The sequence below is a fragment of the Hemiscyllium ocellatum genome, chromosome 11 (assembly GCF_020745735.1).
Source record: "Hemiscyllium ocellatum isolate sHemOce1 chromosome 11, sHemOce1.pat.X.cur, whole genome shotgun sequence".
Lineage (NCBI taxonomy): Eukaryota > Metazoa > Chordata > Chondrichthyes > Orectolobiformes > Hemiscylliidae > Hemiscyllium > Hemiscyllium ocellatum.
The window spans coordinates 51,138,619-51,244,954 of NC_083411.1; the positions used below are offsets into that span (position 1 = coordinate 51,138,619).

At 41.5% G+C, this 106,336-nt stretch overlaps 1 protein-coding gene across 1 annotated transcript; it reads right to left on the bottom strand.

Moving 5' to 3' along the window:
- Window positions 1-6,801: 6,801 nt before the first annotated feature.
- Window positions 6,802-83,730, bottom strand: LOC132819981 (sodium- and chloride-dependent neutral and basic amino acid transporter B(0+)-like). Its single transcript, XM_060831916.1, has 15 exons — window positions 83,459-83,730; window positions 77,857-77,965; window positions 69,166-69,319; window positions 60,051-60,182; window positions 51,263-51,430; window positions 47,593-47,731; window positions 32,944-33,076; window positions 31,919-32,059; window positions 29,897-30,125; window positions 22,523-22,648; window positions 20,032-20,150; window positions 14,451-14,550; window positions 12,028-12,137; window positions 11,768-11,921; window positions 6,802-6,833 (listed from the first exon to the last, which is right to left on the bottom strand). The coding sequence occupies exons 1-15, from the start codon at window positions 83,728-83,730 to the stop codon at window positions 6,802-6,804; spliced, it is 2,118 nt and encodes a 705-aa protein (XP_060687899.1).
- Window positions 83,731-106,336: the final 22,606 nt, after the last annotated feature.

The window sequence follows — 106,336 nt, forward strand, 5'->3', positions numbered from 1 at the left end:
TACGTTTTAAAAATCTTTAATTTCTGCTCTCTCTTGATTTTTTTCTTTTTCATTTCTCGTTTCTTTGGTGGGTTGGTCAGCGGGCAACAAGAGCAGGCTTTACACGGAGTGGTGACAGCTTCCGGTAATTGGAGGTGGCAGTGATGGTAGCAAGGTCATTCCCTGCTCCTCCAGCAATCGGAGACGGAGGTGATGGGACTCTTAAAGGTGCCAGTGCTGGCATATTGGAGGACGGTGGCTGGAGTGGGAATCTTGGCACACCAGCAGACTGGCCTGTCAGTGGAATGAGGCACTCCGGCTCGCAGTAGCCCGAGCGGGGACACCTGGTGTCACCAAGGCATCAGCGGAGCAGGAGAGACTGGCTGGAATCACGGGAGGCCCGGAGTGGGAACTCTTGGTTGTGGGGCCCAACAGTCAACCCAGTATTGGAGGCAGCATTGAAATGGGCCCAGCAGTGATGAGAGGGCGCCTGAGAATGGTGACTCCTATAACAGCGGGGTCCAGTGCAGACAGCTTGCAAGTCAGTGGAGATGGGCGAGTGACACAGTTGTGGCATCTCTCTCCAGTCTCTCTTTGCAAGGCATATTCAGCAGGAGATGTGAGACAGTCACAAACTCCCCTCCTTAAACCGCTTTGTAGGCCAACATGCAGTGGCGCGACAATCCAGGCGTACGTGAAGAATCTCACAGGTACTGCCCTTCTCACCATGAGTCAAGTGATGTCATGGTGCTTGTTGGAAAATTCTGGCGATGAGGGCATTCTGCGAAAAGACTTTGACAGTCTGCTGACTAACCTGTCTTTTCCAACAGGGTCTTGAGGATGCTACATACTGACCTCTTCCTAATAGACCTGTGATGAAAAGTGTTTGAAATTCTTCACAAGGAAAAGCGATATGGAACAGTCAAATTCCTTGGAGCAGTCTGCAGCAACAAGACCAGTCCCATCCTTCACAACACCAGGGACAAGTAGAACCTCAGTACATAGTCAGATTTAGTGTTTGTGTACTGAGGAGCTACACACAGCTTGATGCAGCCACACACAAGAAGGACAGGTCATACACAAGAGAAACCAACACTTGTCACAGATGTGGTCACATTGAAACCTCATATAATCCGTCATCATTTCCGCCACCTCCAAACGGACCCCACCACCAGGGATATATTTGCCTCCCCTCCCCTATCAGCGTTCCGAAAAGACCACTCCCTCCGTGACTCCCTCGTCAGGTCCACACCCCCCACCAACCCAACCTCCACTCCCAGTACTTTCCCCTGCAAATGCAAGAAATGCAAAACTTGCAACCTACAACCTCCCCCCTTACTTCCCTTCAAGGCCCCAAGGGATCCTTCCATATCTGCCACAAATTCAACTGCACCTCCACACTTCATCATTTGCTGCATCCGCTGCACCCGATGTGGCCTCCCTATATTTGGAGGAGGAGACAGGCCCCTACTTGTGGACATTTCAGAGAACACCTCTGGGGGACCACACGGACCAACCAATCCCACCACACTGTGGCTCAACACTTCAACTCCCCCACCCCATCTGCCAAGGACATGCAGGTCCTTGGACTCCTCCATCATCAGACCATAGCAACACGATGGCTGGAGGAAGAGTGCCTCATCTTCTGCCTAGGGACCCTCCAACCATAAGGGATGAAATCAGACTTCTCCAGTTTCCTCATTTCCCCTCCCCCACCTTGTCTCAGTCCCAACCCTCGAACTCAGCACCACCTTCCTAACCTGCAATCTTCTTCCTGACCTCTCCGCCCCAACCCCCACTCCAACCTATCACCCTCACCTTAACCTCCTTCCATCTATCGCACTTCCAACACCCCTCCCCCAAGTCCCTCCTCCCTACCTTTTATCTTAGCCTGCTTGGCACACTCTTCTCATTCCTGAAGAAGGGCTCATGCCGAAACGTCGATTCTCCTGCTCCTTGGATGCAGCCTGACCTGCTGCGCTTTTCCAGCAACACATTTTCAGCTCCTCAGTAGGGTCCATCAACTCCAATTTCATGCAGTTACAAGATATTGCCTAGCCCTACATCTCGATTTTATTTAAAAAGTTCTTAATTTGGTTTTTTCAAAAAATTCCAACTGATCTTTTAATTTGTAACCTTAAATATTTCCCTTATTTACCTTCAACCTGAAAGTAGCCAATAATAGTCATGTTAGTAGCTATTATCAACCAATGAACTTATGCCTTACCAGTGATGTCACTCTGCTGTGTTAGGTCCCGAATCCTGGGTTTCAATTCATCATTTTTATAAAAAAACCTGACAAACTATGAACCAAAAACCAATAGACAGCATGTACCACATCTAATAACGTGTATGGCAGATCAGAGTGCAACATTACTTCACAAGCTTGGCTTTAACCTTTGTCAGATAAGGGAGGTTTATTATTATTTATTAAATCAACACTATTACTTTTCCAAATTTGCTGTGACTGTATCGATAAAATAAACATTCACCTTGTAACATAGGCACAGCCCTCCACACTGCAACAGGCCCAAGGCTGGCAAACTGACCAAAGGAACACTCCAAGAAAAACAATGGTATCCCAACAAGGGCCAGCATGACAGAATAGGGAATAAGGAATGCACCTGGAAATAGCGGAAAGGATTTCAATTTTCAAGTGAAACTCCATGCTTACACTGTGTGGGGTGGATTAAAATTTACCCTGAAATCTCTACGAATGTCCAAATTCCCGTTTTGTGAATTTCACTCTCGAACACAATCAGATATCTTTTCAGGTCACTTTACACAGTCATGTTGTGACATTTCTTATACATTTGCGCTTGGTTTCCATCAATCCAATGGTGTGGGTTGTGAAGAGCCCTGATTTGAGCAGTTTTGATGATAATGTACAAACCTGAACACAGGGCCTGACTGAGGAGCCTGCTATTCTGAGGATTTCACACATTGTGCAGTAAATATATCTGAGGTGGATGGCTCATGCATTCTAAACAATATCAATTGAAAATACATTGCAAATTAATAAATGAACCATTTACTTTGGTTTATAAATAGCATATATTTGATGCATCACATTGCTAATTTTAAACTATTACCTTGACATATCTCTCTCTTCATAAGAAAATAGTAGTCAAACTTGTTAGCTGTGGGATTGAATTTACCAGTTCACATTGAAATTGTTTAACTCTGCATTATTTACTATATCATTTTTAGTGCAAGAAACATTTGTTATTTACTGAACTACAATTTTCAGGATAAGTCAACAAATCGATCCATTTAGTTCTGCCTTTCTTACTCTCCAATATTTTTAATTTCTCTACCATACCTCCTCCATTTTTGTAAGCCAGGTAAGGAAATCTCCAAACATTCCCAAAACCCACTGCATTACCAATCATTGAGAGCAGGTAATCAGTCTTCGAAGACCAGTTACCCCGTTCCACATTCTCATCACCCACAGCACCATGTTCATTGGCGGTATCCTGGGAGAAAGAATTGAAATGGCAAGCTCAGACATTAATCTTTCTCAGACTAGATCTCAAGTGAAATGTATAGTCACCACTCCCACAACTATCGGAAAATGGTGCAGTTCTCTATTTAGCAGCAATGTCTGTCAGGTTAGAAACAGCCAGATGTCCACAGAGAGTCTACAATTCACAACGACCAAAATCTACAAATCAACAGTATCTCAAATTGTCTTACATGGATTTTTACTGTTTTGTTTTGTTGAAATACTCACCGTATCCTGTGGAGGGTTTGGCCGATTGTCATTCAGTAAGAACCGAAATAAATGCCTTCGGTCCATTTTCAGACATCAATGAACTATTCTTCCACTTGCACAAGAATTGGAAGTAAAATGAGGACACTCCTTTTGGCCAAAAGTCCTTCAACTTCTCATGAATGGATTATTCTTGTTGAGTCAGAAGTCAGCCTCTTACTGTGTTTCATAACAGGTGTAACTCTACTTAGCTAATCATTCAATTTCCACACTAAACATTTCTATTGAGTTAAATGATTTGTTTTCAGAACAGTTACGATCAAAGGGCATTCATTCCCTGTCCTCAGGGTTTGGGCAAAGTGCTGGTTTTAAAAGGAATAGCTTCCAAGTGAATCCAAACCAAGTTGAACTTCAGCCAAAGAAAAGCTATCTAAGATTTCTTCTAAAAATGAACGGGTCTTCTCCCATATTAGAAATATAATTGTCATCCCCTGCTACCCGAGTTCATTTTACGTAATGAAATTTTAATTAGTTTTGAATGTGTGGCTGCAGTTTTGTAATCCCTATATAAGATGAAATGTTCATGGATTTGGGAAAAACATGATTGCTTGTCCATTGATCTGGCAGTCTCACCTCTAACCAAATGTTTAAAGTTAGAAGATTATAAGAGAGAAGTAAATCTGTATTGCTTTCTTAGCATTCCATCATGAAATGTTATCGCCTAAATTATAACTATGCTTACTAAAGTGAGGTGTAATAGTTCTATAGTTGGAAAAGTTAAGTAACTATTAAATAGTATGGTTCCTACACTGTTGCCTCTGACTATCAGCAAGTCACCAATTGAAAGTGCAGCACATTAATATTCAAAAGTCTTCATCTGTATTGGAGTAGGTTATTGATAGGGTAAAGCAATATTCTGAATTGTATGATTAGATAGGGCTCTCTCAGTGTGAGATCCAGAGCTAATTACTGAAAAACTTCCATTGCTTTCAAATGTTATTTACTGGTCAGCTTAGCCATCTGGCTGGATCATTAGAAGCTTTGCTAGGTGCATGATCTTTTGGCTGAATCACAAACACCAGTGGGTTTGGAAGAGTGATGATTGCATATAAAAATACAACAAAAAGTGTATTCTCTTGTGCAAAATGCAATGTGTCACCACATTCAGCGTCATCTTGAAAGACTGAGTTTAATGCAAAATTTTACTGCTTTTGAGTTCATCTTTCCCTCTTCTTCTTAATACCCTCCGCTCCTCCTCCATTCACTGCTTAACATCAGCCAGGGTCTTTGTAACGGGCTCCAGGGTCTTGTCATTGGGCTCTGAGTTCTTAATTATGGACCCACCCCTGCCATTGCCATGTCTCCCACAAGCCTCTATGTCTGAGCTGGAGCCATGGGCCTGATCTCCTACCTACTGCTCTCCCTGCGAAGCTGCCACCAGTCATCGGGATCCTGGCTCAGGCCTCATCTGTGACCTCAGTGCTAGAGCCAGAGCCAGCCAAGGATCTGGGACTGCATGGGGCCCTGCCCCAACCGACTCCCGTGCAGAAACAAAAAAAAACACAGGAAGACCGATCACCATGGCAGCTGCAACCGCCATCAATCACCCGAAGGAGCTGTTCTCTCTTGCTGCTGCTGCTCCCTGTCTTTTGCACTGGTCCTCTGGCCCCTACACCCTCCTCTGTCTCTGACAAAAGTATAAAGGCCCATTTTCCTACAACTTTCAACTCTGAAGAAGCCTTGTACTGGACTCAACTAATTAACTCTGTTTATCTCTCTATTGATTCTGCCAGACCTTCTGTGTTCTGCAGCATTGTTTGTGTTTGTTATTAAGATATTATTCCTGCTTACTGGAGTAACTGACTCCCTGATCAATGTGGTGACACCAGCTCTTTTACACCCTCACCCATCTCCCCTATCTCACCTGAAGATTCTATAACCCAGAATATTGTGCTGACAATCATGTTCTTTCCTCAACCACAACCATCTCTGTGATAGCAATGATATTAGATCCTCATACATTAATAAACACGCACAACTCCTCTGCCTTACTCACAAGACTCCTTGCATTAAAAAAATACCATCCATCTTTGCCACACTCCATTCTGCACTAACTTGAATATATTTGCACGAATTTCTGCACTGCAATGGTGGGTTCTTCAATACTTTTCAGTACATTAACCTTTACTGAACCTCCATTTAGTATCCCAGACCCCTGCAAAAATTAGTTTTAAATCCCACCATCACATTCAGCAATACCTTCAGAAAACCAGAACACTTGTACGTCCCACCTTCTCCAGAAATAAATGTGGTGATCCAACACTAATCTGTTCCGGATCGCAATGCACTCTGGAGCTTTCCTGACTTCTTGCCAGCCTCTTTCTGATTGGTCAGAGTCATAGATTCATACAGCATGGAAACACTTTGGTTTAACCTGTCCATGCTGAACATAATCCCAAACTAAGTTAGTCTCACCTGCCTGGTCTTGGCTCATATCCCTCCAAACCTTTCCTATTCACGTATCCATCAAAATATCTTTTAAACGCTGTAATTGTACCCACATCCATCATTTCTCAGGAAGTCCACACACAAACTACTCTTGGTGTAAAAAAATTGCCTCATATCTTGTTCAAATCTCTCTCTTCTCACTGCTCACCTTAAAAATTGCCCGAAACATCGACTCTCCTGCTCCTTGAATGCTGCCTGACCTGCTGCGCTTTTCCAGCAACACATTTTCAGCTCTGATCTCCAGCATCTGCAGTCCTCACTTTCTCCTTAAAAATGTCCCCCTAGTCTTGAAATTCCCCATCTTAGGGAAAAGACAACTACCATCAACTCTATCTATACCTCTCATTATTTTATAAACCTCTATCAGGTCACCTCTCAACCTCCTACGCTCCAGTGAAAAAACGTTTCAGCCTTTCTTTATAACTCAAACCTTCCATACCTGGCCACATCCTGGTAAATCCCTTCTGACCCCTCTCCTGCTTAATAATACCCTTCTCCTCTCTGACTGCACTTTCTTAAACCGTGATGGGGGTCAGGGATGGGAGCAACAATGAGAAAAGAGAGAAGGTTGAGAACTGATACAGAAGATAAAGGGAGAAAGTTCAATAAACAAGGCAGGCAAGAGCATGGCGGGCTATGAGGAAAAACAATGAATTAAACACATTTATTTCAACGCAAGAGGACTGACAGGTAAGGCAGATGTACGTAGGGTATGGATAGGAACATGGGACTGGGATATCATACCCTTTGCAGAAATTTGGCTGAGGGAGGATGATGACTGGCAGCTTAATGCTTGGCATGTTGATGCTATCGGAAGGATAAAAAGGTGCACAAGAGAGGTGAGGGAATGATGTTTTTGATTAGGGAATTCAACTTGTACTTAGAATATTCCTGGGTGATTGTCTAGCTATATGGATGAACTAAAAATAAGAAAGGGGTGATCACTTTGATTGGATTGGATTATAAGCCCCCAACAATTGTCACAGTAATGGTCTGGTACAAGTTAGTTTGCCCTTGAGTTTTTTTTAGAGAGGGGATAATTGGCCAGGCTCCATCGTGCCTGAACTTTGAATGGTTCACTGGGGCCTTGTTGTTTCCCCAAACAAATACTGCTTCAGATCAAAAGCTTGAAAGACCTTTTGAAAACTTGGTCTTGTCAAGGGGACGTGGCCAGCTCTCGAGCTGTTCAGTTCAGTACGGGAGGGAGTAGAGTCATGGGGGAAACTGGAAGCCTTCTCTCTGTCCTTCTGCCCTTCTGATTTTGAACTGTATGCTGCCTGTGCCATTGTTTGCTGTTTGTGCTTAGGGATCTGTGTACTGGGATTGTTGCAAGAATTTTCAGAACAGCATCATTAGGTAGGGTTTGGATAGGATAAGTTATCGGGTATTCTGTTTTCTGTTCCTTGTAGTTCATTTTATAATTTTGCAAATAAATTTTGTTTGTTTAAAACCTGGCAGTTGACCAAGCTGATGTACTCCAGGAATATCCACTGTACACCTCATTAAACAAATAGCAAAGTTACAGTCAGACCTAGTCCATGACAGACTGGGGGCTTTTTGCAGGATTTAAACAGCGAGTGGTAGTTGCTAGTGTCTTTTATTTCGGGTGTTGATTTGGTTGGTTTAAACCGTGTTCGGATGGCAATGGCTCTTTCAATCACCAAGGAGTTCCTGGAGGTGGAAGAAGTGACCTCGGGGGTTTTGCAAAAGGCAGATAAGACCAAACTGCAGGAATTAATAGACAAGCTAGGGTTGAATTTACCTCCTAATGTGAGGAAAGATGAGATGAATTCAGCAGTAGCTCAGTATTCAAATTTGCTGGAAACACTATCAGGATCTGTAGAGATGGCAAGAATTCGATTGTAAATGAAGCAGCTTGAGTTAGAGGGGAGAGATAAGGAAAGGGCAGCAGAAATGAAACAGTTTGAATTACAATTAAAATCAGAAGAGAGAGAAAAAGCAAACACATTAAGGGCTTTAGCCACAGAGAAAGAAAGATAATGAAGAACTCTAGCAGAAGAGAAAGAAAAAGCAAAGAGATTGAACTTTAGAAATTGACACTTAAAAAGGGAAGTCAGCACAAAAGGATGGAGATGCAGGCTGAAGGTAGGTTTAGTGAGGAAGAGAGTGAGGATGAGCAAGCCCCTGGCAGTCAGAAGCCTAGTGAGAAACTGTTTAAGTATGTTCAAACAAGGCCTAAATTTAATGAGAAGAATGTGGAAGCCCTTGTCATTTCATTTGAAAAAGAATCTAAACAAATGCAATGGCCAGTCAGTGTGTGGGTTTTGTTGATCCAAACCAAACTTGTGGGTTGAGCTAGTGAGGAATTCACATCGCTATCAGAGCAGGTATCTGGGGAGTATGAGTAGGGAAAAGAATCAATCTTAAGCGCATATGAATTGGTACCAGAAAGCCTATAGACGTTTAAAGAATCTAAGGAGGAACCCTGGTCAAACTTATATTGAGTTTGAAAGAATTAAACAAAGTAATTTTGGTAGGTGGATACGAGCTTTAAAAATAGAACAAACTTACAATACCCTTAGAGAGACAATTATTTTGGAGGAGTTTAAAAATTCACTGCCTGACATAGTGCAAATTCATTTGGCAGCGCAGAGAGTTAAAAATGGCAAGCTTAGCAATTGAAGTGGCTGATGATTATGAGTTGGTCCATAAATCACGGTCTGACTTCCTGCATCAATTTCAATCCATGAGGGATAGAAGTTGGGGAAAAGAGAAATCCTCCTGTGGAAAGGGTAAGATAGATCTCAGTGAAGATCATAAGGAGACCTTATCACAGCGTAAAAAGGAAACCCCAGAAGGGGACGAAGAAGGTAAAAGCTCCAGTGTTTTTATTGCAATAAAGTAGATCACATGAAATCACAGTGTTGGTGGGCTAGGAAAAGCACAGGAAAGCCAGGCATGGGAAAGCAGGATAACCCTGGAAGTGTTGTTGGAGTGGTAACAGTGGGAGCTAGAAAGCTGCATCAGAGTGCACAAGCTGATCAGAGGTTGGTTAAGGAAGAAATGCCAGATCTGCTTTAAAAATATACCTGAAAAGGTAAAGTTTATTCATGTTAGAGTAGCAAGTAAAGAGGTTATAATATTAAGGGACACAGGATTCTCTCAGTCTGTGATGTTGAAGGATGTGGAGGAATATACTCCTGAAGGACTATTGCCAGAAAAGTTACTGGTAACAAGAGTTCATGGTGAGACAAAAAGTGCTCAATTATGTAAAATGATGCTAGAGTGACTAGAAAAGAGTGGAGAATGTGTATAGGAGTACTGGACAAAGTATCGGTTCCAGGAAAACAATTTGTCCTTGTGAATGATACAGCTGATTCACTGGTAGGTGTGCTGCCTACTGTAGTTGAAAGACCTGTGGATACTCAAGCAACTAAAGCACTGCAAGAATCTTACTTGGGAATCTTCCCTGTTTGTGTAGTAATGAGGTCACAGAGTCACCAGTTGAAGGAGGAGAGATCAAAGGGTACAGATAAGAAATCTGAAGTGGCATTAGCAGAGACTGTATTCAATCAGTTAGTTAAGATAAAACAGGAATAAATAAATAATCATGCAAATATCTTTACCTGTGCAAAACTCATTGAGGTTCAGCAGAAAGATGAAAACTTAAAGCAATTGTATCAAAAGGCATATACAGAGAAGGAGTCTGAATTTATCCCTGTGTGCTATTACCTGAAAAATGATGTCTTAATTAGGAAACAGAGACCATCACATATTCAAGCAGATGAGAAATGGGCAGAGATTCATCAAATTGTATTGCCAGTGGGGTATAGAAAGGAAATGTTGCAGGTGGCACATGAATCACCACTTGGAGGCCATTTAGAAGTGAGGAAAACACAAGCTAAAATACAAAGACATTTTTACTGGACTGCACAAGAATGTAGTTGAATTTTGCCAGCTATGTCATGCATGTCAAGTGATTGGAAAACCACCGATGGTAATAAAACCTGTAACTTTAATACCTATTCCAGATTTTGAGGAACTTTTTACCAGAGTCTTAATTGATTGAGTAGGTCCCCTACCACAAACAAAAAGTGGGAACCAATATTTGTTAACAATAATGTATACATCGACAAGATTTCAAGAGGCTGTTCCATTACACAATATCACAGCTAAAAGGATTGTAGAGGAATTACTCAAAGTTTTCACTAGATACAGACTACCAACAGAGATACAGTCAAATCAAGGGTCAAACTTCACATCCAAACTATTTAAGGAAGTTATGGACAGTTTAGACATAAAACAATTCAAATCTACTGCGTACCATCCAGAATCGCAGGAAGCGTTAGAAAGATGGCATTGAACACTAAAGACCATGTTGAGGGCTTATAGTCAGGATTATCCAGATGATTGGAATAAGGGAATTTGGTTGTTCTTTTTATGATCAGAGATGTACCAAATGAATCCACCTAATTCAGTCTATTTGAATTAGTTTTTGGACATGAAGTGAGAGGACCACTAAAATTGATTAAGGAGAAATTAATATGTCAGAATTCAGAGACCACCCATTTGGACTTTGTGTCAAATTTTAGAGAATGATTAAATTGAGCTAGCGAGTTGACTCAACAGCATTTAAAAGTACCACAGCTCACAATGACTCAGCAAGTGGAATAAGAAATCAAAATATTGCTATTTTGCTATCAGGGATAAGGTATTGTGGTACTTCCAGTAATAGGTGAACCTTTAAAAGCAGGATTTAGTGGATCTTATAAAATCGAAAGGACATTGAGTGAGGTAAACTACTTGATATGGACCCCAGACTGGAAGAAATCTCACAGAGTGTGTCTTGTGGGATACTCAAAAGATATTTTGACAGGGAAGGAAAGCAAGAGAAGGTGTTAATGATTACAGCACAGAAGGAAGAGCCAAGTTCAGAGGCTTCTGAATTGGACATTCCTCAAATTAAATGGGACAATGAGGAAGTTGTCAAAAATTGGGATAAATGATTGGGTTATCTTCCTGAGAAAAATTGAAATTACCTGAAAGAGCATTACTATCACATGGGGAGATATGAGGAAATAACCTGGGAAGTATTAGCCTAATGGTGCATGATGCAGAGATAGGAGAGGCTATTCCGATTAAGCAACAAGTCCCCAGATGTAAATAAGGAGGACATCACAGTGTCGGCAAGGCTGCGTTTGTCCTGTCTGGTGCTTAGGTTGATGTCGGATGTTTTGTTTGCTCTCAAAATAGGTAAGAATCAATTATGTCCTTTCGTGAAGGACATTAGTAAACCAAATGCATTTTAATGACAATCACCAGTGGTTACATATTCACTATTAGACTTCTCTATTTCTCTTTTCTCCTTCTCAACATATCTTCACACCGACTGGTTCAGCCAAGCTTCTGTTCTTCTACTGTGTAATTTGTCGTGAGGTTTGGTGTAAGATTTTACTTTATGACACTTCTTGGGAGTACAGTGGGATATAATATAGCAGTAGAGGCACTGTATTACTAAAAGTTGCTGTAAAGTAGGAGTCTGAGAGGTTGTCACAGAAACTGTTTCCTGATCTTTCAAACATTTCCTCACCTGCCACAAGGTGGGGCCCTCAGCTTGGACAACTCTCACCACGGCTATTATGGGTACCCACATAATACAGAAGATGATCATACACCAGCCCAGCGCTATTGACCAGACAGAGTATTCAACTGGTCCATATGTTGGAAGGGCAAATGTTGTTAAGGACCAGACTAAGATTGCCTGAATGAAATAAACACAGAAAGTAAAATCAGTAACATGATGAAAGGGACTTACTGTACATTTTTACATTCAGCTTAAATCACTCAAAGATGTAACATCTCCTTACGGTTAAAATGCACGGAGAGATCAGAATCCAACAAGCTCTCCACCAGAGCCAGAAAAGCCAATTCCTTTTCCCAATCATCATCTCACTGTCCTTGATGAATCTGTTTATCCCTGTGAATGGCAAGGAAGCAGAGAGACACCATCACTCGCGCTGTCCTGTCTTCAGGGCAGCTTGTTTTCTGTTGAAGTTCATCTTGTACAGGTGGCATTGATGAACAGGTTAAACAGAGAAAGGATTGCTGAAGATTTCAAATTGGATGAACAGAGTGTTCCCTATCACCAAATCGATTATCTGTACTCCAAGATTTAAAGGTCTTGAAGGAACTCTCACACTGTTTCGAGAAGACAAGTGTTCAAGGTGAATGGGAGATGAAGTGAGGTGGCAGGTTGAGGCCAAAGGTGCCAATGAGTGGGGATTGATGATGTGGTGAAGTCATGTTGGTTGTGGAGCAGGGTTGTGGAAGATTTGGATCTGGTCAGGTATGGAGTTGGGAGTGTTTGATAGTGGAGATGAGAGGTGTGTGTTGTCTGGAATAGAGAGTGGTGGGTGGTCACATGCCCATGGGAAGTGATGTCACAGGTGAATGACTTGGTGGGAGACTGTTAATGTTATTCATTGTCAGGTCAACGTGAATGATTGAGGGAGTCATTTTTATAATGAGAGCAGATTTTAATCCTTCTAACATTTCCTGGGTAATTATAAGTCAGTCAGAACTTTCTGAAGTCTCTGTCTCTAACTCAGAGTTGGAACTTATTCAGAGGATTTTTGACACTGGGTATTTCCATGAGTATCATACATTCCCAGGCAATTCCCATATAGCCAGTGTGTTGGGACATCTGCCTGATCCTGGTGTACAGCTTCCAGCCAATGCCTGGTCTCCCAAAATCTGGAAATGTAAAATGTCGGCTAAGAAATTGCATTCATCACTTTAGAATTGATGAGCCTGATCTTTGTGTGAACAATAGTTAAGGGAATGGAAACAATGGCTAATGTTAATTCCTGTAAACAGGTAATCAGTAAATAGTATTCCCTTGGCTGTATTCTTAGGGCACCATAGGGCAAGAAAATGATCAAGAAACTTGTCCAATGGAATGAATAGATATGGATAGCACAGATAAAAGACATTGGAGTGTTGTCTGACCATGATGGTATTAAATAAGGAAACAGGTTGGATGGACTGAATGGCCTACTCTTATTCCTGTGTCCCAAGATAAAGGATCAGGAAGCATATTAATGTTCCTAATCTCTATGATGATCAAGACACTCACAGGAACAATCTCATTAAGGGAATCTCCTGATTCTGTAGGATCATCATTGTGGTCAGGGAAGTGAGAAGTCTTGAAACAATGTTAAGAATCTACCCATGTGATGCTTCTGTTATGAAGGTGGAAGGGAATATTTGGGGGTTTTGAAACAGTCAGAATGGACAAAGAACACAACTGTATAGAAATAGGCCTATCGGCCCTCTAAGCCTGTGCTTACACATTTTGCTCTTCCATAATAAAACTGTCCTCACGAACAGGATCTGTATCCCTCTATTCCCTTCCTATTCATGTATTTGTCCAGGTGCTTCTTGAATGCTGCTATTGTGTCTACTTCCACCATCTCCTCTAGCAGGCGTGTTCCAGGCACTCACCACCCTTTGTGTGAAAAACATGCCTTGTAGATCACTTCGAAACATCCCCCCACACCTTGAAAGTGTGTCCCCTAGTAATTGATCCCTCCACCCTGGGGAAAAAAAACCTCTTACCTTCCACTCAATCCATGCCATCACAATCTTCTAAACTTCTATCAAGTCACCCCTCAACCTTTCATATTCCAATGAAAACAAACCCAGTCTGTCTAAATGTTCTTCATAGCTAAAATCGCCATACCCTGCAACATCCTGGTAAACGTTTCCTAAGCATCCACATCCATCTGCTACTGTGGTGACCAGAACTGTATGTAATATACCAAGTGTGACTTAACTAAAGTTCCATAAAGCTGCAGCATAATTTGCCTACCCTTACAATCAATGCCACTTCCAATGAAGGCAAGTATGCCACAGGTTAATTGGATTGGAAGGATTCAGTTGCTGTGGGGTAGTTATCAAGTGAGGGCATGATTGAATAGCAAGTCAATTAGTTTCTAAATTTTGCTTTTCACTGTGGGACATGCATGATGTTGTTCACCTGTTATATCTGTATCATAGCCTTGTGATTTTGAAACATAGTTCAATAAAATTAGTTCATGAATTTTATAATCCTAAACTTTTGCCTCTGTCATTATTCATTTGACTCAAGTCTAAATCCTCACTAACTGTTCAAACCCTATAGTTATCTGCACAATATCCAGTGTAGATTTTGTAGTGTTCTCTGAAGAGGTGAAAGTATTCTCATAAATACATTTCAATTGTAATTATTTTTTTTTCCAGTCATACCCACCATTGATCCAGCTGAGACCAATGAGTTCCAACAGAGCAACTACAATGAGAATCCATCCAGTACAGAAATAATCCATTAAATGTAACCAATAAATCCCAACCTAAAATGAAATGGAAAATTAGAAAGCATTAAATGGAAAAAAACATAACATTCAAATCTTTAAAATAGACATTAAAAGGATTTAAGAATTTATCTTTTCTCAACCGCAAAATACCCTGTTTCCTCGATTTATTCTCATTCCTTGAAGGGCTGGAATTAGTTGTGTTCCATTTTTCTTTTTTGAAATAAACAATCAATTTTGCATGTAGCAGCACGGTGGCTCAGTGGTTAGCAGTGCTGCCTCACAATGCCAGGAATGCAAGTCTGATTCCACCCTTGGGTGACTGTCTGTGTGGAGTTTATAAGTTCTCCCCATGTCTGTGTGGGTTTACTCCAGGTGCTCTGGTTTCCTTCCACAGTCCAAAGATATGTGGATTATTGTGGTTCTGTTCGCCGAGCTGGAAGTTTTTGCTGCAAACGTTTCGTTCCCTGGCTAGGGAACATCATCAGTGCTATTGGAGCCTCCTGTGAAGCGCTGCTTTGATGTTTCTTCGGTATTTATAGTGGTTTGTTCTTGCCGCTTCCACTATAAATACCGGAAGAAACATCAAAGCAGCGCTTCACAGGAGGCTCCAATAGCACTGATGATGTTCCCTAGCCAGGGAACGAAACGTTTGCAGCAAAAACTTCCAGCTCGGCAAACAGAACCACAACAACGGACACCCGAGCTACAAATCTTCAACCAGACTTTAAATATGTGGATTAGGTGGATTGGCCATGCTAAATTGTTCATAGTGTCCAGGGATGCAAAGGCTAGGCGGATTAACCATGGGGAACGCAGGGTTGTAGGGTAGAGGTTGGTTCTGGGTGCGCAGCTCTTCAGAGGATCAATGCAGACTTGATGGGCTAAATGGTATTTCCACACTGCAGAGAGTCTATGATTCTGTCCAGATGTGATCTCGGTCAGGTGCAACACCTCTCTGGATTTATATATTATGATCTTTCCATGCCTTTCAATATTTTATTCACTGTTTTAACTTCCTGGGAACATTGTACTAATGATATTTATGAAATGTTCACAAAAGTCCTCTAGATATCTCCCCTTCCCATGACCTCTACTACATTCTCAGATGACACATATTCCTCATCAACTTTCCCTCTGCTCAAATTGCAATCGTCTTTATTAAATTAAATCTGCAACATTAGTCAAAATATTTTCTTTTTATTACTGCGATCGTGGGAATTAAAGGCAGCAATAAATATAGAGACCACAGCTTTATCCTGGATGAGGAAGGTCATCACTCCATCTTCATACAGACGTTAATAATTGGTGAACACCCTGATATTGCAACATCTGATTGCTTCATCAATGATTTCTAGATTTTAGCCTCCACTGCTCAATGCAGAAATTAGTGCTGTGTGTCAATCATTCTTCATGTGTTGCAGAATTCCAGACATAAATTCTCAAATTGCTTTTCCTCATTTTAAACCAAGCTCTCCAATCTCATAAATTTAATATTCTGAGTAAAATCACATTCTATAACCGCATAAGATCACCTCTCAAAATGAACTGGTCTGCAGCCTGAAAAGTACAATTTCTTGAATCTTTCCTCATAACTCAAAACCCCAATTCTAGGGGGTCAATCTTGTGGCTCCTAGCATTACAGTCTCCAGTATCCATGTGTCTGTCTGTCTTGTTGGGAAGAACTGGACGCAGTAGTTAAGGTAAGGTCTGACCACAGTGCTGTAAAGTTTGATGACCATTCCTTCTGATTTCTATTCTACAGTTTTGTGATCCAATTGATGAGGCTTATGGACTTTGTGAAACACAGAAAGCATGACACAATCCAAGAGAACGCTGCCTGTTTAATTGACTCACCAAGGAACACCTTCAACATTCACCACTTCGGCAAGTGTCCTGCAAGAGCACTTTACAAAACTGCATTCCCCACAACCAAGCTAAAGCAGGCACCAGGCACAAAAGAAAGTTGATTTACAAAGCAAAGAATTTCAGGTGCTGGAAGGTTGAGATGGAAATCAGGAAATTCTAGAATTATTCAACAGGGCAGACATATTCAACAGGGAGATGAATAAGATTAACATTTCAGCTCAATGATGATCCTTCAGGAAGGAATTGGAAATCTTCATCAAGGGACAAGGGTACTGAGGGTGGAGAGTTGGAAATGGATTTTGCAAAGCAAGTCGGTAGGAATCCACATTTTGTTTATAAAGACATGCATAAAATGATGGGAAGGAAAGAAGGGAGGGTGTTGTTTTCAGGGGGCAACTTGGGGGCACTCCAATTACACATAGCATCATGCTCAACTGCTCTGCAAAATCCATCCCAACCAAAGATTTCCAAACCTTCCTCGACCCAATATCCAGGATTTATAGATTCCTTGGTCCCACATGTGGCCTTGTCTGCAGTACCAGCAGTGCCCACCACTGAGCTTGTGGCACTGCTGACACTGGTGGAATGGCTGGTCAATCGGATACTCTTGCTAAGGATGGCACCTCTTCCTGCTGGTGATTGGCATGAGCCCCATTATTAGGAAATTTATCCTGCCCACTGCACTGTAAGGCTGCAGGGAATGGATAAATCACATCCTGTTGACTGTCTTCTTAGCCAGCAATACTCACATTCCACAAACAAACAAGAGAAAGAGTCACAGAATCATAGATTGTTACAGTACAGAAGGTGGCCATTCAGCCCATTATGTCCACACTGCTCCCCAGCAAGCATTATGACTCCTGCCACACACCCCTTCCTCACACCCTTTTTCCAATTAAATAATCACCAATACCTCAATTGACTCACCATCACATTTCAAAGCTGTGCACTCCAGACCTGAACATGAAAAAGATCTTCTTCATTACATTTGCAAATCGCTTTAAATCTGAGCCATCTCATTCTCGATCCTTTCACAAAGGGGAACAGTTTCTCCCTATCTACTCTATTCAGACCTCATATGAGTTTGGCAATTTCTGTCACATCTTCTCTTGACCCCTCCTCTCCTCTCTAAGGAGAATGACCCAATCTGTCCAATGTATTCTCATACATTAAGTTTCTCATTTTGGAATCATTTTTGTCGATCTCTTCTGCATTCTTCCAAAGTGTTCACATCCTTCCAATATTGTAGCATTCACAACAGTGCTCAGCACTCCTGGTGAGGATTAACAAATTTCTTATACAAGTTCAACATAACCTTCTTGCTATTATACCCTAATAACTATTATTAAAGCCCAGGATACCATATGCTCTCTCTACATATCCTACTATCTTCAATGATCTGTGAAAAGCTGCCCAGACCACTCCTGCACTTCTTAAGTACTGCACCCCTGACGTTACAAATGTTTTCTCCCCCAAAATGGATCGTCTCAAACTTCTTGCATTGAGTTTTACCTGGAAGCTACCTGCTCACTCCACCAACATGTCTGTGAACTTGTGGACTTTTCAACTCTCTTGCTTAGAGTTTACAATCCTTCCAAGGTTCATGTCACCTCCAAACTTTGAAACTGTCCATTACAAGACAAGGTCTATACCCTGCAAATAAAGCAGGAAAAGCAGGGCTCCCACAACTGATGTAAAACAAGGAACTATGGATGTTGGACATCTGAATCAAAAACACAAACAGAAATTGCTGGTGAAACCTAGCAGCTACGGTACATCTCTGGTGAGAAAGTGGAGTTACCATTTCTCGATGATGAGTCACTGGACTTGAAACATTAACTCTGCTTTCTCCCTTCAGATGCTGTCAGACTTTCTGGGTTTCACCAGCAATTTCTGTTTTTGTTCCAATCCCGATCTCTGGCGAACTCCATTACAAGCCTTCCTACAACCCAAAAAATATTTGGTGATCACTATTCTCCATTTTCTTTCACCCAGCCAATTTTGTATCCAGACTGCTATTATCTCCTTTATACCATGAGCTATAACTTTCTTCATAAGTCTGCTGTGTAACATTGCTTAAAGTGAGTTTTGAAAGTTCATGTACACCACATCAATGACATTACCCTCATCGATCCTTTCTATTACTTCTTCAAGAATTGTCAGCCATGATTTGCCTTTTAGAAATCCACGCTGACTGTTCCGAATTAACCCACATATTTATCTATGCCTCAACTGATTCTGTCATTAATATTTGTTTCCAGATTTTTATCCACCACTGAAGTTAAACTGAATTGTCTGTCATTGCTGGGCTTACCTTCATAGGTTTTCTTTTACAAATAAAGGCGTAACGTCTGCAATTGTCTAACCAGTCAGCACCTCCCCTGAGTTTAGGGAAGGCTGGAAAATTATGGTCAGTGGTGCTTTAATTTCTACACTTGCTTCCCTAAATGTTCTTGGATGCATGACACCTGCTTCTGGACCTTGTCAATTTAAATATTGATTGCCTACTCAAAACTTCTTCCTGGTGAATATTGATCTTTATCGTGATAGAGCTTCCTCCTCCATTACTATAACTGGTGTCGCTTCCATCTCCTTAGTAAAGACAGATGCAAGGTATTCAGTTAACCCCTTAGTCATGTCTCTTGTCTCCATATTTCCTATATTTCAACTTGTGGGCCAAGTGCTGGAAAGTGAGATTAATGTAGAATTAATATAATTTTGGTTGTACAGACTTGAGGGCCAAAGGTCCTCTTCTGTACTATAGGATTCTATGATTCACTGTGTAAACCACCTTTTTTACCCTAATTGACTCAACTCCTCATTTTGCTATTAATGTGCCTATAGAAGACTTTGGGATTCCTTGATATGTTTGGCTGACAGTGCTTTCTCATCAGTGCTTTCTCATCAGTTAGTACATTTGGCTGGACAGCTGTCTTGAAATGCTGAGAGACGTCAGAGGTGCGTTTCAATTCCTGCACCAGCTGAAGATACCACGAAGTATCAACCTCTCCCCTTCCCTGAGGTGTGGTGATTCTCACATTAAACCATCACTCGTCGCCTCTCTGTGGCCCAGTAGGCCCATGGTGGCTTTACCTCTGACCTTAATCTTCTTATTAAACCCCCTTCACTTCTCCAATATGCTTTTCATTTCCCCTTTGAACCTTAGTGTTCTGCTTGAAGTTTTTGTCTTGACACTCATCATAACCTCACTTTTTCTTCTTCATTTTGTATTCTATCTCCTTTGTTCATCCTCAGAGCTCTGCATTTGTTTGTTCTCCTTTTGCTTTTTGAGGGAACATACCTTGATTGTACCTGAATCATGTCTATTTTAAACATAGCCCTTTGTTCAGTGACTGTTTTTCCCACCATAATTTTGTTCCTGTCTCTCTGGCTCAGCTCCATTCTTTGCCCATTGAAGTCAGCTCTCCTCCAGTTAATTCTTCTTATTCTGGACTGCCAATTATCCATTTTTATCATCATCCCTGGTCCAAAACCAAACCAGCAGTGGGGTTCTAAATGCTGGGAGCTTATTTAGACTGAACTTAATTCTTTGTGATTTATGAAACAGTGTCTCATTTTACTGAGTATCCTTGTCTGGAGAGGGTTGATTGCTCATGTGGAAACATAGCAAATGACTAAGCTACAACTTACCTGTGTTACAAACAGAAGGCCAAGGAAATAAAATAACAAACAAAGACCAGCTGTCAGATAAAGACGCTTTGGCCTAAGGAACTCAGGAAACTGGTCCAGCAGGCTTGTTATTACTGTTTCTACTGAAAACAAAAGTTATCAGTGATTAATTAATGATTTATACCAAGTCTTAGATAAATCCACCACCAGAGAAATGGCAGCCAAGAGAACTGAAGGAGCCAATGGGGAGAGATTTCTCTGTCTATGGGCAGAATTGTATAAGAGCAATGTTTGGAAAATGGAGGCTTGCTAATGTCTCCTGAAAATAACTCACCATCTCAGGGTGGGTGATAGAAGATTCTGAGATGTGGGCTATAGGCTGTGATTCAGTGGGAACGATAATATTAGACATTTAGTTCAACAATGTGTGGGAGAACTCTCTCAGATTGTATTGCAGAAGAGTTTGCAATACTGATTGGGAAGATTGTACCTTTGCTGTTTCTGATGCCAGGCAGTTCATCTGGTTTATTTTTCCTATCGGAGTAATGAGCCACAACTGAGTGGCTTGCCACTTTATTTCAGAGAGGGTTTTTGTTTCATGCCTCACAATTAATATGTTACCACAGCACTGTGGGGCAGCAAGGTTGCTCAGTGGTTAGCATTGCTGCCTCACAGTGCCAGGGACCCAGGTTCAATTCCAGCCTTGGGTGCCTGTCTGTGTGGAATGAGTGTGGGTTGTGATGTCTGCATGGGTTTCCTCCGGATGCTTGGTTTCCTCCCACAATCCAAGGATGTGCAAATTAGGTGAGTTGGCCATGCTAAAATGCCTGTAGTATTAGGTGCATTAGTCAGGAGTAAACGTAGGAGAATGGGTCTGGGTGGGTTACTCTTCGGAGGGTCGGTGTGTACCTGTTGGGCCAAAGGGTCTGTTTCCACACAGTAGGGAATCTTATCTAATATAATAACCTGTAAGGCATTATATAAACCCTGCATAATTATGTGACTTAAAAGCAGAAAGGTCTCAGAAACTATCTTGACTTGGGCCACTTCAAGCATGACATACTGACAAACTGTGCTGCATGTTGTAATTGAGTACTTTCATACTCACCGAGAAGCGTACATGAATATAATGTTTGAATATAACAGTGAGCTGCAATAAATATTCTGTTAGATTCTTTAATCACATAAAGCATTGAAGCAAAATGCACATCAAGGATTCCAGGGTCTAACATATGATTATGGTTCTGAGGTTTTCAAGAAGGTCTCTCACACACAATCTCCTTCTATAAAAGGCATTAGGTGTCAGATGGGTTTTTCTGACACAATGATAGCTCTACAGTCAAAATTACTGACAGCAATGTTATTTCATCCAGGTTTATTTGATTGAATTCAAATTCCTCAGACACTGACGTGAAACACAACCAGAAACTATTGGAAACACTCTGCAGGTTTGGCAGCATCTGTGGAGAGAAAGCAGAATTAACATTTCAGATCCAGTGACCCTACTTCAGAATGCTGTTTTTTGAAGAAGGGTCACTGGACACAAAACATTAACTCTGCTTCCTCTCTACAGATGCTGCCAAACCTGCTGAGTTCTTCCTGCAATTTCTGATTTCCAGCATCTGCAGTTATTTATTGACACAGTGGTAAGGGTTGATCTCATGTCTCCAGGTCATTTATCCAGGCCTCCAGATTAGTCTGTTAACTGAATCACAACATAATTGCTGCTCAATACATTTTAACAAATCCTGTTCCTGATGAGAAGGGTCTAGATGTACATCAAAAATGATAGTTATTATATTGAGACACCTAGAACTTGGCAGCAGAAACAGAAATATGAGTTGTATGATACAACAGAAAGAACAAGGAAAGGGGAAGCAATGGCCTAATGGTATTACCGTTGGACTGTTAATCCAGAGATTATATCCAAGGGACCCAGGCTCAAATCCTGCCACGGCAGTTGGTGGAATTAAGAATCTAATGATGACCATGAATTGATTGTTGGAAAAGCTGACCTGATTTCCTAATGTCTTTTAGAGAAGGAAGCTGCCATCCTTACTTGGCCTGGCCTAGATGTGGCTCCAGACCCGTTGCAATGTGGTTGACTCTTAACTGCCATCTGGGCAATTAGAGATGGGCAATAAATGCTGCCTAGCCAGCAATGATCTCATCCCATGAATGAATGAAGAAAAACAAAATTGTGAACAGCGACTGAACATGAATGCAGATTTTTAAAAAACATGAATTCCACTGTAAATCTTCTAGATGTTAGGTAACAATGACCTGAATATTTCTTTCCTACAACTTGGAACACGCTTCATTCAACCAAGCTGAGGTTTCATTAAGACATTGTGGAGAATTTGACTCTCGAGTAACATTGTTTTCTCATGCATTACAATCATCAGCAGTAGTTCCAAACATAGTAGCTTAGATAAGTTCCTTTTATAGAAGTAGAAAGAGATTGGTTAAATTAAGTAACATTATTGTTGAACTTAAAAGATATCATTCTTACCAAAACTTGCAAACAATGTGTCAAGTCCCAAAGTGAGCAGCATGAAGAAAAATAAAATGGACCATAAAGTTGCCCATGGCAACTGTGCAAGGGCCTCTGGGTAGGCAATAAAGTCCAAACCAAACCCTGAACAATGGATACAAAACAAATGATAATATTAGTCCTGCATACAATCAACACACACTGCTACATTTAATTCCGTATAGTCACTGATGTTGAGGCAAATTCAAAAAGTCTCAGCTGAGACATTCCAATTACTTCTGGAACATACCATGTGGCACACCCTGAATGTAAGGATGAATGTATGGACATGAGATCAGTAATTCAGAATGGTGAGATTGTGACATCTTAATTGTGAACTGGATATGTCGAAGGCCAGTAATTTCATATCTGAAACTATGTTAAATCAGTTCTGTACATTTGTTGAATAGTGCCTACTTTCAATGGGAATCAATAATTTTAAAGAAACTTGTTTTTTTATAGGTATTTTTATTGAAAATTTAACATTTTTACAAGTTTACAAAATAAAAAAAACCCAAGCATAAACATTGATACACAATTAAATCTTAAATAAATAACAACCAAAATTTAACAAAAAAAACCGACAAAAAAAACTCAACTAACTACTAATCTAACCGACAACTAACCAGAGTGCAGAATTAAGTCTCTTACATTATTAAATTAAGAGAAACAAAAACCCAACGGATAACACAGAAATTGGGTACTGAGATACATACTGGGAATGTATTAACATCATATGTAACAAAACCCGTATTCGTGCGGGATTCCTCTCCCAAGGGGCCACGGACCAGCCAGGTTCGCCATTTCAATTAAATAAAAGCCCTTGTTAGGACGGCCGAAATATATGTATTTATATAATTCAAGAAGGACTGCCATATTTTATGGAATAATTTGGTCTTTTGGTGCACCATATTTGTAAGGAAATCAAGGGGAATACATTCCATAACTAATCTGTGCCAAATTGAAAGTCCAGGGGGGCCCTCAGCCACCCAGTTGACCAAAATATTTTTCCTTGCATAGAAAGAGAGAATAGAAAATAATCTCTTCCCGTGCATATCCAGGGAGGGTGAGTTCGAAAAGCCCAAAAAGAGAGATACAGGTTCCACTCTAATTTCCGTTCCTAAGATTTCTGTCATAGCAGTTGCTACTTTAGTCCAATATCTACGGATCTTATGACAGGTCCATAGGCAATGTACAAAAGTGTCCACCTCTATTTTACATTTGGGACACATTGGAGATGTTCCTGCCTTAAACTTTGCCAATCGATCCGGTGCTATATGGGCCCTATGAAGTATCTTCAGCTGAATAGCCTGAGTTCTGTTGCAGATGGTGATTCTTCTGGCATTTTCCCAAATGTCATTCCATGTTTCTATAGAGATTTCTAGTCCCAAATCCTGATCCTATATTTTAAGCAGATTGTCTATATCTCCCGATACTTCACCATGTAGTAAATGATAAATAGTACTGATGGAAGATACCCCCATTGGCCATAGCATTCTACATTCTCTATTTGATTTATAAAGACTATCTAATAACGTAGTCTTCTTCTGCATGTAATCTCAAATTTGGAAGTATCAAAAGAGGTCTCCATTAGGTAATCCGAATTTCTGACGCAGCTGTTCAAAAGACATCAGGATCCCTTCTTTAAATAGATCCCCTAAACAAGAGATACTGCTGGATCTCCAGAATTTGAAAGTGGCACCTGTAAACCCCAGTTGAAATCCCCATGCTCCCACTATCGGAGCATAAGGGGATGTTTTATGTGAGTTGCCCTCATTTTGCCGCATTATATTCCAAGCTTTAATTGTGTTTAGTATTATGGGGTTTTTACAGTGATCTGTAATGATTTTCCTCTTGTCTGAAAATAAAAGGTTAATAAGTGGGCATTTTACTTGAGAAGCCGCGATTTCCAGCCACATTGATTGCGGGTCAGACAAGACCCAATCAGCTATGTAACTTAATAGGGAACTTAACTGATATTTCCTAAAATCTGGGAAATCCAATCCTCCCCTTGCCTGTGGAAGCTGTAGCTTCTTCAGCTTAATGAGGGGCTGTCTATGATTCCAAATAAAGAAACCCAACCAGCCTTATGATTTATGTAGTGCCAGCCTCAGCAGCATCACCAGAAGCATTCTCATAGGGTATAGGAGACGGGGCAGGACATTCATTTTAATTAGTGCTATTCTACCTAGCCAGGAAATTGGAAGGTCTCCCCATCGCTGGAGGTCCTGCCTTATCCTTTCCAGTAAATGCACAAAGTTAGCCTTGTATAACTGACCAAATGCTGGGGTAATAAAATTGCCTAATTATAAAAAACCCTCCAGGGACCACTGAAAGGGAAAGTGGGATCCATCCAATAAGTGGGATATACTAGCAAGGCCACCCATTGGCAGAGCCTCCGATTTTGAGAAATTAATTTTATAGCCTGAAAATACACTAAACTTAGATTAAGTGAGGCACGGACATCAAAGGATTACTGAGGAATAGAAGAACATCATCTGCATAAAGGGTAATTTTATGTTTACCTGTACCAATCCTCGGGGTCGTCATATTAGGGTCGGCCTGTATAGCTTCTGCTAGTGGCTCAATTATTAGCGTAAATAGCAATGGCGAGAGAGGACATCCCTGACGGCAGCCCCTATCCATACTGAAGTTATCCGAGCCTAATCCATTGGTAATCACAACTGCTTTGGGATCACTATACAGTGTTGAGACCCATTTGGTAAACACCTTTCCAACGCCAAAGCTTTCCAATTTGTAAAACAAATATGACCATTCAACCCTGTCAAATGCCTTTTCCGCATCTAATGAGACTACTATTCCTGGTATCTTTCCCTGATGGCAGGCTTGAATCACATTCAAAACCCTTCTAACATTATTGGATGATCTACGGCCCTTAATAAACCCCGTCTGATCCTCCTTTATGATATGTGGCAATACACTTTCTAGCCTCAATGCTAACGTTTTAGAGAGGATTTTGAAATATACATTTAGCAAGGATATTGATCTGTATGACGCACAATCTTCTGGGTCCTTTCCTTTTTTAAGGATAAGAGAGATATTTGCCTCTTTCAGTGAAGGCGGGAGACAGCCCTGACTGGATGAGTAGATAGTGTAAAAAATGAGGTCTGCAGATGCTGGAGATCACAGCTGAAAATGTGTTGCTGGTTAAAGCGCAGCAGGTTAGGCAGCATCTCAGGAATAGGGAATTCGACGTTTCGAGCATAAGCCCTTCATCAGGAATGGGTAGTTATACATGTCCATAAGTGGACCAGCCAATATTCCTGTAAATTCTTTATAGAATTCAGCTTGAAAGCCATCTGGGCCAGATGCCTTACCGCTCTGAAGTTGCCTGATTGTGTCAAGTATTTCTTGGATTGTTAGGGGAACATTCAAGACCGATATCTGTTCCTGAGTTAGGTCCAGAAAGGTCAAGTTTTTTAAAAATGATTGCATCCTCCAAGTCCTGTCTTCACAATCCTGTGATTTATATAAATCAGAATAAAATTTTCTGAAGATTGCGTTAATCCTTTTACGATCATGAGTAAAAATACCAGTACTTTCCTTGATAGACGTGATATTTGAGGGGCCTTCTTTTTCTTTGCAAGAAATGCTAAGTATTTACCAAATTCATATGACCTTTGTTTTGCAAATAATATTTCCCTCTTAGCCGTTTGGGTAAGCGTGGTGTTTAAAGCTGTCCTAAGGGCCATAATCCTTTGCAATTTGATAATAGAAGGTCTGTCAGCGTATGCTGTTTCAGCTGCTTTTAAGCGAGCTTCGAGCAGACGCTGCTGTTCTCCCTTTAATTTTTTCTGGGTCGCTGAGTATGAGATGATCAAACCTTGTGCATAAGCTTTGATGGTCTCCCACATCATTGATTGGTTGCTAGCAGTACCTAAATTAATTTCTAAAGAAGTTTTAAATTCTTGAGAGAAGTACTTTACAAATTTACTGTCTTTCATCAGGAAGGGGTCCATACGCCAATGCCAGGGTGATGTCTCATTGTTCCTCGCCTTGATTTCCATATATACAACAGCGTGATCAGAAATTGTAATACTGCCTATTTTACAGGATGATATGGAATTTTAAAAAATCGAGGGGCAAAAAACAGATCAATTCTGGTATGGCATTTGTGTGGATTGGAGTAAAAAGAAAAATCTCTGCCCTGTGGATGAAGGCATCTCCATATATTTAATAGTCCTAACTCTTTGTTCAAGTCCACCAATTGTCTAGATCTGGGAGATACTCCTGCAGTACTCTTGGGAATCCTATCTATTTCCGGATCCATAATACAATTAAAGTCTCCCGCTATAATTGTATGACAGGCACCGAGAGCCATCAACTTTGAGAAGGCTTCCATTATAAATTTAAAAGGAAGTGCCGGGGGCAATACAAATTTAAAATCCCATATTTCTCTCCATTTATAAGGGCTTTAATCAGAATATATCGTCCAGATTCGTCTTTTACCTGATTTAGGATTTTGAAAGGGAAATTCTTCCGAATAAGAATAACAACTCCCCTGCGTTTTGAGCTAAAAGAAGAAAAAAAGGCCTGATCAAATCCACCCTGTCGTCATTTCAAGTGTTCTTTATCCAATAAGTGTGTCTCCTGTAGGAGAGCTATATCAACCCTTTCTTTCTTGAGGTTTGATAATATTTTCTTCCTTTTGACTGGTGAATTACTCCCCTTGACATTCCAGGTGCACCACTTAACCGACTGATCAACCATAATCGTCCAGGCAAATCCGAGACCCCTCAGGAGGGAAACCCTATCCAGAACATCCCGAGCATAGAGCATATAAAATTCACAAAAGTAAAGGCTCTCTAATACACTCACAACAGTAAAATAAAAAACTATTTTGAAATAAAAAAAATATAAAACGTATTTAAGTGGAGATTTTCCCCCTTGTTCCCGGGGGTATCACTTCCTTTCCAAAAGTCTATTGTATCCCCTCCAAACCAGTGCCCCACCCTTGACCCAGGCGCTCCTCAATAGGATGAAGAAAATTAAAATATACTACAGAACTAGAGTTAACAGTGAGCACCCTACTCGCCCCACCCCAACCTACACCAACGCCTGGATATATTTGGTAATGTTAATACCATGTATAAACATATATAACTATGAAATTACAACCTCAACAAGTAATAATTAAATATAATAATACAAAATAACAAGGGAAAACAACCCCGCTCCTAGAGACAGGTAAAATAGTATAAGGTAACCACCTCCCCCCACCAACATTAACTAGACCCCCCAGCCTATATATATATAAATAAAAAACACAAGGAGGTGGAGAAAATCGTTAAGTAGAGAACAAATAAATAAATCCCTCTCCCCACCCCCCCAACATAATATTAAACAGTAAGGTAAAAAAATGATTAATATATTAAAAAAAGGGAGGGTGGGATGTAAACCGGAGTGGGGGGAAAGCAAACCAACATCAATTATCTCTTACAATTTATCTAAGAGAGTCCAAAAATTCCTTGGTCTTTTCCAGCGATCCGAAGTTATACATGGACCCTTCATGGTTAAAGCGTAGCGTCGCTGGGTAGCGCAAGGAGTACTGAATACTTAAGTCCCTTAAACACTTCTTCGCCTCATCAAACACCTTCATCTTTCAGATCAGAGCTGGGGAAAAGTCCTGGAATAACATGATCTTGGATCCTTTATAGACCATGGCTTGGAGATCTTTTCCAAGATTTCTGGAGGCTTCTAAAAGTATCTGCCTCTCCTTATAACTCTGCAGCCGGAACAGGACCGGGCGGGGACGCTGGTTTGAGCCGGATCCGCGTATTGCAACTCAGTAGTCCCATTCCACCCTTACCTGGCCTGATCCAGCCTCCAGAGTTAAAAGCTGTGGAAGCCACTGTTCAAGGAACATTGTAAGCTGGCCTTCCTCTTCCCGTTCGGGAAGGCCCAGCAAATGAATATTTTTTCTACAGCCTCAATTCTCAAGGTCGTCAATGTGATTCTCTAAGATCCAGACTCGCTGTTTGAGAATCCGGACCTGATTCATGGCCGATTGTGCTGTAGTTTCGGAGGTCGCAGCCTTTAGCTCCGCCCCTCCGACTCAGCGCTCGATTTCCTTGATGTCTTGCTTTTGCAGCGCTGCCGAGAGTGAGTCCCATCGGCTTCAGGATTCTTCTATAAAAGCGTCAATCTTTGCATGAAGTTTGGATATTACTCCCACGAGGCTCGCCACCGAAAGTAAGCCCCCCGGGTCGCTTGCGGACGCCTCTTCTGCAGCTGGAGAGGGTGGGGGAGGGGTTCCTGCTTGCTGAGAGCTGCAGGCTCCCCTTTAGTCATTTTTACTGGAGATGAAATTGTTTAAATTCAATACTAAACAACTAATTACATTAAGTAAAAACTATTTTAAATGATTTGGTGAGTGTGATGGGGGTGGGCGACCCACTTTGCCCAAGTCTTGGGAGGAGCACTGTAGACTCAGACTTGCTGGGTCGCTGCCATCTTGGATTCCCAAAGAAACCTGGTTTATAGATCTTCTAAGTTTAAACCCATTCTAGCTAAGTGATATCATTGCCCATGGTGGTTACTGGGTAAAACATTTACATGCATGCTGTTATCAATGGAGTAGTGGATGAGTGGGAGATAATGCACTCCTCCAGCCTCAGTCAAACAAGAGGGCAGTGACAAGGAGTTCAGAACAACTGGAATATCCAGACCTGTCCTTGCTGGTGGTTCTTCCTTGCCACTCAAGCTGGTGTACAATGGAACACTTGCTATCAACAGGAACATGGTGGGTCAAACCACTGGCTTCCTGAAGGTGTCAAATCAAGTTCAAATGGAGTACATCTCAAAATCACTAGAGGTTTGCTGAATCTCTCAAATCTTGCTTCCAGGACGGCAGAGTTATCCTGGGAGAATGAATAGGAGGAGGCAGGTGGTGGTGGTTGGCATGGTTGTCCCTGGACAGATACTCAGGTTATTCAGTAATCTAATCACTGCCACGCAATAATTGTTCTACCATTCCCTAGCTATCAACCCAACTTTTATTTAACATCAAAATAAATCTGGAAATAGAAGCCACTAATAAACACAATCATTCCATGAGAACTTCATTGTGCACCAATTCCAATAATGTAGGAAAAGTTGATCTTTCTGTTACTGAATTCTCTGAGCACCTGTCTTATGTTTGCCTGTTGCCCTGTTACTATCATTCTCAATTATTTTTCTGTTCCTTTCTCATTCCATTAATCCCATTGACTCAATGCTCTTTTGGGCAAATTACACTCAGGCCCAGGTGTCCTCTAGTACCCCATCGATGTCTAACAAATGACACATATGTGCTATCCTGCAGCAGAATAGTATGGTTAACTTTGTATTTACCTGACCGTGCAACCTCTGAAACGGGCTTGTTTTGCACATGAGCCATGTGTCCAAGAGTGGAGAAGATGATAAATCCCGCAAACACACTCGTAGCACAATTAACAACACAGACAATGATGGTATCTTGGTAACAGTTGTTGTGGAATTTGTTGTAGGATGACAATGTGATTAAACTGCCCCAACCCACTGATGTCGAGTAGAAAATTTGTGTTGCAGCATCTTTCCAGACCTGATAAATAGAAGGGAGAATTCATCAGCGCTGAACGATTTCACTTGAACTCATTCAACTGAAAAACTACATTGACCACAAGAAGCATAGTGTGAGTTAGTCCAGCAGCTCAATGTGATCTGACTGAATTAAACTAGCTCTGATCAACACCATCTCACTTAATAGGAGGGCCATCATTTGATTTTCCTTTGACGACTTGCTGCCAACTTTAAGATTTTCCCTCCAAAATTGACTCATAGCAGAAATAAAACCCCACTGGACCAAAAATCTGATCTTCTGCAAAGACATTGCTATTTTCTGCACTGCAGTCTGTTAAGCAAAATGTAAACTGCACACATTGGGATTAATTTGGATCACAAAAATGATTTAAATTAGATTTAAAATAGGTATGAATGTCAAACTGAGTGCACATTTGTAACAAACCATCTTATACTTAAATGGTGAGGCTCCAGATGCTCCTTGTTATTTATGTGTAAGTTCCACAGCAATTTCTGACTGCACTCAGAGGTTCAGAGAAATATCTCTGATATGCACCACTCTGCTGTTATAAAAATGGTATCTCCTGACATTTACAAATTTGGCTCAGTGTGAAATTACCTATTACATGCGTAGAGTCACATTATTATTGTTGATGTGGAAGAAGGGTTTGCGGGGGAAGTGGGAGAAGATCAACTGAAAGGCAGGATCTTAGCTCTCAGCAGCTCCCCCAGGTCCTCCCATCTACATGAAGTAGAGTCCTTCAAAAAAGTGTTGATGCCTTTAGATGAATTTCCCCTTCTTGGAAGCCCGATAGGAATTCACAGGATTTTGATTTCGCTTTTCCTCATGATTGTCCCCTGGTCTCCACAAGTAGGTGCAGAACCAGGGAGGAGATGTTTCAATGACCATTCATTGGCCACTTAAACACCATCATTAATGGCAGAGCATCAAAATCCATCCATGAATCTTCTGCCACCACGATAGATGAATGACAAGAAGCTACAAACTAATGCTTTCCCACCCAATTTCATGTCCCATTGCTCCCAAATTGTCATTTGGAAGGGCATAAAATTCTGCACTTTATTTCTGAACTACTCTAAGTTCACTCATTGAGAGTTACATTTCCTTCACTATCACAGTTCATGTGCTGTTAATTTTGCAATCAAACTATTTACTTGGTTAAGCAGATGCTCAGTTGCTTTCTCTCTGTAGTCACATCTCAGGTACAGATGATATTGTGACAATGCCATCTCCCACTTCTCGATAAACTCCAAATATCATTGACATTAAACAGGTCAGGAGATGTCAAATGGACTTCCACAGCTTTGCCGTTCTCAAGGGCAAGTAGAGATGGGCAGTGAATGCTGGCCAGCCAGCAATGCCCATATCCCACCAATGTATATTGAACAAATACTGATGACATAGTCTCATAAGTGATTGTAACTGAAAATCTGATTACTGAATCAATCCATGATTTCAGAAAGAAAGAGGCACTGAGAATAAACAATCCTTTGCATCCCACTGCCGATCTCATCCAGTTGTATCTAATCTCATCATCCTAGCCCTTAGCATTGATTCCCTCCTGCTCATACCAAGATGATTACAACAATAAACTAACTCATTAGAATTCATCACAAAGTCTCAGCTAGCTTTTCACAACATGTGCAAAATGATCTTTCCAAATACAAACAAAAGACTGAAAGGTACATTTCAATTCTAAATTTTAATACCTCAATCAGACAAAATAAAAGAAGGAACCGTTAAATAAAAAAAAGTGATTTTTGAAATTCAATTGATTCTGTTGTTGAGCTTACCTGAGCATCAGCCAGTTTGGAGAAGTCTGAATGGCTTCCGATGTAGAATTCAATTCCTTTAGAGGCTCCCTCCAGGGTAACCCCTCGGATCAGGAGTATCGTCACAACCACATACGGGATAATTGCAGTGAAATAAACAACCTGAGAATGGAGAATAAATTGGAAGATTTTCCTGTATTAGTGGTACAACATTTACTTTATTGGATCCAGCTGATTGTAAACTGATAGGAATATAAACAAAGAGTGAATCAGAAGACAGTTGGCTACATGATGGGGATATTTAACACTGAGCTACATGTTGGAAATAAGTTTAAATTCTACAATATTATTTTTAGTTTTATAATTAATCACATTCAGGGAAATGACAGATGTATTCAGGAGAATTGATGAGAACTTCACAAATATATGCAACACTTCATATTTCATGATTCTTTACTATTCTAATAATCCCGACAAATGGTAAATAAAACCCTGACCCTAATCTGCTCAGTCCCTTCCCCCAGTCCTGCCCAGCCTTCCGCAGCAATTGGAATTTCCCCCAGAGTCCCTGTGTCAGTGACTGAAACCCTTAGAATGAGGGACACATTCAGGAATTTGGGGGCATTGCTGGGGCTAGAAATTAGTTATGTTCAATTTCAGTTGTGGATATTACAATTTGTGACTGTTCTTCACACTTTTTTTTCACACTTATTTCAGCCTCGCCACTTCTCTGATTGTTGTGTTGTTCAGAGCAGGACCCACACAGTTTGTGGCTGAACACTTGGCAGGTGATTGAGCAGCATGAGGTGTCATATCTGCTCCTCTTCAAGGCTGTATCCCCTCAAAGGGTAACCATGCTCTGTGGAAGCTACAAAGGTTTACTGCACACTAGTTCATTTTCTGTTCTCTATACCTTACAGGAACTGTTAACATCACCAAGGATATAAACTATGCACTTCACAACAGTCAATAAATTCTAGTTTTATTCTTACAGGGAATCTGTATTTTGTCAGTAGTTGTAACTGTCTTCATCACCAGTCACTTACCTTTCCTGAAGATTTGATTCCTTTCAAAAATGCTGCCCCAACCATCAGCCAGGCTAGAAGCAGACAGAGGGCTAAATGCCAGACTATCTCCCCAGTCTCATCCAATGAACTTGTACGGTGTAAAACTGCTTGACTGAGTTAAAAAAAGAGAAAATATTTTTCATAAGGGTACTGTTTATTACACATAGATACTATGTGCTCAATGCATCTGAGTATTTAGTGCAATATACAGGGCTTTTAAAAATATTCAGTTGTTACAGAATAAGTCCTACTTTTAAATAAGAGAATGGTTACTGAAGTTTGATGTCCTTTATGTTTTTCTCTTTCTACATCTTATTCAAACAGAATGTGGGTGCGTTTGCTATATTTGAATCTGCAACTGCATGAAAAAATTCGTGGCATGTCTTAATGGGCTCCATCTTATGCTCAAATTTACACTTGAAATGGAACAGTCAAATTAATCTCCTTAGCTAGAGTTCTAGTTGGGAAATCAGCCAGGGGTTCTCTACTCCTATATATCAAAGATCTACCTTCAGAAGTCAGTACACATGTTGAGATTCCTATGTTTTCATATACTGCAAAATGGGCATGATCAGCAACCTTGTAAATTTATTGGCCATGTAAATGTAATGTTGAAGTAGGGCACTTCTCAAGCACCCTGCAGGTAATGGCCACTGATCAGATAATCCCTCAATGTATGTTCCAAACAGACATCACAGGCCCTTAGGCAGGCCTGGAAGTGCCCAGTCCTCCTCAGGTCTGAAAGGGCAAGGTATCTCCAATGTTTGATCAAGAGTTGAAGTCAACTGTTTCACATTGTTACTATTTTTGTTACGAACATGATGCTGATATTAAACCAACAAGATGTTTTGCTTAGAACAAATAAATAATGTGGTATATTAATTTTAGTGCTGGTGTGATGCCATGTTTCAATGTTATATATCCTAAAGACTGATGGATCGTATCAATAATTCACTCAACTGTTCCCAAGAAAAACATTCTAACTGTACCAAGCCAGCCTGCAAATACAATTCACGATACAGTGTTTAATATTAATTGAGATTCTAAAACTGAATTATGTTTACTGGATAATCCTGAGTGTTCAAATAATTACAAGGGAACAAAATAAACAGAGCTGTACATTGGTCTCTCAGATTGAAGATTCTGAAGTCTTTTGGGTTTGGGGAAAAATGCTGTTTATTTTCAAGTTGAGGCAGATTTGCAGAAATCTTGGCAAATGCTAGCTGTGTAAAACGGTTGCTCCTAAAACAGAGAGGTAGTTTTAGGATCTAGAGTTTAGAAGAATGAAAGATTATCTCATTCAGACACACAAAATTCCTCACTGGACAATCCTGAAAAATGTGTTGCTGGAAAAGCGCAGCAGGTCAGGCAGCATCCAAGGAGCAGGAGAATCGACGTTTGGGCATAAGCCCTTCTTCAGGAATCTGATTCCTGAAGAAGGGCTTATGCCCGAAACGTCGATTTTCCTGCTCCTTTGATGCTGACTGACCTGCTGCGCTTTTCCAGCAACACATTTTTCAGCTCTGATCTCCAACATCTGCAGTGCTCACTTTCTCACAGGACAATCCCACCATTTGTGGAGGAGGAGTTTGAAAACACATTCAATACTATGCACTTGGCTCGTTAATAAGAACCTGTGGTGTTGGAGGAAGGATAATAGCACAGGCAGAGGAATGACTAACTAATAGAAGACAGATTTGCGATAATGGGGGCATTTTCAGGATGGCCTATAACTAATGGAGTGCTGTAGTGCTGGGGCCACAATTATTTACAATATATTAATGACTTTGATGAGGAAAGTGAATGGACTATCGCCAAGTTTGTGGATGATATGAAAATAGATGGGAAGGCAAATGGTGAGGATGACACACAGAGACTGGAGGGATACAGGCAGAGTAAAAGAGTGGGCGATAAAACATGGCAGATTGAAAAGGGAAATCCCTGGCAATTACAAGCCAGGCAGTCTTATGTCTGTGGTCAGCAAGGTTTTGGAAAGAATTCTGAGGGGTAGGATTTATGACTATTTGGAAAAGCATAGTGTGATTAAAGGCAGTCAACATGGCTTTGGGAAGGGAAGGTTATGCCTCACAAATCTTATTGAGTTCTTTGAGGAGGTGACGTAACAGGTCGATGAAGGTTGTTAGGAAGCATTATTAAGGTTAGGTTGTGTTCAGAAACTTTATTGTTAGGTAGTGCTCACGTAAGGTAGTATTAGCAAGTCTGGAAATTGTTAGCTTCACTAGACAACAGTAAGCCATTATGTTACACTAAGAACAGACTGAAACACTGATGGCATAATGAGGCCCCAGGGAGGGTGAACAGATAACAGGACATTGAAACCGTGTTAGATTGCACGTAGCTCATACTGAGGTAACTGAATGTTATCACTTTTGGGACCAATCCTATTAGAGTATACCGCTTCTTACCAAATAAGGATGTAGCACTGGGATGCGAGGGGCTAAAAGCTAGACAAAGAGAACAATAGATCAGAAGGCGCTTTCTCCAGTGAGCAGTAAACATCTCACTGTATTGTGTACGTCTCTCTCTCAGTAAAAGCTTATATTTTGAATCAGATCCAGTGTTTCTCTCCTTCAAACGAACACCGGGGACGGTAGCTCCGTCCTAACAGTTTTGGTGACCCCGAACGTGGGAAGGGAGTGGAGACACGCCTGTTGGCAGGGATTGAGAGGTCGCCGAACGGCCGGCCACTTCTAATCAGGCTCGGAGGCGCCTTTTTCAAAAAAGATCTCCAGTAGGGATTTGAATACGCTAAATTCTTATTTGCTCGGCGTCTCACAACTCTTTGCCAACCAAAATTGTGGGCTTGGCAGCCCGAGAGAGAGTCAGACCGTTTATTTATGAAGAAAAGTCCCCTCGGTGAAGGGTCATCCCGGCCGCGCGGTTTCTGAAAGTCCTAGGGGTGGTGAGTATTATTGTTTTTAAAAAAAAAGTCCTCTAGGTGGGCACTGAAAGTCCTAGAGGTGGGTAGTATTTTAAAGAAAAAAAAAGTCCTCTAGGTGGGCACTGAAATTCCTAGAGGTGGTTAGTGTTTTAAAGAGAAAAATCCCCTTTGTGGGCGCTGAAAGTATTGTTATGGTAAAGCTTAGGCTTTACCCCGCGCAGAACGAAGTCGGGTTAAGTGTATGCTTCCCCCCGCGCAGAACGAAGTCGGGTTAAGCGTAGGCTTCCCCCTTGCACTAAGGACCGGTGAGTAAAAAATATACTTCCCTTGACCGGAGGACGAGCGCTGATCGGGACTGGTTTTGTCGGGAGTCGAGGTGGTGCATTCGTGCGCCCGACACCCAGGAGTTCCGTGGTGGAGCGTGAGACAAAAGACAGTGGACCGGGGACAGTGACAGACAAAGATTTATTGACAGAGCGACTGTGTGGTGTGTGTATGTGTGTACAAGTATTGTGGTGTTAGTAAAAGTGTGTGGGAGAAGAAGAGTTTGTGTGTGGAAGTCTGTCAGAGCAGTTTGCATTGTTGCCCTAGAGAGAGAGAGAGAGAGTGAATGCTGATGCGCCGGCAGTGTGTTTATGTGAAAGAGAGAGAGTGGCTGCAGGCATTCTCAGCTAACAAGCAGTTTAACACTTTGTGCTTTGGCTTGAATTCATCTGTTTGGTTATAGTTTTATGCTTAAAACTTGTTGTCTGTCATTTGATTCAGTGTGCTATTTTTGATTATAATTTCATGAATGCTTAACGTGATTTTCTTTCAGGATAGAATTTTAATAGATATTGAGAGAGGAAGAAAAGATTAGGTGGTATCTGATAAGGTTGATCCCCATTTTTTTTGGGAGAAATTTTTATGTTTAAATGAAAGTATTAAAAGGTGGACAGCAGGAAAATTTATTTTTGACAACAGCTTACAGTGGGAAACGATGGAGATAGTGACAAAGAAAGATAGAAACAGAAACAAAGGGGGGGCAGGCTTTCAAATCAACTATGCAAGTGAAAGAGTAATGAGGTGTTATGAAAGAAGACCCCAGAGGGCAGGAGAGGCAGAAAAGAGTTTTTGGATCTCGGCAAAGAATAAAAAAAATGTAAGGAATACTAGATTTATTGTCCTCCAAGGAGTACAGGTGGGGATTGCGAGGAATCTCTCATTTCCATGACCCTAAGATTATGCATTTTTTTAAAAAAAAGCCTGATGAGATGCGGTTTATGCACTTTGTATAAACCTTCTTGTAAATACAGATATACATAATGTACATATTTAGAATAACAAATGATGTAAATACCAAGTAAAACTTATTACTATTTGTATTGGCAATTTTTGTGAATTTGAATATGTTCTAGTAGAAAAAGAGTTTTTCCATCCAACTCTTCCAATGTTCTTATAAATATAGAAGAGACAGCAGGTAATCGTGCTCAAAATTTATCACACCAGGTAACACGTCGGAAAACAAATTAATATTTAAAAAAAATATCTTGTTTAGAGTGCATCTTATTGGATAGGGTCCAAAAAGCGTGAAATATCTGTATTGTAGGAATAAAGACAATAATGCAACTAAAATAATATGGAATTTAGTAATCTGTGATGAAATACAAACTGATTTTAATAATTAGTGTTCTAAATTACTAATTGTTGATTCAATTTCAAAATAAAATATTAAAGCTGCAGTCACTGTAGATAAGGATTATAAGCGAAGCAATTTCTATTCCAGAGATTATAGTATTTGTATTGTGGGATTTGGCTATAGCTCAGACGCTCTATTTTGCATGAGTAAAGTTTTTAAAACGTTACAAGAAAAAAAACCTTTGAACTTTGGTATAATTCCTGAACCTATAAAGTTCCCTTTTATGTCCTCCCTGTGTCAGTTCATAGCAAGTACAACTTCCAAATAAATTGTGAATATGTTTTATTGTATAAATACTGCATGGTCTGGGCAGTCATTGACTTCCAATTTTTTTTTCTCTCTGGTTTCCATTGCCACCGGGGTGAAATTGCTTGTGGTTTATAATGATTTTTTTCAAGGGGTTTCTGTTTGCACAGCTGGCGGTTTGATTGCTTTTCTCAAGTGGGTGTGAATTTCTGTGATCTTTTTTTCAATGGACTGCGGCAGCCAGGTCTGTGTGTGTGTTTTTTCTATTGGACGAGGAACTCCCATTCAGCAATGGAGGGCTCTGATTGGCTAGAGAACTCCCATTGAGTTTAATTCACAGTTGTATAAGTGACATTGAGATATTTTTAAAATTAAAACAATATAGAGCCAAAATATGTAGTGCCCTGGACCCAGTATTATGTTGACAGTGACTTCATGGTCAAGTTGCAGACAGAGTTAATTTTTCTTTTATCCAAAATAACGAACCGAAGTTTCAGAACAAACAGAGACAGATAAAGAAAAATGGAAGGTGAAAAAAGACGAAGGGAAGAGAAACCAAGAGAGAAGGATAGATAGAAGGATTGCGAGGAATAAGGGTTAGGGGTAAGGGGATTCACAAAGGACTGTGCAAACAGAGAGAGAGCGCGTGTATAGCTAGCAAAACATTTAACCCTTTGTGATTTGGTTTGAATGCACATTGGTTTGTTGGTGATTGAATGAGTAAGTTTTCTTTCTAGAGCTTGAGTTCCAGGACTGCTGTTTAAAGTGATTTCTCTTTATGTGAGCTTAACATGATTTTTTAAGGCTAATAACTTCTGTTCTTTTATGAGTCATGACTCCCTAACTACTTTTCTTACTAACCTCTTTTATTTTTACATAAAAGCAATATATGAAGGACAGTCGAAGTTTCGTTCGACAGTGGGTAATTGTTAAAAACGAATGTTTCCATGGTTATTATCTGTGACCTTGGATTCGACCATTGTGCATGCGTTAGAAGTTTTTAACTTGAATTGACAAATTGTTGTAAGACAGCTCTGATTATTTTTACGACCTAAAGTATTTTAATTGAGTAATGATTGACCAGCAGTACTTAAGAAAACTACTTTTGGATCTAAAATGGGGAACTAAAACTGAGTGATCACAATGGTCTTCAAAATTGGTTACTGTATGCATTTTACATTTTGAAAATTGAATACTGGATAAATGGACGTAAATATATAAATATGCTTACAAGTTAGTTACAGGCATTAAAGTAAGACAAGCATGATTTGGTAAATTGGTGTTTAAGAATATGGGAATCTAAGGACACTGCAATATTTCTTAGAAGAAAGGTAAATGGAAGAATGTAATGATTTGTCCCCTTTGGAAAGTACCGATAGAAAACGAGGAGATAAGGTGAGTGTGTGTTCCCCTCACTAGTGGGGAGGTCGGAATATATAAGAGGAAATAACGGTCTTGGTTGAGAATTTGATAGGATTTTCAGAACAGATTAATCTATGATAAAAACCCAGTATGTATATGTGGGCTGGTTTAATGTATAATTTAAATATACTATTTACTAAGGAAAAAAGGAAACTTATATGGGGATACTGGAGCGCTCGTCTGTTGAAGGCATGGTGTTACGGAAAGTGAAACCTGCTGCTGTTCTTTCCTCCCTCCCTCTCCAGATGGTTTTCTACTTCAATGCGTTTTGTTATTTTTTCTATTTTCTCGATCTTTTGTTTGTGTTAACAAGACATTTGCACCATCCGGAGTTGTTCGCAGTTTATCAAAATAATCAAACAGCATTTTTTTTTCTCTCTCAATTTAATATTTAGTTTTGTGGGTGAAGTTTAGTAGGTCTCTATGTCTGTCTTTTCTAAGACCTGCAGGCAAGCATTTTTTACATGATCCATCGTGCTTCTGCTTTAGCCTCAGTAATCAATGATTTTGAGATGCCAATATTCTGCCATCGGTTTTGCTTAGATTCTGAGCTGAGCTTATTGCGTGGAATGGGTGTTGAAACCTCTATCTATTCAAGCTTCGCACTCTACAGTGAATGACATCATTATGGTGTCAATTTTGCTAAATGGTTTATTTGCACAAGGTTGATTCGAGATTTAGTCCTAGAGGGAAATGGGATTTTCTGAAGAGGAATAAATTTTAAGTCTTAAGGATGCTTGGATGATAGAGTAATATTATATTTCTGTATTGCAAAGTCTGGATTTAAATTTCTGGTTGTTTTATAGTACTTTTCACAGCTATTCACTAACAGGAGGGATTCAGTCCTGGTCACACAGATTTTGTGCCAATTCCTAATACAACTGTGGTCAAACACCTAATTTTAATTCCACAATTCCAAACCTGGTTATGACGGTTCTAGGAAAGATGAGATAAGAAATCAGATAGATTTTTCCGTATTGGTAATATAACACTATGTACTAAAATGTTGCATTTATATTCCTACAGACTTCAAGTCAAGCACTTTCTCTTCATTTTTTCAATTATGCAGATCTGATGGTGGCTAAAACCTTTTTAATACTTTGAACAGGTCTTCGTTATTAAGCATCTGGACACATACCTAGTAGGCTGTACAAAGACAGCTATGATTAACTTTAGCTTTTTCATTCACTAAATTTTAGTTGTGGTTAAGAGTAAGGGACTTATTCCCCTTGTTCACTATTAAGTACTGGATATGAATTTAGTACAAGATTTCAAAAAACTGGAAGATGACCCTACCCCTGTTGAAGGAGGAGCTTATGGGTCTGTAATTAATTTGTGAATGGATAATGGGTATGGGTTACAGTACAAATACCAGACGCTAATCTCTTCTGAGATTCAACAACAGATCACAGGTGAATCTTGCCTAGTTTAGTAAATTAGGACTATCTTTCAGAAAAGAAGTGTATTTGCAGTTTTTGAGAAGATATGTAGCTCAGGTTCTAAGTTTACTCACTGAGCTGAAAGGTTTGTTCTTGAACATTTTGTCATCACGCATTGTTAGGAGGGGCACAGAAAGTGTTTGTAAAGAGAGAAAGGGCGAGTGACAGGAGCAGAACGCGTAAATGATGGTAGCTGCGGTTGATGAGGTAATTAGGGGAAGAATGCAGCCAAAAGTGAGCAACTGGAGCAGCGAGTGATAGCATGTAGGGCAGAGAAGAAAGGGAGTAGGGAGAGACATGGAGGAGCATTTGATAGAGAGTTTGAGCGACAGGGGCAGAGACGAAGGTCTCCACAGGCAGGATGCCATTATTGTGGAAAGATAGGGCATTTTAGAGGAACAGGAGAGGACCGGTTAAACTAATCTACCTCATAGCGGGCAAAGAAGGAATTGCAGCGGCTGTCAGCCTGGCCCCAGACCAAGCTGAGTTTTGAAATCAACAGAAGAGGTGGGAAGTATAAAATGGAAGCTGTGGAAATCGTACAAATGCATTTATGGATTGATTTTAAATTTGTCTTACTGAATTAGATCTAGCAATGTTCTATCAGTGCCACAGTTAAACTTTCAGATATGTTTCATGTCAATAAATGCCAATAATTTTCTATGAGTGATTCTGTGGTATTTGAGCAATTATTATAGCTATGTTTAAAGTCAATTTTAACATTGGAGGTCAGGTTTTGGGAAACTTTATAGGCTTAGACATTGAGCAGGAGAAGTTGGAATTGACTTTGAGACAACAGCCTTAAGCTTGTCTGCATTCTGATAAATTCTGCTGGGTCATCACGGAAAGGTGGTTTTGTATCTGAAAGAAGAAAGTTGTTAGCTTGTTTGACCAGTTCAGTTGGGTGTGCAGCCAGTTTTGATGTGTTGGAACTAGGTACTATAATGAAATACGCTATAATTGAGGATGTTTAAGGACCTGTACTGCACTGTATTTTTCGATGTTCTATGTTCCAATATTCAGAGATGTTTGAAGTAGGAACAGAAGCATGATAATGCACACGCTAATTGTATAGACGAAAAATGAGAAAAGGTTTTGGGGCGCATCCTGGACTAGTTGTTAATCAGCAGTTTGCATGTCTGACCAGGAACGTTTCCAGTTTTGGTTCTAGGTGGTTAAACAGAAAAGTGAATGACTTGAAGGTTGAAGGTTCAACTCTTAGCACATGGTACTAATGACCAGATTAGGTTCAGATCAAAAAAATGGAGTCTGAAAGATAAAGTCATCGGGATGTTTATTTTAGTGACAACATTTAAAAGAAACAGTTTGAATAGTGAGATAACCGTGGAGAATGTTTTAAAACCAGTTGAACAGAGAGCAAGGTAATATAGTCTGACTGAAGAAAATACATTTAGATTTGAGCTTTCAAGAATAAATTGACTAAAGCAAAAGCAACAGAAGGAAAATAAAGGAATGAGAAAGTGGCATTTGGAATGATAAAATCACGAATATAATGTAGTATAAAAGCATAGTCAAAACAGATGAGGTAATCTTAAGGTGAAAGTGGTCATTTTTTTTACTTAAACATCGCCAGTACTTTTATTATCATTAAATATTTTCACTGTGCTGTTGCAGAGGAAAATGAAATTATGATCTGTTAAAGCTCTTAAAAAGGATAGTGATGAGAACACTTGTGGAATAATCCATGGAAAAACTGTATTTGAAAGGAAAGTTATGTTCAGGAGTTAGTCCATTTAAAAATGAGATGAGGATTGGAGGTCACTGTTTCAAAGGCCACAGATTTGAACATTTTTTTTCGTCCTTATGGAAAATGGGGAACCTTTGGAACTGTTCTGCAAAATGTGGTGTTAAATATAGATTCTGGATCAGCAGGGAGGGAAATCTTCTGTGCTGTACTTTTCTATTTGGGTCCTCAGATACGTGGGATTACACAGTAAATTGATCCTCCATAGCCTGAATAGCTGAGCATTTGGGAACCATTATCAGGATTGGAGACAGTCAGCATAGATTTATGAAAGGGAAGTCAAGCTTGACAAATTTACTGGAATGTTTTGAGGATGTAAATAATGAGGTTACCGAAAGGGAGCCAGTGGAGGTGGTTTATTGGGAATTTCTGAAGTCTTTTAACAAAGTCTCATTAAGGGATTAGTGCGTAAAATTAAAGAATGTGGGAATAGATTTAGTTTATTGAGGTGGATATAAAATTGGTTGGCAAGTGGAAAGATTGGGAAGAAACAGGTTATTTACTGAATGGGAGGCTGGGAATGAGGGACAGTATCAAACAACACTGGCCCGGATGGCAAGCTCACTAAAACCTTGATAAAACTCCGAGCCTTAGCCACTGAGCTGAAGCAACAGCTGGGGGTAAAAAAAAACCCAGTGATAGATTGGCTGAATAGCACATTCGGTAGATGGGGAACTGTGCTGGGACAGCTGGCCCTTGGTTTATGCATTTCTGTTGCTATCTTTATTACCTGTGGTTGTTGTTGTATACCATGTATCAGGACGCTTGTGACACGAACGATCGACCATGCCCTGACGGGAAAGGATAACCCCCCACCCGCATACCAGGCAGCGGTGCTGGAGGAGCCTGTGATGGGGGCACCCCAAGAGAAGATTACGGGATCGGTATCAGAGGGAATGGAGGAGATATGCTTGAGAGAGAAGCGCGGGACAACTTATGATTTTACTTTATAACTGTATCTCTCATTTCTAATCCTTCCCATATTAGGGCCTCAGAATGTGAGGGCTGAGGTGCAGAGACCCCCTAGTTGTGTATTTTTTTTTCTCTCTTTCCCGTTCAAATTGACAACAGGTAAATTTGTGCTTTTATGCTGCAGTTAGAGATTGTGAAGTGCTATATGTCTCGAGACTCAAGAGACTATTGTTCACTCAAGAGATTCCTAGCCATCATCTGGTATTCCTAAATGGCTTCGATTGGTCTCGACGGCCACTGTTCACAATGATAAGCCAGTTACCACTGCCCGTGTCCGTACTTGACAGCTGTAAAATGGATGTGGGTTTTTATTGGTCAAGTGAAGGTGACTGGTTAGCCAATGACGGGTAAGATTCCTCGAGTGAGGGACAACCTAAGACAGGCACAGTCGTGTATTGACCTTCAGAATAATGGCCTGTGGTCATGTGGTTTTAGCAGATGCCTGGCCTTTGTATCCGTGTCGGGAATCTGGTCAAGTTTCTGGCTTGCAAAGCAGCTTGATATAAGGAAAATCGTGGACCCAGCAGTTTGACATTGTATTCACTGTATTTTTGACAAAGGAAAATGCCAGTTTTGTGTCATCTTCCAGAACCGACTTAACAACAAACCTTTGGGAAGGAAGGAGAGCTCATTGAATCCTATTGCAAAAAGATTTGACACTATGTCAGTAGTTTGAAAATTTATTTTAAGATGTCATGGTATAATACGACCGATTTTACTGGGAGGTTGTACAATTGGGTGTTCTTTGAACAGCAGACCTTCATTCTGCAGGCGTCCTAACTCATCCACTTTGTGTTTTCCTCTGGTTCTCTTCGCTTTTGTTATCATACTCAGTAATCGTTTTGTTGGTTTTGAGGTGGCTTTTTGTATATGTTTACAACTTTTGAGTGCTTATGTCTGTTATGTATTATTTCACTGCTTCTCGTGCCTTAACGATTGTATGCGAACTGGAGAGGCGCATAGAGTAGGGATTTTGCGGCGCGGAATGCTTTGTGTAGTTGTATGCTGCTTAGGGACTCCTATCCCCTATAACTATGTCTCCCTAGAGTCAGACAAGCCGGGTTTGGCTAAATGGTCGGTCTTGCAAATGATCGACGGAGGTGCGCTCACCGACCATCCGGGTCCTGACTGCTGCGCGCGAACTGCTGTATTTTGTGTGGCCTCTTTCGAGGCCAAGGGAGGGAGTGTTAGGAAGCATTATTAAGGTTAGGTTGTGTTCAGAAACTTTATTGTTAGGTAGTGCTCACGTAAGGTAGTATTAGCAAGTCTGGAAATTGTTAGCTTCACTAGACAACAGTAAGCCATTATGTTACACTAAGAACAGACTGAAACACTGATGGCATAATGAGGCCCCAGGGAGGGTGAACAGATAACAGGACATTGAAACCGTGTTAGATTGCACGTAGCTCATACTGAGGTAACTGAATGTTATCACTTTTGGGACCAATCCTATTAGAGTATACCGCTTCTTACCAAATAAGGATGTAGCACTGGGATGCGAGGGGCTAAAAGCTAGACAAAGAGAACAATAGATCAGAAGGTGCTTTCTCCAGTGAGCAGTAAACATCTCACTGTATTGTGTACGTCTCTCTCTCAGTAAAAGCTTATATTTTGAATCAGATCCAGTGTTTCTCTCCTTCAAACGAACACCGGGGACGGTAGCTCCGTCCTAACAAGGTCGAGAAATGGGTGTGGTGTATATGGACTTCAGCAAGGCATTTGATAAGGTTCCCTATGGTAGATTCATTCATAAAGTTAGGAGGTATGGGTTACAGGGAGATTTGGTTGTCTGGATTCAGAATTGGCTGGCTGACAGAAGGCAGAGAATGGTTGTAGACGGAAAGCATTCTGCCTGGAGGTCAATGTTGAGTGGGGTCCCACAGAGCTCTGTTCTTGGACCTCTGTTCTTCGTAAATTTTATAAATGATTTGGATGAAGAGGTTGAGGGGTGGGTTAGTAAATTTGCAAATGACACAAAGGTTGGAAGTACTGTTGATAGTATCGAGGGCTACTGTAGGTTGCAGCACCTCATAGACAGGATGCAGAGCTGGGCTGAGAAATGGTAGATGGAGTTCAATCTGGATAAATGCAAAGTGATGCATTTTAGAAGGGGAAGGTTGAACTTGAATGCTGAATATAGGATTAAAGACAGGATTCTTGGCAGTGTGGAGGAACATAGGGATCTTAGTGTTCAAGTGTATAGATCCCTCAAAGTTGCCACCCAAGTGGATAAGGTTGTTAAGAAAGCATGTGGTGTTTTAGCTTTCATTAACAGGGGGAACGAGTTTAAGAGCCGCGAGGTTTTGTTGCAGTTCTACAAGTCCCTGGTGAGACCACACTTGGAATATTGTGTCCAGTTCTGGTCGCCCTATTATAGGAAAGATACAGAGGCTTAGGAGAGGGTGCAAAGAAGGTTTACCAAGATGCTGCTTGTCTTACAAAGAGAGGTTGACTAAGCTCGGATTTTTCTCGCTGGAGATTAGGAGGAAGAGAGGTGACCTGATTGAGGTATACAAGGTAATGAGAGGCATGGAGAAAGTGAGGACTGCAGATGCTGGAGATCAGAGCTGAAAATGTGTTGCTGGAAAAGCGCAGCAAACAGGCAGCATCCAAGGAGCAGGAGATTCGACGTTTCGAGCATGAGCCCTTCTTCAAGAATGAGGACAGTGTGCCAAGCTGGCTAAGATAAAAGGTAGGAAGGAGGGACTTGGGGGAGGGGTGTTGGAAATGCGATAGGTGGAAGGAGGTTAAGGTGAAGGTGATAAGGTGAGGGTGATAGGCCGGGTTGGGGGGGCGGGGGGGTGGGGGCGGAGAGGTCAGGAAGAAGATTGCAGGTTAGGAAGGTGGTGCTGAGTTCGAGGGTTGGGACTGAGACAAGGTGGGGGAGGGGAAATGAGGACACTGGAGAAATCTGAGTTCATCCCTTGTGGTTGGAGGGTTCCTAGGCGGAAGATGAGGCGCTCTTCCTCCAGCCGCCGTGTTGTTATGGTCTGGCGATGCAGGAGTCCAAGGACCTGCATGTCCTTAGTGGAGTGGGAGGGGGAGTTGAAGTGTTGAGCCACGGGGTGGTTGGGTTGGTTGGTCCAGGTGTCCCAGAGGTGTTCTCTGAAACGTTCCGCAAGTAGATGGCCTGTCACCCCAATATAGAGGAGGCCATATCCCTCATGAGAGGCATGGATAGAGTCAACAGCCAGAGAGATTTCCCCAGAGCAAGATTGACTGGCACAAGGGGTCATAGTTTTAAGATTTTAGGAGGAAGGTATAAAGGAGACGTCAGAGGTAGGTTCATTACGCAGAGAGTTGTGAATGCATGGAATGCATTGCCAGTTGTGGTAGTGGAAGAAGAGTCATTAGGGACATTTAAGTGACTGCTGGACATATACATGGATAACAGTGAGTTGAGGGGTGCGTAGGTTTGGTTATTTTATTTTACATTAGGATTAAACCTTGGCACAACATGGTAGGCCAAAGGGCCTGTTCTATGCTGTACTTTCCTATGTTCTATGTAATCACACTTGCATTAAATTTAGGATAAAGCTACAATTATGATTTTCCAGTGTAGCACACTTGCATGCACTGGAAACTTTGTATATGAAGACACAGGGATCATCTTTGTAGACAGAAAAACTGTGTATGAGCTCTGCCCCGATTCAAATGAACAGAATAGATGACAGCCATTAACTCGGGCAATGCTCTGGCCAATCTATCAACCTCCTGGTTTAAATTTAAACAAAATCTGCCAGGTAAATGTCAAATAGCTCTAATGGGCACATCCCTCAGTGTAACAACTCAACCAATCAGAGTTCACTTGTCAACCAATCGGAATGCACCTCTCATTCAGCATCTGTTATTTTCCACTAACATAAAACAAATGTTGGAAATCTGAAACAAAAGCAAAAATTTCTGGAGAAACTCAGCAGGTCTGGCAGCATCTATGGGGAGAAAGCAAAGTCAATGATTCAGGTCCAGTTCTGAAGAAAGATTGCTGGACCCAAAACATTAACTCTGCTTTCTCTCTGCAGATGCTACCAAACCTGCTGAGTTTCTCCAACAATTTCTGGGTTTTTTTTGTTCCTGTTATTTTCCCTTCACTTTAGTATTTCTTGCAAATTTTCAGAATGAATGGAAGACAGGAAGTTTTGACTTAATGTTTCTTTTGTCAGCATTAATCAAAGTCTGTCTTACTAAACAACAATGTACTTACTCCCAGTATTGCTCACACGGACCCTGGTGAGGAATGGAGATTTCTGATCCAATTAGGCAAGTGTTATTATACGTCTGCAGCCATGTTGTATTAATGACTTCAAAATATCCATCATCCAGAGTAAGATTGCAAAATGGATCTAGAAAATGTTGAATGTGTTTTAGAACTTTACTGCTCCTTGTTGAACAATGCTGCCATTTCTAGTGGTACAATCAGGGTCTCTGGGCAACCCAACCCAACCTCATCCATTACATAAGGTAGAATCAGAGGCATAGACTGAGGTAGGAATATATAAAATGAAGAGCCTCTCTTCTTCCCAGTGTCCACTCATTGAATCCAGGGTAGGATGGTTTGAGGACGGCCTTTCTTGCCAGACGTAAATTGACTCCCTAAGAGATGTCTTAAATGGGTATGCTGGCTGCCATTGGCATTCTTATGTATGTGTTGAAGGGTGGGGGTGGGGAAGCAGCACAATATGTGGGTTCACTCTATCTGGTCTGTTGTTTCCTAGGAGGGTAGATTTTCAGGTGGGTGCCCAATAGAGGTATCCAATGACATAGAAGAAAATTGCATTGTTCAATTACTGGCTTCCATAAAGTGTTTGGTACTAGTGGTAGATGCAAGTGGCCCAAAAGCTCCCTTAACACACAAATAGGTACATCAACAGTGAAGGTTCCCACTTCATGAAGATGCATCCTATGACACTCAATAGCATATCCTGCATGTGAAAGAAATCACACAGGGACTGAGACACAATGTTTTTTGTTGAACACCAGTCTGCAACAGCACAGAGAATCACTAAATTATTATAGCACAGAATGAGACGATGCAAACTGTTGTGAAAATCCAAATTAGAGTTTCACCTAGTTCCTCCACTCAGTAGCTCTGAACTCCTTCCTTTTCAAACAATGATCGATCTCCCATTTGAATGTCTTGAATAAAAGTAACCTCCACCACACTCTCAGGCAATACATATGCAATCCTAACTTCTTGCTGTGTGGATAAAAATTTCCATTGAGTCACCATTGGTTGCGAATGGTTTTAATTGGCCCTTCATTCTATCCAGACTGTACACGCTGGGTACATGTACTGAGCTCCCTCCTTGTATTCCACATCATTAGTTCACACTAATGACAGCATCATTTAGGGATTTTAAGAAAAGTGTCTCATACACCATGTTTGAAGCTGACAGAAATGTCAGCATTGTGGAGCACAAACAGAAGAGACAAATGAGTAAAGAACTTTCTACATGGGCGCCAAATGTGTCCCTTCAGATCCACTTGGTCTGTGCTAGCCATGTAATTGTTAATGTATTCAGACTCACTCAGGAAGGACCAGCCAATCACTGAGCTTTCAGACATCCCATCCCTCAAAGACGATACCCCAGCCTCCTTACTCAGTCTGGTCTATAAGCTTAAGTCTCAAACTCCCTGGTCTCAATCCCTCACACATTAACTCAGATATTATATTGACACATTTTTTAGGTATTTTCATGACTATATTTTCATATCCACATCTTATGAACAAGTTCTAACTCTCAATATTTACAATATACATATCTATGCTATACCTTTATTATAGATTGCAGTGGTTCACCACCACATTACTAAGGGCATTTGGGATAAACAATGAACATTGGCATAGACAGTGGTGCCCACATCCCTTGATCAGTTTGTTCAGACATTTATGACACACCTCTGAGGGGGGGGGGGTTGGAAATTAACCTTGTGGGTCAGAGGTTGGGGCAATACCACTGTCAAAAGCCATGTGATAAGCTTTCATTAATGGATCAGAAAATGAATATTAATCCTGATAATTAATTACTTCTGATTCCCTAACTCCAGTACGATCACTTTCCAGGCTTCAAAACTTGTGAATTGTGTTTTATAATAAAAAAAAGATTGAGAGTAACTTCCTGGACCCATGCACAGGGTCACAGACAGGAATGTGAGACCAAAATGCAGATATATGGAAATTAAAAGGTATTATTTAAATCATGAATTTCTTGTTTTCCAAGACTCACACCTTCCCTTAAGAGGCAAAATGCAGCAAGAATATGTACATAGTCGGCTGACTAGAAGAGCACCTCCCAATGTATTGAATAAGGGCAAACACTGTTGTAAGTCATTGGCTATTGGTACTTAAAATTGACACCAGTTGCAGGTCATACATTGGTTTCCTTGACTCAGAGGGAAACAACTTAAACATTTTTGAAATAAAATAAGATCATAAGGCTATAAGAGATAGGAAGATCATTATGCCTTTCAACCTATCAAGTCTATTCCACCATTCAATCATAGCTGATATGTTTCTCAACCCCATTCTCCTGCCATCTCCCCATAACCTATGATCCCCTGACTAATCAAGAACCTATCTTTCTGTCTTAAATATATTCAATGATTTGGCCTCCATTGTCTTCTGCAGAAATAAGTCCCACAGATTCACCCTTCATCTCAGCTCTGAGGCTTCGTACCATCACTCTGAGGCTGTGTCTCGGGTCCTATCAGACTCTATATAGGCCTTTCAGTATTTTGCAAGTTTCAATAAGATCCCTCTCATCCTTCTGAATCCCATCAAGTAGAAACCTGAAGTCCCTAACTGCTCCTCCTATGACAAGCCATTCATCCCCATGATCATTCTTGTAAGCCTCCTCCTCCTCCAATGCCAGCACATCCTTCCTTAGAAGCAGAGCCCAAAACTGCTTGCAATCTGCCAAAAGTAATCTGAATAGATACTTTACGATCACAACAGTATATTCCTGCTCTTGCATTTTAAGCCTTTTAGAATAAATTCTAAAATTGCATTTGCCTTCCCAGCACCCAACTGAACCTGCATATTCACATCAAGAAAATCCTGAACTAGGACTCTGAAATTCCTTTGTGCTTCTGATATCCGAAGACTTGCTCCATTTAAAAAATATTCTGCGCTCTACTTTTCCAACCAAAGTGCATAATTCCACACTTGCCACAGTGTTCCATCTGCCACTTCTTCATCTACTCTCCAAGTCTTTCTGCAGCCTCCCTACCTCCTCAACATTATCTGTCCCTCCACCTATCTCTGTTTAACACACATGTTGTTCTGAAACTTGTTGCTACTCTCACTCCCATTTGTAAAACCAATGACGTTTGAAATCTGCGTCCTGGTCCTGATCTTCAAATTTCCTTTCAGGCTCAAAATCCAGCATCCAATCTCATGACCCCTAATCCTAAAGGTCAAGGAGTGAATGTAAATCATTCATTGTGTTACTGATGACATTGAATGAAGATTTTGAGGGAGATGAGCCTGAGATGAAAACAAAGAGAAAAACTGAACTCTGTACCAGACAGTAGTAATGTAGGTACTGATAATAAAAGGTTGAAACTACCTTAGCTTCCCTACATCTACAATCCAGGTAGAGTAAAGCAGTTGAGAATGACCAACAGTGACAATACTAAAGGAGAGATGATTTTCTTTGAAGCATCTCTCTTGCCTGTAAGCAATTATTATTGACAATCTTTCACTTCAGTGACTCAGTGACATGATCCTTGGAGCTGGATCCTGTCCAAGTCTCTCTGCTGTACAATCACAATGAAGTTGGTTATCGAAAGCATTGGCGACTTTTCTTATGACAGATCAACAGAATAAAATATGAACAGTCACGGAATGTCCCCAGTCAAAGTGAACACTGCACCTTTGGGAGTCCTGCTGCATGTTTCATCTGCTCCCCACCAACTGAAGCAGTCTGCCCATGGTAGGGGTGATTGGAAGGAAGCAAACAGGTAGTACAGACTGTAACCAATAATGCAGGCATAGGAAATGTTGGCAATTACGATCAGAAGGACCATGGTGACTCCAACACCTTAAAATTGAACAAAGGAAAAAGAGCTTAGAAACAATACTGTTTATTTGAAATAAAATTGTTCTCTTGAATTCAATTGCAATGTATTTCCAACTAGAATATGTTTAATGTAATTTGAGAGAGAAAGAGGGAGACAGTGTTTTGAAATAAGGCAGCCATGGTTGACTGATGTTGCTTCTCTCCAGTCTGAACTTATAAAGTTGAAAATAAGCCATCAACTTTATTATCCCTGTTTTGAATATAAGCACAGGTCATCCTCAGAGTTCAGAAATTATGATAAAGTTACAGACAATTAGGTTCAGAATCTAAACAAGAATTGGACAAGAGAATATTATTCTGTTGTTACAACTATCCCTCTAGTATTGTCATTGTCTTAGTGGCTGTTAGATTTGGTCAGCATTTCCAACAATGTTCAGCTAAAATTGTTGAGTGGATGATCCACCTTGGCCTCATCCGACGGTCGCCAGCATCACAGATGCCAGTCTTCAGCCAAATCAATTCACTCCACTTGGTGTCAAGAAACAGTTAGAGTCACTGCATAGTGCAAGGGATTTGGGCCCTGACAGCGTTACAGCAACAGTACTGAAGAGTTGTGCTCCAGAATTCATCGCCAAGCTCTTACAGTACAGTAAGAACACTGGCATATACCTGACAACATGAAACATTGACCAGATATGTTCTGGACACAAAAGCCAATTACTGCCCTAACAGTCCACTCTCTCAATCATCGGAAACAACCTGCTCAGTGACACCCAGCTTGTGTTCCTCCAGGGTCACTCAGTGCCTGGCCTTGGTTTAAACAAAACAGCTGGATTCCAGAGGTATGGTGGAAGTGACAGTCCTTGACATCAAGGCCGCATTTGCCCGTGTGTGGCATCAAGAAGCCTGAGCAAACTGAAATCAATTAGTGTCAAGGGACAAACTCTTCACTTGTTCGAGTCATACCTGGAACACTGAAAGATGGATATGGATGCCGGAGGCCAGTTATCTCAGCTCTAGGACATCTCTGGAAGAGTTCATCAGGCAAAGTCTTAGGGAGAATTGTAAGGGATAGGATTTATGAACATCTGGATAGGAATAATGTGATCAAGGATAGTCAACATGGTTTTGTGAAGGGTAGGTCGTGCCTCACAAACCTTATTAAATTCTTTGAGAAGGTGACTAAGGAGGTGGATGAGGGTAAAGCGGTAGATGTGGTGTATATGGATTTTAGTAAGGCATTTGATAAGGTTCCCCATGGTAGGCTACTGCAAAAAATACGGAGGTATGGCATTGAGGGTGAGTTGGAGGTTTGGATTAGGAATTGGCTGGCTGGAAGAAGACAGAGGGTAGTAGTTGATGGTAAAGGTTCATCTTGGAGTACAGTTACTAGCAGTGTTCCGCAAGGATCTGTTTTGGGACCATTGCTGTTTGTCATTTTTATAAATGACCTGGAGGAGGGGCTAGAAGGCTGGGTGAGCAAATTTGCGGATGATACAAAAGTCGGTGGAGTTGTTGACAGTGAGGAAGGATGTGGCAGATTACAGCGGGATATAGATAAGCTCAGAGCTGGACAGAAAGGTGGCAAATGGAGTTCAATGTAGGTAAGTGTGAAGTGATTCACTTTGGTAAGAGTAACAAGAAGATGGAGTACTGGGCTAATAGTCGGATATTTGGTAGTGTGGATGAGCAGAGGGATCTTGGTGTCCATGTACACAGATCTCTGAAAGTTGCCACCCAGGTAAATAGTGCTGTGAAAAAGGCATATGGCGTACTGGCTTTTATTGGTAGAGGAATTGAGTTCCGGATTCCTGAGCTCATGTTGCAGTTGTATAAGACTCTGGTGCGGCTGCATCTGGAGTATTGTGTGCAGTTTTGGTCGCCATACTATAGGAAGGATGTGGAGGCACTGGAACGGGTGCAGAGGAGGTTTACCAGGATGTTGCCTGATATGGTAGGAAGATCGTATGAGGAAAGGCTGAGGCACTTGGGGCTGTTTTCATTGGAGAAGAGAAGGTTTGGGGGTGACTTGATAGAGGTGTACAAGATGATTTGGGGTTTAGATAGGGTTGACCATGAGAACCTTTTTCCAAGTATTGAGTCAGCTATTACGAGGTGGCATAGCTTTAAATTAAGGGGTGGTAGGTATAGGACAGATGTTAGGGGTAGATTCTTTACTCAGTGAGTCGTGAGTTCATGGAATGCCCTGCCAGTAGCAGTGGTGGACTCTCCCTCTTCATGGGCATTTAAACGGGCATTGGATAGACATATGGAGGATAGTGGGCTAGTGTAGGTTAGGTGGGCTTGGATCGGCGCAACATTGAGGGCCAAAGGGCCTGTACTGCACTGTATTGTTCTATGTTCTAGGTTAGTGTCTGAGGTCCAACCATCTCTAACTGTTTCATCAATGATCTTCCCTCCACCATAAGGTCAGAAGTAGGCATGTTCACAATGATTGCACAATGTTCAGCAATATTCGCAACTCCTCAGATACTGAAGAAGTCCTGAACAATATCCAGGCTTGGGCTGACAAGTGGCAAGTAACACTCCTACCACCCAAATGCCAGGCAATGACCATTTCCAACAAGAGACAATCTAACCACTGCTCCATGATATTCAATGGTGTTACCATCAATGAATACCCCCACAATCAATATCCTTGTTGTCACCATTAACCAGAAACTCAACTGGACTTACTATACAAACACAATGGTGACAAGAGCTGGTCAGAGGCTAGGAATACTGCAGGAGTAACTCACCTCCTGTCTCCCCAAGCTTGTTATCATCTACAAGGCATAAGTCAGGAGTTTAATTGAATATTCCTCACTTGCCTGCTCCAAGAGCACGCCAGAAGGTTGACACCCTCCAGGACAAAGCTGCTTACTTGATTGGCAAAACATCTACAAGCATCCATTCCCTTCACACCGATACACAATTGCAACAGTTTGTGCTACCTACAAGATGCACTGCAGAAATTTACCAAGGCTCCTTTGAAAGCACCTTCCAAACCCAGGACCACTTCCATCTAGAAAGACAAGGGCAGAAAATACAGGGGAATACCACTACCTGCAAAAATCCCCTCTAAAATGATCACCATGCTGACTTGGAAATATACCATTGATCCTTCACAGTCACTTGGTCAAAATCCTGGAATTCCTTTCCAAAGGACATTGTAGGGAAACCTACAGCGCATAGACTGCAGAGGTTCTAGAAGGCAGCTCATCACTACTTCTCATGAGTAACTAGCGATAGGCAATAAATGCTGGCCCAGCCAGAGAAAACAAGTTCCTTGAACGAATAAGAAAAAAGCTCATTGAAGAACAATCTCAGCAGGACTTATACATTTAGTGGTAAGGTCTTGGGGTCTGTTGCTGAACAAAGAGACCTGAACAAAGAGTGCAGGTTCATAGCTCCTTGAAAGTGGAGTCGCAGGTAGATAGGATAGTGAAGAAGGCTTTTGGTATGCTTTCCTTTATCAGTCAGAGTATTGAGTACAGGAGCTGGGAGGTCGTGTTGCGGCTGTACAGGACATTTGTTAGGACACTGTTGGAATGTTGTGTGCAATTCTGGTCTCCTTCCTATTGGAAAGATATTGTGAAACTTGAAAGGATTCAGAAGAGGTTTACAAGGATGTTGCCAGGGTTGGAGGATTTGAGCTATAGGGAGAGGCTGTACAGACTGGGGCTGTTTTCCCTGGAGCATCGGAGGCTGAGGGGTGACCTTATAGAGGTTTACAAAATTATGTGAGGCATGGATAGGATAAATAGACAAAGTCTTTTCCCTGGGGTGTGGGAGTCCAGAACTAGAGGGCATAGGTTTAGAGTGAACGGGGAAAGATATAAAAGAGACCTAATAGGCAACTTTTTCTTACAGAGGGTGGTACATGTATGAAATGAGCTGCCAGAGGAAATAGTGGAGGCTGGTACAATTGCAACATTTTAAAGGCATTTGGATGGGCATATGAAAGGAAGAGTTTGGAGGGATATGGGCCAGGTGGGGCTAGATTGGGTTGGGATATCTGGTCTGCATGGAAGGGTTGGACCAAAGGGTTTGTTTGCAGGCTGTACATCTCTATGACTATATACCTTGGCACCATTGATAAGTACCAGAGTTGGTTTTAGCTCCTCCCTCGTTTCCTCAATGTCTATTTCATTTGAGGGTTTAATCCCGCACCTGATGTCCAAGTGAGCATTCTTCAACCTAAAAACTAACCACTGAAACGTTGAACTCCATCAACTATTAACTCGCTGGGTCCAGACTTGACCCAATGTGTAGTATGCACTTTGGTATTTTTTTTTACCAAGGATTGGGAATCAGTGACAGGATCCTTGGTTTGTGTTTTCCAACTTAAACTGAGGGCACAGGTTCAGCTCCAGAGTTCTCACTGCAGCTCATAACTAGCTGCATTGCTAACCCATATCTTGTGATTTAGCTTTAATTTAATTCAAAGTAGAACAGCAACTGCTGGTGTGAGTTTATCTTCAGCAGGATGTTTTACCAGATGTGACAATGCTTATGTGATCCCCAATAACATAAGAAACTGAGTGTGAATATCATGGGTTTGAAGAGACTGTTAAACATTTGTTACAATTAACTATTGCAAACAAGTGGTACCCTCCTGAGGCAAAATAGCATCTGGGCTGATATTTTACAACAGAATAAGGATAACTTTTCCAAAACAGATATACATGGTTGTGCAGAGGCACATGGAATTAATTTGACAATTATGCACACAGGTAAGACAGAGTTTAAAGATTAATGTTTCAAAATTCAATGTAATGTTTTGAAAGTTTGACAATTTTTCCTGACTTGGTGGATGTATGTCCACCTGGAAAGGTACTCATTGATCTCTGTTGCACTTGTTTGACAACTTGGTTAGTTGCTGCTGGTTGCTATTAATCAACCCTACCACACAACATCATCAGAGGGTTCAACTCTCAATCTCTTCATACATGATTGGTCTGTCATAAATTGTTCAGAGCTGGCTTCTGTTCCTTTATCATGTAATATCATGAGCTGCAATACATTTCTGTGACCTGGGCTGGTTGCATATTTTAGAAACCATTGCTGGTATCCAAAGATTTGTATTTCTAACTCTCACTCTCTGCCCAGTGAGCAATTTTGGAGATTCTTACTTGGGACACCAAATAACCTAAAAATACCACCATTGTGTCAGTGACACTTGTACTCATTTTGCTGCTAATTCACCAAACAAATGGGTGATTTAGAGAAGTAATCTGTCACAAGGAAGTAATCTCCCCATACAATATGAACAGCTCTGTTGCTACTTTGCTGAAGAATTGGATGAAATATCATATGGATATAGAGTCTCCCACTGTTTATATATTGCATTCGTGAGTCATTGAATATCCCGATTCATCCCTGGATTGTTATGCCAATCATTTTGAACTTTCAATACTCATACGTTCCTGTGGTAACATGGGCATGATTTGAAACTGCGCCCAATGAAAACAATTCACATTGTCCAAAGTATAACATGTCAGCCTTGAGAGTACATTTAATTTCATAGTTTAGGTGATCATGGTGCAGATCAAGATGAATATCTTTGTATTTTGGATAAGCTGTTCTGTAAATCATATGCAATCATCTTGGCTACCTGGCTTAATTACTACTTCAAAGTTATAACTTTGCCAATTCTTGACTAATTCAATTGCACCATATGTGACTTGTTCTGCCATGGTGGGTGTGGTTTGAATGTCATGATTTGAGACTGCACTTAGATCTGTACATACTGGTAACCATGTATCTGTTAGACTAAATATTTCGGGAAGCCAGTGAGAGTTTGCGCATTGACACTCATTGACAATACATACAATTGTTGATCTGCTGTCTCCACTGAGAGATGGTTTCTCATAGCCTGTACCATGGAACATTACTTGCTCAGGTGCATGTCATTGAGGCCATATAGTGGTTACATGGTAACACTAACTCCGGTGTTGATTTTAGCTTTTATCTTGTATCACACTGCCTTCTCAGGACACATGATATTAAAGAGCTCCTGATTGCTTTCTACTCCCAACACAGAGTGTGAGATTAACATCATGTAAAGCCTGCTCATTTTCTAAAATTTGCCTTTCATTTGGTTGACTCTGAACCTCATCAATGTGGTTGCCTTGGTGCACCTTGGTAACAGTTTCCTTGTTGCTGATGATTTGTTATTACTCTATACTGTCATGTCAGTCGCTTGTTGGTTTAATGTAAGGGCCTGACTTGGCTTTTGGAAACAGATTTCCTGCACATAGCCATGTCCCTTGATGCTACAGATATCAAAAAATAGAGCATGGACTTTGGAGAAGTGCAACAAACTACTGCTATTGGAGCTTTTGTTGGTTGCAAAATAGTATTGGTAGCACCTAAAGCATGTAATCGTTGCTGGCCTGCTACGACATCTTCATAGATCTGTCTACCCTCAAGTAATAGGTCAAGGCTGTGGCCCTTCTTATTGCACAAATGTTTCTTCCAACTGACTTTAATTCATGTGAATGTGATAATCAACTCATTAATATTCTCTGGCCGTTCCTCTTCAGTAAAGTCACACTCATTCCCTTTGCAATGGCATCCTCCAACAAACTGGTGAATAGTCTCTTGAGGATTCTTGTCTATTTGAAATGATGTCAAGTCTGTTCATCCTGAAGTGAATTCTTATCTTGATCTGCTCTTCAAGATCTTTCCAAATCATATCCAGACTTTTCTGATCCACCCAGAAAAACTGTGCATGTTAATAATGTGAAGCTCCTCCTTGTCAAGTCATAAAATCCCTACGGAGTGGAAGCAGGCCATTCAGCTCATTGAGTCTGCATGACCCTCTGAACAGCATCCCATCCAAAACCAATCTCTTACCCTATCCCTGCAACTCTCCATTTCCCCTCGCTAATCCACCTAACCTACACATCCCTGGACGCTATCAGCAATTTAGCACAGCCAATCCACCAAACATGCATATCTTTGGACCATGAGAGGAAACCGAAGCACCTGGTGAGACCCATCTGAAATGGGCAGAATGTGTAAAATCCACATAGACAGTTGCCTGAGGGTCAATTCAAACCCAGATCCCTGGCAATGTAAGGCCACTGTACCTCCCTGAGTTCTGACAAGATTTTTAAGAGTTCTTTTCATGGCCTCACCTAGACCTTGATCTGCAAAATAGAACTGCATGAAGTTTTGGAACAGTAACATCAGTGAAGGTGTTGCTGGATGCCAAATCCATACCAGTTTTGTTGCTATCCATGAGTTGGCCTTTACAAAAACACCAGCTTTTGCTGTGTGTCCCTGATATTTTTGTCTCTCCAAATTATACTGCTCTTTCCTTAAGAACAAAGACGTTTGTAATTGTCATTATGTATTAACTTCCATCAACCGAGCTTTCTAGGATTCAAGTTTTCTGTAATGCACTGGCCTTTGTCATAGCTCAAGGGCATTCTTTAGCATTTTAATTTGTTTTTATTACCAAGGAAATCTTAGAAATGTATTTTACCTTGAAAGAATTTGCATCCTAATGAAAATTAGAAATATGTTCCATTGTTCTCGTGCTTAATGCTCCATCTACAGATGTGTACAATTGTCTGTACTCTGAAAAACTGATGCTGTTTAAGATAACAAACTTCTCCCTATTCCAAACTGTCTGCTTCCAAAGTCATGCTGGACATCAATTTGTTTTCTAAATATGTACCTCTATGATGTCGTTAAGAGATAGTAACTGCTGTTGCTATGGTGTGAGTTTGCCTCCACCAGGGTGTTTTACCTGATGGGGCAATGCTTTTGTTATATAACACAATGTCAGAAACTGGGCATGATATTGTGGTATTGGGCAACCCAACAGACATTCATTACATTGCTCAAGCATACACATTTCTGAGCTAGTAGTTTGCTATTAGTTTACAATAGTTGGGCATGTTACTAGTCAAGTTTCCTGGAGATGGTGGTGTAGTGAAGGAGTCACTGGCTTGGTAGTCAAGAAGCTCAGGTTAATGCTCAAGGGACATGGGTTCAAATCTCACCACAGCAACTTGGTACAATTTACAAGGGCAGCACAGTGGCTCAGTGGATCGCTCTGCAGCCTCACAGCGCTAGGGACCTGAGTTTGATTCCGGCCTCGGACGACTGTCTGTGTGGAGTTTGCATAGTCTCCCTGTGTCTGTGTGGGTTTCCTCTAGGTGCTCTGGTTTCCTCCCACAAAACAAAGATGGGTTGGCCATGCTAAATTGTCTATTGTGTTAGTCAGAGGGAAATGTATCTGGGTGGGTTACTCTTTAGAGGGTCAGTGTGGACTTGGTGGGCCCAAGGGCCTGTTTCTGCACTGTAGGGAATCTAATCTAATCATTCTTTAAATGATCCAAGGAAAAATTGACTCTGAAAAAACAATGAGATTTGGACTCAACCATCCAGGTGAACTGAACACAATCACAATCACGCGCATTTAATGAATAAGAAACTAAACTAACATCAGTGTTAATCACTGACATATCTTGGTGTAACATAACAAAGTTTTCAAAGAGAATGACAGCAAGGCTCAGATACACTCTCATTTAATCACTCAATTATAACTAGTTTATTAATATGAATTAAACATTAAAATGCATTGAAATTGTTGCTGAGTTTTAATTATTCAATAATCTCTAACCTTGTAACATTGGTACAGATTTCCACACTGCAACAGGCCCGAGGCTGGCAAACTGTCCAAAGGAAGATTCCAAGAAAAATATTGGTATCCCAACAAGACCCAGCATGATTGAGTAGGGAATAAGAAATACACCTGGAAAATAGAATAAAAAGGTGAAACAGGGTCCATGGATGTGAATTCCCAACATACTCTGCAGTTTCAAGTGGATGGTAACAACAACTTTATACTAACAGAGAAACAGGCCTAATCTTTAGAATCTCTCCTCATAACCAAACCCCTAAAATCGAGGTTATCATTCTTGCAAAACCATGTTGTACTCCCTCCAAGGCCAATATATCCTCCCTTAGATGTAGTGCCCAGATCTTCCCACAGTACTTCAATTGTGGTCGAACCAGGGTTTTGTATATCTGCAGCATACTGTCTACATCCTTGTATTCATGTCCTCGAGGTGTAAAAGCCAGATTCCATGAGCTTTCTTCATTATTTACTGTACCTGTTTGTGGTACTTTAAAGGTCCATGCACCTGAAGCCCCAAGTCTCTTTTGGCATCCATTGTGTTTAACTTGATGCCATCTAGGAAGTATCCAGGTCGATACTATATCGGTCAAAATGGATAACCACACACTTGCTTACATTGAACTTCATCTGCTACATTTTTGCCCAATTACTGAGTCTATCAAGAACCCTCTGCAATTTTATGCTGTTGACTACATTGTCTACAATGCCCCCTAACTTTTGTCATCAGTATATTTGGATATATGATTTTCTATGTTATTATCCTAGTTGTAAATAACAAATATGAATAATTGAGACCCTAACACAGATCCTTACGGGGATACCACTGGTCACATCCTGCAAATTTCAGGACCTACTCATTATCCTTATTTTCTGGCACCTGCCACTCAACTAATTTCTGAACTATATAAGTAATTTGCCCTCAATTCCATCAGCCTCTACCTTAGTTAATAAGCTCTTATGTGCAATTTATCACATGCCATCTGAAGTCCATACAAACAACAACCATAGACATTCCCCTGTCCACTATCTTAGTCATGGCTTCAAAAAATTAAATGAGGTTTGTCAGGCATGACCTACTGTCCCTGATTAACTGAAGAAATTTGAAGTGCTCAGTTATTTTATCCTTAATTAGAGACACCAACCAGTGCCCCAGCACAGATGTTAGGCTAACTGATCTATAAATCCCTGATTTTCCTCTTTCGCCCCTGTTCTAAAGTGGAATAATGTCTGCAATTCTTCAGTCCAGTGGGACAACTCCTGTATTGAGGGAACATTGAAAGATTAGTAAGAGTAAGGTTAATTAGTAAGAGCAGAGTAGTAATCCCAGGATTGCTATTGGTGCCATTGTCTAGTGAAGCTAGGAACGGAGAGTGTGTGCAGCTAAACACGTGGCTGCAGAGCTGGTATAGGAGGGAGGGCTTCAGGTATGTGGATCTTCTGCAGAAGGTGGGACCTGTACGGGTTGCACCTGATCTTGAGGGGCATCAATATCCTGGGCAGGAGGTTTGCTAGAGATCTTCGGGAGGGTTTAAACTAGTTTGGCAGAGGGATGGGAACTGGAACTATGGATCAAAGGATGTGGATGCTGGTGAACAGGCAGATACAGCATGCAGAGAGACTGTGAGAAAGGATAGGCAGTTGATAGGGCAAAGCTGCAGTCAGTGTGATGGGTCTATTTTAATGCAAGAAGTGTCAAGAATAAGGGTGATGAACTTAGAGCATGGAGCTACAATGGAGCATGGAGTTTCTTGAAGCTACAATGTTGTGGCTATTACGGAGGCTTTGATATCACAGGGGCAGGAATGGTTGCTGAATGTTCCGGGATAGGAACAGAGATGGAGGTAAAATAGATGGGTGGGTGGCATTGCTAATAAGGGACAGTATAATAGTTGGAGAAATGAAGATTGTCGGGAATGGTTTGTCCACTGAGTCATTATAAGTGGAAGTCAGAAAAAGGAAAGGAGCAGTCACTTTATTGGGAGTTTTCAATAACACCCAATAGCAACAAAGGCATGGAGGAGCCGATTGTGAGGCAGATTTTGACAAGGTGCATACGTAACAGGCTTGTGTCGGGTGACTTCAACTTCCCTAATATTGACTGGAACCTCCTTAGCGCAAATAGTTTGGATGCAGCAGATTTTGTCAGGTGTGTCCAAGAAGGATTCCTGATTAAATATTTAGCTAGGCCAACCAAAGGGGAGGCCATTTGGATTTGGTGCTTGGTAATAAACCAAGCCAGGTGACAGATCTCTTGGTGGGAGAACATTTCTGTTATAGTGATCACAACTCCCTGACCTTTACTATAGTCATGGAGAGGGATAGGAGCAGATGGTATGCGAAAGCATTTAGTTGGGGAAGGGGGAAATTACAATGCTATTAGGCAGGAACCGTGAATCATAAATTGGGAGTAGATATTCTCAGGGAAATGTACAACAGAAATGTTGAGGTTGTTTACGGAGAACTTACAGCAAGTGCGGGTAGGGCCAATCAGGGATAGTGATGGGAACTTGTGCCTGGAGTTGGCATTTGGGGAGGTCGTTAATGAATATGTTGTATGAGTATTCACTAGGGAGAGGGACCTTATTGTTTGTGAGGACAGCGTGAAACAGACTGATATGCTCAAACAGGTTGATGTTAAGAAGGAGGATATGCTGCAAATTTTGAAAAGCATGAGGATAGATAAGTCGCCTGAACCAGACGGGATATACCTAAGTTTGCTGCAGGAAGCGAGGGAAGAGATTGCTGTGCCTAAAGTGTTATGACACAGAGGTGAACCTCTCTCTTCATTAAACCAAACACCCAGAGAAGCTCACCTCACCTCATATTTCTAATATTTCAAGAAAATAACATCAATTCATTCTTTAACTCTAAAAGGGAACATCAAGCAACAAATATTCACAACACTAAGGCCCCTTTTCTCTTAACTGCTTAATACCTGCCTCCAATGCTATAATATACTGTTCCAATAAAACATTTATTAAAATTACATCAAATCAATTTCAAAACCTTTCAGTGGCTGTCATCTTTGGTGTCTTTCTTCTTCCGGCTGAAGACCTCACTGGATCATCTTCTTTCTTTTTACTGTTAAGATGTTTCGTATGAAAGGTACCTTTGATACAGAGTATTTCAATGTCTTGGACCTCTCTCTCTCTCGATTGCAGTTGCTCTATCTGATTTTCAAAATGGCTGCCTTTTTCATTTTCCCCCAAAATTGGATCATCAGTTTGATGTTGGTAAAACAATAAATTCAAACTGGATTGGGTTTTAGTATCCTGAGGCATAATTTAAACTGTTTGTTTAAATTGGATTTGTTGCCAAAACAGCAAACAATTCAGGTTTCCATTTCACAGCCAAATGTTATATATTTTCAATTTTCTAGTACACTCTGACACTGCTAGTTAAATCATATGACAGGTGCTTGTAAGCTCTCAGTGCAGAACAGCATTCACTCTTTCTTAAAGGTACAGGACATTACAACAGAAGTAATGATCTTCACATGCTCACTGGCTACTGGAGTAGTACCAGATGATTGGAGGGTGGCAAATGTCATTCCCTTGTTCAAAAAAGAGGAAATGGATAACCCTGGGAATTACAGACCAGTCAGTCTTACATCACTTGGTATTTGGATGATAGTAAAATGTAGGGTATGTAGGTTAGTTTGATCTTAGAATAGGATAAAAGGTCTGCGCAACATAGAGGGCTGAAGAGCCCGTACTGTTCTATGTTCTATCTGTGTATGACTGTGAGCGTGAGGAGTTAGAAGGGGAATAAAGTTATATGTTGATATTTGCCAGTTGTTCATCTGGGGTTGGAATACATTATCTCCTTATCTATTAATTTATTTATCAATCATAGATAGCAGTAGACAATCTTAAAGAATCACTGATTGATGATAAATTCAACCTTTACATTATAATATCAGTGTTTGGCACTTGTGCCTGGGAGATGATGTACAGGCTTTGTGGAGTTAGGGGTGAGTTACTTGCTGCAATATTCCTAAACTCTGACTTGCTCTTGTAACCAGAGTATGAGTCTAGTTCAGTTTCTGGTAAATGGTAACCCCAGGCTGTTGACAATGGGAGATTCAGTAATGGTCATGATAATGAATTTCACAAAATAATGGCTGGATTCTCTCTTGTTGGAGAGGGTCATTCCTGCCAATTGTGTGACATGAATGTGCTTGCCACTTGTTATCCCAAATCTGCATTTGAACATGGGCTGCTTCAGTATCTAAGCAATTGTGAATGGTGTTGAGGATTTGCAACCATGCACTTTCCTGGGGGCCAAAGAAGTGTTTGATCCTTGACACTCATTGATTCCAGTTTTGCTAGGGCTCCTGGATATCACACTCAGTCAACTGTGGCCTTGATGTCCACCGCTGTCACTATCTGGAGTAGAGTGGTGCTGGAAAAGCACAGCAGTTCAGGCAGCATCCGAGGAGCAGTAAAATCGACGTTTCGGGCAAAAGCCCTTCATCAGGCAGACAGCTGTATTCCTGATGAAGGGCGTTTGCCCGAAACTTCGATTTTACTGCTTCGCGGATGCTGCCTGAACTGCTGTGCTTTTCCAGCACCACTCTACTCCAGAATCTGGTTTCCAGTATCTGCAGCCATTGTTTTTGCCCAGGGCTGCCACTATCACCTCCTCTCTGGAATTCAGCTCTTTTGTCCACGTTAGAACCAAGGCTGTAATGAGGTCAGGAGCTGAGTGGTCCTGGCGGAATCCAAACTGGGCATCACCAAGCAGGTTATTGCTGAGCAGGTGCTGCTGGATAGCATTGTTGACGACACCTTCCATCACTTCACTGATCATCGACTGATGGGGTGTAATGGGCCGGGTTGGATTTGTCCAGCTTTTTTATGGATGCAGAGCATATCTGAGCAATTTTGACAATGATGAGTGGATGCTGATGTTGTAACTAAACTCGAAGAGCTTGGCTAGAGGTGCAGCAAGTTCTGGAGCACAGACGTTCAGTACTATTGCCAGAATGATGTCAAGGCCCATAGGTTTTGCAGTATCCAGTGCATTGAACTGTATTTTGTTATCTCATGGAGTGAATCAAATTGGTTGAAGGCTGGCATCTGTAATGTTGGGGACAAGTAGAGAACATTGAGATGGATCATCCACTCAGCACTTCAGCCTTACCTTTTGCACTGATGTGTTGGGCTCTTTCATCATTGAGGATGGGGACATTTGTGGAGCCTCTTCATCCAGTGAGTTGTTTAAATGTCTACCACCATTCATGATTGGATGTGGCAGGACAGCAGAGTCTGGTTCAGACTGATTGGTTGCTTAGCTCTATCACATGCTGCTTATTGTGTTTGGCATGCAAGTAGCCCTGTTTAGTAGCTTCACTAGCTTGACACCTCATGTTTAGGTATGTCTAGTGCTGTTCCTGACTCCCCAACTTCACTGTCCATTGAACCAGGCTGATCCCCGGCTTGATGGTAATGCTTGAGTGGGAGAGATGCTGGGCCATGAGTTTGCAGATTGTGCTGAAGTATGCTTCTGTTGCTGATGATGGCCCACAGCGCCTGAAGTCTTAGTTGCTAAATCTGCTTGAAGTCTGTCCCATTTAGCTCAGTGATAGTGCAATACAACAGGATGGATGGTATTCTGAATGTGAAGGTGTAACTTCATCTCCACAAGGACTGTGCAGTATCACTCATACCAATACAGCCAGCAGATTGGTGACGATGAAGTCAAGTAAGTTTTTCCCTCCTATTGGTTCCCTCATCACCTACCACAAACCCAGTGTAGCAGCATTGAATTTCATCAGCTATTCCCTGGACCACTCTCCCAAACTGTCTAGATCCTTCTGCAGCCTCCCCACCTCCTCAGTACTACCTGCCTGTCCGCCTAACTTCGTATCATCGGCGAACTTTGCCAGAATTCTCCCTGTCCCTTCATCCAGATCATTAATATATAAAATGAACAGCTGTGGCCCCAACACTGAACCCTTCAGGACCCCGCTTGTCACCAGCTGCCATTCCGAATAAGAACCTTTTATCCCAACTCTCTGCCTTCTGTCAGACAGCCAATCCCCAACTTATGCCAGTAGCTTACCTTGAACACCAGGGGCCCTCACCTTACTCTGCAGCTTCCTGTGAGGCACCTTATCAAAGGCATTTTGGAAGTGTACATAGATGACATCCACTGGGTTTCCCTGGTCTAACCTACTTGTTACCTCTTCAAAGAATTCTAACAGGTTTGTCAGGCATGACCTTCCCTTACTAAATCCATGCTGACTTGTTCTAATCTGACCCTGCACTTCCAAGAATTTAGAAATTCCGTCCTTAACGATGGATTCTAGAATTTTACCTACAACCAAGGGTAGGCTCATCGGCCTATAATTTTCCATCTTCTGTCTTGGTCCTTTCTTGAACAAGGGAGTTACAATAGCAATTTTCCAATCATCTGGAACTTTCCTGATTCCAGTGATGTTTGAAAGATCACATTCAGCGCCTCCGCTATTTCTACAACTCAATCCTCAGTCGATTGGCGAGGATGAAGTCAAGTATGTTTTTCACTCCTGTTGGTTTCCTCACCACCTACCACAGACCCAGTGTAGCAGTGAAGTTCTTTAGGACATAACCACCTTGATCAGTAGTGCTACTGCTGAGCCAGTCTTGATGGTCAATGTTGAAATCCCCCACCTAAAGGACATGTTGTGCCCTTGCCACCCTCAATGCTTCCTCCAAGTTTGTTCAGCATTGAGGAGTACTGATTCATCAGCTGAGGGAGGATGGTATGTGATAATCAGCAGGACCTTTTTGCCCCCTTTTTAACCTGAAGCCATGAGACTTCAAGGGTCTGGCGTCAATTTTGAGGACTCCCAGGGCAACTCCCTCCTGACTGTTCACTAGCTAGATAGGATGTCAGCTGGGCAGGAGGTCAGGTTGACAGTAGAGGCCAGCGGTCAGTTCTGTCGAGGGTGTGGAGTCACAGACAGACAGGACAGGGAAGAAGGCTTTTGGCATACTGTCTTTCATCAGTCAGGGCACTGAGTATAAATGCCTGGAAGTTATGTTGCACTTGTACAGGATGTTGGTGAGGCCACATTTGGAGTGTTATGCTCAGTTTTGGTCTCCCTGCTAGAGGAAGGATGTTGTTAAACTGGGAAGAGTTCAGAAGAAATTTACAGGGATGGTGCCAGGATGCAATGGTCTGAGTTACAGGGAAAGGTTGAACAACCTAAGACTTTTTTCTTTAGAGCTGAAGAGATTGAGGAAGTTTGTTATAGAAATGTATAATATCATGATAGGCATGGATAGAGTGAATGCACTCTGTCTTTTTTCCAGAATTGGGGAATCGAGGACAGGAGGGCATCGGTTTAAGGTTAGAGGGGAAAGAATAAAGGAGACCCTGAGGGGGACGTTTTGACGCAGAGGGTGGAATGCATCTGGAATGAGCTGCCAGCAGAAGGTTGATTACATTAACAACATCAAAAGGTATTTAGACAAGTACATAGATAGGAAAAGTTTAGAAGGAAATGGCTAAGTGCAGCGAAATGGGGTTAGCATGGATGGACAGTTTGGTAGGCATGGACCAATTTGGACCAAAGGGCTTGTCTCCGTGCTGTAGGACTCTATGACTCTATGTTAATGTTGGGTTGGGTTGGGTCACATTTGACTGATGCAAGGAGTTGCTAGGTAGATGTCAACTCAGATCTGATGGATGTGGGGGTTTGGAGCAGGTCTGGACATGGCAGGGGTGTTAGATTTAATAATCTAACTTTCCTGATTAATTATTTTACTTAAATTCATCAGTACCTTCTGAAATTTCCGATGTAAATAGAGACTTTTGGAGTGTTCCAAGAATCGGAGAATTGTCTAGTGGAAAATCCAGTTTCCTGGGCAATACCTTCAGAATGTGCTAGAATGGGGATTCCACAGAATATTCATGGTGACTCATCGTCGACACCAAATAATGACTGGCCTGCGTAAAATCCTTGACTTTATATCATTATAATAAATGTCTGCTGGTTTCTCTGATAGCATGATATCCAGACTCAGTCTCTTATGTTATGGTGGATAATATATAAGCATATATATACATTACTGGAGGCAAACTAAGATCGAAATGAAGATAAGTAATAACTGTAATCCAGGAGATAATGAAGTTCATTGATAACTCACTGTGAGATGGTAAAGTAGGTACAGCAACTTTGTTTTAGCTAGCACCTTATCAATGGGTATTCCTGATAAACCGACCAAAATTATGTGTTCAATATTGTGATCCATCATGATGTCCGTGTATTTCTGCTGTAAGCAAAGTCTAACAGTGATTCCACTAGCATGCTACAAAGACTGATTGAAACTTTATTCTTTTGTGTTTTCTATCCTTGTTTTAATCTTAACATCTGTCGATATTGCTGACAAGGACTTTATTATCTTAACTCCAAAGGAATCTTCCATAAAACTTGTAATGAATCAATCTATGCCTATTTAAACTGAAAATGTGGTCTACTCTGACTTGAACTAGACAAATGAAAAAGGGGCTACATGAGTTTTATTAATCTACTGTTTATTGAAAATGCTGGGAACAATCTGGGTCTTAATGACATTCTGTTGTGTTTTTAGAATTATTTCAGTTTTAGGAATTTAGCAATATAAAGTATTTAAAGGTATAAAAGTATAATGCTTTTTACTCCTGATGAGAAATGGGCCACAGATTCAAACTACAACCTGTAATGAGACAATCTGATTTGCTCAAAAGTCACTTGAATTAATTTCAACCACCACTTTGCACTTTAGTATTTAACTGTGCCATGTCCAGACTGTAACATTTCTAACCCCTGCACAATTGTTAGGATGTCAGAAAACACACAAGACCAGGCTATAGTCCAGCAGGTTTATTTGAAATCAGAAGCTTCTGGGGTTCTGCTGCTTCATCAGGTGAAGGTTAAACCTGTTGGATCATAACCTGGAGTTGTTGCATTCTGACTTTGCCTACTCCAGTCAAACACCGGCACCTCCACATCAATTGTTACGATGGGAAGCACTGACAAGAGCAATATCCAAGCCAACAGTCCTTAAAGATCATTGAAATGCTCCCTCTTCATTTCTATCCCCTTAATTCAAATTCCAGACAGTACCTCCTCCATTTTTGTAAGCCAGGAAAGGGAATCTCCAGACATTGCCTAGACCCACAGCACAGCCAATCATCAAGAGCAAGTAGTCAGTCTTCGAGGACCAGTTACCTCTCTTCACATTTTCATCATTTCTGTTCACTGCTGGATTGGCAGCACTCTTGGGGCAAAGAAAGGAATTGACTAAATTAGAAAGTAGATTTTCTCAATCTAAACTTAAGCACTTAGTTCAACTCTTCCCCACTGTAAAAACATTTCTTCATTCCCCAGTTAACCGCAATCACTTAGTAGTTTGGAAACAAGACGGGTGACTGCAGTTCACAAAAGCTAAAATCCCCAAAGAATCAGCACTTCTCAGCATTTTACATGAGTGTAATTTCATGTTTTGCTAAAATACTCACTGTATCTATTGGAGAGTGTGTTTCCTGTTCATTCTGTGAGAATTCAGATAAAGCCAACTCCCTCTGGTCCATCTTCAGACAGCCATGAATACTTTCTTCGCTTGCTCAGGAGCTGGATGTAAACCTTAAGGAGCAAATCTTGCCCGAAGATGTTCTATCTTTCCAAAATTCCAGGACTGTGATTAAGAACTGTTCAGCCTTTCACCAAGTAAATGACTGGTGAGAATGACAAGATGTGTCCAAAAGGGCAAGATCTAGTTGCTCAGGTCTGGGTGATGTCCACATTTCCTGACTATTTCTGATGCAATCTCCACACTAAAAATAATAGAATTTCAGGTTTGTTTCAGAATACTCAATGTCAGAATATATCTATTTTGCATCACATATTTCTCACCAATGCTTTGAAATGAGGAGGTCACACAATATAGAGAGAGGCCATGGCATGAATCAGCGTCTGCAGCTTTCACCGTGGGGTGGCTGTTACTCTGCACTACCTCAATGTTTCCAATTGACCAGGAATCTCTCCTACTATCCCTGCCTGCCATACAATTATCAGAAAGATTCAAAGATTGACTATTGAGTGACCATTCAGATTGAGGCTGAATGCAGCGCCAATATTTTGAAGTCTTGAGATTTCAAAGGACTTTGTCAGAGTGAACCAGACACAGGGGATTTGCTGTTGGGAAAATTAAAAATCCCATTCAGTTCCCTCACAGTCAGCTGGGGCATCATGACCAGGGCCTCCAAGCCCTCCGTTTCTTCCTCTACCGATGTTCCCAACAGTACCCTTCCATCGACACTCTCATTCGTTTGGCCAAACTGGTCCTGACACTTAACAATTTCTCCTTCGAATCCTCCCACTTCCTCCAGACCAAAGGGGTAGCCATGGGCACCCGAATGGGCCCCAGCTATGCCTGTCTCTTTGTTGGCTACGTAGAACAGTCCATCTTCCGTAATTACACCAACACCACTCCCCACCTCCTCCTCCGCTACATTGATGGCTGCATTGGCACCACCTCGTGCTCCCGCAAGGAGGTTGAGCAATTCAACAACTTCACCAAAACATTCCACCCTGATTTTAAATTTACCTGGACCATCTCTGACACCTCCCTCCCCTTCCTGGACCTCTCCATCTCCATTAATGACGACCGACTTGACACTGACATTTTTTACAAACCTACCGACTTCCACAGCTACCTGGATTACACCTCTTCCCACCCTACCTCCTGCAAAAATGCCAGCCTGTATTTCCAATTCCTCCATCTCCGCCATATCTGCTCCCATGAGGACCAGTTCCACCACAGAACACAACAGATGGCCTCCTTCCAATTTCCCTTCCCACGTGGTTAATGATGCCCTCCAACGCATCTCGTCTACACCCCTCACCTCTGCCCTCAGACCCCACCCCTCCAACTGTAACAAGGACAGAACCCCTCTGGTGTTCACCTTCCACCCTACCAACCTTTGCATAAACCAAATCATCCAATGACATTTCCGCCACCTCCAAACGGACCCCACCACCAGGGATATAGTTCTCTCCCCACCCCTTTCCGCCTTCCACAAAGACCATTTATCCGTGACTACCTGGTCAGGTCCACGCCCCCCTACAACCCACCCTCCCATGCTGGCACCTTCCCCTGCCACTGCAGGAATTGCAAAACCTGCGCCCACACCTCCTCCCTCACCTCCATCCAAGGCCCTAAAGGAGCCTTCCACATCCATCAAAGTTTTACCTGCACATCCACCAATATCATTTATTGTATCCATTGGTCCTCTCTATATTGGGAAGACTGGACATCTGCACCAATCAACCCCACTGCCCTGTGACCCAACATTTCATCTCCCCCTCCCACTCTGCCAAGGACATGGACGTCCTGGGCCTCCTTCACCGCTGCTCCCTCACCACCCGATGCTTGGAGGAAGAATGCCTCATCTTCCGCCTCGGAACACTTCAACCCCAGGGCATTAATGTGGACTTCAACAGTTTCCTCATTTCTCCTTCCCCCACCTCACCCCAGTTCCAAATTTCCAGCTCAGCACTGTCCCCATGACTTGTCCTACCAGCCTATCTTCTTTTCAATCTATCCAGTCGACCCTCCTCCCTGACCTATCACCTTCAACACCTCCCCCACTCACCTATTGTACTCTATGCTACTTTTCCCCACCTCCACCCTTCTCTCATTTATCTCTCTACCCTTCAGGCACTCTGCCTGTATTACTGATGAAGGGCTTTTGCCTGAAACATCGATTTTACTGCTCCTCAGATGCTGCCTGAACTGCTGTGCTTTTACAACACCACTAATCCAGCATCAGAAATTTCACATGGTCTGACAAATCTCTATCAACGGAATACATATGTTATATGTTTTTGGAGATATTTCCCTGGTGCCAGGATCAAGGATGTCTCAGAGAGGGTGCAAAATGTTCTCAAGGAGGAGGGGTACCAGCAAGAGGTCATTGTCCATATTGGAACCAATGACATAGGAAGGGGAAAGGTTGAGATTCTGAAGGGAGATTACAGAGAATTAGGCAGGAATTTAAAAAGGAGGTCCTCAAGAGTAGTAATATCTGCATTACTCCCAGTGCTATGAGCTAGTGAGAGCAGGAATAGGAGGATAGAGTAGATGAATGCATGGCTGAGGAGCCAGTGTATGGGAGAAGGATTCACATTTTTTTGGATCATTAGAATCTCCTTTGGGGTAGAAGTGACCTGTACAAGAAGGACGGATTGCACCTAATTTGGAAGGGGACTAATATACTGGCAGGGAAATTTGCTTGAGCTGCTCGGGAGGATTAAAACTAGTAAGGTGGGGGTTAGGGGGGTGGGACCCAGGGAGATAGTAAGGAAAGAGATCGATCTGAGATGGTACAGTTGAGAATAGGAGCAAGTCAAACAGGGCAGGCAGGGACAAGATAGGACTAATAAATTAAACAGCATTTATTTCAATGCAAGGGGCCTGACAGGGAAGACAGCTGAACTCAGGGCATGATTAGGAATGTGCGTCTGGAACATCCCAGCAATTACAGAAACATGGCTCAGGGATGAGCAGGACTGGCAGCTTAATGTTCCAGGATACAAATGCTACAGGAAGGATAGAAAGGGAGGCGAGAGAGGAGGGGGAGTGGCATTTGTGATAAGGGAGGATATTCCTGGAAATATATCCAGGGAAGTTATTTAGGTGGAACTGAGAAATAAGAAAAGGATGATTACCTTATTGGGATTGTATTATAGACCTCCTAATAGTCAGAGAGAAATTGAGAAACAAACTTGCAAGGAGATCTCAGTTTTCTGCAAAAATAATAGGGTGGCTATGGCCAGGGATCTTAACTTTCCAAACGTGGACTGGGACTGCCATAGTGTTAAGGGTTTAGATGGAGAGGAATTTGTTAAGCGCATTACAAGAACATTTTCTGATTCAGTATGTGGATGTACCTACTAGGGAAGGTGCAAAACTTGATCTACTCTTGGGAAATAAGGCAGGGCAGGTGACTGAAGTGTCAGTGGGGGAGCACTTTGGGGCCAGTGACCATAATTCTATTAGATTTAAAACTGTGATGGAAAAGGATAGATCAGATCTAAAAGTTGAATTTTTAAATTGGAAAAAGGCCAATTTTGACAGTATTAGGCAAGAACTTTCAAAAGCTGATTGGGGGTAGATGTTCGCAGGTAAAGGGACGGCTGGAAAATGGGAAGCCTTCAGAAATGAGATAATGAGAATCCAGAGAAAGTATATTCCTGTTAGGGTGAAAGGAAAGGCTGGTGGTATAGGGAATGCTGGATTACTAACGAAATTGCGGACTTGGTTAAGAAAAAGAAGGAAGCATATGTAAGGTATAGACAGGATAGATCGAGTGAATCCTAAGAAGAGTATAAAGGCAGTAGGAGTATACTTAAAAGGGAAAGCAGGAGGGTAAAAAGGGGACATGAAATAGCTTTGGCAAATAGAATTCAGGAGAATCCAAAGGGTTTTTACAAATACATTAAGGACAAAAGGGTAACAAGGGAGAGAGGAGGGCCCCTCAAAGATCAGCAAGGCGGCCAGTGAGCCTGAAGTTGGTGGTGGGCAAGTTGTTGGAGAGAATCCTGAGGCACAGGATATACATGTATTTGGAAAGGCAAGGACTAATTAGGGATAGTCAGCATGATTTTATGCGTGGGAAATCATGTCTCACAAACTTGATTGAGTTGTTTGAAGAAGTAACAAAGAGGATTGATGAGGGTAGAATGGTAGATGTGATCTATATGAACTTCAGTACGGTGTTCGACAAAGTTCCCCATGGAAGACTGGTTAGCAAGGTCAGATCTCATGGAATACAGGGAGAACTAGCCATTTGGATATGGAACTGTTTCAAAGGTAGAAGACAGAGGGTGGTGGTGGAGGGTTGTTTTTCAGTCTGGAGGCCTATGACCAGTGGAGTGCCACAATGATCGGTGCTGGGTCCTCTACTTATTGTCATTTACATAAATGATTTGGATGCAAGCATAAGAGGTCTAGTTAGTAAGTTTGCAGATGACACCAAAATTGGAGGTGTAGTGGACAAAGAAGAAGGTTACCTCAGATTACAACAGGATCTTGACCAGATGGGCCAATGGGCTGAGAAGTGGCAGATGGAATTTAATTCAGATAAATGCGAAGTGCTGCATTTTGGGAGACCAAATCTTAGCAGGACTTATACACTTAATGGTAAGGTCCTAGGGAGTGTTGCTGAACAAAGAGATCTTGGAGTGCAGGTTCATAGCTCCTTGAAAGTGGAGTCGCAGGTCGATAGGATAGTGAAGAAGACATTTGGTATGCCTTCCTTTATTGATCCGAGTATTGAGTACAGGAGTTGGGAGCTCATGTTGCTGCTGCACAGGACATTGATTAGGCCACTGTTGGAATATTGCATGCAATTCTGGTCTCCTTCATATCGGAAAGATGTTGTGAAACTTGAAAGGGTTCACAAAAGATTTACAAGGATGTTGCCAGGTTTGGAGGATTTGGTCTATAGGGAGAGGCTGAACAGGCTGGGGCTGTTTTCCCTGGAGCATCAGAGGCTGAGGGGTGACCTTTTAGAGATTTACAAAATTATGAGGGGCATGGATAAGATAAATAGACAAAGTCTTTTCCCTGGGGTGTGGGAGTCCAGAATTAGAGGGCATAGGTTTAGGGTGAGAGGGGAAAGATATAAAAGAGACCTAAGGGGCAACTTTTTCACACAGAGGGTGGTACATGTATGGAATGAGCTACCAGAGGAAGTGATGGAGGCTGGTACAATATTTAAAAGGCATTTGGATGGGTGTATGAATAGGAAGTGTTTGGAGGTTCGGGCGCTTGCAAGTGGGACTAGATTGGATTAGGATATCTGGTTGGCATGGACGAGTTGGACCGCAGGTTCTGTTTCTATGCTGGACATCTCTATGACTCAATGACTCTCGGTGTTCCTGCTATAATGTGCGTTTTGTCATTGCGGTTTGGCTACAATGTGATTAATTAATTATGGGTGATGTTTGGATAATGCGAAGTTTCTCTTGAGCAGATTTTCTGTAGCAATCTACAACACAATTCTCTGTAACAATTTCAATAGCACGATTTTCTGTAGTGCGGAGTTCCAGAAGAACGCAACGGCTGCATTACAGCAAACCAACCTGTATCTAGATGCATCTGCTCCAAGCTCAGCGAGGTTACTCTCGTTTTTAAAATTATTTCACAAGATGTTAGCATCTTCACATTTGTTGCCCATTCTGGATTACCCTGATAATGAGTGACCTGTTGACCCAGGAGGACCTGTTAACTAACAAAAGATAGTTAACTGTTAATCGCAATGCTGTGCAGTCACACGTAGGCCAGACCTAGCAATCATGAGAAATATTTTTTGACAATGACTCTGGTGAAGCAGGTAGGTGTCTGCAATAACTGATGGTTGTTTTATGGCATCATTCAATTCCAGATTCTATTAATCACATGGAAACCTCACAAACCATTGTGATGAAATATGGAGATGTGGGCACCATGGTGGTTCAGTGGTTAGCACTGTTGCCTCACTCACCAGGAACTCAGGTTTGATTCCAGCCTTGGCTGACTGTCTCTGAGGAGTTTGCACATTTTCCCCGTGTCTGTGCGAGTTTTCTCTGGGTGCTCTGGTTTCCTGCAACAATCCAAGCAAGCTAGATGAATTGGCCATGCTATAAATTCCCCGTAGTGTTCAGGGATGTATAGGCTAGGTGCATGAGTCAGGGGTAAATATAGGATAAATGGGTAGGGGAATGGGTCTGGTTGGGTTACTCTTTGGAGATTCGATGTGGACTTGTTGGGCCAAAGGGCCTGTTTCCATACTGTATGGATGCTACGATTCTATGGCTCACAGCTTTTGGCAGTGTTGGGTACTTGTTTCCCTGATAATAGGAATAACCAGACAGGGAACTGCACAATGCCTTCGTGAATGCCTTTATTGCAGAAGTATGGCGTTAATGGTACATAGCAAGGTGATGCAAAGCACATCTGTCTGTGTTTTGCTCACATTCTTATACATTATTTGTTCATTCTATGCTCTCCCTTTACCCAATCCTCAGCCTCCACTTACTCTGAGTACTTCTAACCAATCACATCTTACATGTCCAATCACAAAATGTTTCTCTATGTCCTGTGATTATCTGCTAAGTTAAGCATGACCAAAATTTACTCATCAACACAACTTGTTCTGATTGTGATTGCCAGATGTTTCCTTTACAGGGTACTCGATATTTTGTTTGTCAACTGTACTGTTATAGTTAGCAACTGAGGGAATTTAAAATTCTCATAAAGTTATAGAGCACGGAAACAGACCCTTTGATCCAACTCATCCATGCTAACTATGTTTCCCAAACTAAACTAGTTCCACTTGCCTGCGTTTGGCCCTTTTGATTCCAATCACATTGTACATTATGAATCATTACCCATATGCAGCAGTCAGTATTCACTTCTTCTGATGTCGTAACTTGGGAGGGTTAAGGGCACGAGTAAAACAACATTTGATACATACATATAAAGCAAGAATAACAACAAGAAAGATGTTAATCTCCTGGAGGATAGATGTTTCAAGTGATCCTGACCAGTTATAGCCCAATTCTATATGGTACTTGAAAGGAGTTGTCTAAGTTTGTCGACCTCCTTGTGAATATGAGCAGTTGAATTTATGATCTCTTCAGAATTGGCCAGAATGTAGGTACAACACTCTTTTCCTACGTGGGCACAGGTCCGTCCTTTCTCAGATAGTAGCCAATCCAGGGCCATTTTGTAATTTTGTAATGTTCTTGTTCGAATAGCAACCATTTCTACATTACTCTTATCAAGGGCTTGGGAGGTGTCATGAACTACTTGTTCCAATATGGAATAGAGTAATTGAATCTCAGAAAAGGATTTATATGCAGCATATGGCCAATACCAAAGGTCAAAGAACTTGTCTATCTTAGAGTTGCAACGTTTATGGAGGATAAGGGATGAAAGGTAGAGTATGACACATAAAAGGGACTAAAAAAGCGAAATAAACAGAAACCAGATCATGACAGAGGTAACCACGTGGTAAGCATTATGTCCGCAAACAAAAAAAAGTACCATTGCACAGGATAAACTGAGTTATATAGTTCGGGAGCCAGGTGTGGTCAAAAGTTTCTGCTGATGTGAGATAATAAATTTAAGTTTAAATGGAAGACAAGCATCAGATGTGCCATTAAAATATTAGGTACAATTACTCTGACCTGCAAACCAACCCTTCGGCTTAAATCAAGTGAAACAAATAGAACATAACGGTTTTCCCACCATTGATGTATTAGTGATGGTGATACAGACGGTATTAAATTGAGGTTGATTCCAGCATTCAAATGCCGAAGAACTGTACCCTGTCAATTCCCACATACCTCTGGTGCCATTAATTTCCACCCAATATATCCCTTTCTCTGTGGAAGATGTGGCAGCCATGTGGGATTCGTTCTGGAGAGTGACCCATTCAGCCACTGCAGATACATTAAAAGGCATGGGTCTAAGGGGATACCGTCCTTTGAATGTATGGGAATATGAGAGCAAACCCAGCACTGGAGACATTCGTATGTCCAGGATAAACATAAGACATGCACAAAAAAGTATTCGCATACAACTTGTGCCTGACAGTGCATGTTCACGTGACCCAAGAGATCAAAACAATTACGAGTTCCAAAAATAAAAACTTTGTCACAATGGGGCAGGGGTGTTAGCCCTTTTGACATGTGATGCATGAATCCAAGCCTTCCTGCCCTGCATATTCATGGCTGAAGGTGATAGGAGAAGAACTTGATACCGACCTTCCCACTTGGCACCCAACGGTTCTTTGTGTATTTTCTTAACGTAGACCCACTTGCCGGGAATGATGTCGTGAACACCTTTAGGGGAATCTCCTCAAGCTGCTGACACCTGTTGGGAAGCAAAATGAACAGAATCGGTTAGATCCTGAAATACTTTAACAATGAATCACTCAATAGTTGACAATCTGCTGTTCTAAGATCAATTGTATCAGGTAAAGACATGAGTCTACCAGTTATCACCTCAGAAGGGCTCATACCTGTGGTTTAATTAGGGATAGCTCAAATGCTACATCATACCAGAGGCAGAGCTTGAGGCCAAGGCAATCCTTCCTGATGATAGTTAGCCGAGTGTTGGTTCAGAATCCGATTTGTGTGTTCCACCTGTCGCAGTGACTGAGGGTGATTAGGCCAATGCAATTCCCACTTAATACTCAGCAGTCTCTACACTTCCTGGCACAATGCATCTACAAATTGAGTCTCTTGGTCCAAATCTATACAACTTGGGAGTCCCCATCGGGGAATGTATTCCTTACAGAGGGCTGTAGTGGTATGATTGGACGTGGCTTGCCAAGTGGGAGATGCTTCCACCCAGCTTGACAATTTGTTAAGAGTGACTCAAACCTCGAAATATCCTTGACATTTTGGTCGGGATATCTAAGAAGATGTTGGAAGAGCCCAGCAGGTGCCAGAGGTCTCAATTGTGCAATCACTGTGGTTGGTCCAGGATTATTTTTGCATGTTGCGCAACGATTTGCCACAAATAGCGTATGTTACTTGAATCCTGTTCCTCACTAACTCTTTTAGAGCCTTGCCATCATCTGTAATGGAAACAAATGTCCCCACCAATAAATTTTCTGTGCCAGAAATGTCATTAGTATTCGTGGTGTTCTTTTTATTTTTTCCCTTTCTTTTGTTTTTTTTAACCCCCACACTACCGCCTAACTGCGGTAGTGCTTATTTTTTCCCCTGCACCCATGGTGTGTGTATGCAATTGTGAGACACAGTAAGAGACACAAGTTGCACAAATCTTTATTTAATTTCCACCACCAGGAAGAAAGGAAACACCCAAATGGCCTGTGACAAGCAGTGCCCTTCACATCAAAGGGCAATGCTGTGTGATCAAACAGTGAAGGGGAGGGCAGGGACTAAATCAAAATAGAGTTGGAGGGGGAAATGATGCACCCCACTCCCTGCGGCGCCCACCTCTCCCTGAACAACTCCAGGGTGTTGGTGGACACCGCGTGCTCCTTCTTCAAGGACACCCGGGCCCTAACGTAACCGCGGAATAGGGGCAGGCAGTCGGCCCTAACGACCCCCTCCACGGCCCGTTGCCTGGACCTGTTTATGGCCAGTTTGGCCAGGCCCAGGAGCAGACCCACGAGGAGGTCTTCAGACCTGCCCTCCCTCCTCCGCACCGGGTGTCCGAAGATCAGGAGCGTGGGACTGAAGTGCAACCAAAAGCAGAGGAGGAGGTTTTTCAGAAAATCAAAAAGGGAGTTCAAACGCCCACACCCAATATACACATGGTCCACGGACTCCACAGCGCCACAGAACAAACAGTTGGGCTGGGAATCCATGAACCACCGCAAACTGCGGTTGCAGGGGATTGCTGCATGCAGCACCCTCCACCCCAGATCCCCGAGAGAAAGGGGGGAGGACTCCCGCGTAGAGGGCCCTCCACTGGGGATCCCCACCGTCCGGTGGCAAATGGGCACGCCAGGGCGTGTCCGGACGGTGGATGATGGAGAAGAGGTGGACGGTGTGCAGCAGCAGTCGATACAAGGCCCGCCAGGGATCCCACTGCACACCTGAGCATCCTCCAACTGGTGCACTACGTCGGGCCCGAGCAACGCCGTTTTAAGGCGTCGGATGACGGTGGCCACGTACCGGACATCTACCGCTGCCCTGCTCGCTATGTTTGCGGCAATGTCCAGCCCAGGCCCCCGGCACCCAGCACGTCCCCGACCCTGGTCACCCTCGTCGCCACGCCTCCCCTCCGACAGCCACTCGAATCCGCAAGCACGGAGGTGCGGATTCCTGAGCAACTGCTCCCTGATGACAGCCGCTACTTCTGCTGGTGGGTAGGCGCGGCGCGATTCGACCATGTTCCAGACAGTGATCAGGTCCTAGTAAAAGACAGGCAGCACCTTGAGGGCGACCTCCAAACCGTCACGGTCGACGAACAGGAGCTGCGTGTCGTAGTTGAGGTTACGCACCTGGCGGAAAAAATAAGTCGCCAGGGCGCACCACCTAGGAAGGAGGCTCGACGTAAAGGTATCGCTGCAAGGTCTGAAGGAGGAAGGTCGCGACCTGGGTGCGGACGCACACCAGCGACTGACTGCCCTCCTCAATAGGGAGACTCAGAACCTGCGCAGCGACCCAGTGCATCTTTTTGTCCCAGAAGAAGTTGACCAACGTTCTCTGGATGTCAGCGACAAAGCCAGGAGGAGGGACCAAAGTGACCAGCCGGTACCACAGCATGGCGGCCACCAGCTGGTTTATGACTAGCACTCGGCTCCTGTAAGATAGCACTCAGAGCAGTCCTGTCCAGCGGCCTAGGCGAGCCGAGACTTTGGCCTCCAGCTCCTAGTATTCGTGGTGTTACCGGTTTATTGGTCTCTCTGCCTTCAAACACCATTAACCACACACTTCAATGCATGCCCACTTTTCTTCCCATGAACACTGTCCCTTCATTGTCTTTAAATCTTGTCACTTGCGACTAAAGTCTGCAATTTAGTTATTACTGTCTCTTGTCAGCCATTACCTTCAGAGGCTGCCTTTCTAGCAGCTTCAAAAACAGTGAGAATTCCATGGGATTTTCTTTATTATGGACTTTACAGTTTAAAATGCAGACTTCTTGTGGTAATTGTACAGCATTTCGGAGATTATGAGCTTCACCCCCAATTCTAATTGGGGTTCCTGCAGCTGAGAGCACTTTGCTGTGCTGAAGTGCTCGCTGACAGACCTCCTTGGGCTATGACTTCATGCAGGCTAGTAACAGCCCAGCTGGCGTTCTGAGTACCATTCTCAACAAACAAAGATATGTCTATGAAGATAACTCAATCTGGATTCTGCAAGGGTTCCTTAGCCACCCGAGCTGCTGCAGAATTTCCGCACAATCATGTTCGCCTTTGACCTAATCAGTCTCTTCCCCTCCTCCTCCTCCCCACCCTCCCAACTCTCCCCCCAACCCCCCACCCCTCCACCAATTGGTTCTGCGGGGTTGGGAGCAAAATTGGACTGAACTGGCGGCAACAAGGTGGAGGTTGGGAGCTTCCAAGAGGGTGGGAGGCCTGATTCATAGACAACATGGCAAGGACTGTGTGAGGGCACTTCACAATCAGTTTCTGATTCAATACAGGATGCTGTGGCTATTAGCACCTTGGAGGTACCTTTCGTAGCTCTCAAACGGCTACCCCATCCCAGCGCCACTGGGTCCAACCGAGCATAACACAATAGTAGCTAATGGGCCAATGTCTGTCACTGTTTTCCTGGGGCAGTACAGCTTTCATATAACTGTCCTTTTCATGGACATGAAGAGTGAAAAGGTCTCCTGTTATTTGAGATACCCAAAGCTGAGGCTGAGCACACAGCAGATTTTAATTTTTGGAAGGCAGAATGCTACTTTGGGGTCAGTCTGCTTGGATTCACTCTTTTCTTTCAGGAGATCATTCAGTGGCGGAGCTAGATGTGCGCAACTACCAATCCAGTTTCACTTGAAATTACAATGACCTAGAAAAGATCTGAATTCCCGAATAGTAGTGGGTTATTTGGCTGTTCAAGTAACGGCTGTCCAGTCCTGCCTTATTTCATGTTTTCCTGCTGAAATGTTTTGTCCCAGGTATTCTACCTCTTCTTGGGCGAGTTGCACCTTCTTCAGGTTTGCCTTAAAGAGTACAAACGATCAAGGAGAATGCTTAAAACTGCCCTATGCTGTTCCTTAGTCTGGAATGCTATTTGAATATCACCCATATACTGAATCATTGTGGATGTTATCAGAGGCAATTCCCACAAATGATCTTGCAAGGCCATGTGGAATATAGTAGGGCGACTGTGAAAGCTCTGCAGTAGATGCATCCAGATATACTGTCGTTGTTGGCTGGGAAAAGCAAACCATGGTTGTCCCTCACAGGCCAAAGGAACGGACCCAAATCCGTTGGCCATGTCTATCACTGAAAAATATTTGTATTTGGGTGAAAGAGAATTAAAAATGGCACAGGGATCTGCAACCAAGGGTGCTTTTTGGTCAATGCATTGGGTCACTTTCCGGTAATCTACTGTCAGATGTGAAGTTCAGTCTGTCTTTTTAACCAGATGAACTATGGACTTCTACTGGTATACCTTGTTGCTCTAATCATTTGATTACAGGTAAAACATCAGCAATGGAGACAAAACTAATGGAGTATTGTTTAGTACATGCTGGGAGAACTCCAGTAAAAGTGGGTCACCTTTAACAGGTCGCAGTCATTTTTGTCCTTTGCCCAAATGGGTTGATTCTGCCATTCTTCCTGTTTGAGATGTCGTATTGACCAAATAACATTAGATTAGATTACTTACAGAGTGGAAATAGGCCCTTCGGCCCAACAAATCCACACCGACCCGCCGAAGCGCAACCCACCCATACAATTACGTCTTACATAACACTACGGGCAATTTAGCATAACCAATTCACCTGACCTGCACATCTTTGGACTGTGGGAGGAAACCGGAGCATCCGGAGAAAACCCACGCAGACACGGGGAGAACGTGCAAACTCCACACAGTCGCCTGAGGCGGGAATTGAACCCGGGTCTCTGGCGCTGTGAGGCAGCAGTGCTAACCACTGTGCCACCATGCCGCCCACTAACATGGCCATTCTCAAAGTGTAACAGCAAATGTATTGAGTTAATACATCTATCGCTAATAGGGCCTGTGGTATGGGTCTAACCCATACAGATGTAAAAATCTCGTTGGCTTCAATCTTATTGGCAGAGGCTTAGTTTTCTCAAGTCTTAGTTCTTTCCCCCCTACTCCTACAGCAGTTCTCCGCTATCCCTCCAAAGGTAAATTATGTCCATCAATTAAGGGTAAACATGTTAGTTCTGCACTAATGTCAAAAAAGGCAGTCAACTTTCCTATCACCCACCCCATCAAAATATAGCAGCTATCCAAATGGTTCTCGATGGCCGTGAAAATAATGGGCTCAAAGATGGTGATGGGTTGCTCTAGTTTTTTATTAATGAGTTCTTTTACCTGAAGTTCAGTACAGCGCTGGAGCTGTTCTAATAACATAAGATGCTCGTTCAAGGACAACCTCTCCCATCCAGACTCTTTCTTATCCAGTTTGGGGGCCTGTTTTGTCAGTATTTCCCTTTTCTAAGTTGCACCTTTTAGCCAAATCACCCTCTTTTCCACAACTGTCGCACTTCCCTGGGTTTTTCTCAGTGTTAGGAGCTTCTATGGTCTGCATGGCTCTGAGCTTCAATTCTATATTTGCCCCCAGACGATTAGCTTCCTCTATTACTTCACCACAAGTGGGTGAGCTTTTATCCAAATCATGACATTGTACTTTTAACATCTTAGCTAGTTCAAACTGTAAGGCTGCTCCGAAAGCAGCCTTTACTCGGACCAAATTTCGTCCTCTTTCTCTGGATTGTTATTAGGAGCTAGACCAGGAAGCTTGATCCAGACATCAACAAATCTTTCTGCAAAGTTTTTAACATCTTCACTTCCATTCTGTTGGCATGCAGGTTTTTTACTCCAATCAGTTTTAGATGGTCCAAATTTTTGCAGCCAATTGTGGATTGCCTGCCAACTGTGATTTAAAGTCTGTCCTTCCTGTCCCATGTGGTTGTTAACCCTGCAGTACAATGTTTGTCCTGCATTGTTCCCCATTGTGGCAAACAAGATTAGAACTCCATCCATAGACTGTCAGGTAGATATTTTCTTGAGTTTTTCTAACCCTTTCCATGTTTTCATACCTCCCCTCTTCAGGTGTGGCAATTCTTTGGGCCTACTTTCAACTCGTTGGTCTCATGGATTAAAATTGGATAAATTTATATCTTATCACAAACCTCTCCCTCAATCTTTACTTTTCTTCCCTTCTGTCGTTTCCTCCATACAGGCCTCAGAACAACAGGGGGTGCCTCTTATCTTCTGAACTGATGGATGTGTCAGAACTTCCCTCAGGGCAGTGGGCACCACTGATAGTACGAATCTTATCTGGGCCATCACCTGGAGGGGCTGGTTGAGGCAAGGGTTTTGGATACAATGGGGCAATCACGTAGGGAGGAGGTGACGTGTGTGACGTAGTTTTAATTGTTCTAATTCCTTTTGAGTTTGTGATAATTCTTTCTCTGTGGTTTTTAATTCCTCTCAAACAGGTTTTATTTCCTCTCTTAGACTATGAATTTCTCTATCATAATTCAATTTTTCAATTATTTCTTGTCTCTATCTGAGTTGTTGTGTTACACAGAGTGACCAGCAATTTTTTTTTTCTTATTTTTATATGGGTAGTCTTTCCCCAGACCCATTTAATATCATCCAGGGACCACTGCCCATGGAGGGTCCATACTTTAGACAAATTTTAGTCAGAGTCGTAGGATGGTTAAGTTGTTGTTCAATATGTTCCCTTAATTTCTACAAGACTTCATCCACAACAATGTCAGGTGGTGCCTGACCACCTTTAACTTTGGTAGGTAGTTCAAATTTAGACATTATCCCTGGATTTCAGGTTAGATTTGAACCAAAATAGACTCTCTAAGAGTCATAGACAATGGCTCTCCTTTTTCTGTCCTATGTCTCAGATCGAAACTGTCTAGTAGTTTCAGATCGCGTCAGACAGGGAAAATCTCAGACCACCACTTCCCCGCTTTGGATGTTTATTACATGAAGAGTCCTTACCTCTCGGTGACGATTAGATTGAAATGATTTTCAAAACCTCTTCCCCTTTATCCTTTTGCGATCCTGCTGACTACGCCTAGTTGTTGGGTACTCATGTCCCCGATAGTAGGAATAACCAGGCAGGGATCTACACGATGTTTTCTTGAAATCTTTATTGCAGAAGCATGGTGTTAATGGTACATAGCAAGGTGATGCAAAGCAGATCTATCTGTATTTGCCTCACATTCTTATACTTTATTTTTCCATTCTATGCTCTCTTGTTTACCCAATCCTTAGTGTCCACTTATCATCCCATTTACTTCTAACCAATCACATTTTACATGTCCAACCACAAGACGTTTCTCGTTATTCTGTAGTTATCTGTTAAGCTAGGCATGACCAAAACTTGCTCATCAACATCACTTGCTCCTACCGTAATTGCCAGATGTTTCCTTTAAGGATAATTCACTTGCAACCAGTTTCATGCCTGCGGCTAATGTTTGAATTCCGATTGTCTCAACACAATAATGTCTTTCCTTTACCCTTCTCAGACTTACCCACATGAACTCTGTTGTATCCCACACAGGGGCTCCCCAATTTCAGAATCTTGGACTTACAAATGCGAGTAATTATGAACATGATCCTGTACTGATTTTCAAGTTTGAAGACCTGACATTTCTTACACTTATGAATGGCTGCTTCCCATTGTCCTGAATTGTGCTAATGACATGTAAACAAATTGACCTGGGAGCTGCCTGTATATTCCTCTCTTACCATGTCTGTGCTTTTTGATATGCCATTAATTATCGCAATTGATCCCTTGACACCACTAGATAGTTTGACACCCTTTGCATAAATATTGGCCCCAGTGCAGTTCAGACTATCCCAATGGTACAGCTGCACCTTTCCCTAGTGCAAATGGCACACAGATCAGAGTGCATTTCTCCCACACCAGGCTTTCAGCAGGATACTTGTCTTCCTCATTGGATTTGGCCTTTGCTAATTTACAGGCGAGTTAGGTAATCATCCAAAGGTTATAATCTTCAAATTCTGTAATTTGCTGTTACCTACACAGACCACTACCACTGGACCCTCCCCCTATCTTTGAAAATAGCTTTTCAACTCTGAGTAGATATCTGAAACCCTGGTACAATGGCAGGCAAAATAGCCACCTAATACTGAAGATTTGTGCTCCAGAATTTGCCGCTCCCCTAGCCAAGCTGTTCCAGTACAGTTACACTGGCATCTACCCAACAATGTGAAAAATTGTCTGGAAATAAAATGCAGGACAAACCCAGACAGTCCAGTTATTGCCCCATCAGTCTCCTCTTGTTCATCAGTATAGTGATGGAAGGTGTCATCAACAGTATTATTAAACAGCACCTGCTCAGCAATAGCCTGCTCAGTGACGCCCAGTTTGGATTCCACCAGGGCCACTCAGCTCCTGACCTCATTACAGCCTTGGTTTAAACATTGAAAAAAAAACTGAATTCCAGAGGTGAGGGGAGAGTGACAGGCCTTGACATCAAAATTGTAGCTAACTGAGTGTGGCATCAAGGATCAGAAACAAAACTGGAATCAATGGGAATCCAGGGGCAAATTCTTAGGTGGTTAGAGTCAAACCTGACACATAGGAAGGTGGTCATGGTTGTTGGAGGTCAGTCATCTCAGCTCCAGGACACTTATGCACGAGTTCCTCAGGGTAGTGCCCTAGGCCCAACCATCTTCAGCTGCTTCATCAATGACCTTCCCTCCATCATAAGGTCAGAGGTGGGGATGTTCGATGATAATTGCACAATGTTGAGCACCATTTGCAACTCCTCAGATACTGAAGCAGTCCATGTTTAAATTTAAGAAGATCTTGACAATATCTACGTTTGGGCTGACAAGTGACAAGTAACATTGACCACCTCCACTAAAAGTCATTCTAAATACCACCCCTTGACAGTCAATGGTGTTACCATTACCAAATCCCCCACTGTCATCATCCTGGGTGTTATCATTGACCAGAAACTTAACTGAACTTACCATATAAAAAACATTGGCTACAAGAGCAGGTCAGAGACAAGGGATACTGCAGCGAGTAACCCTGACTTCCCAAAGACTGTCCAATATCTACAAGGCACAAGTCAGGAATGTGATGGAATACTCCCCACTTGCCTGGATGAGTGCAGCTCCAACAACACTCAAGAAGCTTGATATGCTAGAATAGGTTGATGTTAGGAAGGAAGATGTGCAGAAAATTTTGAAAACATAAGGATAGATAAATCCCCTGGTCCGGACAGGATAATTCTTAGGTTACTACAGTAAGTGAGGGAAGAGATTGCTGCACCTTTACTGATGATTTGCCACTGGAATTGTAGCAGGTGATTAGAAGGTGGAAAATACTTGTTTGAGAAAGGGAAAAAGGATAATCCATGGAATTATGTCAGTGGTGGGCAAATGCTGGAGAGTGCTCTGAGAGAGAGGATTTATGATTATTTGATTGATTGATTGTAGTTTTGATTAGAGACAGTCAGCATGGCTTTGTGAGGGGCAGGTCATGCCTCACAAACTTATTGAATTCTTTGAGGATGTGATAAAACACATTGATGAAGGTAGAGCAGTGGATGTGGTATACATGAATTTTAGCAAGGTGTTTGATAATGTTCCACACAGTAGGCTCATTCAGAAAGTAAGGTGGCATGAGATACAGGGAAATCTGGCTGTCTGGATATAAATTGGCTGGCCCATAGAAGACAGAGGGTGGTGATAGATGGTAAGTATTTAGCCTGGAGCTTGGTGACCAATGGTGTTCTGCAGGGATCTGTTCTAGGACTCCTGCTCTTTGTGGTTTTTATAAATGACTTGGATGATATGAAAGTTGGTAGAGTTGTGGATAGTGTGGAGGGTTGTTGTGGGTTGCATTGGAACATTGATAGAATGCAGAACTGGGCTGATGGAGTTCAACCTGGAAAAGTGTGAAGTGATTCACTTTGGTGTACCATGCTTCTTTTTCCTAGGGATGAATTTCTGTTGTGTTTCCAGAAACTCCTGCCATCGCTGTTCCACTGTCTTTCCTGCTAGGCTCCTCTCCCAGTCGATTCTAACCAGCTCCTCCCTCAAACCTCTGTAGCTGCCTTTATTGGGCAATAACTTCAACAGATGAACCAACATGTAGCAATAACTTCAACAGATGAACCAACATCTAGCTGAAGAAATTCCTCCTCATCTTAATTTTCAAAGGTCATCCCTTCACTACGAGGAAGCATCTTCTCTACATCCACTCTATCCAGGTTTTCAGTATACCGTAAGTTTCAATGAAGTACCCCTCATCTTTCTAAGCTTCATCGATACTGACCCAGAGTCCTCTACCACTCCTCATATGTCAAGCCCTTTGTCCCCAGGATCATTCTTGTGAACCACTCATGTGAAATAACCCATTAATGTGTTGGATCTTTAGTTTGACCATATCAATAACCAATCAAAATTTAAGTGGCATTAGTAGCTGATGCACAGATTTGCCAGTCAATAAAATGAGACCACCGTGGAGATTTCTCACTAAAAGAGGCTGTCAAGTTTGAAAGCTTTTGAAGACAGAAACTGCTGAGCTGTTTCTCTGTCTGTGACAGTGCGCTGCACTCCCAGAACTGTACCTGAGAGCCAAGTTAAATATATTGTTGGATATAATTTCAGTCATCTCAAAAAAAAAGACCTTAGATTATGTACAAGATCCATAGCAAGTATGACACACTACTGCCCTCTACTACCCTCGAGGTAATTAGGGATGGACAATGAATACTGGTCTGGCCAGTGATGTATCCCTTGAATAAATATGCAAACAAAAACCTCATTTCAATCTGAACTGCCCTGCTATAAAGCAGCAATGGGAGCTTGTACATCTCCAATTGGGATCTCTGATGAGGAACAGGAGGGATACCAATAGCAACAGCACAAGGACAAACAGCAGCAACCCTCTCGACAGGCACATCCCTCTCCATCACACAGACATGGTGGAGACAGAGACCTAGTTCCAAGGGGGATATATGCCTGGCAAAAGGTATGTAAGTAGAGGATTGGCTTCCTCAATTGACAGATAAATAGTGCCTTGCAACAGTCAGACCTCTGTGCCATGTCTTTGCTGATATCTGCAGTCTCCTGGAAGAAAACCTCTTTCTAATGGAGTCAAGGTGGGTATGTATTATCAGTGTTGTCTAAGGTTAGTACAGCCCTGAACAGCTTCACGTCCAGACTCCAGTCAGCTGACCAAAAGTACATCTCTCAATGTGTGCTATACTATAACTGTCAAAGATGTTACTTTGATTCTGATGAGGCAACGGAAATTCTATGGATTATTGTCGTGTACGTACATGACCTTCTGCCAGTTTGGAGAAGTCTGATTGGATTCCAATGTAGAATTCAATTCCTTTAGAGGTTCCCTCCAGGGTAAGCCCTCGGATCAGGAGTATGGTCAGAATCACATTAGGTAATGTCGCAGTGAAATAAACCACCTGAGCACAGAATAAATTATTAGATATTCCCATATTCCCCATGTAAAGTATTCAACTTAACTGAATATTAAAGCAATAGGATTTTAATCGATGCAGAGAATGAAACAGAATAGAATTAGAGAAATAATAATCAGCTGGAGTACATATTTGAAACTGAGATAGGTACTGTAACTGAAATTAAATCATACATTATTTTTCTAAGATATGATATATACTCATGAAAAGTTATATGTCGAAGGGTAAGATTTTAATTCAAAGATAGGGAGTTTGCTGTCACAAGAGAGAGATTTTGGAGAGATTGTAATCCATTCTGACCTATAAACAAGCTATTGTACTTACTATGTCGCAGACTGTTCCCATCAACCCAACCACCAACAGTAATGCAAGGGGATAATAGCTTGTAAGCAAACACGAGAAGCTGAACACATACCTTCACAGGTGTGCTGTTCTATATTGCTATCCAGTAAGTTTACATCACAGCATGTTTGGTTTCATATTCGAAGTGGGTAGTAGTACAAAAAATTTGTACTTTTGGGTTAAAGATCAGGGTTCAACACATGCATGAGGGAAACAAAATTCCCCAGAGTCCCTGTAGCAGTAACTGAAATCCTTAAAATGAGGGAGACATTGCAGGAATACTGCTGTTCTTTTCCTCAGGAGAAAGATCCACAGATCTCCCTCAGGCCTGAAGTGCCAATTAAGTTTTATGAATCTCCCCCTCTTCAATGAGACACTGTTAACATTACCTGGGAGATAAACCAGCCACTTCACAAATAATTTATAAGCTCTAGTTTTATTGTTATAGAAATCTGTATTTTTATAATTGTTTTAATTCTACTCAGCACTAATCATTTACCTTTCCTGAAGATTTGATTCCTTTTGATAACACCGCCCCAATTATGAGCCAGGCCAGAAACAGACAGAGGGCTAAATACCAGACGATCTCCCCAGTCTCATCCATTGAACTTGTACGGCGTAAAACCACTTTACTGAACAAAATAACAATAGAAAACAGTTTGTCTAAGGTCAAATGTCTTTGCACAGAGACACCTTATAAGGTTAACAGGTTTTGTCTAGGTATTTTTCAATTATCCTGTTGAAAAGTGTTATTACATATCTTTGGAGCAGATAGGAAATGAACTCAGACCTGCTGGCTCAGTTGAAGGGACATTACCACCACATCACAAGGGATCTTCAAGATTTTGTTCACACTGTGAACGCTGATGAAATTCCTCAGATTCTAATTTAATTCAAAAACAAACATTCATAAGAAATGATTCATTGACTGCTTTACCATGCACAGGAACCCCTTCATTGACTTCCTGACTATAGATATGAATACAGGAACAGAGGAAGGCTATTTAACCCCTTGAGCCTGTCCTACCATTAAATGAGTTTGTGACTGATCTGGGACCTGACCTCCACCACCTCAGCTTCGCCCTCACTCCTTAATGAAATAGATAAAAGTCTGAGATGAATAAGGAAATCTAGCAACTCAGAGACACATGCTAAAGGCAAAACTGACCGACCTCAGCAACCTCTACATCTGGACAATGTTCCTTTTAATCACTGGAGAAAAATAGCAACTAACATGCTTACAGTGCACGGGCAGGATACATCCTCATGACTGATAACTTCACTAAACTAATAACTGTTTGATGAATTGGTAATATGATGAATGTAAGCATTACTTAAATAATTCCTACTATTGTCAGTTTATTTGGCATATCAAAGTAGATAGTATCTGACAATGGATCGCAGATCTTTGTCAAACCAACCTAAGGCATGTGTGTCAAAGGAGGAGTGACTCATATCCCCCTATCAGCTTACTATCCGAGGTTCAGAAAAGATTTACAAGGATGTTGCCATGGTTGGAGAATTTGAGCTGTAGAGAGAGGTTGAATAGGCTGCGGTTGTTTTCCCTGAGCATCAGAGGCTGAGATTTATAAAATCATGAGGGGCATGGATAGGATAAATAGACAAGGTATTTTCCCTGGGGAGGGAGTGTCCAGAACTGGAAGGCATAGGTTTAGAGAGAGGGGGAAAGGTATAAAAGAGTCCAAAGAGGCAACTTTTTCATGCAAGAGTCATACATGTATGGAATGAGCTGCCAAAGGAAGTGGTGGAGGCTAGTACAATTGCAACATTTAAAAGGCATCTGGATGGGTATATGAATAGGAAAGTTATGGAAGGATATGGGTCCAGTGCTGGCAAGTGGGACGAGATTGGGTTGGGATATCTGGTCAGCATGGACAAGTTGAACTGAAAAGTCTGTTTCAGTGCTGTACATCTCTATGACTCTATTAATGTTGTTAATACTGTTTCAATATATTTTTATAATTATTAAAAGGACAACAGGTACTTGTATAAAACAGTTTCATTTGTCTGTTTGCGACCTCTTATCTTTGGAAAAAAGGTTATGTCAGGTTATATCTCAACATCAATGTGTGATATACCATTTCGAAAAAATGGTCATGATGCCAGCAATATATCATGGCATGTGACATAGTGGTACAAAGTTCTCAGTCTCCATCTTACTGACCTCTAGCCTCTTGCAGCATGACATGCTGAGAAACATACTACAGTACATTTGATTATTAAGCTTGAGTCCAAACGCACAATTGTCAGTGACTGTAGTGTACACTAGTAAATATGAGGAGCTATAACAAGTCTATTGAATTCTTTAGTACTGCATAACCCACATTTCATCTTTATGTTATAGGCGTAAATAAAAGTGTCACAGTGTGATAGTTGCAAATCACCAGCATTTCATGCCATATCAAGTCAAGGCCAGAAAGAGAGAATACCCAAGGAACTAATAATAAAAGGGAACGTAAGCTAATTAATATCAGCAGTGAAAAAGTATTGGAAAAAACTAAGTGATGAAAAGCCAATAGATCCCCAGGACCTTAAGGGGTACATCCTCATCTGAAAAGAGGTATCTACAGAGATAATGGACCAATGAGTGAATATGTTTCAGAATCCCTATGGTTTAGAATGTCTCAGTGAAATTAGCAAATGTACCATTACTTTCCAAGAAAAAACAGGAAAGTGAAAATAGGAACTGACTGACCAGGCAGCTGACATCAATTGATGGAAAAATGTTTTAATGTTATTATCAAGAGAAACCTAACAACCCATTACAAACATATTATACGATACATATTTACTAAAGGAAAATCATATTCAATTAATTTGTTAGATGCTTTCTTGGTTACAAATAATGAAGAATTTGGATTTTCAAAGGTATTCAGTTATGTCGGAGAAAAGATTAGTGTACAAATAAAATGGTCATGGAGTTAAGGGGGCACATCAGCATGGATGGAGAATAGACAGCATGATTTCAAAAGGCAGATCATACTTGACTAACTTAATTGATAATTTTTAATGAAATAATGGATAATGCTGATGATGGAAATCCAATGTATGTTGTATATATCGATTTTAAAAATACATTTGACACATTAAAAAAACTGGTTAATAAAACTGATGCTTCTGGTATAGGAGGACCTGTGTCCAACTGTGTTTTAAAATGGCTTAAATGTAGAATACAATGAATTATAGGAATTGGTTATTGTCATAGTGAAGGATAATATACAGTGGTGTATCCCAAGGATCAATACTGGATCCATGATTTGATTTGCGTTTACTCTAAATAGCCTGACTCCAGAATGCAGAATAGTACTTCAAGATCTTGCGGAAGAAACCAGACTTCAAGAATTGGTGAGCAGTGACAATGATAGAAATTGCCTCCAACTTTAGACCATCAGATCATAAGACATAGAAGTGGAAGCAAGGCCATTTGGCCCATCGAGTCCACTCCGCCATTTAATCATACCTGATGAGCATTTCAACACCACTTACCCGCACACTCCTCGGAGGCCTTAATTCCTTGCAAAATCAAAAATTTATCAATCTCTGCCTTGAAGACATTTAACGTCCCAGCCTCCACTGTGCTCTGTGGCAATGAATTCCACAGGCCCACCACTCTCTGGCTGAAGACATGTCTCCTCATTTCCGTTCTGAATTGAACCCCTCTAATTCTAAAGCTGTGCCCACGGGTCCTAGTCTCCCCACCTAATGGAAACAACTTCCCAGAGTCCACCCTTTAAGCCATGCATTATCTTGCAAGTTTCTATTAGATCTCCCCTCAACCTTCTAAACTCTAAACAATCCCAGGATCCTCAGTGTATATCACATGTTAGGCCACCATTCCAGGGATCATCCAGGTGAATCTCCGCTGGACACGCTCCAGTGCAGTGAGTCCTTCCTGAGGTGTGGGGCCCAAAATTGGACACACTACTCTAAATGGGGCCTAGCTAAAGTTTTATAAAGTCTCAGAAGCACATCGCTGCTTTTACATTCCAGCCCTCTTGAGATAAATGACAACATTACATTTGCTTTCTTAATCACAGATTCAACCTGCAAATTAACCTTTAGAGAATCCTGGACTAGCACTTCCAGATCCCTTTATACTTTGGCTTTAGGAATTTTCTTACCATTTAGAAAATAGTCCATGCCTGTATTCTTTTTTCCAAAGTGCAAGACCTCACATTTGCTCACTTTGAATTTCATCAGCCAGTTCCTGGACCACTCTCCTAAACTGTCTAAATCTTTCTGCAGCCTCCCCACCTCCTCAGTACTACCTGCCTGTCCACATAACTTCCTAAGATCGTCAAGCTTCACCAGATTGCCACCAGTCCCTTCATTCAGATCATTAACATAAAGTGAACAGCTGTGGCCCCTACACCAAACCCTGCGGGACACTACTGGTCACTGGCTGCCATTCCGAAAAAGAACCTTTTATCCCAATTCTCTGCCTTCTGTCAGACAGCAATCCTCAATCCATGCCAGTAGCTCACCTCAAACACCATGGGCGCTCATCTTACTCAGCAGCCTCTCATGAGGCACCTTATCAAAGGCCTTTTGGAAGTCTAGATAGATTATTTTTACTGGGTTTCCCTGGTCTAACTTACTTGTTACCTCTTCAAAGTATTGAAAGGTTTGTCAGGCACAACCTCCCCTTACAAAATCCATGCTGACTTGTTCTAATCTGACCCTGCACTTCCAAGAATTTAGATCTCATCTTTAACAATGGATTCTAGAATTTTACCAACAACTTAGGTTAGGCTAATCGGCTTATAATTTTCCATCTTATGTCTTGATTCTTTCTTGAAGAAGGGGATAACAACAGCGATTTTCCAATCATCTGGGACTTTCACTGACACTAATGAGCTTTGAAAGATCACAACCAACACCTCCGCTATTTCCTCTGAACTCTAGGATGTAGCCTATCGATGCCAAGAGATTTAAGAATTTTTACATCTTTTAGCTTCTCTAGCATTTTCTCTTTTGTAATGGCTACCATACTCAACTCTGTCCCCTGACTCTCCTTAATTGTTGGGATATTACTCGTGTCTTCCACTGTGAAGATTGACGCAAAGTACTTATTAAGTTCTTCAGCTATTTCCTTATCTCCCAGCACTAGCCTTCCTACATCAATTTGGAGCAGCCTAATGTCTACTTTTGCCTCTCGTTTGTTTCTTATGTATTGAAAGAAACTTTTACTACCATTTCTAATATCACTGGCTAGTCTACCTTCATTTGATCTTCTCCTTTCTTATTTCTCTTCTTGTTATTCTTTGTTTGTTTTTGTACTCTTCCCAATCTTCTGATTTCCGAGCGCTCCTGGCCACTTTATAGACTCTCTCTTTTTCTTTGACACATTTCCTGACTTCCTTTGTCAGCTATGGCTGTCTAATCACCCCCACCCCCTCACCCAATAATCTTTATTTTCCTTGGATGAACCTCTGTATGTGCTGTGTCCTAAATTACATCCAGAAACTCCTGCCATTGTTGCTCTGTCTTCCCCACTAGGCTCTGCTTCCAGTCAATTTTCTTCAGTTCTTCTCTCATGCGCCTGTGATTATCTTTATTTAACTGTAACAACATTACATCCGATTTTGCCTTCTCTCTTTCAAACTGCAGACTGAAATCTATCATATTCTGTTCGCTGCCTCCTACGTGTTCCCTTACTATGCCTCATTACATAGCACTAAGTCCAGAATAGCCTGCTCCCTTGTGGGCTCCATCATAAGCTGTTCCAAAAAGCCATTCTCTAAGCATTCCATGAATTCCCTTTCTATGGATCCACCGGCAACATTATTCACCCAGTCCACCTACATATTGAAGTCCCCCTTGCCTTTCTGACATGTCCTGTCTATTTCCCAGTCCATCTTATGCTACTGGTCTTGACCACTGTTAAGAGGTCTGCACATAACTCCCATCATGTTTTTGACCTTTGTGGTTCCTCAACTCCACCCACACAGACTCCAAATCATCTGACCCGAATGTCATTCAGTGCCATAGATTTAATTTCATTCTTAACTAACAAGGCAACCTGCCCCCTCCACCCACCTCCCTGTCTTTTCGATAAGCTGTAAATCCTTGGATGTTTAACTGCCAGTCCTGAAACCCCTGTAATCACGTCTCTGTGATGCCTACATCATAATTATTCACAATGATTTGTGCCATTAATTCATCTACTTTGTTACGAATACTACGAGCATTCAGATGAAGCACCTTAATGATAATTTTCTTATCCTCATGATTTCTAGTAATAAATCCTAAGTTATCCTTCGTTTTTGCTTCATTCCTCGTCTGCCTTGAACTCAAACCCTGCACACATGCTAACTTGCTGCTTTACATGGATGAGTTCCAAATGCACAGATTTCATGTGTGATTTCATACTGAATGGCCCAAAAAGACCTGGAAATTTCAGTTGTGGAAGTGACCAAGAAAAGAAACCCTGTTCAGCATCTGGAAGGGGCTGCTCTCCAATCATGTGTTGTTTCTCCCACATTTGCTACTGATAGGGTGACTAGTGCAGAAATGTGGGGGAGAAACAGCCTGTGATTGCAGGAGCAGTAAGCAGATGTGAGTGGGGGGCACATAATCCTGAGCACCACACCAGTAATGATGTGAGAGGCTGTTGGGGAGATGTTCCTCTGGGAAAGAGACTGCCAATGAGAGAGGCAATGAGGAGACACTGATGGGAACAAGGCTGCCATGAGGAGATGTTGCTGTGGGGCAAGCGCTGCCAAGAAGACAGTGGTTTCTGTTGGTAGAGACTACAAGGGGGAAATGGCGTTGCTAGGAGAGAAAGGCTACAATGTAGAGGCCAGGAAGAAAAGAAGGTGTAAAGGGAAAGGCTGTGAAGGGAACAGAACAGCTTTAAACTTGTCAATTAAAAATTTACTGTTGGTCAGAAAAATGTCAAGCCTCTGAGACAATGAATTCCTTGCAAATAAATGTGACATCTTTAGCTTAAGGCTGTGTAAATTCAAGACTGTACAGGAAAAAAAGCAGTGAATATTATTCTAATGCACACTATTATTTGGATAATTGAATACTGAATAGATTTATTTCAATAAAAACAGGTTTGTTTTTTGTGTTAACATCTCTCAAATTATTTTGCATACCATGAACACCTGAGATGCAAGGACTGTGTTAAAGTTAAACTTGCAATTTTTTTGTATGAACTGAGATCCCAAACAATGATAAACAGCTGCATTTTAATAGTGTTTTTCATGACTTGAAGATTTTTCAAAGTGTTAGTCAGTGAAGGAAACACTAGGGAAGTCTAATTAGATATTATAGTGGGAAGAAAAATAATCAAATAAGCAAACAATTAATTTAGGGGAGTCTATGGCAAAGGTGCATAACCTGAAAATTAGAGACAGAACCTTCAGGAGTGAAATTAGGAAACATTTACATAAGGCAGCTGGAAGAAGTTTAGAACTCAAATATGCAAGTAAGAATTGATGCTTGATTAAAAGCAATGTTGGATAAATTGTTAAATTAAAATCTATCGAGTCTAAGATATAGTAAAAAGGATAATAACTGGCCGGTTAAAATCCTCCAACTTCAAGCATATCCAATGAAAATGTGTTAGTTGTGACTTCACCAGTGTGGATAGGGTAGGGTAATGATTTTCTGTGCTGCAGTGTTCGTCAGTTATTTTTGAAAGAAGCTTTAGTTTCTAACTTCTGCCTATTGCCTTATACTGATTAAAATACTGCTGTGCTGACAATATTAATGCTTATCGTGGGTGCGCTGATTATATGTTTAATGGAGGATGATAATTGAGGATTCTTCAAATTCTGCTTTTGAGTTAGATCTCAGTTCCATACTTGTCAACACGTGTACAGAAGATAATGTTACTGCCTGACTGCATCACCTAATGGAAGTGTGAGTGAGAATGGAAAAGGAACCCCTGAAAATCAAAAAAAAACATCAAAATGGAGCATTCAAAATCTAAAAGAAGCTTTTGAAAGAAAGATATTTGACCTCTGTGAAATGTTTATTCAGGCCAAATGGACAGGTAGATGGCAAATGGGATTTCATCCAAAGACACATGAAGTGATGCTTTTTTGGCAGAAGTGATGAGTAGAGGTAATACAGATTTAATGGCATTGTTCGAAAGAGCTTACGTGATTAAAAGTTGTTGGCAGTTGTTTCGCATTGATCATTGAAGGCAGCAAGATATTGGAATGTAAATGTGAAGAATTGATTAATACAGACAGGAAGCAGACAGCAATGTTTTTAAATTGGCAGGCTGGCCAATAAAAAACAGAACAGTCAAAGAAATGTGTCAGTGTAGTTCAATTCCCTGAGGGGTGTGCAGCATTGAGGTATTCATGCCACTCCCTAGTTCATCAGACCATAGCCATGTATTCCTTATATCCACCTGAGCCATCCTGGGCCATCACAGCATCCTCAATTCCAGCTACCTCCTCAAATAATAACTCATTCTCTCATCTCTTTACCCTTTGGTAAAGTCAGGTTGTGGAAGACATGCAAACAACTATGATGCCGGACACATTGTTTATAGTCTACAGCACGGTACTTCATCGGTCGAAGTATCTTCCTCAGTAGCCCTATTGTGATGGTTTTGTGCCTTTAAGAGAGATGTATTATCTGCTGTTTCTCTTGCAGAGAGGTGTTGCCACAGAGACCAGACTGTCTGCTGCAGGCAGACAGTTGGTAAATAGTTTGGCAATATCCCTCAGTGTTTTTTTTTCATGAGACAAAAGAGGCATAAATGGGTGAAGGGTTCATACAGACCCGGAAAGGTTTAGCTTTTCTTTTAGTTCATGAGATGGTTTCTTCTGCTGCTGAGCTAACAGCTTGACTTCTCTGCTGTTAGAGTCTTAGGTGAAAGGCTTCCTCTTTGAAATAATAGGAGGTAGACTATTTCTTTCAGTATTTTGTTCTGTTGGACAGGAGAGAGGCAGCACATGACAACTTTAACTGTTTTACTAAATTGCCTTGTCAAGTGTGTGTTTATGGGATGCTCCTTATATTGGAACAGTTGATAATGTTTTACTTAAGTACGAATCATCCTGTTAAGTATTTCAAAACAGTTAAAGTTATGCCATTTATTTTTGTATTTTAATTGCGTCATAAGGATAATGTTTGTTTTGATTAATGCCGAGTAGTCGACTAATCAAATCAAATCTGGAAGACAGCACCTTACACTAGCCTGGAAATAAATATTAAAGGTAGGGTCGAGGCTATCTCTTTACTATATCTTAGAAGGGTCTGGTCTCGTCCATAATACTGTGGTCTGCTTTAGAATGACCCCTGTGGAAGCACGCACAGTGCAGTACAACAACCCCACATCAGTCTGTGGATCCTCATGGGTGTCTACTGTATAAACTAACACTCTGAAAGAGTTAATGTTTGAGCTACATTGATCTCCACCCAATCTGCTGATGTCCCACAATACTGGGTTAGGAATCAATTGGAGTCTGAACTGGTCTCCTGATGGAGATACACATGTCTTTGCTGCATATGGCTGATAATAAATCAAAATGCATTAAGGATTAGTGTAACCTGTACGTAGTTACTGTCATGTAATAAAATACACTGTGTAATCTAAGGCAAGTGCTGAGACTTACTCATGATCCATCGTACTCATAACTTGCTGGTGAGATAACTAACCCAGCACCTGAAAGTGGAGAAATTATTTGTTGAAGGTTAATTAAACAGTGAGAATGTGACTTTTTTGCCTCTCACCCGATCAAGTTCACCCATCTACCAATCTTTTCACCAGCTCTGAGAACAGAATATCCCACCCTTTATTTTGTTTGACTGGAGAATCTAGAACATGGAAGTCTAGCCTCAGGATAAAAGGTCACTTTCTGAGCACTAGGCTAAGCAGAAATTCATCAGATTGTGTTGAACGCCAGGCTGGAGGAGCCTCTACGTATTCTTTCTGCCCTTCTAACATATTTCAGTTTTGTCACTGATGTTAAGGGCAAAACTCTATATAAATCTAAGTAGTTGTTGTTAACATCCTTTTAAAACTATATTCCAGGGTCCCAATGGTATTAAGGGAGACTAAATTTGGTATTGTTTTCAATATTGTCTCTCATTCTACTCATTTTTTATAGGAATAAAGCTTTGTTAAATAGTCAATGCTGATGTGATTCCCTTGTGGGCTGATTTGGTTTGAAGGAGTTCCTGACGGTGCTTCATTGACAGCCTGACATTGCTCTGTTAAAACTACCTGGGTTAGTCTCTCCCAGTGAATTCAGCTCCTTCATATCATTAAACATCTGTTCACTCCCAATTTCCCTAATAAATTTCCCTGGATTATGGGTTAAACACAATACTATATTCAATTGATAATTCAAAGAAAGGGAGATCGGTCTTCAAACCCAAATATATAAGAAAATAAATATTTGTTTGATAAAATCTACACTGCTTAAATTCCTGTTAAAAGGAAAGCTGCGGTGTTACAAACCAGGGAAATACAAACTAAAGCAGGAGCCCCTGTTAGTATACAAGAGGAGAATAATGTAAATCTTGACTGCAATCAAACAGCTTCTCTCTCATTTACCAACGAACTATCCCAGGAGGAGTTGTTGGCCCAGCTATGCAGATTAGAGGTGTAGCTCTCTGAAACGTACTTACTCCTAGTATTGCTCACTCGGACCATGGTGAGGAATGGAGATTTTTGATCCATTTCGACAAGTTTCATTGTTTGTCTGCAGCCATGTTATATTAACAATTTCAAAATATCCATTGTCCAGAGAGAAATTGCAGATTGGATCTGGAAATTATGGAACAAGTTTTTAAAGGATAATTTACTTACTTAGGACGTACAGATTATTAGGAGGGCAGGCATTAACTGCTAATCTTAGTTGTGCAGGTCATTAGGCCTCTTTAGATGGCAGTTAACGGACAACCGCATTTGCTAAGATAAAACAGTTTATTATAGACCAGTCTGCCAATGAGGTACAGTCAACAATTCAAGAGTCTCCTGGTCACGTTCAATGAAGTCAACATTTTATTTCCAGTTTTTTGCTCAAATTCTTATATTTCAAATTCTAGTGATATAATTAAGGTCATTGTTCCACTCTGTCTGAATCAGTTTAATCCCTTTGCATGGCAACATTACAGATGGATCAGAACACAGAGTTATAGTCTGTACGCTGCACTCACACAGAGCCCAGCTCGGGCAAATCACTCTGTTTGCAATGGTCAATTTCACGGATTTTGAACTGCTTGTCACTGATAATATTGCATTCAATTATTAAGCGTGACTTCAATAACTGTTGATTTATCACACAAGATTTCAGAACTGGCAAGAACATGGACAAGAGTATACTACAGGACTTCAACATATTTCCAATGAAGGCTCAGTGAAGAACTTAAACAGAAAGAGTGATTATTGAATGAACCTCTGAGTGCACACGATCAGGGTGCACAAACCTCTCGGCATCATATCATCCCATAAATAGCAACTGCAGTTTTGCCAATTTCCTTCTGTTTCTTCCTCCTATTTAGTAAACCTTGTTTCTACTACTTTCTGGTTTGGAGACAGAATTTCAAACAGACACACAATGATTGGGCAATGAGAGCGGACGGACAGACTTGAAAGTAGAAGTTTTCAGAAAAATCAAAAGCTGCAACAGAAATGCACGGCATTGACAGAGAGCAGTTTTTGGATGAAAATGAAATGTGTGCATTTAGGAAAAACAGGAAATGAAAGGGCATTAGTGAATAATGTGGCGCAAGGAAGAGGTGCTTGCTAGAAGCACAAATTCAATTGCAAAAAGTGCTTAGCATAAATTAGATCAATGAGTATAAATCAAATTTATATATGACCTAATAACAAATATTGTTACCAATATCATTTATCAGGATGGGTCTTTTTCCTAGGGTGGGTGAGTTCAAAACTAGGGGGCATCGTTTGAATGTGAGGAGTAAGATTTAAAAATGAAATAAGGGACAACCACAGAGATGTGGAATGAAATGCCACAGGAAGTGGTGGATGCAGGTACATTTACAACATTTAAAAGACATTTGGATAAGTACATGAATAGGAAAGGTTTGGAGGGATTTAGACCAAAAGTAGGCAAGCAGAAGCATGTTAGTTTGGGAACACAGTTGGCATGGACTGTTGGACCAAAGGATCTGCTTTCATGCTGTATGACTCTATTACTCATAATTGCATCAATACCATAGTAAGAACAAAACTCTGGGATAATGATACTAGAGAAAAATAATCAGTCCTCTGAGCACACACAATGTGTGCATAAACCTCATCAGTATCACATGATCCCATAAACTGCAACTACAGTTTCCCAATTTTCATCTGTTTATTCTCCCTATTTGGTAAACTTCTTTTCTTTTCTACGTTCTAATTTGTGGGATAGAACATGAACCAAACACAAATTGTGTTGGACGGTGGCAGCAGCAGGACAGATTAGGAGTTTCAGACATACAAAGGAAAGAAAGGAAATGCCAAGACAATGAGATGCAGCAGTGTTTTGGATGAAACTGAAATGTTTGCATTTGGAAAAGATTGGAAAAGAAAGGGCATTAGTGATGAAAGTGGTGTCAGAAAGAAGTAGGAAGAAGTGTTTGATAAAAGCACCAATTCAAATGCACTTGAGACAAACTAGATGATTTATGAGTTCCAATTAAAATTATATATGATCTAACAATAAATAGTATTGCTGATATCATTAGTTCAGAAAAGATAGAACAGGATGTTGCCAGGAATGGAGGGATTCAGTTATAAAGAAACACTGGGTGGACTGGGACTTTTTTGTGCAAAGTAGGAGGATGAGAGATTACCTTATTGAGGTTTATAAAGTCATGAGGGACATGGATAAGGTGAATAGCAATAGTCTCTTCCCTAGTGTGGGCGTGTTCAAAACTTAAGGGTATATTTTTAAAAGATGAGAGGAGAAAGATTCAAAAATGACATGAGGGGCAACTTTTTCATACAGAGAGTGGTTCGTATGTGGAATGAACTGCCAGAGGAAGTGATGGATGCAGATACAGTTACAACATTTGCAAGACATTTGGATAAATACTTGAATAGGAAAGAATTGGAGGGATGTGGGCCAGACACAGGCAAGTGGGACTAGTTTAGTTAGGGAATATGGTCGGCATGGACTAGTTTGGACCAAAGGGTCCATTTCCAAACTGTTATGACTTTGCAACTCTAACTTGAAATGTATCAATACCAAAGAACAACAAAACTTTGGGATAATGACAGTAGAGTGAAAGAACCTAACCTCAGGAAATCAAGAATTAGAATCAGTTTGGGTGGATCTCAGTAAAATCAAGGGGGAGAAAGCACTTGCGTACGTTATTACACAGCCCCCAACAGTAGCTGCAGAGTAGGGCAGAGTGAATGTCAGGAGACTTGTGCTCCATGTAATTTGGGTAATCATTGATCATTGACAAATTTACTCTTCATATAGACTGGGCAAACATTAATAGCAGTGACAGCTTGCAGGACAAGTACAGAGAAAGTTCGCAATTGATCTCCTAGATCAGTGTGTTCACGAATCAACGAGGAGGCAATTTTGGATCAAGCATTCTGTATGAGAAAGGACTAATTAACACCCCTGTAGAGAAGGAGTCTCTAGGGAAGACTGACTGACAGTAATATGAAATAGTTTAACATTGAAATGCTTTCACAATCAGTCAAATCTCGGGCCTTGTATCTAAATAGCAGACAGGTCAACTGAGGGAAAGAACAATGTAGACTGGAAATATAGAAGCAGAAGTAGAATTTGAAGACAATCTACGATAAATATAATTTAATGTAAAATCCACACTTTATGTACATTCCTTTAAGGCAAAAACACTGCACAGAAAATGTAGTCCAACTGTGGTGACAAAGAGACGTAAAGACAACATTCAATGCAAGTTAAAATCTAAGAATATCCCCCTAAACGGTAGTGAGCTGAGGTTTGGGGTATTGAAGACTTCAGTAAAGGACAAGAAAAGAAAAATGAAAATCAGAATTGGCTAACAAGAGAGACATGAAAGCAGATTTTAAATGTTTCTGTGGGTATATGAATCTGAAACAATTAGACGAAAGAAAAATATGCCCATTTGATGCAGAGAGGGTGAAATTGGGATTTGACAAAGATTTTGAAAGTAATGAACATAGTCCCGCCATTTCAGAAAAAAAGAAGGAAGCATAGACCGGTTAGCCTAGTGGGCAAAATGCTGGATTCTATCATAACAGTAACACACTTACAGATGATGGAGTAGATCCAATTACAGGAGTCATAGTTATGTTTTACAAACCTTCCCTCATTTAAAATGAAACTAAAATGTTCCTGAGAGGAGAATGGTGGGAAGACTATGGCTCTGCTCAGAAATTAGGACATCATGAACAACAAACCAAACCCAAAACTGACTGAAAATCAAATTGGTCAGACTATTGAGTACAGGAGTTGAGAAGTCACGTTGCAGCTTACAGGACATTTTTAGGCAAATTTTAGAATATTGCGTGCAATTCTGGTCTCCTTCTATTGGAAGGATGTTGTGAAACTTGAAAATGTGCACAAAAGATTTACAAGGATGATGCCAAGGTTGGAGATTTGAGCAATAGGAAGAGGTTGAATAGGCTGGGGCTGTTTTCCCAGGAGCGTCAGAGGCTGAGGGGTAGGATAAACAGACAAAGTCTTTTTCCTGGGGTTGGAGAGTCCAGAACTAGAGAGCACAGGTTTAGGGTGAGAGGGGAAAAATATAAAAGAGACTTAAGGGGCAACTTTTCTATGCAGATGGTGGTAAATGTATGGAATGAGCTGCCAGAGGAAGTGGTGGAAGCTAGTAGAATTGCAATATTTAAAAGGCATCTGGATGGGCATATGATTAGGAAGGGTTTGGAGAGATATTGGCCGGGTGTTGGCAGGTGGGAGTAGATTGGGTTGGGATATCTGGTCGGCATGGACAAGTTGGACCGAAGGGCCTGTTTCTTTGCTGTACGTCTCTATGACTATGGAGAGAAAGTGAGAGAGCGAGAGAGCAAGAATGAGAGTGAGAGAGACAGAGAGGGATAGAATGCAGCTGCTCTGAAGGCAAGAAATAACTTTTTGTGTTAGCAGCCAAATCTGGTAAGAGTTGACTCTGCTGGTATCTTGGGGTTTTGCTGCCTAGATTAGAAAACGTTTAGGAATTAATTGTTAAATGGTGTATGCAGAACCTTTGTTCTTCCACTGACCCTTCTTCAACTAGCCCAACAAGACGTAGAAGAAAGTGAGGAATGCAGATGCCAGAGAGTCAGAGACCAAAACCATACTGCTGGAAAAGTACAACAGTCAGGCAGCATCTGATGAATACGAGAGTTGACATTTCGGGCATAAACCCCATTCTGAAAGAAGGGCTTCTGCCCAAAACATCGGCTCTCCTGTCCCACTGATGCTGCCTGACCCGCTGTGCTTTTCCAACCCCATACTTTTTGATTTCAACTGGGTGTGGCCAGCCAATCATGTATTGCCCATGACCATCATAGTTGTACAGTGCCATCACAGAGCAGTGTCTGTCAGAAGACCAGCAGAATGCCTTGTATTCAAGAGCAAAAAATACCAGCTTTATATGAGGGGAACAAATATGAGACCACCTGACATTTACACATTGCTTCTGCAACTCTCACTCTCCCCTGCTGAATTGCAGAATTTCATTGGCACATGGTCTGTTCCTGCGTCATAAACCCGATGTGATCCTGGCAACCATATTGATGAGCAGGCAGCAAGATGTTTGCATCTCACCTTAACTGGGCACAGACAAATTGTGCAGTACAATTCCCTGCTGTCAGAACATTATTAGTCAGCAATTTTAACACACTGAAGTTAATGAAAAAGTTGAAATTTAAGTCAGAATTCAGACAATTTACAATTGTCTGTTCTGATATAATGTATATTTATGGCCCAAAGTGTACTAAATTCCCGGCAATAGAAATATTATTTTCATGAATGCTTACCCTATATTCAAAAAAAAAGGTATCGTTGATTATCCTTGGAAATCCAATGACTCAATAATATTCTTGCTACTGACATCTATGCAAGATGTTCTATGCAAAACGATTGTCCATTTCTCTCACTCATTCAGATTGACAGAATGAGCAATCAGTCCCAACAGAATTGAGCACTGTCCCTTTGGAGTCCTGCTGCATGTTTCATCCACTCCACCAACTGAAGCACTCTACTCACGGCAATGGTGATTGGAAGGATGCAAACAGGTAGTACAGACTGTAGGCGAGGACACAGGTATATGAAATGTTGTCAAATGCTGTAAATACAATGGTATTTATGCCCAAACCTTAAAATTAAATAAGAAGCATGAGATTAGTTTTGAAACTGTTTTGAAATAAATTAAGAGACATTGAACCATAGAGTCCTACAGCACGGCAGCAGGCCCTTTGGCCCAAACTGCCCATGCTGACCAAAATGTCACTCTACAAAATACCCTGGAAGAACTGCAACAAACATTACATTGGATAGATGTCAGGAAAAATTGCCAACAGGATACACGAGCACCAATAGCCACCAAAAGACATAACCAACTATCACTGGTATCCTTACACACAGATGAAATGGGACACTAGTTCGACTGGACAATACATCCATCCTGGGACAGGCTAAAACAAAGACACCCATGGGAATTCCTAGAAGCCTGGCATTCAAACCGAAACTCCATCAGCAAATACATCGATCTGGACCCCATTTGGACTTAGAAAAAGAACCAGAAGATATCACCCATCATGACAGACTGAGACTCGTAAAGAGAAAGTAGGACAGAACACCAGC

What these genes read in the sequence shown, in the direction of transcription:
- LOC132819981 (XM_060831916.1), bottom strand. Translation starts at nt 83,730, where the DNA reads ATGGGGAACAATGCAGGACAAACATTGTACTGCAGGGTTAACAACCAC. An exon ending in ATGCAGCAGGACTCCCAAAG is followed by an intron (nt 47,732 to 51,262) that starts GTGCAGTGTTCA and finishes AACATTTTCTAG; the next exon opens with ATCCATTTTGCAATCTTACT. An exon ending in TCTCTCCGTGCATTTTAACC is followed by an intron (nt 11,922 to 12,027) that starts GTAAGGAGATGT and finishes TATTTCATTCAG; the next exon opens with GCAATCTTAGTCTGGTCCTT.